This window comes from Canis lupus, chromosome 35 (assembly GCF_003254725.2).
Source record: "Canis lupus dingo isolate Sandy chromosome 35, ASM325472v2, whole genome shotgun sequence".
Classification (NCBI taxonomy): Eukaryota; Metazoa; Chordata; class Mammalia; order Carnivora; family Canidae; genus Canis; species Canis lupus.
The window spans coordinates 17,682,518-17,826,696 of record NC_064277.1 but is presented as its reverse complement, the minus strand read 5'-3'; the positions used below and the strand labels follow the sequence as shown (position 1 = coordinate 17,826,696).

Genomic DNA, 144,179 nt, shown 5'->3' with positions numbered 1-144,179 from the left:
TTTGGGTTAACTACATGCATCAGAAGGCAAGGCAAGAAATTAGCAGCCCACAAAGCAATGCTGACCTACAGAGCTGTTTTAAAACTAATCATGTTAAAAAAAAATCCTGTTGCCAACACGATTGTGAGATTTTATGCAAAATCCAATTATGGGACATTCTTTTGAAAATTTGGCAGATGTAGCCACCCTGGGCCAGCAGCAATCTATGGCGACAGCCTCCTGGATTTCGTGAAGCACTTGCCTGCTGAAGGCAGGGAAGCCCTTATAGGTTCCCCTTAATTCCTCACTAGGCCTGCTTTCCTAGCGCACATTACCTTCCTGACCCCTGCAGGATCTGCACTGAATACCCCTGTTACCATTAATGTTCGAAGAGGAGAGCTACATGGAAAAACATGTTTCTAAAAAATTAGAGATGCACAAATGTCAATATTGTTTTCTATTTATACACAGTTTTCAGTGTTCTACATATGGTAGCTAAAAAGATTTTTCTTCTTTAGTTTTTGGGCATAAATCCCTTCTTGTTTTCACAGGAACATTAGCTCAAATTTGCAGATACTGTGTGCTGCAGATAAAATTGTTGCGTTTAAAACCATATGTCACACTGAACTGTTCAAGAGGCACCAAGCCTTTCTTACCCACAGATCCTTAAAGATATAATTTTATGCTCAGTTAAGATGGAAAAGAGCATTAGGCTTGAAGATAAACCTATTTACCGTGGATGCATTTTGCTAAATTATTTCACCAAATGACTAGGTAGAGAGACATTAGTATAGTATGTTAAAAGACAACTTTCTCAATTTACATATGTCTTTCTCCATATTCATCAGCTGTTAGGGGTTATAATGTTGATAGCAGCAGGATCGGTGAGGATACTCCAAAGGATCTGCCTCCCATTCATTTACACATCCATATTTACTTTCTAAAAGTTGTAATAAGGATCTCAATTCATAAAGTGGCTGTGAACCATTTAACATTTTATGGGAATTTTGTTCTATTTCAGGCTACCATTATACTATGGTTATAGAAAGGCATAAGACTCTATTACTACTTCATAGAGGTAAAAAAAAAATCAACTTGAATTGTATAAAATGAGTAGTTCATAACTGTAAAAAGTCCTTCAGGAATAAGATGCATTTCACTATAACTATTCTTCATGCTCACACACATAACTTGTAGGGTTTTTTTAAGACACAGAAATACATAATGGGAGTGTCTTTGCTTTAAGAAAGTATGACCCTTAGGGCCCTGGCCTCTTCAAAAGGACATTTCAATACAGAACACAATTTAAATGACAACAAAAATGAGTTCATATCTCAGCCTTGCAAAATTAGCTTCATTTGGCTCTCTCTCCCTCTCTCTCTCTCTCTCTCTCCCTCTCACACACACACACACACACACACACACACATGCACACACACATATGCATGCACATTTTTTTCTCTTCAAATGAATATTAAAAAACTGACTGAAAATATAGAAAATTGGAAGTGACTAGAGAGGGCATCACTGAAAAAATGTTTTACCTCAGGGGTGACCAGAGCCCCAGCTCAGTGGTGACTAGAATCCTGGCACCACTTAACTAGTCTGTCTTGGAAACAGTGACACTAAAATTCTAATATTTTATATAAAATATTTATGATGGGAGCAAATAAAAGAATGAAAAGTCAATATGAGGTACATACATACACATCCAACATAAGGCCATTTCTGACTAGGAATGCCTGAACCAAAAATTGTTCCCTTTGCCATTGACACTGAATCACTTTTAGAACTGAGACCTCATCTCCAGCTCTTGCTCTGTCCTGTGCTCTCCACTCCCATTCCTCACCCTCCACCCACCCCAGTTGTCTGTTTTTATCCCTGAAGTCAGAAAGAACATATGACAGGGTACCGCTGGCTCAATCCATTGAGCATCCTACTCTTGGCTTTGGCTCAGATCATGATCTCAGGGTTGTAAGATCAAACCCTCCTCAGGCTTCATGCTCAGGGTGGAGTCTGCTTGAGATTCTTTCTCTTCCTCTGCCCCTACCCACCCCCTGTTTAAAATAAATAAATAAGATATTTATTAAAAAATAAATTAGAAATAAAAGAAAGTATGACAATCACTGTTCCCCTGCTCACACCCCCATCTCTGCCTCATCCATTATCCCAGTGTGCTGAGTAAGAGGCAAAAAAGAAGGTGCCTTGAAGATGGGGATACAGATAGGAAACAAAAAAAGATGAAAAGCCTTTATAAGTTTCTGAAGGTCTGTGATCAGCCCTAATTCCTTCCTTTCTTATAAATTTAGTTCTGAGCCCAGTCATCAAAGCCTGCCGTCCTTAAACATATTTATAGCCTTTCTCTAGATAAATTTCCCTTTCCCAGGCACCTGGGTGGCTCAATGGTTGAGTGTCTGCCTTTAGCTCAGGTTGCAATCCTGGGGTCCTGGTGTTGAGTCCCCACATCGGGCTCCCCGCAAGGAGCCTTCTTCTCCCTCTCCCTGTATCTCTGCCTCTCTCTATGTCTCTCATGAATAAATAAATAAAATCTTTTAAAAATAGAATTAATAAATTTCCCTTTCTCTGGCTAGCACATTTATCTTAAAAACTGATCATACTCAATAGCCTCATGTCTTCCTCTAGCTAATACTGTAGCCCCCCTTTATCCATGGTTTTGCTTTTCTTAGTTTCAGTTACCCATAGTCAACCACAGTTGGGAAGTAGATGAGCCTCCCTCTAATGAATCATCAGAAGGTCAGTAGCAGCCTAACAGTAGGTCCCATGCCTATGTCATTCACCTCACTTCATCTCATCACGTAGGTATTTTATCATCTCATGTCGTCATAAGAAGGATAAGTACAGTACAATAAGGTATTTTGAGAGAGAGGCCACATTCACAGTACTTTCATTACAGTATAAGGTTACAATTGTTCTATTTTAGGGGTGCCTGGCTGACTCAGATGGTGGAGCATGCAATTCTTGATCTTGGGGTTGTAAATTTGAGTCCCACTCTGGGTATAAAGATTACTTAAAAATAAAATCTTAAAAAAATAATTGTTCTATTATGTCATTCATTATTGTTAATCTCTTACTGAGCCTAATTTATAAATTAAACTGTATCATAAGTATATACATATAGGAAAAAACACTGTCTATAGAGTTTGAAACTACATGTGGTTTGAGACATCCACTGGGAGTCTTAGAACATGTTCCTCACAGATAAAGGGAGACTGCTGAAGTCTTCTAAATTTAAGGCCTTGCTTTATAATTTTCAGAATCCCAATCAATAAATTCTTGACAAATTTCAAACACAAAATGTCATATGAAAGTTTCCTTTTCCAATAGCACTAGAGTGAACCCAAAATAAAATTCAAAACAAACCAGTAGTCAACATTCAATTTCTTTGCTCTTTCTTCTGAGTCATCAATATTGAGGAATATATGTAATATTATAGAATGAGGACCTTACAAATTTATGACTTTCAGCTTTGTAGGACCCCTGAAGCTGCACATGAAGCCTTGACTTGACTTTGGTCAGTTTTCCTGTTTTATCAAGTCCCTTGTTCAGTTTACCTGTAATCAGACTTCAAGTGTGTGTGCACATATAGATAGATGAATTATAGACAGATGAGAGATAGATGATAGATGATAGAGAGAGAGAAAGATGAATCCATCCATGTCTCTTTCTCTTCTGTGTTTTTCCAATCTCTATCTCTCTACCTTCTTTTCAAAAATCACTTGGGCTTTTTTATCACATTTCTATCTCCATGGAGCTGGTGCAAATCCAATTTTTCCTGTTCTATCATACACTTCATTCTCTTTGCTGGTTTCTATGCCTTGGTGATAGATATTGTGATATAATTTAAAAAATACATTTGGCCTTTGATTTATATTCCTGGCACAAAGCTCCCCAAACCCTTGGATTTTCCTAACTGATAGAAATCTTTTGTTATTCATATCAAGCCCTTCAGGAACGCACCAGAGTCTTTGCTACTGAGATGACTCAGGGTGGGGCTTTTATTTTTATTTTTATTTTTTTTTATTTATTTTTTTTTATTGGTGTTCAATTTACTAACATACAGAATAACCCCCAGTGCCCGTCACCCATTCACTCCCACCCCCCGCCCTCCTCCCCTTCCAACACCCCTAGTTCGTTTCCCAGAGTTAGCAGTCTTTACGTTCTGTCTCCCAGGGTGGGGCTTTTAAATAGCCTCAGGATGGGAGGCTGATTACTAGAAAGAACAACTGTAACTAAAGGGTGGAAATTCTCTGGCCCATCCCATCCTCTAGAGGGGAGTGGGGCTACAGATTGGATTATAAAATCTCTTGAAGAGTGAGATTTGAAGAGCTTCTTAACTGGTGAACAAGTGAACATGCTGGGAGGGTGGCATGCCCAAAGAGGGCATGGAAGTTCTGCGCTACGCACCCCTGCCAGACTCTGCCCTATGCTTCTTTTCCATTTGGCTAGTCCTGAGTTGAATCCTTTGGAATAATCTAGTAAGTGTAAGTAGTGTTTTCCTGGGTTCTTTGAGGCATTCAAGTATATTAGCAAATCCCTCCTCAAGGGATTGAGGAGGTCATGGAAACCCTGAAATTTGTAGCCAATTTGAACAGAAGTGTAGGTAGCTGGGGGCAATCTTGTGGGATTGAGTTTTTAAACCTGCAGAGCCTGATGCCAGCTCCAGGTCATGTCAGAATAAAATTGAATTATTGGGCACCCAGTCAATGTAGAGAATCAGAGAAATATAATCTGCTATATTTCATTCCTAGCTAGCTCCCTTAAGTCTGTCTTTCTTTTTCTTTCTTTCTTTCTTTCTTTCTTTCTTTCTTTCTTTCTTTCTTTCTTTCTTTCTTTCTTTCTTTTCTTTCTTTCGTCTTTCTTTCTTTTGTCTTTCTTTCTTTCTTTTCTTTCTCCTCCCTCCCTCCCTTCCTTCCTTCCTTCTTTCCTTCCTTCCTTCCTCTCCCCTTTAACCATGAAACTTCTTGAAAGAGAAATCCACAATAGATATTAACCATTTCTTTCCTCTCCTTTCCTCATCTCTCCTCTCCTTCTCTCTCTTCCCCTGCTCTCCTCTACTTTCCCCCCAATCTCTCCTCCACATCTATATCCCTAGAAGCATATATGATTTTCATTAAAGCCCCAAGCTTGTATTACCTAATCTGCCTACTGAATATTTCCAACTGGAGATTTTATAGGCATCTCAAACTCAATGTGTCTGAATCTGGACGTATTATCTCCTCCTTACTCAAATATTTGCCTTTTCCACTATTTCCCAACCCAGTTAAAGACATTGCTTAGATTAATTATCCTTAGTTTTGTCTCTTTATTTTTCATGTTCCATATGGACTAAAAGAATTATAAGGCACTGGTTTAGTGCTTGGCTTTCCATTTAGCTGGGATATATAGCTAACCACAAAGCTCATTCATCTGACACTCAGGAACAACAAAAGTATAGGTACAGAAGTGAACAGAAGTGTAGGTAGCTGAGGGCAATCTTGTGGGATTGAGTTTTTAAACCTGCAGAGCCTCATGCCAGCTCCAGGTCATGTCAGAATAAAATTAAATTATTGGGCACCCAGTCAATGTAGAGAATCAGAGAAATATAATCTGCTATATTTCATTCCTAGCTAGCTCCCTTAAGTCTTATATTTATTTACATTTACATCTATAATTGGGTGTTTCATATTTACATTTATATTTGGATGTTTCATACATGTCCCATCAAGAGAGGGAATTTGTAATGACTGTAGATTTTCCTTCCAGTTAAAACTCATTTGTGTTCACATTCTTATTTCAGAAAAGTGGAAGGCTGTATCAACTTTAATTAAAAATTTTAAGACATAAATTCACTTAGTCAGACATTAATTCCATAGAATGCTCTTCCCTAAAGACTTATTTCCTAACAAATATGTTAGGTATATATAGTATTCATCTAAATGGGTATTAGGAATAGGATGAGAAACTGACATCATTTTTAAATCAATTTTATAAAGGTGTGATTCCCATGAAGGAAACTACACCTGTTTTATTAAATACATAGTTCAATGAAATTTGATAATTGCATACATCTGTGTAACTACCTCCACCATCAAGGTATAGAACATTTCCATAAGACCCCAAAATTTCCTTATGCCCCTTTGCATCAGGGCCCCTCATCCCTCCGTAATCTCAAGGAAAACACTTACCTGCATTGTGAAATTTTCATTTCCTGGGATTTCATCTGAACGGAAGCAAACCATATGCACTCTTTTAGATTTGGCTTCTTGTGTGCAGCATGAAGCTTTTGAAATTAAATCACTGTGTTGTATAGATCTTGCTTTTTATTCTGAGTAGCTTCTACCACATGAATTCACTACAAATTGTTTGTTCATTTGCCTAGTGATGTATTTGTTTCCCCTTTGGAGCTACAGTGAATAAAACTTCTAAGTACTTAAAATATTCATGTACTTGTCTTTGGGTGGATATATGTCTCTGTGTCTCTTGGGTAAATACCTACCAGTGGAATTGTAGGGTTATATATTAAGTGCGTGTTTAACTTGATAAGGAAACTCACAAACTGTTTTTCAAAGTGGTTGAACTTTTTTACATTCCCATCAACAATGCTAATCCAGTGAAGCTGGTGATTGTGTGTTATAAGACTTCCATATCCTACTGATTTTATGATGACTCATCTTATTAATTCCTGAAAAAAGGATGACTGAGATATCCAGCCATAATAGAAAGTTTTTCCGTTGCTAATTTCAGTTTGGTCAGATTTTTCTTCAGGTACTTTTGAAGCTCTGTTACTAGGTACATAAACATTTGAGGTTGTTATATTACCTTGATAAACTGACTCCTTGATAAAATGTTCCCTTTTATTCAGGCTAACATGTCTTTACCAGATGAGTACTTTGGTTCATTATGGCAAGAAGGTAAGCAACTTGCAGTTCAGCTTGATACTTTCAAAACTTGGTTTTATATGCTGTCACAACAGGTCTAGAGTTACTTCTCTTTAGATTAGGTTGCAATGCCTGTATAATGGTCTAGAAAATGATTTTAAGCAGAAATCTGGGGTGATCGTAGTCCTCACCTTGTTTGCTTCCTTCTCTTAGGATCACTATCTGCTTTATTCTTTGTCTAATGTCTGAAACATTTGCTTTATATATTTTGTCGGGTTTTTTCTAGTTTTTTCCCCCTTTCTAGATTTCTATGGCATAAGGATAAATCTGTTAATCCATCATGGCTGGAGGCAGAAGTCTGACTTCTCTTTTCAAACACACATAGTGTATAATGATCTCTCCAAAATGTCTTTGCTTTTAAGAGAGAAAACATTACCTTTACATAGCAGAAAATACTGCTTACCTCAAAGTTTACTACGTCTTTGACAAATGGAAAATTCAACAAACTGTACTTTTTTTTATTATTTTTGTGTTTTGGGAAGCAGAGCTTATCCTCTGTCATCCATACCATTTGTACAGGAAAAAAAAAAGCTGACTATTATATATCAGTTAGTTACTACTATGTAACAATCCATCCCCCAATTCAGTGGCTTAAAATAGCACTTTTTTTTTTCATGAATCTGTAGGTTGATTAATCAACAGATTAATCAGCACTACTGGTCTGACTGGGCTTGCTGTGGCTCTGTCGTTGGCCTGTGTTCAGCTGCTGGTCTGACGGTCTTTCCTACTCTCAGTTGGATGCTCTCACATATCTTGGGCTTCAGTTAAAACAAACGGACTGATTCAACTTTTTCCATGTGGTCTATGTTTGATATCATGGTGGTGGCAGTTTTCCAAGAAAGCAAATGGAGTTGTTAAGGCTTCTTGGACCTGAACAGACTTCTGCTGCATTCTTTTGGCCAGAACCAGCTCTAGGATCAGCCTATATCAAGAATTGGAGAAATAGACTTCTTGATAGGAAGAGAAGCAAATCATATATATAACAAAGGGTCTGGATGAAAAGAAGGCGTGCAGAGTTGGAGCCGTTTTTACAATCCATCTACTATATAAATTTTACCTGTGCAAAGTGATCATATTTTAGGAAACTGACTAACTAGGCTCAGAAAGATTACAGTGATTTGAAGTTTTCATTCCTGAGCTTCACTAATCATGATGACTCATTCTAGCATATGGGCAGTGAGAACACAAGGAAATCTCATTAATCAGCCGTCTGTATCAGTCTACTCTAGCTTCTGCCCATGACTATTTCCATCTTTTTATTGTTATTTTTGCCAAATCTTGCAAAGATGTCATAACCTATAATCAAGAAACTACTATTTTTATATATATATATTTTATTTATTTGTTCATGAGAGACACAGAGAGAAAGGCAGAGACACAGGTAGAGGGAGAAGCAGGCTCCATGCAGGGAGCCTGATGTAGGACTTGATCCCAGGACTCCAGGATCATTACCTGAGCTGAAGGCAGACACTCAACTGCTGAGCCACCCAGGTGTCCCTCAAGCAAATACTACTAAATGAAATATTTTCTGAGCCCCTAATATTTCAATAGTTCCTGCACCACCACCCTTATGACATTTATCATATTTTACGTTTCCTTTAGGTATTTTTTTCAAATTGTGTTATCCTCAGCTCTATCATCTAGCCCTTGAGGTCTAAAAGCATATCCTTTTAAATTCATGTCCCTGTCAAGACTAATTCCCAGCACTTAATAGTTGCAGCACTGAATGAGCTGCATAAAAAAGAGGTTAATGTATATTCACTGCAGCTCCCTTTCTAATGAGCATGAAGAATGGGTTTCACTGTAATTCTGATCAATACTATAAATAGGAACAGCTACCATTTATTGAGTGTGTTCTATGTCCAAATAATTCTAAATATTTAACAAAAGAAGTAAGTTAAGAAAAACAAGTACCTAACTATTCATTAGTGCCTACCTTTTAACTTCAGTCTATATTATAGACTGAAGTTCAGCAAATACATACTTTGCTGCATAGTCGGGCAGAGGATAGAACAGGGCTTTCAAGACACAGAAATTAGATTCAAATCTCTCACTGCTGCTTTTCAAATACATTAGTCAACCTGAGGTTTCTTCCCTATGACACAGATTTATCAACATCTGACTCATAACCAACAGAGGAAATTAAAAGAAACAAAATATATGGAGAGTCCGACACACAGTAGGCACTTGGTGCATGTTCATTTAATTCAATTCCTCCCCTCTCCCCCAATCCCTCACTCCCCTCTTTTCCTCTCCCCCTCTCCACTTCTCCCCTCCCCCCTCCCACTCCCTCTTTCTCTCTTTTCTCTATCTCTCAGAATGCAAGTCTATTTTATTGGCAAACACTACAGAGCCTAAGTAGGTCCTTGTAATTTTACAGATGTGGTTTAGGAAGATTAACTTGAAGAAAAGAGAGATGTGGTTTCTGTTTACTCCAAATCTTTTTTGACTTCATTCTATTTTTTTGGAGCTAAGTCTTGTAAAGTATCTGAAGCTTTGAGGACCTCCCTGAGATAATATCCTACCACCTATCTGAAGGGACATGGACAGCTCTCTCCTGACAGCCTCAAAGTTAAGGGGCAGAATACCTCAGAGGATGGATCAGGGAAGTTTTTACTATTGCTTCTCCCATTCTGGGAGCCCTATGACCCATGTCCGTTGCTCAGAAGTACTTCAGTCATCGCCTATCACTTGCAATTTTTATCTTCTCTGCCCTTGGTAGTTACAACCACTGTGCCTTTGAGACTTCTGTTCTTCAAACTTCCCAAGTTCCCAAACTGTAGATCACTAAGAACATAGTTGGGAATTCATTTTACTAATAATGCCACTTTTAGCTGCAGCAAATGTCTGGTCTTCCTTATAGCATCACAGCAAATTTGAAAAGATTTGAAGAGAGGATGATAGGGAACACAGGACAGGGAGTGGGTGTTGTAGGATGAATAATACTCACCCCACCTCCACCTCACCCCATTCCACCCCACCCCAAATTTCTCCCCACACAAGACCACATCCTAAGTCCCAGAGCCTGAGGATATATGGCCCCACATGGCAGAAGGTCAAAGGACCCTTTGCAGATGTGATTAAGGACACTGAGATGCAGAGATCATCTTACATTATACAGGCAGACCCAACCTAATCACTATGTTTCTTGACGGTGGTCAGAGAGAAATGTGACAATGGCAGACAGGTCAGGGGGATGTAGAGCTGCTGTCTGTGAAGATGGAGGAAGGAACAGTAGCCAAAGAATGCAGATATTCTCTAGAAGCTGAAAAATGCAAGGAAACAGATGTTAGACTGAAGCCTCCAGAAAAGAATAGAGCCCTGATAATACCCTGATTTTAGCCTATGAAGACCTATCTTGGACTTCTGACCCATAGACTGTAGAATAAAAAGCGTGTGTTATGGACACCATTGTTTGTCGGTGATCTGTTATAGCAGCAATAGGAGAACAAATATGGTGTAGATGAACGGAAAAGGCATTTGTTGGAAATGAATAGCTATTCTCAGGTGATCACCTTTATCCTTTGCTCAAACTTAGAAAGATTCCCTTTAAAATCTTTGAATATGAGCCCTCTCAGAACAATGAAGATTTTTCTCCATGGTAACAGACTTCAGCAAGAACTTTTTCTTCCCCTCCATACTGCTGCATCTCTGTATATAGGCATATATTTGAGATTTTAAAAATATTTATAATAGAGAAACAGAGGTGGTATAGGCAGGCAATAAAATAAACATTCAAATCTCCATCATTCATTACCACAAATCTTTGCCAATTGCCTGCTGCATGGAAGGCATGTTACTTTGCCCTAAGGACAGAGAAAATTATACAGATAAATTAATCTTGCTTCTGCCCCAAATGCAATACCATCCACCTATGTGATACCTTGATCAACTTTTTATTTCTGAGCACTGCTTTTAGGAAGAACTAGTAAATGATCCCCAAAGTTGACCTTTTTCTATTCTATAGAGTTTTTCAGTGGCACCTGATTTTCCCAACGATGAGAAGTCCCTGGAAGGCACTAACTCACCATAGCAAAATCTGTCTTATTTCCCATCCTGCTACCAAGGCAGAGATTAGGAAGATTCAACAGAAACTAGAACAAGAAAAGAACTGGCACCAGCAGAAGTTCACAGTCCCTTGAGTCCTGGCTAATGAACAGCAAGTTGTGCATGAACAACCAATTGAACCAAAGAATAGAAGGCCTTACCCTGTTGTTGTATATGTAGAGAGGGAGGCAATAAGGACTTTATCCCTCACTGAAGAAAATTTTTTGCAGAGACATTGATGAAAATTGGCCCTTCAAGGAGCAAATGACCTGAGATTAAACCAGTATCTTGTGATACCTTGTACTTGTGGTTTGAGAACGTTCCTTAACTTTTATGAGCATTTGTCATTTTAAAGGCTTGTATAATAAATTATGGGATCACAGAACTGCTTATCAGTATTATATCATAGGGGAAAAGATTGTAAAAGCACCAAACACCTAGTGATGTGTTTGGTACAAACAATGTAAATGAAAAGTCTTTTATTCATCCTTTCGTTGGTCCAAAACCTACTTGGCATTTGCAAATACAGTGACAGTCCTTGAACATAATGATTCCCCACACCTAAGAATTGCTGACTTTCAAAATTTGAGATTTGCAAATGGAGTTACCAATCTGCCAAGATTTGCGCAAAATGCTTCAACAGAGCAATTATAAGTTAACTCTCTCTTTTGTTTCATGCTTCATTTTTAGATGTTTCATAACCAACTCCTTTGGAAAGGAAAAAACATCTAGCACATCAGCGTTTTTTAAGCACATTAGGATTGGAACAGCTGAATGACAGTATCTCCTGGAAGAGAGATTTTCTACTCACAGAACCTGAGACAAGAATCATCTGTGCCAGTTTTATGAATTAGAAAAAAAATCTCCAGTTCCTTTTCTGCCAATATTTTTCTGATACTGGAGTTCTGATTGAAACATTCAAGTTCAACGCAAGCTTTTCACTACTACTTGAAGGCAAGAGATGCCCTTTTCTTTTATATCCTTCATATTCCAATTCACAGTAAAGATGTATTTTACATCTATATATCTTTATAAATATATGTATACATATATACATACATATATACATACATATATTAGATTCCTGAAAAGCAAGAAAGTCTTTTTACAAGATAGAATTTACCATACGGTTTTTACATTAAAAACTTGCCAAAATGCATTTAACCTGCCTTTGAGAGAGCTAACCCTCTGCCAGCAATTCTCCATCCTGGTTGCAAAATGACATGACCTAGGCAAATTTTAAAAGATATCTATACCCAGAAGGGCCCTCCATTCTGCTTTCATTGGTCTGGAATGGGTCTCAGGCCACACTAGGATTTTGTTTGTTTGTTTGTTTCTCAGTTAATTTTAATGAATAGCCAAAGTTGAGAAATAAATGACCAACACCAAGGTTTAGTGGTCTGCAGCCCAGTAGTACATTAGAATCACCTGGGGAAGCTTTAAAAAAAATGCTGAGATACAAGGCACACACCAGGTCTATCAAATAAGACTGTGGGGTGGGGGAGGGGTCTGTATTTTTTAAAGCTCCCCAACAGGTGCCACCAGGGTTGAGAACCACTGCCTACACCATGCCAATGAGTAATGATTATGATGTACATTAGGCATCAAATGATCCATTATGCAGCTTTATATTCCAACTCACTGCAGCTGGGACTCATATTAGACTCCTCATCTTTGTTTCACATATGGAATTAACAAATTAATTTCAAATTCTATCATACCTTTACTAAGATGAATATTGTGTCAGTGATCAGAGAATTGCCTCTAGTGTCTCTGACATATTTGCTTTCACAATATTTTGAGAACTAAGAGTCTGCTGTGAGCAAATATTAATATCATTCCATGTGAGCAAATTTTGTCCGGAATTGGCCTTAGGCAATTCATGATTTCATGAGCATCAGGGTCTCTCACCCTTACAGATATATTACGTTTTAGGAATTTTAAACTATTCGGTTGCTTTAGGTAAATCTATACCCTTCATGCTCACCACTCTTTAGTGTCTGCCAATCCCATGAGAATCCTTTTAATATCTTGTTGGAGGGTATTTTTTTCTAAGCTCATTGCTTTTTTTCTAAGCTCAATCATGCCCAGAACATCAGAGGACTTGCAGGAAAGCTACAGCTTTTCTTGGCACCTTGGTATCACCTGTCCCTAAAGTAGAACTGTCATCATTTTTCTCAGTTTATTTCCTCAATGAGCAATGGAAGCATCACCTTAGTGTTCTTGAGTAATTTGACTTGTTAATAACTAGAGTGATCTTCAGTACTAAGAATTTTTATACATCTTCTTACGTGGTCTTTGCCTAGAAAAAATTTTATTGCCTGGTCTTTGTTGGCCCTCTTATAAATCTGTTTTGGAACAGAATCCTAAGGCATCTGGATTTGAAATGAGGCTTTGTTAGTTGTGAAATCAAATTCACAGTCCTTCTGCGGTTTTGGTGTGAGAGCTCCATCTGGAAATGGATCAGCCCTGACTGTCTCAGCATATGTCCCAGGGACAACATTCTCCCAATGATTTGAACAACTCTGTGGTTCCAAATTCAGCAATTTTCTCCCTTCTTGCTGTTATATATCTATCTATGAACATCCAAACTTCAGGAGGCTCAAAAGGGTGTGGAGTGATATTTACAATGAAGAAATAAAACAGCATCCTCATCAAAAAAAAAAAAAAGTGAGGCTAAAATATTCTTCTGGTTTGTATTCTATTCAGGGTTATGGAGAGGTTTTACTTTTTTCTGAATTTGTTTATGTGAAGTTAGCTGTATTCTCACCATTTTCCTACTGATCAGCATTTTAGCATCATAGACTGACCTTCTCTGCCATTCATTGGACAGACCAAACAATGAGGGACCTTTTTAATTACAAAGCTCTGGGGCAGAATAGAGTGGCTTTCATTGTTAAGGCAGAAAGAGGGAAAAAATGGGTTTTCTCTAGGTTTGACACCCCTCCCCCCCAAAAAAAAAAACAGTACAAAGATTTCTATTACCTCAGTATGTCACACAATTCAGAAGGCCACTGTTCCCTGAGTGGGGAAGAAATACACTTACTGCTTCCTCTGCATTTCATGTGAGCCACTGCAAAGGTCTAGGTATGATCCTCAGAGATTAGTCTTCAATTTCTCTTGCAACAGAAATACAGTTGTCAATGCCAATTTCTGGACCATTCCCATGACGCCACAGGTGGAAATATAATGATTAAAGCAGGATAAATAGAAATGAAAGAGCCAACCACCGTTACCTGGGTTAATATTCAACATGGAAGATTTTCACAATATTAGAGATAGAGTTTCCTTCATGCCTCCCCTTATCCTGATCTCTTATCAGTCTTATATATTCTGTTTTCAAAGGGAATCACCTGCTGCTAAAGCTTTCAGACTGTTCTAATTCTGGAATCCTACCTTCAGATGACTGAAGATCCTCTAAGATGAACAGAAGTTAAGGAAGAGATCCTAAGGCCATAATGCCAGTAAGATAACACTTATTGGAAATCCAGGGCTTCCATTTGAAAGAATGACCAAAAGGCCATTTCAGGGTCCATGAATCTCAAATATCAACGCCCATAAGCATCACCTTGGACACTTGACAGAAATGCAGACTCTCATCTCCCCCTCACTTTTTGTTGTTGTTGTTGTTGTTGTTGTTGTTGTTGTTGTTGTTATTCAGAAGGCCTGGGTTCAGACCTGGGGTGAGGGAACCTGATTATTACTGCACATGACTCTGACATAATTGGTCTGTGGAAGATACACTGAGCGTTGCTAACTTACTATAAGAGGCTTAGAAATACAGCAATAATTTTTTAGATGTTTCTTCAAAGGTGAGTTTTAAGGTATATCTGTTATCTGTACTCTTAGCTTATTTTAGATACCAGGTAACCCTGAGACTCTTTGAAACCTGAAGGGCATCTGGAGTTTTTTTCTATTATTGTGTGTCTCTGTACGTGAACTGACAAGGATTAGATATTGGTGACACATCCATTCAGTCAGTAAATAATAGTTAAACTCTTGCTTAGCTGTGAGAATTGCACTAGGTACTGGCACAAAGACAAATAAAATGCAGTCCCTGCCCTTGATGAGTTCAGTTTCACAGAGGAACGGTAATATGAATTAATTAAAGTGATGTGAAAAAGTGTTATCAATGCATTTTGGGCAATGCAATTTACTCTGCAAGGGGAAATTTAACAGAGATGATAGAAGCTGAGCTTTGCTTCAGACTATTGCTAGAAAATTGCAAGGCATGGAAGAGAAGAACATTTTGAGAAATAGGAAAAAATCACATGCAAAATTAAAGAGTTAAGAAATAGCCTTTTAGGAGTGGCTCAATTGGCTAAGCATCTAACTCTTGATTTCAGCTCAGGTCATGATCTCAGGGTTGTGAGATTGAGCCTTACATTGGGCTCACCACTGGGCATGGAGACTGCCTGCTTAAAATTCTCTCATCCCTCCCCCCAAAAAAAAATTCTCTCTCCCTTTCCCTCTGCCCCTTCCCACCTGTTCCTATGCACTCTCTCTCTCTTAAAAAATAACAAAAACAACAACAACAACAACAACAAAAAACCTTTATAGTCTAGACATATTAGGAAGGTCAAAGACTTTGGAAAAAAGCATGAATAGTGGGAAGTGGCAGGAAATAAGGTGGACAGGAGATATCCTTGATACCATATTATAAAGAGCATTATATGGCAAAATCAGAACCTTGAGTTCAATCATGTATGACATAGAACATTACTGAGACAAAATAAAGAATGACCGAATAATGGAAGGAACAGTCCATATTTACAGATTAGGAGGCACAATGTTTTGTTTTTTTTTTTCACAATGGTTTTTAAATAATCATTCTTCCTAAATTTAACTATAAAGGCAAAGCAATCAAAATTGAAAGCCACAAAGTTTTAAAATCTCAGTAAGCCTATTTTAATATTTGTGTACAAATGCTAAAATCCAAGAATAACCAATATAAGTTTGAAGAAGCAGAGAAAATAGAGGTCTTACTCAAGATTTATTATAAAGTTGTAATAACTCATGGTGTGGTATTATCATAAAGATAACTAAATAGACCAATAAAATAGAATAGAAATTTTAGAAACAAATCCACAATTACAATATCACTTGATTTATAAAAAACACACCACTATACCACAGTGTGGAAAAGGTGGTCTTCTCAATAAATGGTACCAGGCCAACTGAATATCTGTATAGAAAAATGTAAATTTTACCCATAACTCATCCCTTGAATAAAAATTAATTCCAGATGGTCCTTAGATCAAAAAGTTAAAGATAAAATAATAAACATTCTACAAAACAACATCTTGTAAGCAGAGATTTTTTTTGCAAAACATAACCAAAACCTTGATAAATTGCAACACATTATAATTAAAAACCTACATTTACCAAAAGACCCTGTTATATGAATGATAAGACAGGCCACAGAGTAGAAAATGCTTGCTACATATATATCTGACAAAGGAATCATGTACCAAATACATAAAGAATTTCTATAAAAAACTAAGCAATAGCAAACAACCAAGTTTTTAAAAATGTTTAAGATGTTTCAACAGATATCCAAATTGTCAATAAGTATATGAAAATGTGGCCAATCTCCCTATTCAGTAAAAATTAAAGCCATAATAAATACAATTATATGCTCACTAAATGGCTAAGATTGAAGATACTAACAATACTAAGTGATACAAGATTTGGATAACATACTGGATCATATACTGCTGGAAATACAAATTGGTATAACCATTCAGGAAGTGTTTGGTAATATTTATAAAGACAAACGGTCCTACAATCTATTAATTGCATTCCTAAGGAATATACTCAACACAATTGCATCCATATTTGTACCAAAAGACATATTAAAAATGTCCATAATAGCCACTCTTTAAAATAGCCCAAAACTGAAAATTTCAAATGACAACCGACAGCAGATTGGATAAGTAAATTGTGATATATCCAGACAAAGGAATATCATACAACAATGAGAATAAGCAAATTACTGTTATATACAACAATATAAACAAATGTCAACTTTATAGTTGAGCAACAGAAGAAAGATACAAAAGTATATCATATTATAATTCCATTTAGATAAAGTTCAAAATACTCAAAATTAATTGATCATATAGAAATCCTGTAAGTGGTTACTTTTGAGTAGGGAGCATGAAAGAGTTTTGGGATTCCTAGAATTTTTTTTTCACATGTGGTGGCTACTCAAATGGGTTCACTGTTTGAAAATTTATTGAATTGAACATTGCACACTTCTGTATTTATGCTATAATTTAATATAAATTTTAACTTTAAACATTTTCACAGGAATTCAATTAAAATGGAGTACTATGCTATTTTCCAAAATGGGCCATAGCCTTTTCTAGGATTACATTGAAAGAAAACATTTTTCTGGACTCTTGTTTCCTCTTGGACAGCATTTTTAATAACAAATAACAAAGCCGTTTGCCTTAAAACAGAAAGAAGAGATGATTGTGTAAATGCAGGAAACAGACAAGGAGAGTCTAAATTGTGTGGAAATACAGACACTAGGCAGAAAAGAAGCAATGTAACACAGGAGGAAATCATAGGACTTGAAATTATCTCTAGGATGAGGGAAATGGAAGATAAAAATGACCCTAAGGTTTCTAGCTTGATATATTTGAATGATTATGTAGTTGAATATAATGAACCTCCTTTTTTATTTGAATATGTTTGTTTGGAGGTTTAGAGGATTATCTAAATGGATACAGTTTTGGGATCCCTGGGTGGCGCAGCGGTTTGGCGCCTGCCTTTGGACCAGGGCGCGATCCTGGAGACCCGGGATCGAGTCCCACGTCGGGCTCCCGGTGCATGGGGCCTGCTTCTCCCTCTGCCTGTGTCTCTGCCTCTCTATCTCTCTCTCTCTCTCTGTGACTATCATAAATAAATAAAATAAAATAAAATAAATGGATACAGTTTTATGTAATTGAAAATATGGGTCTGAAATAGTAAAAAGGTCAAGAGTAGAAATGGAATGGCTCTCTTCCAATGCATGTGTGTTCAAGATTTTGTTTATTTACTTATTTTTAGAGAGAGGGACAGAGCAGGGGGAAGGGCAGAGGCGAAGGGAGAGAGAGAAAGAGAATCTCAAGCAGACTACAAGTTGAACACTGAGCCCAATGAGGGGCATGATCCCACAATCCTGACATGATGACCTGAGCCTAAACTGAGAATCAGGTGCTCAACTGACTGAGACACCCAAGGTGCCCCTCTTCTAATGTATGTGTTATGTTTCAAATTTCTGTCTTATGAGTAAATCCCTTAGAATAGATGCAATGCCTCAATCCTGAGCAAAGATGTAATGAAGGGAAGGGAGAAAGAATAGCAGAAGTTGGGAGCATGATTCAGGAGGAGGTTTCAAGCAAGGAGCCCATTTGCTATTTAACTGTTTTTAAGCATCCCTGATGTATGTAGCTACACACCCAGAATGACTTAAGTCATTCTTTTACTCTTCATCCATAATTCTTACACTCTTCATTCTCCTTTAATATCTATTTTTTAAGTATAAGAATGATTTCAGATGCATCAGAAATAGTAGCTGGTATTCCACAAAACTTCATTTGTCACGCAGGTCTGAGCATAGTATTACCAGAAAACAATATTAGATTGTTATTATGACAGTTATTTCAGAAATACCTTACAACTAAAATAAAACGGATGTTGACATATCATGTCTGTAGCCTCCCAAGTGAATTGCAGACGTCTGAATCAGATATTCATAATAATCTCTGTAAAATTACTTTTGAGGAGACCCGCAGTTTTAAATCAACATGGAACATGAAATATTCCCAGGTTTGTATAAGATCAAAAAAATACTTATAAAATTATCCCAGTTGTTAAAAATATTATAGTTTTCTTCTGAAGTCTAGTCATCCATCATAGTTTAATGGAGCTCACAAACTATCTGCCGAATCTATACTAACAATACCCACTTAGGAGAGAAACACATTCTACATCCCTGTTTGTAAATTCATCGTTCCAGCAATCTATTGTTATGTAACAGATTACCCACAAAATTTAGTGGCTTAAAACAATCCCCATTTTATTAGATCTCACAGTTTTGGGCATCAGGAATGCTGACAGCACTGAGCTGGCAAATCTTCTTCTCCATGTGGCATTGATGGAGGTTACTAATGGTATTCAGCTGGCGGATGGACTGGGCAGAGGGTTGGAGAGAGATTTCTCTCACAGGTTTTCAGTCTTGGTAGTGATGACTGGAAGGCTGGGCTCAATTGTGACTCACTGGAGTACCTGCAAGTGACTTCCCTAACATGGTGGTCTGTGGTAGTCAGACCAGTGTAATGTCTCAGGGTTCCTGGAGACAGTGTGCTAACACAGAGGAAGTAGATGTGGCTAGTTTCTTAAGCCTCAGCCTAAAAAAGGGCATGACATTACTTCTGCTGTCATCACTTTGTCAAGCAGCCACAAACGCTACTCAGGTCAAGGAGAGGAAGCATAGACCTCTAATTCTTGAGGGGAGAAGTGTCAAACATTCTGAGGTTTTCATTTAATCCTTGTAATAATAATCCATGTAATAATAATACATCATTTATGATGCTGCATATTAAATATTTGTGTGTACCAACTTAGGCCCCAAATAAAATAAAAGCAAATCTGAAAATAGTTAAATTTCATGAGGTGTATTAATGTTCCTTCAAAATAGTAGATGATTGTATCTAGATGTGGACCAAGTCGCACCTGGAATTAAAATTTGAGAATAAAAATGAAATAGAAGTTTCTAGATACTTGTAGATGGCATAAAAATAAGTGACTGGGAAGAGCAGAGAGAGACTAGAAATAAACTCAATTATTTTTGATGACTTGATGTGCTGATAACCAATTTGGCCTCTTCCACTTAGAAAAACAAACATGATTCTTGATCTTTCTCTACTAATCATTGAAAAATATGCATTCACAATTTTTTTACATGTGTAATTTTCTGTGTATTTGGCTTTAATGCTTAAGTATTCTGGAAAGGAAACTCACTGCAATCGCATCCCTCCTATATGCTTAGCCTGCGTCAAGCACGCTTAACCTTCAGAACCAATCTTTTAATTGAGCATCACAGTCCTCATTGTATAGATGAGGAGACTGAGATTCAAAAAAGTATATATGTGGGGATCCCTGGGTGGCGCAGCGGTTTGGCGCCTGCCTTTGGCCCAGGGCGCGATCCTGGAGACCCGGGATCGAATCCCACGTCGGGCTCCCAGTGCATGGAGCCTGCTTCTCCCTCTGCCTGTGTCTCTGCCTCTTTCTCTCTCTCTGTGCGACTATCATAAAAAAAAAAGTATATATGTATTATACATATGCGTAAGTATAATACAATACTTGTATGTAATATATAATATGTCTGTATGCATTATACATGTATATTCATAATGTATATATGTGTATATTTATTATTATACACATTGTATACATATATGCATAGATACTTATTGAGTTATAATATATATCTTTTTATATATGTATATATGAAAATAATATATATAATATATATCCTTATATATGTATATTTAAGGGCATTTTAAAAATTAGTCACCCTCCTTCTGTTTCTTAGAATAGAAATGATTATTATGTAGTCTCTTGGATGTGTCATCTCACTCTGCCTAGTGTAGCATGCCAAAATAGCTTTTAAATTATGAAATACGTTTTCACATACATTACAGGTAAAATTTCTGGCTATCTCTTTTCTTCAAGCACAACAAAAATTGAATGAATATTAATTACTATCAGCAGCTTTTGATGTCAATACAACACAATGTAGTTCCAACTTGAGGTTTCACAAATAAATCTGTGCCATGGCACAGTTTGAGTTGCAATACTCTCTTTTCTTCAGATGATCAGCTCTGCTAAGCTGACAGCTGAGAGAAGCAGAGAAGATCACCATGACGTGATTGGCCAGGTCAAGACTAGTGTTGGCACGACACACAGGCCTGGTTTTCAATCATCTTAATAGCACTGTACAGAGCCAGAGCACAAAGAACCTGATTGGTATTTGTCTGATACTGATTAGAGATATTTGTGCAAGACCTTCGGTGACATTGTTTCTAAGGAGAAGTGACCTACCTAAAAGTAGCAGGTCGGGGGGTTCCAGATTCAGACACATTTTGATATATTGGGCAAGAATGTCATCTTGTATTCTACTTAAAGCATTTCACGGGCCCCATGATACCCCGAGGATTAAGTCCAAATTCCCTTCTCGGTATCCTAAGCACCTGGTCGGCACCTGCCTCTTCTGCAGCCCCATCCCTCACCAGTCTCCACACCCTTCCTCTGTGGCATGCTGTACCACAGCTGAAATGAAATTTCTCAGATATATTTGAGTGAGAAATTTTCACTTGCTTCTCACTGCAGGTATTCCCATTTAGTTGGGCAACTTGGGTGGTTCCTGGGAAGCCCAAAATAGCAAGTAGGTGTAAAGATGCCACAGACAGTGTTGAATCATATATAATGTGTGCACAAGATTAGCCCCAGGCCTCAAGGTGATGGGTAGAAATAGTTACTACCCACTATACGGCCTGTGAGGGAGACTCTAGCCCCTACCTGAGTCCAGCCAGAAGAAGCTAGAGAAAGGAAGAGAACAGCAGTGCAGACACTATCCAGGAGATCCTACTGAAACCTTTGAGAGAAGGGAGTTGGGCATGAAGTAGGCATTTGATTAGGCTGCTGCCATAGCATGTGAGTTAGTCTGTATCTTCCCTTACTTCTGATTCTAAGACAACATTGTTCGAGCCTATAGAACACCTCTGAGAAGTCTCAGATCAGGAGGGATATTTTGGGGTAAAAGGTGTGTGTGTGCTTCTTGGGTAGGAGATGTCATGATCATACATCCTAAAACCATGAGATTCACCCCATAATATTGTCTGTATATGGTGAACCAGGTGTATCTATAAGGCTAGACGCTGCCTGCCCTGTATGAGAATCTAAACTAAACTATTGAAGTAAGATCTTGAATCAAAACAATTTAATTGAAACTGGTACATTCAGAAATACCTTACAACTAAAATAAAGCCACACCTGGGTGGCTCAGTTAGTTAACCATCTGCCCTCAGCCCGGGTCATGATCTCAGTGTCCTGGGATCGAGCCCTGCATCGGGCTCCCTGTTTAGCGGTGAGTCTGCTTCTCCCTCTCCCTCTGCCTGCTGCTTTCCCCTGCTTGTGCTCTCTTGCCCTCTATCCAGTAAATAAATAAAATCGTAAGAAAAAAAAAACCTGATACATCAGAGATGGCAAGCATGTCTCAAATGGGGGGAGAAAAAGGTAAATGATTTTCAACTCTGTAATTCAGGGGAGGATAAAGAAATGTTACCATCATTCACCAATACGTGATTAGATAGTTCTGTCCTTGAGAAAAATTGTTTATCTTTGTGAGCTGTTTTTATTTTATAAGTGACTACATTATAAAAGCAGAGCGTCCCACTTGGAGAGATGAAATACTGGACTGACATTTATGGGCTCACCTGATCTGCACACACTGGGCTTTTGGGGGTCTGAGAGGACCATATATAGAAGGAAAAATTAATATACAGACAGCCTAGGCCTGAGGGCTGCTAGACTCTTCAAGAGCCACAAGAAAGCCACGAGGGTTAGACATCTTCTAGAACAAGGGAGATGGGGGTTCTTAAGGAAAGTGCTAAGGTTATCAGATGGGGAAATTTGATAGAGAACTGCCTGCAGATAGTGGAATACCAGAAGAAAGACAGAAAACGTATCAGTGAACAAAGCATCTAAGAAGAAAATCCTGTCTATAAAGGCTTTAATTGGTAAGAGCTTTTCTCTCTCAGGCCCAAGCAATGTCTAGTTAGCCAGACCTTCAATCTTCAGAGCTTCTGGAGAGAAGTGGACTAGACATCATTGGCTGCTTTGGGTAGATTATTATGTAAGACCACTCCAGGTTATTGGCAAAGAAAAAAGTATCCGCTACTCAGGAAGCAATGCAGAAGACCCCATAATTAGACTGAACTCTTTAATTCTAGCATGTGGGTTAGGAAAAGTCACTCCTTGAGATCAAAGATTTCAGTTTTTAATGAAGAAAGGGGGCTTATTTTTAGTACTAAACTTAGTCCTCCTTGGGGAAACCACGTTTATTTTCTAAATTAATATTCATTTAAATGAATGTAACAAATCAAAGCTTGAAATTGCCTCGTCATCTACAACACTATCCAGAATCGTCAGTTGTGAGGTCTTGGTTTTCCTTTGTGCTATAGGCCTTACCATTATCATCATCATTATTATTTTTAATCTAAGAAATAAATGAAATGAGAAATCTAACAAATAAATATCAAATGAGATGATATTTAAGAGTATCAGTAACTCAGTACCCTAGAAATCCCTGGACCACCCCCTCTCTAGCAAAAGGACCCTACAAATATAAGTGAGCTTTAATACATTTTTTTTCAGAAAATTGGATCAGTGAGCTCAGTGTAGAGGTATGAATTATTTGATAAAGGTAATGGCCATCACCCAAACTGAAGAAACAGTCACCAAATAGAAGAAGAGGAAGAAAAAGGAGAAACAAGGAATGAAGAAGTTCTCTGAAGAATTATGAGCTTCACTTCTTCCATCACTGTAGAAATGTTCCAAGGGCTGTAAAAATCCACAGATAAGAATAAAATTTTGTTTTATTACTCATTTCAGTTGGATAGAAGCCAAGCTTGGACTGAGAAACAGAAAATATTTCCATGTACGGAGAGCTGCCTCCTGAGAGCATCAGTAAAGAAAGGATGGATTCGGACCCCGGCATCTCGACTTTGGACTCCTTGTTATTCTAAAACCATCTTAGTTTATTTTGCCAACAGAGAAGTTTTCATTCTAGTCTCCCTAAAAGTAGGCCCTATGACAATGATTCAGGGCTCTAGTGGGTCGAATGATATCCCCTTAAAAGATAGGTCCATCCAGAACCTATGAATGTGACCTTATTTAGAAAAAGGACTCTTACAAATGTAAGTCTAGGCTCTTGAAATGAGATCATCCTGGATGAGAGTGGGCCTGAAATCCGATGACAAATGCTCTTAAAAGGGAGAGACGGAATGTTTTCTCCAGAAGAGAAGGTAACGTGATGACAGAGGGAAAGATCAGAATTATTCTGCCACCATCCCTGTAATACCCGGAGGCCCCCAAAAACCCAAGAGGTAAGCAAGGGTTCCCTGAATAGAAGGCTCCCCTAAAGTTGTTGGAGGCAGTATGGCCATATCAACACCTTCATTTCAGACTTCTGGACTCCAGAACTATGGGCGAACGAATTTCTGTTCTGATGATTTTTATAGCAGCTGCAGAAAACTTCAGTGATGTCCAGGTAGTTTACTTGGGCCATAAAAGAAAATATGGCTGGGGATCCGGGAGAGGGAGAAGCCAGTCAAAAAAAAAAAAAAAAAAAAGACTGTTTAGGTATCAGTGTGAGCAACTGGAGCTTAATATTGTCGGGAGAGCCTGAGACCCTGCACAAAACCCATGCCTCAGAGCTCGTGGATCAGGGGAAACGGAGGGAGTCCTGGTATATCTACTCCAACTAGCTATTGACTGAGGGTTACTCTCAAAGGGCATTAGTCCCCCCAGTGCTTCCAGCTCCCATCTGAAAGACAAAGTCCGCACCAGATGCCAAAGAATGATCCCAAGCCAAGAAGTTGTAAGTCCTGTTAGCTGGAGGTCTGGCCACTACGTTCCTATCCTAACTAGACTATCTTGGGGAAGGTCTGGTGAAGCCAGGCAGAGATCAAGAAAGAGAAAGAGGAAGAGAAAGAGAAAGAGAAAGAGAAAGAGAAAGAGAAAGAGAAAGAGAAAGAGAAAGAGAAAGAGAAAGAGAAAGAGAAAGAGAAAGAGAAAGAGTCTTCCTTTTTATTATGCTCACCCCTCCCTGCAGAGAACACAGCAGGGCATTCAGAGCTACTCACAAGGCAGATGGGAGAAGTGGACAACCACCTTCATGGTGGTTTCCGGGGAGTGGGGGGAGGAAATGGGCCAGGCAGGATGAAGAGCTCAGGATCGGCTATCTCTAGCTGTCTGCTACCTGGCCCTCAGGTGGTGATTAGGGCAGGTGGAATGGAGCCCCAGATGCAAGAGCCCAGTCAAGGAGGCACTTAGGAGAGGGGGCTTAATTGGCAGGACCAGAAAAGGAACTGACCGGCTTCCAACCAGGACCTCATAACTGGGTGAAGATAACATTAAAAAAAAACGTATTAGAGGTAAGGACTAGAAGGTGTGGGTAAAATGCCAACAAGACCATCATCACAAGAGAATCTCATCTGAGCATCCTGCAATAAACATGAGATCCAAATTTCAGTTACAAATTACTCGAAGCCCAAAGAAGCACTTGTACTTGGCCATTCATTCAGAGTCCCCTCAAATAGGAACTTGGGAAATTGGTAAATATTATTCCTTTTTGTCTTTTGTCCCCTTATCAAACTTTGAAAGAAATCTTTCTTTATAGATTCATTTTTTCAGTCCACGAATGTGTAACTAGAGTTAACTCTATGCTGAGGACCCACTGCTGAGGATGCCATGGGCAGAGCAGACAGGGGAGGATTTCCTCCTAGCACTTGGCATATTTCACAATGCAGGAGGGAGATGACCACGGGCAACTAAGTAACGATAGATGGCATGGCACATGATAATTCTTTGGTGATTTAAAGGTCTTTCCATATGGTATAATAAGAGCAGCACATTAAATGATGGGGAAAAGCATATTTCTTTTTTTTAAATATTTTTTATTTATTTATTCATGAAAGACACAGAGAGAGGCAGAGACATAGGCAGGGGGAGAAGCAGACTCCCTGTGGGGAACCTGATGTAGATCCCCGGACCCTGGAATCACAACCTGAGCCAAAGGCAGACGCTCAACTACTGAGTCACCCATGTCTCCAGAAAAAGCATATTTCAACGTCAAATCACAAAGTCAGAACTTCCAAGACCTCTCAATCCACCAGGGTTTAGGCAAGTCCCACCTGACACCTGTCTTTAGAAACCTGCTGCATTCTACATGCCTCTACAAAGCCCATGTCTCAGAGAAGGTTATATAGCTTTAAACCCAGAGAGCAGAGGTAACAGATCCCATTTTAAATGGCTGCTAAGAGACCATTCTATATAAATTAATTAGTCAACATAACTCTCGTTTCAAAGGGTTAGGAAGGTCTCTCATCAGAGAAGGAAGGTTACTCCCTGTGATTGGGAAAAGACCATCCTAGGGTTTTTCCATGCACACCAGTACCATCATACCACAGAACATTTCTTCTTCTTTTTGTCTAGAGGCTTTCTTTTCTCCTCATCCTTTATTGTTTCCCATAGTTTAATTTATTCCTTCTTGGATTTTTTTTCTGTTTCTCTTTTTGGAAAAGAGGAAGGGGAATAGCTGAGTAATGCAGAAGGGTGAGCAGGTCTTCTTATCTTTTGAGAGGCAAGCTAAAGACAGGCATGTCTTTCCCACTAGAGGACCAACAGGCTGAAGGGACACAGTGTGTAAGAGTTTTCAACATTAACTTAAAAATGCCTGAAAAATGTGACTGGAGCCACACACCAGCCCAGGAAAGTTTCATCAGAGACTCCAAGATTAAAGATGATTTCTACAAAATCTCTGTGGAAAACAAGGGTTAGTTTAGAGAGCTAAATATATCTGCTGATATTTTTTAAGTATTGCTCTAATTCATTTTGATTTTATAAAGAGTCTAAAATGATGTTTAGATATCTTCATTTTTTTTCATAAGAAAACACATAACTTATTAGAAAATCAGGTAAAACTTTGACTGAGATGACTCATAGGAAGTCTAGCTATTGAGGGCAAAAAGACCAGGATAACATAATTGTTCATCTGATGACAGGTTAATTGAATTTCATGAATAATTATGAGAAAGAAAAAAAAAGCTTCTAGTATTCAAGCCTTGTAAACATTGCAGACATTAAAAGAAAAGCAAGGGAAAGGTAGGAAAAAAAAGTAAAGCCAATTTGTGCTCCCTCCCAAATGTATATTCTAATGCTGCCACATTGCTACGTGAGAAGAAATGACTGTATTTCTAAAAGTAAATGCAGGCAAGGCATTTTTACTCTCCGTATATTTTCTTCATAAACTAACTCAAAAATAAAAGAGGATGAGCGAGCATAGTCCTTTTCTAATTAAATATCAGGAAGATATGGTTCTTTTTATCCTTCCTTAAAGCTAATTCTCGGACGAGATGGAAAAGAGAGGGAAGATTTCCTAATATGTCAAGTGAAGTTCAATCTATTCAGTCATAAGGCAAGACTTGCAAACTCCAAATTCAAGTCAGTTTTGCACTTCAGATCTCTATTTTGTTTCTTTAATAAAGAATGGGTAAACATCATCTTCATGTCCTTCTCTCCTGCTGTCTACAAAATTCACCCTCACTCTCCTGACATGGTTTTGGTAATTTAATAGAGAGGTAGTCCGATGGGATCCCGAGAACAAGGCAGGGGAGACAACTGGACTGTTTCCTTCCCTCTATGCCAGTAATTACTGAAGGAAGGGAAGAAGCTAGCACTTAAGAGAGTTATTCTTCAAAAGAGTGAAGGATGCCCACTCACTGCTATTCAAAATGTATCTAATCAGGTACAAAATCAGGTTATGTGTACTTGTCTTAGGTTCAAAGGTTAGACTTTCACTCATTAAGATGCAGTCTAGAACATTAGCATGTGTAGTGAGACTTCTGAAACCAAAGGATAATATTGGGTATTTTCCTAGAACAAACTGGCACTAGATATTGGGAAAAAACATACATGAGCATTGTTGTCAGATTAATAACACAGTGCTGTGATGTTCCCACTCTACCTGGTTCTTTCTACTGGCTTTTGTGAAACTGGATGTTTACAAGTACAAACACTGGACTCCTGGCTTGTATTTTCAAGTGTATTTACCTTAATTCCAGTTCAATGGGTGATATCTCTGAAACTATTGACTATTGTCCTGGCCTATGCCAGAAGCGTCTCTGGTACTTAAGAAGAATAAATTAATGTCTAAAAAATAAAACCAAAAAGGTAGGAGGAGACCAAAGTAATAAGACTCTTCCCATCACTAAACTTTGCCGTGAACTTGGCTTGGTACCAGGTACATTTCTTGGTTTCTTCCTTTCCAAACTTTTTAGTCAATGGAGACCATTGTAAATTGCTGTTAAGTCACTGGATGAGTTCACCTGGAGGAAGGGTAGGTACTTTCCTACTCCAACCCTCAGGCCTTCCCTTCTCACTGAATTTAAGCTGCATCCACACAGGTGTGGGGACAGCTTGCTCCTGAACTGATGTTCATGGGTAAAAAATATATTAGGAGAGCCAGGGAAATGTTGGGCCACTAGCAGGGAGACAGGGAGACACATTTTCCTTTACTAAGTTGCCTTCCATGTACACAGAAGGTCATGTTCAGCTTTTGCTTCTCAAAGTAGAAACTCTCAGTTATTGGCTGCCTCCTTCTACTTTGTGCACGTTGCTTCCATGAGAGAACTTTGATGGTAGGGACATATGTCCATCTGCAAAATATCATAGGTCTTACAGCTTTACAGTGGAGAAAATGATTACACATTCATTTCAACAAACGAATACCCAGGGTTTAAAAAAATCCAACTGAAAATGAACAGGCATTTTTTCATTGCAAAATCGAATTTTTGCAGATGGATTATGATTATCAGACAGGTAAGAGTTCAATTTGCCCTGATCTGAAGAGAACTGTTTGCAGATACTGGCCTTCTATTTGCTTTAGACTTCAAAACCTAAGGAAAGTCCCCAGTCACCCGTGAGCAGTGAGCTATGCCTTGGCGCGGGAGGCCTGCAACACCAATTTATTAAATGCATACCTGCCTCAAAACAATCTTTTTCTAGCAGATGCTCTAATTGTGCTCTGTGTGGAGAGAGCCAGCCTGCCTTCCCAGGACGAGGGAGCTCAAACACGGGCGGTCCTTGGAGGCTGATAGATGATGGGCTCCCCCTAGGGGCAGATGAGCCTTCCAGAGGGAAGGCTCTGTGGCAGGTTGCCAGGAAACTAACCCCCTGGTGCTGCTAACAGCAAAACACAGGAGCAGAGGGTCCCCGTCACGCACTGTGCATGGGGAGGCGGTGTCATCTCTCTCTCACACACCTGGTGAGCATAGATCCTTTCTTAACTCTCTGAAACCAAGCAGTTCATCTCCATGAATCTCAGTGGAGGAACTTCACTATAACACTTTTTCCTTCTCAGAGGTGGGCTCCCCCCATTTCCTCCTATTCCCCAAGTTGGTTTGTCACTGTTGCCCTTGCAAACACAAGACGGAGCTGGCGGAGTGTGTTTGCAAGAAGCAATGGCTGAGCTCCAGTGGTCAGCACAGCAATGTGACTTAACAAGGATATTTTATCCTAATGGCTTCATACCTACAGAGCTCTTTTCCTTCTAAAAGCTCACAAAACAATTCTGGCCTTGATTTTGTCTCAGCAAGATGCCATAAGGTTTAAGAAAATAAAACTTCAAAAGAAGGCTCTAAAGAAAAATCATAGAGTACTTTTTGTGATTACTATATTTATGCAGTATTATAAGATACTGAGTTGTCAGTGTCTCTGAGCCAAATCTTCTATTATTCTGATTATCCTCTGAATAGTGTCCACGTGCTTCAGAAAATATTTCACAATTATTTTCTTTATCACCTTGGGTCTATGCTCCAGTGTCTCCTTCTTGGTGAGAACTTCCCGGATTATATATTTTAAAGTGCCATGCACGCCCCACCAGCATTCCCTCTGCCCTTATCTCACTTCACTTTCCCATAGTGCTCCCATGTTCCCACAATGCTCCTATGCACCAGGGTTCATAGGAAGCAGCACCGCCAACAATAGTATGGAATATGAATGCATTATAGGGCTAAGACCTTACATGAATGTGGGAGAAGCTGGGAAGCAAGGGAGCTGACAACAGAACTGGGAGATCAGAAGAGAGTCCTGTCCCAACCCTTCTGAAGCACGGTTGCAGACGGACAAGTAGGAGCTCCCAAGAGAATATGTCCAGCTGGAGCAGAGCACAGCAGCACAGAAGAGCTGGTGGAAAAGCCAGCAGGAATCTCTTGCCTCTGCTTTGTTGGTCATCTTGAGGCTGCTGAGGCCATCAGAGCAGACCATTAACTACTAGGGTTGGACACACAGCAGGAGAGGAGAGGAGCCAAGCAGAATCCGCTGGCTCCTCTGCATCTCTCACGGCATCGAACCATAGTGATCTTCAGATAGAATGGCTGCTGCTCAGTGTCCACAATAGCCAAACTGTGGAAGGAGCCTCGGTGTCCATCGAAAGATGAATGGATATAGAAGATGTGGTTTACGTATATAATGGAATATTACTCAGCCATTAAAAACAACAAATACCCACCATTTTCTTCGACGTGGATGGAACTGGAGGGTATTATGCTGAGTGAAATAAGTCAATCAGAGAAGGACAAACATTATATGGTCTCATGCATTTGGGGAATATAAAAAATAGTGAAAAGGAATAAAGGGGAAAGGAGAAAAAACAAGTGGGAAATATCAGAAAGGGAGACAGAACATGAGAAACTCCTAACTCTGGGAAACGAACTAGGGGTGGTAGAAAGTGAGGTGGGAGGAAGGTGGGGGTGACTGGGTGATGGGCACTTGATAGGATGAGCACTGGGTGTTATTCTATATGTTGGCAAATTGAACACCAATAAAAAATAAATATATTAAAAATAAAAAAATAAAAAATAAGAATGGCTGCTGCTGCTTCACTTCTTGTTTCCCAACTTTGTATAAATTTCATTTCTGGCCAACTTTGACTGAGAACCATGCAAGGAAAGGGATTCTGGTAATGATGGTTCCACTTTAACCAACTGGACATAGTACAAAACTACCACAGTCTTTAACTTCTTTGACATACTTTAAACTTTAATTACATATTCCTTTTTTATCTCTATATGCAAGTGCACACACACACACATGCACAATCCTCTCCTCTTATAAGATTTTATTTATTTATTTTTGAGAGAGACAAAGACAGAGAATGCACAAGTTGGGGGAGGAGCAGGGGGAGAAGGAGAAATAGGCTACCCACTGAGTAGGGAACCCAACACAAGGCTCAGTGCCAGGACCCTAGGATCATGATCTGAGCCAAAGGCAGACACTTAACCAACTGAGCTACCCAGGAACCCTGAACAATCCTATTTTTATGGGACTTAAACGTATTTGTGTCTAGAACAATGACTGACATAGTAAATATTCAATGAATAATGGTTGATCGAACTTTTTATATCTAGCCTTTGATCTATACCTGAGGTCAAAACCTGAGTCAGAATCATTCATTTATGATTGACAAAATCTAGGTTCAAGAAGTGAATAAGTGACCAGTACCAAGAAACAAAGTAAGTCACCAAGTCATCACTGGAGACCTCACAGTCTGCCGATGCATAAGATGGCCTGCTAGCATGCCACTGTCCTTTAAGAAATTGACTCAATTTACCACCAACGGTAGCCTTATTTCTGTCTTTAGGTTCAAGAAAGCTTGCAAGTGGTTCAGGGTATGAAAATAAGAGGGACTAATGTGGAGGAACCTAGTTTTGTCAGATGTTTACCCATGGAAACCCAGGAATTAAGCTGCAGGAATATGTGTTTTTAGCACATGGTGTCAATGTCTTGAGAATTCATTTGTTAAATGCCACACTTTCTCTTATGTTTCTACAGTTAGATTTTATTTATAGTTGGCTAACCCTTAATAGACCTGATTCCCACCCCAAAATATGTCCATCATGAAATGGTCTGGTAGCCTTATATTTTATTTTATTTATTTTATTTTTTTAATAATAAATTTATTTTTTATTGGTGTTCAATTTGCCAACATACAGAATAACACTGGTAGCCTTATATTTTAGCATTAGAAATTCCCTAGGTTGCTGCACGCACATCTGCTTTTGAGAGTCTTCTTACTCATGGAAAGGATCACACTTTGAAGCCTATCACTTAATCACTTATTTATAAGTGATACAAAAATCTAGCTAACGAAAAGCCCTAGAGAACCACGATTTGGGGTACACATTCTGATATAGGAGGCGATAGAGAGGAATAGTGACATGCAAACTGAATTTATTGCTCAGGAACTCCAGAGATTAAACAGATACACAATAATCTGGACACTAAGACCTACCCTAGAACCCCTTGATTGGGACTGAACCTTGATTCACGTATAATATGCTCCATGTTTGAGTTAGAATGGCTTTCATTGAAAATAGAGGCTGACACTACAGTGTTAGTAAACAAGGAGGCTCATTAGTTCATGTAATCGAAAGGCACAGCCTTAAGGCATGGATTGATCAGAGCTCCAAATGCATTTGTTTTGTGTTTTCTTGTTCCTCTCTCATCCTTCAATTGTCCTCGCAAGATCGCTGCCCCTGGCGACTAAAGCTGTGTTTCCTCAGCCACATGCATCAGGAATAAAAGGTCCCTTTTCAAACACTGTTAGACAAAGTTCCAAGTATTAGGCTTAGGTGAGTACTCCTGAACTCATCCCTGTGTCCAGGGAAACATCCTAAGATCGTCTGGCTTAGGTGAAGGTTATCTGAAACTTTGTTGTGGAGAGGTAATGGGGTGGACTGCCCTGATACTCTAGGACAGGGACAGTGGGTGCTATACGAGTTTGCTAGGGCCTCCATAATGAAATACCAGAAGTGGGGTGGCTTAAACTACTGAAACTGATTTTCTCACAGTTTTGGAAGCTGGAATTCCAAGACCAAAGTGCCAGCAGGTTTGGTCTCTCCTGAAGCTTCCTTCCCTGGCTTACAGATGGCCATCTTCTCACTGCGGCCTTCATCTGGCTTCTCCCCTGTGCACATGTGTATTCTTGGCATCTCTTTGTTCAAATTTCCTCTTCTTAAAAGACACCGGTCAATTACATTAGGGGCCCCCCATATGATCTTATTTAACCTTAATTACCTTATTGATGGAACTATGTGCAAATACAGTCCTATTAGGGGTTAGGCTGCCAATGTATGGATTCGGAGACAGACACAATTTAGTCCATAACAGGTGCTAAGCATGGGGATGGTCCCTCTCAAGGAGAACCATGACAATATTGGGAAGGAAAAGAGATGTTGGAGAGTTAGCCAAAATGTCCATTACAATCTGCAAAACACCTTAAAGTCAATTTGTCCCTAATTTAAAAACAAAAAACACCGTTCGCAGAGTGTTGAGCTTCCCTAGGGCAGACTGCAGCTAGATTTGGATCTCTTGGGCCTTATTGTTTTGTCTAAGCAAACATTTCCAAAAGTGTAGTCCAAGGAGTACTTGTCTGGTGACATGTTCTACAAAAAAAGTATATCTTGGTTCAATAAATAGTGGGAAGTCCTGCATAACATATTTATAAAGATTTTTACTTACAAATTAGCATATTTAAATGCCCCCATCCAAATCCCAGAGTTTAACACAATGTTTACCTTTATTTAGCATTGGACTTCTTTGGGGCACCTGGGTGGCTCAGTGGTTGAATGTGGGCCTTTGGCTCAGGGCATGATCCTGGGGTGGATGGGATGGAGTCTCACATCAGACTCCCTGTGAGGAGGGAACTTGTCCCTCTATTTCTCTGCCACTCTCTGGTGTCTAGCTTGAATAAATAAATAAAGTCTTAAAAAAAAAAAACCCACCGATTTCTTACACTCCTTGTCAGTACAGGATTTTCCCAAATATTACCTAAAAATCCCATGGGATACAGTCTAGGAAATGCAGTTCTGAGAACATGTTTCTTTTTATTGAAAGTAGGAAGAGAGAGACTGCAGGAGGGCAAACATAGCAGGTTGAGCGATGTCACAGGCATTGACATTAGTCTAATTTAGTTTTGTTTTGCTTTTCTCACAGAGGACAAAAGCCTCACGCTCTGAGAAGGGAAGCTGACCAATATCTGTGCCGCTCACTTCACAGAAGCTGCTGGAGCCGAACACCTGAAGCATGTGGTCATTGCCTGTTGGCATTCATCGCCACCACAGGCTGGGAGGGACTGAAACAAGAACAATGGACGGTAAGGCTCAGGAATTACAGAGTGTCTGTGCCAAAACCATCATACAACAAGAACTCCGCAAAGCAGGAAAGTGAGGATCCAGTGGCCAGAGAAAATAATCGGTGACAGCAGCGTAGAGACAAAGAAGAGGTCAGAGCCTCAATTTGCAAGGACGGCAGAGGCTCCTGTGCCAAAAGCTGAACTCCACCCCCTTGCTCATGGGACCCTCTTTCCAATTTTAAACACTTGGACACCATAAGGAGTGGATACTTCCACATATAACCCAAGACATCTGTTCAAGCAAAGTAAAAACTGAAAAACCTGAAGGTAATTTGGAGCCTTCCAAACACCTGTGAGTCAGATAACGCACACTCCTCCCCTTCTTTAAAAGCACAGATGAGCTTGAACCTTCTGGGCATTTTAGCAGTTTACCATCTGTACCGATAACCCTTTTCTGCAGTACAGAGAGTCTTCTAGGAGGATGTAAAACCCAGGAACCAAGATAAGGAAACATGTTTACACCTGCTACATCTGTTCAGTTGTTTACAGGCTCCACCTCACACTGGACTTTCTGAACAGGCACTTTTGAAATCATTCCTGTCTGCTTAAATTTCACATATGCTCCATAAAAGCAGGCAAAAAATAGGAAAACCAGCTTTAAAAGCTCCAGGGCCTGGGTTTGTGTTTCCAGGGAATACTATCTCCATTTTCCTCTTATCTTAAACGGTCATGGAATCGAAGCCATCGTTAATAAGGTTAAGTACTTCTCTAGAGGTAGGCAATGTACTCACAAAAGGCGGGAAGGAGGTGAAATCAGTTCTACCGGAAAGGAAAACCCAGAGACAAGCTAGCTGCAGTAAAGCAGTTCATAAAAGGAGAGGGTAAGAGAAAGAACAATAATAACCAAACCAGCTAGACAAAGAACACAGTCATCTGTCTTTCCTGCAGGAAGAATATAGCTCCAACCGGCTGTTTACTGTGTTGCCAGCAGAGCCAGACACGCTGGAATGCGCGGTGGAAAGACAATCAAGCCTAGGGAAAGAAACAGTGTGACCCGGACAAACCACTCTGTAACAGGGATTCCTTTACTGTGCTAAATGGCTGAGGAAAGAATAGCACAGGTGAAGGACCATAAAGAATCCAAGGGGTTTCCTATAAGACTCGCATCAAAGAAAGTGAGGTGTATGCCACAGTGTGCTTTGAAAACCTTTGAAGGTGGGTTGGATGGCATAGGCCAAATCAGATAATGATTTTATAACAACATTCACTACCTCTGACCTGTTCAGAGCACTTAGACCATGACATTTGAGGACATTGACTGATACTTACACTAAAGGGACCTATTTCATATTATAAGAACCAAAGGGGTATTCATTATGAGAAGTTTTAGAGGTCCAGAGTCAACAGATGGCATGTAAGTTGGTAATGGACCCCACTCTAAGAGCAACCATAATTGTGTTAAAGTCTCTTTATGAGGCTCTATTTCTTCGCCCATCCCAAAATGGAATCGCCTCTAAAGCAGAAAGTGTTAAAGCTAGATCACCTAGCCCGGTGTGCACCCCCTCCTTCAATTTTAAAATAAAAACAACAAAGACAGAGAGGACTGGTCCAGGGTGTTAGAGACCATGGCAGAGTCTGAACGAGAAACCAGTTTTCTGCCTTTAGGCCCCAAGCTTATTCTGAGAATCCTTCTGGTTATGGTCCTAAATGGACCTAGTCTTCTCTACCCACACAAGTGACAGGTCTTTTCTCTGGAAGACTCTCAATTCCTAAAATTAGCAATTCCAAAGGTTAATATTTTCTTTACATCCACTAAGAAATACATAGCTCAGGATCTATGGTATTATTTTGCCTAATAAAACTTAAAACTTGCATTTCCCTCTTTCTCTGAAATGAAAGTTGTCCAACTAAATACAAAAAGGAAGAGGCAGCTTATCCTGTATCAGCCATCAGTATATCTGTACAAAACACTCCATAACATGCTTTCCCGGACCCTAGAGGAAATATAGAGACATGATGCCTAATGACAACTCTTCGTATCCATATGTCTCCAAACATACTAGGGTTTCAAATTTGTTATCAACCTATAATGAGAATGCAGTATAGCATATACAGACCCAAGAGCAGACTTGAATTAGCTTCCCCAAAATGGTAGCACTAGAAGGTCTCCTACTTTAGGTCAATTCAACTCAGGTGGCTCTGATCCCCACTGCCAGTGCCACAGAGACCCCATGATGCATCCATGACAGAGGCAGGATAAGAACCTACATCACCCCCCTTCAAAGCTAGTACTCATTTTACCACATCTGGCTTTTTATCAACATCCTCTCCTAGTGGGTCAAGAGAGCAGCATTCTTTGGTACTGACTGCTGATCCGGGACCAGGCTTGGTCATATTCATATTATCTTTAAACTGATTTATAAAAGAACCATTTCAGCCTCGGAGGAACTGGAGAGTGGAAAGGTAAAGATCAGGACCCCTGGAGTGACAGCTTCGAACAGACAACTCTTCTTGTAACTCATTAGCTGCTGCCAGTACCCATGGTGGTGATACCAACATGACACTCCACATCTATACACATCTTTGCCTGTTATATGGTGGGCCACCATGTTATGATCCATTTAAGAAAGTTTACATCAGGCCACCATGTTATGATCCATTTAAGAAAGTTTACATCAGGCTGTACGTATTTGCAGTTAGACTTTCCTTTCCAAGATGTGAGTTTAAGGCTCCAAAAAGTCCAAACATCCAAGACTATCCGCTCCTCCCCCTATGATCATCCTGGCTTTGGGATGATGTCTCCGAAGAAGTCATTGTTAAAATGCAGATATCTTAATCTGGGTGGAGTAAAAAAAGATTAAGTAAATCTTGCTTTCATCTTTCCAAAACTTTGTTTTAAACACTAACAAATAAAGCTGACTTCAGCTTCTCCCATGGGCCATCCCTAACCCAACTCCATTCTGCTCACTAGAGTGAAAGGTCAAGCTTAAAGCTCCTATGGCTTATAGATTCTAACTTTCATCCTCTGATGAGGATTTTTTTACTCCAGGTCAACCACATCTCCCCATCCTTCCACAAACACTCATTCTTCTGAACACTCCTTTCTACATTCATGATGTTCTTCCTTCTTGCCCAATTGGTTCCCATCATCTCTACCTCTAAGGCTTGGCTTGACTTCTTCTGGCCACCTTACCTGTCAATAATTTTTGTTATTTCTGTATCATGCATTGGAGAATAAAACCACAATTTGTTTCTATTGTTCTTTGAAATTTCATTTTACGAGTAGGCTCCCTCTGTAGCTCCTTTCCATTTCCCCACACCCAACATACAGTAAAAGGCCTGAGTGTCTACAGGGCAATGGCCTTGAGTATTATGAGGGGGAGGAAAGAGAAACAGTGATTTCTTTAGCAGCCTTCACTAAGCACCTGTTATGAACAAACCATTTGTTATGTCCAAAAATGCTGGAGCTGGAGTAGGTTATCCGTGCGCTTTATCCTCCAAGGAACTCATTGACCACCAAAGGAGGCAGGAGAAGCCAAGGTGCCATAGCTAAGAACAATGGGACCCCCCCTGCCCCAGCCCTTCTTCTAGGCTTCCCTTCCCTGTGCAGCCACCATAGCTTTCACACTGAATTGGATTTTAGTCACTGAAATTTCTAACATGAGTGGCAATGGAAGTCCAGTGACATTATCATCCTCAGACACTTTTGCTGATGAAAACCTCGGAACTCACTTGGTACAATTTGGTGACGATGTGACTCAAGTGCTTGTTTTGTGCCAGTCATGGTGCTGGTGCTCTTGTTATAGATTTATTTGTTAAACCAAAACTGATATACTACATAGTGGCTTCATATAGTTTAGAAGATCAAACAAATAAAACAGCTCAATTAGAAATTTTTTCTTCACCCTTTATCCACTCCCAAATCTCAAAGTTGGATAATGTTTTATCTAAAAAAGAGAAGTTATGAAGAATTTTCCATTTTTCCTTCTTTTTTTTAAGATTTTATTTATTTATTCATGAAAGACACAGAGAGAGAGAGGCAGAGACACAGGCAGGGGGGGAAGCAGGCCCCATGCAGGGAGCCCAACGTGGGACTCCAACCCAGGTCTCTAGGATCAGGCTCTGGGCTGAAGGCAGCACTAAACTGCTGAGCCACTCAGGCTGCCCAGAATTTTCCATTTTTCTCTTTATTGTGTTAACTCTTGATATTCAGAACATCCAGCCCTTTTATTGTGAAATGGGCACCAGCTACTCATAACTTATTCTGATTGCATCTTCATAATAGGAGAGGCTTCAAGACATCGTGGAAAAAACCTGATTTTTGCTTCTCATATTGTGGATTAAAGTTTTAATCCCATAACTCAGTGAGACAGGTAGCCTCTGGGGAAATTAGGGAAAGGCATCCTCTTTCTCTGGGATGATATTACCCTTCATTAAGGTACATCATTGGGCAGCAGAACATAGAATGTGTATCAGTCCCAATTTGTTCCTTTCTTATACCAGATGCTGTTGTGCAGCACACAAACTGTATAACCATACATGGCAGCCCTGAGAACTCTCTTTGGTCATCACTTAAACTAGTTAAGGTTCAGCTTCCTAATCTGTAAAATAGGGGTAACAAATAGTGCCCTTCAAGACGGTGAGTAGTAAAGGGATAATTTACTGAAAATGATACTTGGTAGGCACACAACAAATATTTATCAAACTTTTTTATTCATTTAACTGTCTAGCTCATGCCTAAACCTGATTTTCTGAGGTTGCTTACTTTGTCTCTGATTCTCAGAACAAATATATATATTTTTTAATTCAGTTTTTCACCTATGGAATGGGATTTCTTTTTCTATTAAAATATTTTGAGACTTAATTTTGAATGCCATGGACAGCTGTAGCATACATACACAGAGACACTTCTATATACACACATCTATATAATTATACATACCCTTTAAATCAATCAAGCTGATATTAGCTAGTATTAATTGTCTCATTAAGATTCCTGTTAGCCAGAGCTAAAGTCAGGGATCCTTGAGAAATCTAATTGACTCAAGTTAATTGTAATTTTTCCTGGGGGTTTTATTATGATAACTCCTAAGTTGATTGTAATAGTCTACATTTTGCACAGTATTGAGCTTCTGGAAATGAATTCTATGTTGATGAAAGTCTTGATACTAAAGACAAAGCCTGTTGTAGTTCATTTGGATGGCTCTCCCCGGCTCCACCCCAATCTCTTCCCATTGCCAATGTTTGCTTCACATCTTTTCATTTTGTCTTTCTTTAGTTTTCTGTGGTTTATGTTTTGAATATATTTCTTACACTATCTCTTTGTTAACCAGATCTGTGTTATAAGGTTCTCATCCTCTAAAAATGTCTTGATGAGAGGTAGGGTAGCCAGGTAGAAAGGATGAATGTTCTAGAATCAGAAGGACCTAAGTACAAACTCTAGGTCTTTCATTTACTGTATAATTTTGGGAAAAATATCACTTGTGTTAATTTCTGTTTTCTCAGTTGTAGTGATACAATAATCCTAGTGTAAAACTCAACACATACATGAAAGTAACTAATATAACAGATATAAATATGACCATTTAACATCCAGTAAGTTCTTTGGGGATATATGTATTCATACAACATTCAGTATGGATTTAATAGACTTTGAAAAAGATCTTTATGTAATAATTGTGATTTTTAATTTAATTTTGGTGAAAGCTGTCTTCTTACCTTTATTTGCTCTTTTAATGGCAAATGTGGACTTGAAAGAGTGCTCATCAAGGGGAGATCATGCAAGCTCTGTCTCTTAGCCAAGTGACATTAAACAAACCATTTACTGTCCTGAATGTGTTTCCTTACTTGTGAAACTTGTGAAATCAGAGTCAGAAAAGATCATCTCTATGGTATGAAAACTCTGAAAACTCTCATTGTAATTTTTCTTTACTGGGATAAAATACTAATTGGTCCTAATGATAAGGTGTTCAAATTGAGCTATGTTACAGCTTGTCCACAAATTCAATTTGATAACACATATTTAGAAAAAAAAAAAACCACTCCAATTACACCAATAAGCATCTTTAGTTATTCCTGATTTGGGGTTGGTTACTCAGTATTTTCTGCTTAGGCTGCTATGTATGTGTCTGATGCATACAGGTATCATTTCAAGGGCTGTCAACACGATAACTGCCCAATGGATATGTAATATTCCACAGCCAGAGCCCAGAGAAAATCCTTAGTGATAGATATTCCACAAACACAGTGAGGAGTATGCCTATTTTAATTTTTACTCATTTTTTTTTTGCCAGACTCTAAATTCTGTTGTCTCACTTGATGTCTCCCTAATTTAGAAACAAACAGAAAGGAGCAGAGATAGAGTAGAGTTTGTAACTATACTCTTGCCTCAATTATCAAAATTGACTTCACAAAATGGGCCAAAGTCCTCCATGCTTCTCTCTCCCCAGCTTCTCCAAAGCCTTAATATCTGAAATAATTTCATATTTCACATTCCATTTGGATAATTGTTGGATGGTAATGACGTGTCATATGTTTAATGTGTTTTCCAGATTGAAAATCATTTAAATATCTATATCTTAGGGCCAGCAATTTCCAAAGGTGATCACCCTAGTTTAATCTGTTACATTTTCCTTGTGTCTATTGCAGACAGAAGGAGACACTTGTTTGGAAATTTGGTATTAGGGATCCCTGGGTGGCGCAGCGGTTTGGCGCCCGCCTTTGGCCCAGGGCGCGATTCTGGAGACCCGGGATCGAATCCCACATCGGGCTCCCAGTGCATGGAGCCTGCTTCTCTCTCTGCCTATGTCTCTGCCTCTCTCTCTCTCTCTGTGACTATCATAAATAAATAAAAATTAAAAAAAAAAGAAAATTTGGTATTAAAGAGTATAAGTATTATTTTACATGTGCCATTCCTAATTTCCTAACCAAAAATGCATATGGGAGTATAGATACACATTGCATGCATGCTGTGTATGGTCTATAGTTTTTTGATTTGATACTGAAAAAAGCTACATTTATTAACATCCATGAAGATGCATAAGGCTCATGAAAATTGAGCAATTAATTGGAAAACTAGTATGCTTATCAGCGTGCTAAAAGACTGTCTGACTTCCCCATAGGTGACATGATGCAGCGAAAACATTGTGAGTGGGTGAGCAAACAGATGTCAGCTAGAATCTCAGTTTCTAATGTGGTAAATTTTGGAAAATTATTTAACCAGCTTAATTGTTTGTTCACATTCAAAATGTATAAAAAACAATGTCTCTAAGACAATTGTTAAACATGGTTAAATTCAAATGGATTGAGCAACATAAGTAGTATATGGTAGGTGCTCGATATATTAAGTGAATCCTTTTAAACCCATGCACTTATCTCTACCTTCTACTTGCTGGTATAAACTCAGCCTTAGATACATTAGCATGCCCCAATTAGAAATCATATAAAATCTCCATATGTTAATGTTATTGTGTCTTCTATATTGAAGATCTGAAGGAAAGAGAAAAACATCTTGTTAACAACCCTGCCATTTCAGGGTTTGCTCCATCAAGAAAGATGTCATAATGATTGGGGTGGATTGATTTACAGTCTGATGTTTGTTAATGCTTTTTGCCACCACCATTAAATCATGTTTGGGGAAACTAGTCATACGTTGTTTCTAATCAATGGGAAAGAGGAATAAAATGGTTTAATTATGAGAAATACAAAGTGGCCTCAGATAAGTGACTTCCATTTCATGTCACATGACTTGCCATGTACATCCATATCCCCCTGGCCCAAATAAGCGTCACATGCTCACCTAATTCCAAGTGGTCAGAGAAATGGGAATTCTATCATGTTCCCCAAAGAAGGGAACTGAAGTATCTGCAAACGATCCTAGTAAATACAGTGATTTCTGGATTTTTAGTGTGCTTAAAATTCTCAGAGGAACTTATTTAAAAGACAGCTGTGTGGTTGGACTCCACTACTAAAGACTTTCATTAAGTTTGGAGTGGAACAAATTACCAACAAATAGGTAATTTTAGAAGCCCTTCTGGTAATGCTGAGGCAAGGTGGCCCAAGGATATCCCAATGAGGGCCACTTCTGTTAAAATTTGAGTTCCCAAATTATGTCTTAGAAATTTAAGGGTCATCCCAGTTAATTCACCAAATAACTGTGTCCTGATATAAATATCTACTACCACAATGGGTGTGAGGCGTCATAAACTCTGAGGCAACACAGGGAAGCAAACAAGGACTCAGTTGGACTGGGTTTGGAGAATTAGCTGCAGGGGCAGATCCTAAAGAAATAATCCGCAAGTGTTTTCAGACTTACTCATCTTTATAATCACACTATCGTGGAGGGAAAACTGGCATTATTATTATTATATTCCCCACTGCCATGCTCTACAGATGAAAAGATTAAGGTTCAGAAAGGTTATGCAATTGCCTGAAGACAGACTGTCCATGGTGGGACTGAGATTTTGTCATTTCAAAATGGTATTGGTAAATGATAAAGAGAAAACCAGAAGTAAATATATTCACATGTTGAAATGTCTATAATGTACTAGTAGATATCTAGCCTGAGTTCATCCAGGGGCCATGCCTTATTTTTCATACTTATCACAGGATCCAGAACACATATGGTACTCAAGAAACACTTCTTGACTGAAGAACTATATCCTTCCTTATAATGCAAAATAGGGATAATAGACCCAGTTGGCTTTTTTACATAAAGAATGGGCAGCGAATAGTGATTGGTTTCTTTTCTTTTTCGGTAGAACTCAAACAACCAGAGAAATACTATTTTAGTAAAATGTTGATCTCTTTCCATTCTCTTTCCCCCCAGAAGTTCTCTGAAATCTGTCAATGGAGTTTGTTTACTCCAAATTACATCTTTGTTGCCTTTAAGTATTGGCATGTTTGAATGTTTACCACTCAAATTCAGCATAAAAGTGTTTTCTTTTTTAGGTAAGATCAGGCAAAGAGGTACTGAATGAATAACACTTGATTGGGAATGGTAAATAACCATGTAATTAAACTGTAAACACTGTGTGTGGTGATTTTAATGTAATTTGAGGACTTGTAAATTACATGGTCATAAAATGGCACTTGGGCTTATGCTTTACAAAAATATCCATGTTTGTATGAGATTAATTAGTGCAGTTTGCATAAAGACATTGACTAAAACACTTTCAGAACATTCTCATTTTTAAGGTTTTCTTATTTATATAAGGCCTTCTCAAGGTTTTTTGCTTTGTTTTGTTTTTTTCTTCTCTCTGTTCTTCCAGAAATTATTATTGTCCACAGATTCTGTAGCTGCAAATTGATCTGGACACAGTAAATAGTTGATAGGCTTAAGTTATGCTTATGAATAAATTTTATTTTAGTTCTTGAAATGGGTTGGTCATTTCACAAACTGATTACATGGTTACTTCTTTGGTTCAATTTATAGATGATGCCCACATGGGGCTTCTTTGCTGTTGGAGTGGTTCATGTGCATGATTCTGTAAATTGCAGACTCCATGCCCTAGGAAAATAACCATAGTAGAGTAGCCATTAGGTGCCCTTCCCCCACAATGGAAAGTTCTGCTCAGCAAGTGGCTTCTTTTGGTGTTTGTGATGGCAACTGTAGGAAACCCAAGATAACCCTTCCATCCCAGGCAGCCCTTATGCTTTTCCATCTCCAAGAAACGCTTTCACTTTGTAAATTCAGAGTCAGGCTACCAGGGTGCTATTAGGAATTCTCATAGGTTCATGTCCTGGTAAAACAGTGATAGTGATGATGATGTTGTATAATTTTTATTGATGACTATATTCCATATGCTCTGCTAAGTGCTTCATAAGCATTACCTCATTTAATCCTTACAACGATGTTAGTAAATTGATATTATTCTCTCTTTACACACGAGCAAACTGAAATGTAAAGAGCTTAAGTAACTTGTCCAAGATCCAACAGCTATGTAGTGACAGGGTTGAAGATCAACCCTGGTTTGTCTGATTCCAAAGACCTCGATCTTAACCTCTTTGTCACACTGTTTTAGTAGATTAGGGCTAACAATCCCTTGAAACCATATGTCTAGCCCAGTTCTAGGATTCTTTACATTAGATGCCTCACATCTTAAGTAGATTAATTTCTTAGCCAGAATTTGAGTTATCTAAGAGACGGGAAGTCATGGCTACTGAATTGTACAACTCACACACAGAGAGGCTAACATTCCTGATTTGGAGGATAGTTATGCAGCCAGTCTATTTGTATGTTACATAGATTTGGGCTCCTTTAGAGATATTCCAAGCTGTTGCAAGACATGTAGTTACTTACCTTCGGAAGAGATGGGAATGGCATATGAGATGGTCTAGTATATGCCACTTCCAGAAATCCAGGAAATACGGAAAGGCTTTCAATAGGAGAGGAAGGCATATGCAGTGGAGTGGTGGCTGAAACGCCTGCTCATATCATCCGGCAACATGATCCTAAATTATCATGTGGTCAAGAAACAAAAGGTAAGGAGAGGTAGGATTGGCTGCGGTCCCTGCTTTGGCATACTGAATATCTGGTCATTTCACCAAAACATTCCAGTTCTCATCATGACTACCTTGTAAGCTAATCTGAAACAGATATTAATTTCTAAATGCCTGGCTATTGATGCATTGCAAAGAAATATGACATACAGTGCCAGATTTCGATAAACAAAATTAATCATCCAACTCATTAAAGCAAACAAATAATTGAGCCTAGCCAGATATGTTTTAAAGGAAAATCAGAATTTAAGCAGGCCACAGATTTGCCATTTTCTCCATGTGTTCAGCATTTGAACATCATCTAGATGTCAGGCATCATGTTAGTTACTGAGAGCACAAACATGAATAAAATATAAACCCCAGTTTTGTCAGTAGAGAACTGCATATTGGTTCAGTAGTGACTATTACTCACATAACATATTGCATGGTCATAAATTTCAATAAATTGGGAAGAGTATATGAGCATAATTTTTTAGCACAGGTGGAGCTAATTATAGAGGGTTATTTTGACTTGGACAGCAACATTGCCTGCCCTTTCTCTGATCATCAAACTTCTGTACAAGATTCAACATACTTTCACCTCCCACATAGTGTTAGTTATTAAGTCCAGCTGCTTCCTTCTCTGTAACACACTTAAAAATATCCTTCCTTTTTAAGGCTTTACAACCACATCCTTTTCCTAGGCCCCACTGACCTCATTCTATCAAACTATAGCTGATAAAATAATATCATGGTGAGCAAAATTCCAGAGTTTTCTCCAACGTCAGAATTGTGAATATGCCGAACAAAAGTTTTGTTCTTTCCTTTTGCTTTAAAACCATGAACCTGTCACAGCCCGCCCCTGTTTTTATACTTTAAATTCTGAAGAAAACTATCACTTTTCAATATGGTATAAACACTTAGCTTCTGCTCACTGAAGCAAAATTTTCAAGTATTTGATGCTTTCTCAGATTATTGTACTCCTAGGTAAATTAAATGTCAGTGTGAGGGATAGCTTCACCCACTTCTGTAGCTGGCTTTATTCAATCCAAAGAAGTCATCAGAGAACAGCCAGCACAGCAAAGTGAGCACGATGAGGTAGGCTTTTTATCACATGCCAAAGCCTTTCCACCAGCATTAAGGCTGGTTTGCAGGCTTTCTCCCCCTGTGTGTGTCCTGTCCAACTAGAAATTCCAAAAAGAAGCCTAAAAATATACAATGGATTTCAGAAACAGGATTGAGCAAAATCCTACCTCCAGGTATTACATAGAAGAAACCACCCATTTTGGATGACACCAAGTGAAGCAAATAGCTCATTCTTTGAAAACCTTCATTCATTACACAATAAAGTTAAGTGCCACAATTTCATGGACTCTTAAAAATTAAAGAGAAGAGTGAAAGGACCAAAAATCTGGAGACCAGATGGGATATAAGGAAAAAAATAGGAAAAGAAAAGTGGAATGCTCTGTTCCTTAAAATTCTCCCATGGGGCTCCCTTTCCAAATTATCATCCCTTTCCTACCATACTCCCCATCCCACCCACATAAGACTGGTTGCCAACTTGGGGAGATCCCAGCTGGTTCTCCATGAGAATCCAGGTAGGACACCTGCACATTCCAGCTAGACTGAAGTCTGAGCTCAGTTTGTACTTGTTAGCACCAGAGCCAACGCCAAGATCCCTTTGTGTGGGCAAGAACTCAGATCACATCCAGGTGTGTGTGAGATTAGCCCATCAGTAGAACATAAATAGAGCTGCTCATCAATCCTCCCCATCCTCCTCCTGCAGCCTCACACTCCCAGGCTATGTATTACAGGGACAGATATATCATCTGCAAAGTTTTCCGGGTTCATTTTTAGGAAACTTGGGTTTTCAGTGGAAAACGGTCTGCTTGGAGCAAAGTTCCTGGATTTGTCATTGCTACAGGCAGTTGTGTGAGGGAACACATGCTGGGAGGAAAGGGCTTCTTATTCAGAGAGGGACCCAGCCCCGCCCACCTCCCCATGAGGCTGCAAATCCTTCCCCAAGTCACTCTCCAACCCCGTCTCCTTCATGGCTCATTACTTAGGACCAGAGAGTTTGAAACTAAGTGAATTAGAAATAGGTAATGGGCCCTCCGTTGGAAATACCGTCAAAGAAAAAAAAATACTGATGAAGTAATAAGCTCTTTCGCATATTGCTTTTTCCTGAAGAAAAAAAGGAACATAAACAAGAAAATATCAGAAGTCCCTTCATTGAAAGCGAAAAACACAAAATACCCAAATTGGGGATATTTTTGGACAGAAAGAGCCTAATATTTTTAAGCCCTGGTTTGTACATCAATTGCACACATACTTTTGCATAAATTTCAGAATATTGAAGCATCTACGACTCCCCATAAAAATACTCAACTGTTAAATCCTGAAGGGTACTTCGGGTTTACCTATTCAGGCTGAAGAAGCTGACAACTAAAGCTGAAGTGACTTGTACTGGCAGGATATTCTCTTCCTACAAACACGAGCTCTTGGAACTTTGGTATGAAGAGAAATTCCAAGGTTTGGGTAGAAAGCAGCATGTATTGAAATTGACTTTGTTCAAAACACTTAGCGTAATTCAATGATCCATGAAGGAGAGCCATATCTGGGAACCGAACCAAGTTCCCCCATCAAACAAACTGGAGATGCAATCTGGTCTGTTGACACTAAAGGAATATACCACTTTTTCCACTGTGAGCAAAATTAGACCATTTTTAAAGCAAAATTAGACTCTCAGGCAGCATGATCTAGTCAGAATAGACTCAGATTCTTACCAGCTGCTCCTTGTGTTATTGCCATCCCTGGGCCAATAAGAGAGCATACTGCTGAATTTGAAATGCTCCTTGTCCGTCTCTGGACTGCTATTTTGGCCACTCTGAGGATAGATAGCTGATTTTGAAAACGCTTTACATCAAAATGAATCTCACATTAGTATGCACTTCATGTTCATAACTATGTTACCCTAAGTAGATTTTTAATATTTTATTATAATTAGTATATGTAGCTTTGTGCCCCTCTCAAAACTAAACTTTTCTTTTATTAACCCCAGCTGTTCTCTGATTCTGCAACAAAACTAACTCGCCAGGGGAAGTAATAGACTAATCAACCAGCCAATACTTATTGAGTATTTCTGCTGGTCATGCCACAGCTGTCCAAGATCAGGCCCAATGGTGCTTCTAAGCAGCTTTCTTCCGCCACTACCCCAGTGAGTTACAAGTGTGGATACATGAGCTCTATGAGACCAGATACTAGGTATTCCCAAGCGTTGGCACCTTGTAGCCACTCAGTGAATATCTGATGAATGAATGGAAGACCTGATGCCCAGTTAGAATTAATATATTAACCTCAAAGTCCCTCTAGCTCCAAACTTTGATTAGAAACAAGATGGAATATCCAGCTGTGTGACACATTCTCCTGGGCCCCATTCTGGTCCTCATTCATTCTCCCATCTTACCATTTAATGGGTGAAGGAAGATAAAATGGATTTCCTTTATTTCTGTGAGGTTATTTATCTCCCCTTATTACAGAAATCCCATACTCGCCCTTGAAGCCTTATTTTGAACTATTAGCAGCCCCCAACCTTCCATTGGCATCATGGGAACATGGATTAAGTATAAAGACTTTGAGTTGTCAGTAATCTTTACCCTAGAGTCCATAAATGGGTTTTAGGGAGTACAGGTGCTTCTGAGATCCTAAGTGCATTTTTTTTTTGTTTTTTTTTTTTTTTTGGTTAACTGTGTCTTTGTTTTTTTTTTGTTTTTTTTTTATTTTTTTATTTTTTTTTTATTGGTGTTCAATTTACTAACATACAGAATAACACCCAGTGCCCGTCACCCATTCACTCCCACCCCCTGCCCTCCTCCCCTTCTACCACCCCTAGTTCGTTTCCCAGAGTTAGCAGTCTTTACGTTCTGTGCATTTTTTTTTGCGTTTTTTGTGTTTGTTTTTTTTTCTGCAATGAGACCCACAGCTTCCACTAGATTTATACACATGACACTAAAGTCTACTGTCCTCCAAGTTATAGTGTGTGATCAACAGCAATTCTGTGCCTGAAAGACCTCTAGAACCTGTAAATGAAAATCTAAGACACTGTGTCCTGACACCCTGTGCTCTCTGTCTAGCTGGAAACAAGATTAATTTTATAAAAACTAGTTCATACACATCACTTTAAAAGGGGAGTCTTCCCCTTACCAAAAGAGTCACCAAGCTTCTCTTTACATTGTGATCTTTTAAATCTGGAATATGACCAAAATTGTAGGAAGATTTTCCAGTACACTTCTGAGAAAGCCATCTGATAAAGGGACAGTGTCTGTCTTGATCTCTGCTTGATACATAAGATGCACTTAATAATTATTTGTTGATAAAAACAAGGCATTGCTGCTTAAAAAATATTATTATTTGTTGACTGAATGAATGTGACAAAAAAGATGCATCTGCATTTCTATAATTGCTTCCAACATGCTGTAAAGATGCCATTACAAATAAAGTTTTGGGACTCGCTTTCATATTTTCTGCAAAGATATAACGTTGAAAGAAGGAGCTTGTCCACTAAATTTCACAATTCTAGAGCTGTTTGCATTATATGTGATTTTCCAAAAGCAATGGTTCTGAGTGTCTTTTAGTAATTTTGGAATAAATACACATAAAAATAGAAGACAAAAAATGAAATATGAGGAATTGTCAATGATTGAAAAAAATAGCACCACAGCAAAGCGGGGGTTTGGAAGCCATTAGAATGATATCTACCCTAACCAGTGTTGTTCTGTTGTTTAAAAATATCTAAAGTACATTGAAACTAGATTTTTAGCATTCCACTAAACTCAAGTCTAATTTTAAATGTCACAATAAAGACACAGAAGCCAGACAGCCAACATAAAGCAAGCCATGAAAACGATTAAAATTTTCAAAACCAACAGTAAAAAGTAAGAGTTATTGGACCAGAAGAAGAAAAGTGAATAGGGAATTAATAACAAATCTTCAAATACATCAAGATTCTCACTTAGAGATTGGTGCAAGCCTACCCTCTACCTCTAATAATCAGAAAAGAATAGATGAGCTAAATAGCAGGGGGAACTGAGATGAGACATACATAAGGATTAATAGACTTTGGGCTATGTCCTGAAATACCACATCACAAAGGAAATTGGACAAATTCCCATTCTAAAGCATGTAAGAAACCTAGACCCAATCTTAGCAAGACTGAATTGGTGATCTTTTGTCTCTTCCTTCATCCCAATGGATTTTTAATCTAAAAGAAACAAACAAGGAATAAAATTCTCTCTGGTAAATTTTTTTTTTTTTTACCTCATTGCTGTGTTCCTTCAGAATACATGAATACATGGCAAGAGTTGAAAGTATTTAATAAAAAAACAATCTACTGGTCACTCAAAGAGAGATCCCATATGCATTGGTAGTGAAAACCTGATTTCTTATTTCTAAAATATGACCCAAATCGCTTATCTGGTTTTCTATGTGTATGATCGTTGCATTTCCGAGATTAGAGGTTCACTGTAGCAAAAGGCAATTAATTGAATGATGAGTCTGTGCTAATGTGCCTGCATGTGTGGACAGCAGAGATAACTTAATATGCATCTAATGTCACTATTAATTTATTTATCATCTCCTCCATTTAATTTTTGAAATACAATGATTTCTTAATCAATGGCCAAATGCTCGAGAAAATATTTTCTAACAGTTTTATGAAAGAACAAGTTAATTATACCTAAAACTAATCAGTTAGAGTAACTTCATTCAATATACTTTTAATGTACTTTGGCCACTTAAGGACCACGTTTGCAATTGTTTCCTATATAAAGTCCATTTAAAGTCTATTTATCCATTTATTTTTAAAGATTTTATTTATTTATTTGTTTGTTTGTTTATTTATTTATCTATTATAGAGAGCACATGCAGAGGGAGAGGGAGAGAGAAAATCTCAAGCCGACTCCCCACTGAGCCTGGAGCCTGACTCAGGGCTCCATTTTATGACCCTGAGATTATGACCTGCACTGAAATCACCAGTCAGATGCTTAAGGACAAGCCACCCAAGCGCCTAATTTGTAGTCTATTTATGTTAGTCCATTTGCTACTATGACCGTACCTTGGCTTTTTCATTTAAAGTGAGGTAAGAGTTTCACAGAATGTAGCACTGAGAGCCCTTGTTATGCAAGATGTTTAAACCAGCCTCACTGTACATGTAAAACAAGCTCACCTTTAATTTCTCAAAAAAGGGAAAAAGCACATATAGTGTTCGTCAAAACTGCTATGTATGCTACTCACCAAGGAACTGTGGAGTTCGATAATCACATGACTCTGGTAGACCTTCTAAATGTAAGAAAAATTATTATGATCCATGTCTCTATCTTATGGATAGAGCAATTAGAACTGCTGCTCCTAACCAGTGTGCATATCTTCATACTTTACGTTCCTAACAGTTGTAATAGATGGGCTCACCATTCTCCTACCTCCTTCTCCTGGTCTCACAAGAGAGGGGTGGTGGGGAAGGTGTCAAAGTGCTTCTCCTCTAGCATAAGCATAGCTTCCTCTTTCAAGATCATTGCCTCCCTTGCTATTCCTGAATAAAATTATATTGTTTTTCCAATTTGGGTACCAATAAATTGTGTGACCTTTGTAACCCCAAAAGTAAATTTTTAAAAAATGCTTCTTTTTTAACTTATGTATTGTCTACTTTATGACTCTTCATTTTTTGATCTAGAGGAAGTGACTTTGGATTTAACATAATTGTATTTAACTAATACTGATTATCTAAATAGAAGCCTAGCACTGTTTTCTTTCTTCAGGAGATGAAGAAAATTGCTTAAAAAAAAAAAACTAGTCTCATGGAGAATTATGTTAAGTCTTAACATTTAAAAAATTAATAGTTTTTTTATCCTTTCATTTTTTACATTTTTCTATTTTATTTAAATTCAGTTAATTAACATATATCATTGGTTTCAGAGGTAGAGGTAGAGGTCAGTGATTCATCAGTCATAATATCTAGTGTTCATTCCATCACGTGCCCTCCTTAATGCACATCACCCAGTTATCCCGTCCCCCACTCTCCTCCCCTCCAGCAACCCTGTTTATTTCCTATGATTAAGAGTCTCTTATAGTTTGTCTCCCTCTCTGATTTTTGTCTCGTTTTATTTTTTCCTCTACTTAGCCATCAAAAAAAAAAAAATGAAATCTTGCCATTTACAATGACGTGGACGGAACTAGAAGATATTATGCTAAGCAAAATAAGTCAATCAGAGAAAGACAATTATCATATGATCTCATTCATATGTGGATTTTAAGAAACAAAACAGAGGAGCATAGGAGAGGAGAGATTAGTAGCTTTTTTCTTAAAGCACTATAGATTTAGAGAAGAAAATGGAGTAAAAATTGCAGAGTTCCTATACAGCCACTTACACACAGCCCATCCCACCACCCAAGTTTTGCTGTTATTAATACCTCGCATAATTGTGGTCTGTTGTAATTGATGAACCAATATTAAGGCATTATTATTAACCAAAATCCATAGTTTCATTAGAGTTCACTTTGGGGGATGCACATTCTAGGGTTTTAACAAATATATAGTGTCATGTATCCACCATTGCTATATCAAAGTGAAGAGTTTCAATCCCCTGTATTCATCCCTTCCTCCCTCAACCCAGATCCTTGGCAACCATTGACCTCTTCACTGTCTCATCCTTAGTCTTGCTAGTCACCCCTTTTTATTATCTGATTTTCCCATCCCCTTCACCCACTCCCCTCTTGCTATCTTCACTTACTTCCTTATTCCATTTAAATTCCTTAGCCACATCTCATCATCAGTTCCTTGCACACACCCTGCATGCCCTCATCCACGCTCACTGCATCACACTCACGTTGAGAAATGGTACCCTCTGCCCAGGCATGCTGACGTCCTGTGGTGGACCACATCCACCATCCTGATGTGAATTCATGATCATGAACCTCAGGTGAGCATCCATGCAACCACGCTAGCACAGAATATGGCCTGATCCATTCACTTGGTCACCCTCTAACTGGACTACTTCAGACCACTTCCTCATTCTCAGTCTCCCATATATCATCCTCTCTTCCCTCTCTAGGAGGGTGATGTTGCCCCTCCTTCGTTAGAGATCAGTGAAGCAACTGGAACTGCTGGACCTAACCAGCATGCCTATCTTCATATTGTATGTTCCTGCCAGTTATGATAGATGGACTCTGTTCTCCTACCTATGCTCCCTGCATTGTGCTCTAGATCCCAGCCTTCTCACCTGCTCCTAGGTGTATCAGTGCAAGGCAGCTGCACTGGCTGCCAGATGGGGCTCTTGAGAAGGGCGCAGCCAGCTGGGGGTGTGTTTGCACTGGCCAGAAGAGAGACTCTGGGTCCTCACCTACTCTACTTCCTCCTACTCTATTTTCTTTCTTTCCTTTATTCCTTTTTCTTTTCTTTTCTTTTCTTTCTTTTCTTTTCTTTTCTTTCTTTTCTTTTCTCTTTTCTTTCTTTCTTTCTTTCTTTCTTTCTTTCTTTCTTTCTTTCTTTCTTTCTTTCTTTCTTTCCCTTCCTTCCTTCCTTCCTTCCTTCCTTCCTTCCTTCCTTCCTTCCTTCCTTTCTTTCTTTCTTTCTTTCTTTCTTTCTTTCTTTCTTTCTTTCTCTCTTTCTTTCTTTCTTCTTCTTTCTTTCTTTCCAACATAGTCCTGGATGCCTGGGTGGCTCAGTGATTGAGCATCTGCCTTTGGCTCAGAGAATGATCCTGGAGTCCTGGGATCGAGTTCTGCCTCGGACTCCCTTTAAGGAGCCTGCTTCTCCCTCTGCTTATGTCTTTGCCTCTTTCTCTATATCTTCTCAAAAATAAATAAATAAAATCTTAAAAAATTAAAAAAACAGTCCTTATCTCCTTTATATTATGTTTGCTAATTATGCATCACATTTTATCTCTACTGACTGTCTCTCCCACCAGCCTCTGACCTCCATGGGGTCAAAGATCTTTGTTTTGCTCATTGATATTCCCCAAGCTTCTAGCACAAAGCATGATACATAGTAGGTATTCAATGAATATTTGTCCGATAAAACCTAACTTTGCTCATCATATAGCAGTTCTACATGTTTCTCTATATTCTGTTTCCCTTAATTCTGCTTATCTCAAAAGAACCAGCTGCAATGGTGTCTCCCTTTCCTGCATTTTCAGAGCACTGGGGCTATATTATGTCTATTGTATCTGCATGTACCCATATATGCCAGAAAACCAAAGTGCTAGCTGACCACATAACTCTGTTTGGTGGGATGAAGACATTGCTGTGGAGTTTGACAAAGATCCATGATATAGGCCTCTGCTTTTCAGACCTAGAAATGACATTTTATCCGAGTTGATTGACCTAGAAATGCTAACTCAGGCTGGCAAAATTCATATAAGATATATCACATGTAAACTCCAGTGCTACTCGTTAACTTATAATAGGTGTACTTTCTCCAGAGCTTGTGCAAAGCCAGGTGAATTTGCTTGGCACATCGGTTGGGATTAGGTTCAGCTATAAGAAACCTAATATGGGGCAGTCTGGGTGGCTTAGTGGTTTAGCGCTGCCTTCAGCCCAGGGTGTGATCCTGGAGACCTGGGATTGAGTCCCATGTCGGGCTCCCTGTATAGAGCCTTCTTCTCCCTCTGCCTGTGTCTCTGCCTCTCTCTCTCTCTCGTCTCTCATGAATAAATAAAATATTTTTAAAAAAGAAACCTAATATGAAGGCTACACAAGATAATTTATTTTCTCTCCCACTTAAAATGTATACTGTCACAGGATAGGTAGTTCAAGTTCTGGCCAGAAGCTCTGCCCCATGAAGTCCTGGGACTCCAGCTCTTTCAACACATCCCCCCACTATCCTGGGTGGTCTGTGTTTTACTGGTCTAAGAAGTTGTTGGTCCACCCATAGCCCAGGCCACATACAGGAAGATGGGAAGGAGAACAGAGGACATGAACAGCATGCATGGCTCTGCTTTAAGGAATGTGCCTGGAAGCTGCTATATGAACATTCTCATTCACCTCCCAATGACCACCACTTAGTCACATGGTCCCATGGGGTTGCATGCACAGGAGCTGAGAAAATGTCACCTTTATTCTAGATGACCATCTGTGGCAGCAAAAAATACTGTAAATATACGGGAAAAAGAGAATGGATATTTAAAACAATTAGCAATTTCTTCTAAAACGTGTGTGTAATCTGAGGGAGGACCACCTCACCCAGGTCTTGGTGAAGGAGAAAGAAAAACACTTGCCCATGACTGATCCCATCCCTTTAGTGTCCTAAATATCAACCTCACTGTCCTCTGATCAGTGCTGGGAAACACTGCCCATGTTTATTTTCTAACTGCCTTTCTTTCTAGGTTCCTTGCAAACACCACCCTCTTCAACTCCTCTCTTTGCCAGGCTGGACACAGTACAATGGAGTAGGTTTCAACAAGTCAGTAGGGAGACACCAGGGCAGTCATACAGAGACCCCCGCACTAGGAAGGATCACACTTGGTGTGTAATGCTCTGCAGTCATCATCTTGAAACTCTTGATAATGTTAATTTTGAATCTGTGTTTTGTAACTGAAGCCCAGTAGGACACTAAAACATGTCCCACAGCTTGAAGCCTCCCCTCATAGATAGTCCCTCCTTATGCTGCCTCCAGGAAAAAGATTCCCTGCCACCTACCTACTCTCCTGCCTCTTGGTGCCAACTTGTCTTGCTTTCCTGTTTCTGACCAGTGGCCACTGCCACTCCCATTTCCTGACACCCAGGGTCCCACCCAGATTTTTCCTCCTGGCCCTCACCCAACTTCTCATTTAACTCCATCCAGGTACTGAGTATGTTCCAGCACAGCAGCTGCAATCCTTTGAGATTGCACATGCACAGGGCGGCTGGCCTATGGGACCCAGCTGGAGCAGCATGCATCAGTCAGGTGGCTGGTACAACCAGGTACCCGGCAGGGGCCATGTGTTCACATGCTGAGCCATGGGACAGGACCCTAGGTGTCTGTGAGGAGTATAGTCACCCAGCTGGTATCCCTGGACCCCAGGAACAGGACATTGAAACAAAGACAGGACAAGAAAGAGAACATGGAAGAAAGAAACATGTCCACATTTTTAGTATTTAGTATGAAGTAAGGGCACGCTTTTTCCTGATTTTTGAACAAGAAGTCCTACCTTTTCATTTTGTACCTGGCCAGGCAAATTATGTAGCAGGCTGTGGTTTCACGGTCCTTTAGTACCTTACATTCCAAGTTCCAATCAGGGCTTGTTCACACTGTTCCCTGTATGATGTCCCCCATGTCACCTGATGGACACACTGGATTATTATATAAACTCTTTCAAAACTTTACAGTCTCGGGTTGCTTCCACAGCTGAGGAATGGAAGACATTCTATTTCCTTCCTTTATATTCAGATAATAACTTCTCTCTCCCCCCCACGTACCTCTCTTGTGTTCTAATCATTCATGCATGTGCCTTTGAATCTCCCGGGCACCTGATCAGAACCTTCACGCAAAGTAGGTCTGCAATAAATGCTGAACGCACGAATGAATAGTTAATATTTCATGCATGAGTCAATCAAGAAATCCTTGAAAGTTTTCTGGTGTGTGTGTGTGTGTGTGTGTGTGTGTGTGTGTGTGTGTTGGGGGTTTTTCTTTGTTTGTTCATTTTTTGCCTTTATCCAGGCAGGAATTGGCTTCAGAAGTGTCTTTCTGCAGTTCACACGACCATACCAGAAGTAGGACGACTCCTGAGGAGTTCCATTCTGTGGTCCCAGAGTGGCTGCTTTGTCATCACCCACACACCATGCCCTCCGATCTCTCACCAGCTCCCAATCAATGGGCATCACACAGGAACACACAGCAAGCCCAAAGAGACTGGGCACTGTATCTCCTTGAGAAAGAAAGCTCTTGTTTATTCACCCAGGCACTTTCCTTTTGCATTCAAAAGACAAAGCAGCAAGCAGGGGCTTGCTGGGAGAAGAATAAGAGCTGCCAGAAGTAAGGGGGGGATGGGGCTCATTCTGTTGTCACTTGCAGCCCATCCTGGGTCTGAAGCATCTTTAGCCTCCTAATTGTCCCCCTCCCCTTTCTGTGTCTGCCTTGCACACACTGAACACTCCCAGACAGCTTTACAAATTGGCTCTGGAAACATTAGGCAGTAAAAATTCCATTGAGTCTGAAAAAGACACACTTCTCCTCCCCATGTTTATGAATCAGTTGCTATTTTATGCCCTGTCCTCATCCACCTTATTACGTTTCACGCTGCCCTGGGCGATATTGAGAAGTAGGCAAGTTCATCTTTGTCCTTTACGCTCTACATCCCAGTTCTATAGTCCTTCCCTTATCTGAAAAGCCTCCTCCTGCTGTCCGTTTCAGGGGTCTCTGTTCTCCTGAGTCCCTATCAGATTTATATCCTCTTTCCAACCAGGTTATGATTGACATAGTGTGTCATTCTTCCTGGGACTGTTTGCATTTTAAAATGCCTTACCCAGAGATGGTAATATCCAACCTAAAGGAATAAAATCTCCATTTGTATAATTTTAGATCCTACAGAAGGTAGATGAGGATGGTGTTTCAGGACAAAGGGATCCTTCAGAAGCCCTCCGATCATACTCAGAAGCTCCAGACTTTCCCACCTCCCCAAGCCCCCTTTTCTTCTAATCATTCTTTCTTCCCCTCCCATGGTCTCCTTTCTGGAAGGCCTGCGGTGACACTCAAATGCTCAAGAGATGCTTTTAAATTCCCTTACCTTGTGATCTCAAATGCCTATGCGTCCATTATAACATCAAATATATCACAGTGTAGTTGTTCGCCCTTCTGCTAGACTATTCACAAGACTGTGAGTTACTTGGGGTTTTTTGTTTGTTTTGATGCTTTGATATTCTGTACCCAGCACAGAGTCTGGCACATAATGGGTATTAAAATTTTAATAGGTGTTGAAAGTTGATGAGTTATTGAATAAACGAAGTTAAAACTGTTTGGGATTACCACATGCCTAGTTTCATCTTATAAGTGCAATGGGAACTTCTTTTTTAGATCTCAGAACCAGGGTCAGCAAACTGCAGCCTGTGGAGCAAATGTGGCACACCGCTTGTTTTTATAAATAAAGTTTTCTTGGAACACAGCCACACCCATTCATTTACGTATAGTATATGGCTGCTTTTGCACTAAAACAGCAGAGTCTTGAGGGAGATCCCATGGACCACAAAGTCTAAAATATTTACTATCTGTACTGTCTGACCCTTTAAAGAAAAAGTTTGGCAACCTTTGCCCAAAGGAAAAGGAGTAATGGAGAGTAGGGGAGATGTACATGATGTGGAGGAAGGGAAGAAGCATCCAGGAGAGGAGATGAGCAATAAAATGTGCTTACATCCTTCAATTCACACTTGGAAGAGAGGTCCAATTTTTAAATGCCCTCACAGAGTAGAAGCTCAGAACTCCTGAGCAAAGACAGGGAAAGTGAGAACAAATTCTCCACAGGAGCCTGGAACACAAGGGCATTGTTGTCAACTGTTTACCAAGGCAGAGAGAAGGGCAAAGCTGATCCCAAGAAGTTAGTAACAGCACTAATGCCTAATAATGATTGCAGCAGAGAGCATTTCAGGTGCCCCATTAAAAAGAGTGCTTTGTCCTAATAAATACCAGAATAAGAGTCTGTTTCTCAGAGCCCCCTTCCTGCACTTTATTCTTAATGAGTCTTCTAATGAGTGTGCCGTATTTATTTCCTTGAGAGACTCATCACTTCCCATCTCAGCCTGTTATTTAAATATATGGCATGGTGTGAAAAGCTGGGGGGAAAGTCTAAGGAGTCTTCTCTGTGCCTTTTCCAATGGCCTACATCACCCACGTGGGACAGAGGAGAGCATATGAACTGGATTCATAAAATAATGGGTCCCTGTACTTTTAACAAGGCAAAAATTGCAAAAGCTGAGAAGTTCTGCTGAACCCAGGATTGTTTGATAGATATGTTTGTAAAAGGAAAGGTAAGGCAAGGCAAGGCATGGCAAGGCAAGGCAAAACCAAGGGAAGGGAAGGGAAGCAAAAAAAGGAGTTTAGAGACTAATGGTTCCTTGCTTTGTTATTTAATTCTGAAAAAGACAATGGCGCTTTGCCCCTGAAAACAGAAGTAATCTGGAGTCAGTGGGTTTACCTTTGAGTTCAGGATTTACTTATCTTATTTCACTTCCCTTTTGTAACATTTTCTCTTTTTGTTTTTCAAAAAATAAAAATTGCCACAAGAAGGGAGTTACCCAGAACTCCTAAGTTATGAATCATTCTGAGTTACCAAAGTTTCCAGTTAGATAAGATTTACTCTTGTTTTTTGTGGCAAACAATTAAAAAAAATTCTTCCCATAATCACTATACCATTATCGTAGCTGCTTTAAGACAAAAAGAGAAAGGAAAGAACAAAAAAGAAAGCAGTAATTCTTTAATATCACTTATTATCATCAAATATCAATGTAGTGTTTAAATTTCCCCAATTATCTCCTAATTGTTAGTTAGAATCAAAGTGTGTCTTAGTCTCTCTCAATTTAAGGTTATCCATAATCCTATTTTATCCTTTGCAATTTTTTTCTTTTAAATACAAACAAAAACTGAGTGTTTATCCAGTAGAGTTTCCAACATTCGGAATCTTGCCAATGATACCCATGTGGCATCTGTTAATATGCTCTCCTATATTTTCTATAGTCACAACTAGAAGCTCATGATGTTAAAAAACAAAGTGTCCTTATCCTTTGAAGATGAATTCTGATGAAATATGTCTGAGATTTGCATCAAATGAGTACAGTGAGAGGTAGGACTATAAAGGGAAGGGCTCTAGATGAAACAAGATTAAGTACATGGATCATTGTTGAAGCTGGGTGGTGGGTACATAAGTATCTCATTCTTCTACTTTGGCATATGTTTAAAACTTCATATAGTTAAAAAGTTAAATATATTTTTAATAGTTTTAGATGAAAATCTGTGAAACACATCTCATACTTTCTTTCCTAAACATCTGATCTTAATATTATTGTTCAGTTTATGGAAGAAATTGTGCTAAATTCTTGGGTTTCATTTGAAATCCAGGTTTCTACATATTGAAGATAATTTTAAATGTCTACATTTTTGGTGAGTTAAGAATAAAAATTTTAAACCACCAATCTAGAAAAATATTTCTCAAATAGGGATCACAATTCCTAAGACAGGTGAGATTTGTATGAAAATCTACTAGAAAAGGATCTACTTCCACTAGACCCAATGTAACACTTGATATTGATTGGCTAGACCTACCTTTTTTTTTTTTTTTTTGCTTTGTTTTTATTAGTAACATGATAAATGGAGGGCCAGCAAAAGGTAGTAGAAAAGAGTCTGAGACTTACTGGTTGGCAGGAGTTGAGTTATGGTTGAACTTTCTATCTCAGCCCATGACTGAGATGAATTGGGGTCACAACTATCTAGTCATGGAGTCTTCCACCTCTAATTTTGATTCAGAATAGGGAAGATATCAGAGTTGGAGCAAGAAATAGGGCTTATAATAATTTAGGGGACAAAGGTTCACAATTCTAGCTATGTCTCTTGTAGGAATCCACTAAAAATGGTTCCAATAGAGTGGAATCTCTTTATAAATAAGTCTTAGAATTAACCATTGTTTTCATTCAACCATGTCAGCTCTAAGAAAGCCAAGAGAGCCCATTTGCTAAGAGGCACAGTTGCTCATACTTTTAATTTTTTTTTTAAGATTTATTTATTTATTTTAGAGAGAATGTGCAAGTGAGAGGGAAGGACAGAGGGAGAGAGAGAATCTCAAGAAGACTCCCTGCTGAGCACAGAGCCCAACAAGGGGCTGGATCTCAGGACACTGAGATCATGATCTGAGACAAAACCAAGAGTCAGCCACTTAACCTATGGAGCCACCCAGGTGCTCTGCTCATACTTTTATTTTTAAATTCTGACTATAGCATTATTTCTCTCTGTTGTCAGTAAATCTTCTTAAGCTTATGTCAAATTACTTAAGCTCTTACATGTATTACTGAAGGCATTGTGAAAAAGTATCACTAATTCAATTTGCAACTGGACAATATTTTGCTTTCTTCCATAATTTCCTTTTTAGTTCAGGCCTATCTTTTGGGGACTCTGGAATAACCTATGTAGCTAAATTAACCTTTCACTTCCAATTTTCTTCAGCTCAAATCCTGCCTCCATCTCCTTTGTCACTAGCAATGCCCTTGCTGACCAACATCAGCACTAATTTTCACTTTCTTTTCAAATAATTTGGGGAAACACACTAGTCATGAATTGTCTATAACAGCACTGGCCAATAGATCATTCTCTGATGATGAGAACATACAGTATAGTAGCCACTAGTCACATATGGCTATTGAGTACTTAAATACTTAAATGTAAGTGTGAAAGAAGAAGTGAAATCTAAATTTAAATTTTAGTTAACTTTATTCTACTGTAATTTTAATTTAAATTAATTACATGTGGCTAGTGGTTACAGTTTTGAATAAAGCAGCTTTAGAATCTTCTACTCACCTCACAATTTGTATATGTTACTGTCACTGCTAAAACACCACCAAACACTATGCCAGATTGAAACTGATTTTCTAGTGGCTAATAGTTGCTTGAGTTTTGAAATTTTATACACATACACACACACTATTGTCAGATACACTATTTAAATATATATATATTTATAAAATAATATAATATATATATATTTCATGGGATCCTGGAGAAAAAAATGATTTTGACATCATTGAATACCTGTTCTTATTAGTGAAATGACCTTGGATTATTTCTGTAACCTTACAAGCTTCAATTCCCCCTTCTAGAAAACAGAGAAGATGCTATCTTTCCAAATTGTTGAGAAAATTAAATTAAATACATTAATTACATGGAATTAAATAGCATACATGAAGTGCCTAACATGCTGGGACCTATAAGTGGTAGACATTCAACTAGAGGAGGCAATTATAGACTAAGATGAGACATCACAAGGTCATGTTAGTTTAATTCCTTTACTGAATGATCTGGAGGGTAACCAAAGAAGACTTAAATTTCAGGAAGGGAGAGCTCAGGACATTTACTGTGTTAATAGACTATCAAGAGAGGCTAAAAATTTGTTTTTCTTGTGTTGTTTGAAAAATGGACCATATACAATTTTCCACATAAGATGTAAGAAAAAGGTAGTTAGAAATTACACATAGGATATGAGTTTAATCAATCAAGTCCATGGTGATAGAATTACCTTACACAGGAAAATCTCTTCTTAGGAAGAAATTAGGCTATGAAAATGTTACTAGAAGAAAGAATGACATTTTAGGCATGTTAAGCAGGAATTGTCTACTACACATCCATGTGGATTTAAAAAGTAAACAATAGGGACCCCTGAGTGGCTCAGTGGTTGAGCATCTGCTTTTGGCTCCAGGCCTGATCCCCAGGTCCCAGAATTGAGTCCCACATCGGGCTCCCTGCATGGAGCCTGCTTCTCCCTCTGCCTATGTCTCTGCCTCTCTCTGTGTGTCTCTCATGAATAAATAGATAAATAAAATCTTTTTTAAAAAAGTAAACAATTGGATATATAAATCTGGGGCTTTTTTGGAATAAAGATATAAATGTGCTAGCCTTCAGCAGATTTGTTACACCTAGAAGCCTGGGATTAAATTATTTTCTCTGCTAAGGAGAAGCTATAGCAATACGGAAGGAATGGACATAAGACATTGAACACTCTTAAATCTAGAAGTTAAGTAGAAGAAGAAAAGCCACAAAGGAGACTGAAAAAGAAGACACAGAGATGAGAGAAGACTAGAAGAATGTTAAAAAAAAAAAAAAAAAAAAAAGAATGTAGTACTCTGGGGGTCAAGAGAATGTTTCAGAAGGAACAAATCGTTAGTTGTACAAAACGATTTGTTTTCAAGAAAGATGGAGCCTCAGCAGCACCCACTGCATTAAAACTAAGGAGACCAGTTGTGGTCTACACAATTTCCATGGACTTAGAGATGGGGGTTGGTGGGTGGGTAGATACCTGTTTGGAATGGATTAAATTGTAAATGAGAGAGAGTGGATCCAAAGTTAGAGGTAGCCAAATGGCACCCCACCTGCTGTACTTCATAAACTTTTCTGCACCATTCTCTTTGGAGGCCTAATGAACTGAAGTCAGATCCCATTTTTTTATCTATAAAGAAACACATACTATGGATAAAAGAGATGACATCAACACATTACTTTTGCTGCTTTGAATGTTTAAAATGTTTAAAAGAACAAGAATGTATTCTTTTGGGAGCACAGAAAACTATTCCCAAGGACAATCTTTAAATTTCATGGTTTTAAGAATAGATCTTGTTCCAAAACCAAGAAGCATGGCTCTCCCCCAACTTGAAAATAAATGGCTAACAATAAATGGTGGCACCCCAGTAGAAAAAGGTAGGCTCACCCAGAGTTTTCTGACAGAGCCTTCATTGACTGTGTCTTTCTATTAATAACATATTCCAAAAATGGGATAACTTTCAAAGCATTTTTAAGCTTTTCAAGAATTTTCCAAGATTACAAACACCATTGGAATCAATCCTCATAGGAATAGTTTATCTTTAGCCTTATAATATCACTCAATGATTTCTGAAAGAATTCATAGATAAATTGAGTAAGAGAATAGAGAAAATCACCAACTAGTTTCAATACCATTACTTTTTAAGGCAAATCATTCACAGGCATGTCAGTTGGGAATCTCCCTATCAATTCAAGTCACAAGCCATGCACTGACTCCATGATAAACTGCACTTTGTTAACTCAAGTTTATTGGAGCAAATGCATAGATAATAAAATGCTCCCAATTGAAGTGTATACATCTGTTTCAACAAATACATATGCCTAAGTAACCAAAACTGATCAAAATATAGGACATTTCCATCACCCCCAAAATTATATATGTGCATGCCCCTTCCCAATTACCCTGACCTTAAACAAATCTATCATGGTAAATTTGGTCTGTCTATTCTAGAAGTTTCTATGAATGGAATCTATGTCTGAATTCTTTCACTCTGTTTTACGGTTGTTATTGTTTTAGTTGTGTTTTTAGAATTATCCATGTTACTGGCTATATTTTATTAATATTTACTAATATAATTGTCTATTTTTATCACATGCACAAATTTTATTATAAAATATTATGTACTTCTGTATTATAAACAAAATTAAATCTGTTTATTGATTTACCTGTTGATGGATATTGACTTATATATGCCTTAAGGCTGTTATGAGTCAAACTGCTCTGAACATTCATGCAAAAGTCTTTTGTAGACACACATGTTCATTTCTTTTAGTACTTAGGAGAGAATTACTGGGTGATATGGTACGTGTATCCTTAAGTTTAAAAGAAATTGCAGGGATCCCTGGGTGGCGCAGCGGTTTGGCGCCTGCCTTTGGCCCAGGGCCCGATCCTGGAGACCCGGGATCGAATCCCACGTCGGGCCCCCGGTGCATGGAGCCTGCTTCTCCCTCTGCCTATGTCTCTGCCTCTCTCTCTTTCTCTCTCTGTGACTATCATAAATAAATAAAAATTAAAAAAAAAAAAAAGAAATTGCAGGGGATCCCTGGTGGCTCAGTGGTTTAGCACCTGCCTTTGGCACAGGGTGTGATCCTGGAGTCCCAGAATCAAGTCCTGCATAGGGCTCCCCACATGGAGCTTGCTTCTCTCTCTCTCTCCCTCTCTCTCCATCTATCATGAATAAAAATAAAAGAAATTGAACATTTTTTCACTAGCAGTTGTGAAGCTTTTCATTCCCACAAACAAGATATGAAAGTTCCAGTTGCTCTTTCAAGAGCTTATTGCAAATCTGTATTCATTTCTGTCAAATAATGTCAAATATTTCTGCGTATATTGAGATACGTGTGGGCTTTATAGTTTATTCTGTTAACATAGTTAATGATGAAACTGATTTTAAAATGTTAAATCAAAAAAATAATAAATAAATAAATAAATAAATAAATAAATAAATAAATAAATAAATAAAATAAAATGTTAAATCAACTGGATGTTATGCTATATGTTGGCAAATTGAACTCCAATAAAAAAATATACAAAAATAATAATAAAAATAAAATGTCGAAGGAAGGAATGTTGTAGGAAGTGTAGTGTTTTCCTCCTTTCAAACTCCTAATATGGGTAAAGTGTGTCTTCTTTTTTCTTTCATCAATCTACCTAGAGTTTTATCAATTTGAATTATCATTCCAAAGAGCCAACTTTGGATTCCATTTCTCTTGTGATTTCTTCTTTGACCTATGGATTATTTAAAGAGTGTTATTTAATGTGAAGTATTTGAAATTTTTTCTGGTATCTTTCTATTTTTGATTTATAATTTAATTTATTGTGTAAGAGAACATACTTTGATTATTTCAATCATTTAAAATTTTTTGAACCACTACATGGTCTCTCTTGGTGACTGTTTCACATACTCTTGAAAGGAATTTGTGTTCTGCTGGTTTTGGTGGGAGCATTCTATATCGGTCAACAGGTCAGGTTAGTTGGCAGTGTTGTTTGATCTTCTATATACTCTTAGATCTATTTACCTGTTATACACAAATACTGAGAAAAGAGTATAGATATTTCTAACTCTATGAACATGTGTATTTCTCCTTTACATTCTATCAGTTTGTTTCACATACTCTTAACTTCTTTTATAACAGGTATAAGCATTTAGGAATATTATATCCTCTTGATGAGGTGACTCCTTTGTCATTATAAAGTTCCTATCTTTATTCTTTTTTTTTTTTTTTTTTAGTGAATCTTAAGATTTTTTTTTATTGGTGTTCAATTTACCAACATACAGAATAACACCCAGTGCCCGTCACCCAATCACTCCCACCCCTCGCCCTCCTCCCCTTCTACCCCACCTAGTTTGTTTCCCAGAGTTAGCAGTCTTTACGTTCTGTCTCCCTTTCTGATATTTCCCACACATTTCTTCTCCCTTCCCTTATATTCCCTTTCACTATTATTTATATTCCCCACATGAATGAGAACATATAATGTTTGTCCTTCTCCAACTGACTTACTTGAATATACTCCTTTGCAAAAATCTACCTTACCCAACATTTCATTTTTTTTTAAGATTTATGTATTTATTTGAGAGAGAGAGAGAGTGTGTGCAACAGGGGGAAGGAACAGAGGGAGAAGGATGGAGACGGGGAGAGAAGTTGACGTCTCATTGAGCACAGAGCTCAATGTGGGGCTCAGTCCCACAACCCTGAGATAATGACCCTTAGATCATGACCTGAGCTGAAGTCAAGAGTCAGATGCTTAACCTTCTGAGACACCCAGGCACCACTACCTGGCATTTTAATAGTCATCTCAGCATCCAGCATATTCTAATGTTTAGAAATCACAGGCTATATTTTCCCATTATTCTACTTCAGACTCACCTGAATATTTATATTTAATGTGAATTTTTATAAATAGTATATAGTTGGGTCTTATTTGTCATCTAGTGTGACAACTTCTACCTTTAAAGGATGCATTCTCACCTATTCCTTCACACTTACAGCATATTTGCTGATTACAGTGGAACTAAAAAAAAGAAGAGAGAGAAAGAAAGAAAGCTGAAGTATGATGAATGGTTTGTCTCTTGAAATGTTCTATAGTATAAAGGCATTAGTAGGCCATAAGCTCTTAGACCTCCCATATGCTAGTCTTTCCAGCTACACAACTCTCTAGATAATTGAACTATGACAGTTCTGCAGAAGTCATGTCCATTTTCTGGATTTTTTTGCATATGTATGATAATGGCAATGAAAACTATTAAATTAGAGTTGTTAGGGAACATTAGAGCCCCTCTGGTTCAAGCCCCCTTAGTTTTATAGACATAGAAGGTAAAACCAGAAAGGTTAAGTGACTTACCCAGGAGCATATAGAAGCAACATTTCTGAGCCAAGATGAGAGTGATGACTATATCTCAGTATATGTTGGGTAAACATTTGTCATTTTTGAGCTACCTAGCAATAAACACCAGTCCTCACTGTGTGAGTCTTGGTGAGAGGCAAGAGAGTCTATCTCCTAGTCTGGAATTGCACGGGTCATATCATCTTCCTCGCTCTCTAATTCAGCAACTTGCATGTGGGCATTTTACCATGACTCTATCAACTGGATGCTCCATCCTGAGATTAAAACTATTGAGGAAAGAATGGACCACAGAGGGAGGTAAAAATCCTGGCATTCAGAGTTCACAGACAGCAGCAGCACCATCAGGAGGCCAGAGGAGGTGACTCCGTCTGTGTTGTGACTACGGCCATGTTCTATCTTTCTGATCGCCCCTGGGTTTTGCATTTTCCATGCCTTATTCTCTAGCCTGCCCATGGATTCTCCAAATTTCCAGATACGGCTTTCAAAACTAACCTTGTCAGATTTGACTTCTGTTATTTGTAACCAAAAGGAGACAGTGAAAGCTGGGACAACCTTTCTCTGGACATTTGATAATGTGGCAACATAGCTGCCAATAGGCTGAATTTACCTTAAAGATGTGGTGGGGATATTTTTGGTCTGCACAGCCAATTTTAAAAAATGAAATACATTCAAAAAAATAAATAGAACTCATTTCAAATCCTGATCTCTGGCTTATCTTGAAGTAAGATTATATGGCACACCACATGACATGGTAACAACCTAGCTAGAAACTAGCAGCAAGCCCTGCCCTCTACAGATAACACAGCGGACAGGTCACCAACATCTCCACGTAGAGCCCTTACTTCATTTACACGACATGCTGGCCTGGTGAGTATCTGACCTGGTGACTTCTGCCCTAGCCAAACAGGACTCCTCTGAGTTCTTTATACACATCTTGCGATTTCCTAACTTCATGGCTATATACATGATATACTTTTGTCCCAGGCCCCTTCTAGGCCTGCTAAGTAATTAATCCGTATTATCATCCTTCCTAATTGTGACCAAACATCTTGTCCACTTTGAAATTTTTCCTGATTTTTCCAGGTAGGCGTGACATTTTCTCCCTCGACTCAGGGCTGCATCCTGTATATATCTTCTATTTTATCATAATGACTTCTTTATACACATGCTTCTTTCCATCTGGTGGCTTCACAGAAGTCAGAGCCCACAGTATGTGTGTGTGTGTTTACACACACACACACACACACACACACACACACACATACTTTCATTCCAGAGTCTCAGGCATCAACAAATGACTGTGAACTTGGTAAATCCCTCATCTATTACTTTCTTTATAAAATATTAGTAACAATTTTCACCTGCCTCACAGGGGTGTCTTAAGATTTGATTCACATTTACAAAGCACTTGGAAATCCTTGGATTTGAGATGCTGGAGAAGTGAACATATTATTATTATTATCAACTTGAGGCGGATAAATTGTAAAGAGAAGGCAGGGAACTGGGATTGCTTGATATTTACAATAATATAGGTCTCTTTGCTGGGAATGCTACTTCCTCAAAAATGCATATTATGAATTACATTTTCTTTCCCCAGAAAATAGTTCTTAAACTCAAGTCAGACCTCTGTGCTTGGTTATATTTTGCTTCATCTTTGGATTTATATAGCTCAGAGCAACAAATTATACAGCCTGCTCAGAAACACTTTGGATACCCTCAAGGTATATATAAGCATAGACAAATAGGAAAGGTAATTTCCTATTTTTATGAAGTAGCTCAATGAAATGTCATCCTTTTATACTAAATCATATAAAGCAAGCCTTCTGGATATTTAAAGTGAGAAATCAGAATTTGTTACACAGGTTTTCTTTTTTATCTCAGTCAAATTGTAGAGAGAAATGTGTCTGTGTCTCCAACACTTTCTCAGCCCTCTTTGAAGCTACTTGACTTAAAGGGAAAGAGCTCCACACCCCACATCTCTCTTTTTAGCAACATCCTCAAACTTCTCTCCTCTAGCAGTTTTCCAACATTCCACCACTGCTTCTTGCTCTGTTTCACCATTGAGGAGGCTTGCATTCTGGTAAACTCATGCGCAGGAAATCCTCCCCTTGTAGTTGCCAATCTATCCCTTGCACTTCCTGCATGGACAGTCTTCTTGAAATGGGTCTCCATTTCTGACCTCTCCACTCATATTCCATTTCAATGAAATCGGGCCTCCATCCCCCCAACTCCATTAAAACTTCTCTGGCAAATGTAGCTGGTGACCTCTGAATGAGCCAGACTATCAGGCTTCTGAGCCTTTGTTCATTCTTTTTTTTCTGCCCTTCCTTGATAAATCCTGGCTTTTTTCAAAAGTCATTATGAGGGGCACTTTCTTATAATGATGCCAATCAGGGCTTATGCCTCCAGCTTTTGCCCAGACTTGGCCAAACATCCCTTGTGTCTCCATATCTAATTCCATTGGAATACTTTACTGTTCTCATAGTTTATACTTTGGTCTCCTCCTATACCATAAACTCCTTTAGGTAAAGTATTACTAATTTCATCTCTGTATCTATAGGTTCTAACCAATTTCTCACACTGGAGAGAGGAAGAAACTGTTGATCAGAGTGACCCAAGGCAAACACCCAGTGGGTTATTGACATTAAAACTGGGTCTTCCAATTTTTTGCCTAGGATTCATTCCATTCAAAGGTGATGATAGAATTCTCAACTCTTTGGGTGACTATTTGTTCTTGGAATTAGATGTAAAAAAAAATTTAAAAAGGAGAATTTAAGAGAATTCATGGCCTAACAGACAAGACATAAGTGATAAGGACAATATGTGGTAAGTGTTATAATACAGAGAGATGATGATTGTGGTGAGGTACTGAAGGTGATGGTAGGAACCAAGCCATGGAGCACAGGTGACCAATTGTCTACAGCATTGTGAGGTGCTGTCCTACTGAAGTGGGGCATTCCTGGGTGCCAAACTTGGGAAGAGGAAGACTCCTGCGACCTACACCAAAAGCCCCGATTGACTCTACCTCTGAGTAAGGGTGCCTCGTTACCTATTTAATGAGAAACCAATGTATATTTATCCTGGTGAGATTCAGAAGGAGATTTGGACACTCCCTTGGAGCTGTTTAAAATTAAGACAGAAAACTGAGGAAACAGATATATATACAGAATCTATGTTTATACAATAAAAAAATGTGTGATGGAATTTCAAACTCCCAACTCATCACAGCTTTCTATTGCTGATTTAAGAGTCTTAAGTGTTCAAATATCCATTCTGAATAGTGAGTTCTACATATTTTTAAATATAATGGGTTGTAAGCTTGGTTTTCTCAAAGCTGGCCTATAAAAATGTTTCCTTTTCTTATTCCATTCCTACTCAGCTTGGACTTACCTTAGAACCTTTGGATAAAATCACTGCTTCCTACACCAGCTGTTAGTTTTCCTTCCTTGAGTATAATTCAGAAGGAATCAGAGGGCAGAGTCCAGGTGAAACTAATTTAGGTATTAGCTGGAGGGAACTACTTGTAGATCAATTTTACTCTGACAGATAAATTTGCCTTTAGAGATCCAATTATATACAATATTAAGACTAGCATGAATCACCTATCACACTTGGAAACAGCTGCTAATTAAAGCACAGAAATACTAGAACATCCAGAGTTTTAAAGAATTCAAAATAAAAAAAAAAGAGAGATTATTATTTATTTCTAGAATATCAATGCCAGCAACCATGTTTGTAGAAACTATTTGTGGGTTCAGTGAGCCACGGTGAAATTCATTTTTACAATTCTTGTTTTCTCTTTGATTTTTTTTTCATTCTCATCCTTGCCATACAATATCAAAATTGTAATCTTCCAGCCAAGGAACCCATAAAAGTATTATTTTCCTAATATAAAGAGAGTATATGGGTGCCTGGGTGGTAGGCTCTGCACTCAATGGGGAGTCTGGTTAGGATTCTCTCTCCCTTTCGCCTTGGCCCTCCTGCTCATGCTCCTCTGTCTCTCTCTAAAATTAATAAATAAGTCTTAAAAGAGAGAGAAAGTATAGTAGAGTAGCTGAAAGCTTGGCTCCTAGCATCAGACTGGCTTAAAAACTCAGCTCTACCACTGACCCGTTATATGATTCTGTGTAAGTTACTTAAACGATCCCAGTCTCAGGTTTCTGTAAAAAACTGTAAAATGTAAGAACAGTAACTGCCTCATAGTGTCATAGAGAACATTAAATGTGTTATGTTTGTATAACATTCAACATAGTGCTTGAAAGAGAGTGCACATATACAGAAACACACCAAAAATACACACATAATTTGTTTTATTTCTTCTTTTTCTCTTGGCTTTCAGGGAAGAAATGAAGACTTGCCACTGCATTATGTATGTTGCTTTTTTTGACCCATCAAAAATTACACGATTTGCTTAGAGGTATCTGAAAATCATCAATTTCTATGGGATTTAAAATCACATGAATAATATGGATGGCAGTATTTTATTTTTAGGAAGAACAATGAAGAGGTAAGAATCTAAACTAATGAAAATATATCTGTACTGATTCTAACTACCTTGTTGTGTCTGGCATCCTTCACATCCCTCACCATCAATGCCACACATGAATCTTTTGGGCAAACATTCATTTATCTGCTCTACCAATAAATATTGACTTTTTCTAGGAGTCTGGCACTTACCTAGGCACTGGGTTTCAAAAATAAATAAAATATGATTCCTTCCTTGAGAATCTGTATCTTGTGACTCATACATATAACCCACTGTTTTCTCCACGTTCTAATTATACTAACGGTTGGTTCTATGACTTCTCAGTTCAAAGCAATGCTTGTCTCTCTCTCTTTTCTAATAGGAAAGTAATTAATTGAACAGATTTTCTCCCTTCAGCTTACTAGGAGCTCCTAATATCATGCATATTTGCAGACCAGAGTTTTTATGGAAATGTAATTATCAGGAGATGGGATCACGAGGAGTTTACTTCCTAAGAAGTACAAAATACAAAGCAAGTAATCAAAATGAGACATTCTTGATGCAGTCTGTGGTAGTTCTGGGGTCAGAGGAGAATGTGAAGGAGACAAAGATAGTTTCTTTCCGGGGAAACGATAAAAAGAAATGTCAATATTTTTACATATCTCATGATAAATACATTTGAATTAAATTATTTAGGCATATGACTTAGGAAGAAGGATAAAAAATTCGCAACATGTAATAAGGCTCAAAGTCTTCCTCATTGTTAAACCATCAAGATGAGTGAACTTGATAGAAACAGCAAGTCTAGCTTAGCTCCCAAGTTAGAAATCCTTGTCTTGGGGCGGAGGGATTGTCTGTGACTCAGGTGGTTAAATCTTCATTAAAAACGGATCACAACCAGGCATTGGTATTTACATCATTCTTCATGAATGAAATGAACCTTGCTTAAGGATTAGGACATGATCGTGCATGGTTCTTAGGACATTGGTGAGAAGGTTTTTATCACAGATGCTTTTGAAAGTCTGCTGAAAGAAGACCATATATACAAAGTTTTGCACAGGAGCTTCATAGGATCTCTTCAAAACCAGATCCAGGGCAGCCTGGGTGGCTCAGCGGTTTAGTGTCGCCTTCAGCCCAGGGCATGATCCTAGAGACCTGGGATCTAGTCCCACATCGGGCTCCCTGCATGGAGCCTGCTTCTTCCTCTGCCTGTGTCTCTGCCTCTCTCTCTCTCTCTCTCTCTCTCTCTCTCTCTGCGTCTCTCATGAATAAATAAGTAAAACTTAAAACACACACACACACACACACACACACCCAGAGAAACTAAAAAGACCCATGGATACTTACAGAAGGAAAGCTATTCAGACTTTTTGTGAGTGTGTATGACTGTAATTGCTTAGCCTACAGTCCATTTGTGTTAAAAAATTCAATTTTGGTGTGTATGTTAACATCACAAATTAGTCAAAAATCTTTGGTTAAGACACATAAAGACAAATACTGTAATCTCACTTATTATATGTAGAATCTAAAAAAGTCAAACTCGTAGAACCAGAGTAGAACAGTTATTGCTAGGAGTTGGTGGGATGAGGGAAACGGGGAGATGTTGGTCAAAGTGTACAAACTTTCAGTGAAAAGATGCATATGCTCTGGGGATCTAATGTACAACATGGTCATTATAGTTAATAATACTATATTGTGGACTTGAAATTGTCTAAGAAAGTAGATTTTCAATGTTCTCAGCATACACACAGATAAATGATAACTATGTGAGGTGATGGGTGTGTTAAACTACTTTGTGTTAATTTTGCAATGTATTCATGTATTAAATCATCACATTGTACATCTTAAGAATTCATGTTGTACCATCTAAATATACACAATTTTTATTTGTTACTCATTTCTCAATAAAGCTAAAAAATTAATATCTTAATAAAAAGCTAATCAAACAACAAAACAAAAGTTTGGGTTAGCCTCCTAACTCTGCCACTGCAATTATCTTGCACTAACACAGCTCCTGTTTTGTTAGTTTTTTAAAATTTTATTTGAGAGAGAGCAAGCATGAACAGGGGAAAGGGACAGAGGGCAAAGGAGTAGCAGACTCCCTGCTGAGAAGGGAGCCTGATGACATGGGACTCGATCCCAGGACCCCTGGGATCACGACCGGAGCCCAAGACAGATGCCCAACCAACTGAGCCACCCAGGCATCCCACACAGCTCCTGTCTACACCTAGTCTCCCCTCAGATACAAACACGCAAACTAAGTCCTATACTTCCTAGAAGAGCCAGCAGAGCCAACCACTGCTCAGTTGCTCAGCTAGTAATTCATCAAGGTCTCTCAGGGTTGTAGCTTCAGGGTTACAGTTGGGGTTGGGATCCATGAAAAGGGTATAAGCAGAAGTGGCACTCCTCTACACCACATTCACTATCTACCTGAGCTCTTTGAAATCCAGGAAGATTTACATGGGGAGTGGCACAGGAAAGCTCAGGAGAGAGGGAGAGACACCTGCCGAAATCCTAGGTACATTCATCTAGGACCTGTCAGTGCAGTGGGGAATTTCTTTTAGGATCAATGTCTGACATTAGGGTGGAATGAGGGAGGAAACAGCATGGTTAGCACAGAGGAGATGGCAATAGAAAGTGGCTATTATTTTTATTTTCTAAAGGGGCACTTGATGCGGCTCAGTTAGGTGACTGACTCGATTTCATTTCAGGTCATGATTTTAGGGTTTTGAGATCAAGCGCCACATTGGGCTTCATGCTGGGCATGGAGTCTGCTTAAGATTCTCTCTCACTGTCTCCATTTTCCCCCTCCTACTGTCTCTCTGTACATTTTTTTTTAATTACGCTATCATCATAGGGTGATTCAAAGAATTTATAACAATTATCTTAAATTGCATAATATTCCATATAGTGAGTAATTTATTATTTTGTTCTTTATATATTTGGGTGATATTTTCTTTTTTTTTTTTTGAAATAGATAATGCTGAAATAAATCGATGATGCTCTTTACACAAATTGCCTTTTTTTGCCCAAATCATGAAATAGTGATTTCTTACAAACTGCAGTGTAGGCATGAACAAAAAATGTAAGGCTGGCATTCTCTCTACAAATAGGCCATTCAAACCAATCCCCTAAAATAAAACAAAACAAAACAAAAATCAAACAAACAAGCAAACAAGAAACAAGATAATTTCCTCTCTCTATGTAATTGATTATGGACATAACATGAAATCAAAAAGTTCATATGTCATATGATTTCCTCCTTGACACTACTTGGTCACCACATCAAGTGTATTCTTGTACATAATATATTTTGGTTATAAAATGTAGATTGCCTTTTCAAAGAGTTCTATGTCTGTAATACATAATATTTACCCTAATCTGTTAATACCACTGTTAATTTTTTAAAAGAGATAGAACTCTGTTTTTGGAATTTGCAGAAAACTGTATCCAAGTCTTCCAATTATAAATATGTTACAGGTATTCTAATAAATATTGGTTTCAAGTAAAAAAAAATCCAATATATGGATGGGAGACCAGACCTAGAAAAATGTGCCAATATGAAGCATGAATTCTTTTTAAGGCCACTTGGTTACTTAAGTATTTTGCCAACACTTAAGCTATAAAAATTAGACTTCCATACTATAAGTATTTATTTGAAAACTGGAGAGACGCAATCTGTAGGATAAAAAACTTCTGTAGGAATCTGCCAGAGGAGCTCACAAAGTCAATGGTGATCTTGCAGAAGAATGGAAGAACCAGGAATTTATAACAAATACCTTGTTTATTTAGGTAAATAGACGCTGTCTAGAATTTCTACCTACTTAATTTTGAGAATAATTATATAATGAATGCTGTATGATCTTTATTCCTACCCCATTAATTTTAATCAAATTGTGACCTTATCTAAGTAGTTTTTTGGGGTGGCAGCAATCATACTGCCTTCATGAATGTTACCTGAGATGACTGATCGAGGATAACTACATTTCTTTGAGTTAGGTTCCCAGAGGTGGGATTAATGAGGTTATAAGCATTTTATGACTCTTGACATATTGGTAGCAATGCTGTACCAGCAAAGCTTTTGATACTTTTTGCTGGATTGTTTTCCCAAAGGACTATACTAATTTATAATGCTGCCAGAAGTGCATGAGATGAGTGATTTCCTTTCACCTTCAAATGTTTGGACTTTGCCTTTAATTTTTTTATATATAAAAGTAGATGGAAATCTGCATAAAAAATTATTAAGAAGTGCCCTTGTCCCCCTGAAACCACAAAGGAAGACTCAAAAATTCTATCTCAAATTCTATCACATTACATTTTTAAATGTCTAGAGTGCCAATACCAAATACAGGTCTAATTCATGCACCCTTGGCCTGTCCTACCTACCCAGGCAATTTTAGGGTCTTTTCTGGCTGAATGTTAACATATCCTTAGATAACATAAGATTGTTTTACTAAAGAAAATGACCTTTAAAAAGTGACTGTCATATAGATATTTTAGTTATATATATAAAATATTTACTATTTTAATTAAAGGCAAAGATAGTTTTATTATCTAACTGTTCTTATTATATGTATTTTTGTTCTTTGAGGAAAAGCTACACACCACATGCCCATGACAAAATCCCCAATAATGTTGAACTACCTATTACTGCAAACATCTAAGAAGACTGAGAGAAAGCTCTTCATTCATTCATCAAATTCTATTTCCTATTCCTCCTTCCTGATTTATGGAAAACCATACTTCCCAATCCCTTTGCAGGCAGGCAAGGCCATGTCACCAGTTCTGGTCAATGAAATTTGGGAAGGAACACATGTGTCATTTCTGAGCTATGACAAAGAAAATTCTCTTTGTGCATCTCCAAGCTTCTTTCTCTTGTCTTAGCAAAACTCGAGTGGCAATGTTGGTGCCTGTGTCGGCCTGGATCCTGAGGGACCATGTCGAGGAGAGTATCTCTGCCTCCCCATTCCTGTACCTCCACAACCTGCATTAGCATGTGTAAGCAAGAAATAAACAACACTGGACTTATCATGAGATCTAGCAGTTAACTTGTTTTTATAGCTTCCTGAACAATGCCTCAGATGTAGTCACAGACTCTACTATTAAATCCATTCCCCCAACCCCATGGCTTGAATAGGTGGCATGAGGATTTCTATGGAGCCTAACAAGGGAAGTTTATACTGCCTTGACATGCCCAGTTCTAAGGGGACCCTCTGGCTGGTCTCTTGCACTTCATAAGCACCAAATACAAATAGAGATATTAAAATGTATGTAGAAGAAAAGAATCCTCAGAACAACAGTTTAGATTTATAATAACAAACTTCAGAAAACTCATAAAAGCCCATCTGTTCTGTGAAGCATTCCAACAAAATGACCACTTGGCGCTCACTCATCTGTGCCACTGCTTATATCGTATTTGTGTGTGTGTGTGTGTGTGTCACATTCCCCAGTGTGCCTCAAATTCAGGGCACTGTAAGGCAAGGTAATTCATTGTGTTTTTTTTGCCCAGTGCTTCACCTAAGATAAGTGAATGGGGGGGGAGGGAGCAAATAGAAAAAAAAAATAGATGTGTGTGTACTGGAATTTGAAGTTTACAAATAAATCAAAAGCAAAATAGTACATTTTCTTTGTCCTACGAAATTGCTTTTTTATAGGGCTTTTTACCCTTTCTATGCCAAGAAATGCTTTCTGATGGCAGACATAAAGAAATAAAGAAATAGTCATATAGCCAACCTCCTGACCCTTCTAGTCCAGAAATGTACGGCTTTGCCAACTGCTCTGTCCTAGGGGCTGTGGTTTAAAGGGGAAAGAGCCTGTTTTGAGGAGTGAAAAGGATTGTTGATGGAGACTAGATGTGTTACCTGAAGCAAGACAAAGGAAATGTGGGGCCACCTACCATGCTCCAACCTCTTGCTAAAACACTTCACATAAATTACTTCATTTAGCCTTCCCTAAATCCCTAAATTTTCCTCATCTATAATGGGGAGATGATAACAGAATCTGGGAGGATTAAATGAGATTAGGCACGTGGGAATTCTTTGTAAACTGTACAGGAGCACCACAGAAATGAAAATTATTATTTTCAAAAAGTTGGCTGTTTCCAAAAGATTACCCATTTTTTCTCTTGGGCACAGGAAAGGTGTTGCTTGCCTTGCAATGCTTAGTAAGTAGCAGCTACAGGTAAAAGAATATTCCTTTTCAAATGTTGCCAGATTTTAAATGATGTCTTCATGTGCTAAGAGAGAGGGAGGAAGAGAACCATGTAGGAGAGAGAGAGAGAAAGACAGAAACAGAACAGATGGACAACCACAGGGGAATAGAGGAAGGAAGGAAGGAAGGAAGGAAGGAAGGAAGGAAGGAAGGAAGGAAGGAAGGAAGGAAATAAAACATCTTAGAGGAAAAGCCAGTATATATATATATATCTTGCCTGTGTTAGCTTGAAAGATCCTGGCTATCATCTTCCATTAAACCTCCAACAGTTTAAGATGTCCTACTTAAGAAGTGACAAATAATATTCCTTTATACCTGCTGGGAGGAAGAAGTCTGGACCCTCTGGCTGGTCTAGGATTGGTCTGATCTGTGTGTACCTTTATATCTAGCAGCTTTTTTCAGCTTGTGCAGTGAATGGACAATACACAAAGGTCTCACATTGGGCAGGGGAAAGAATGGCCAGACATCCCCTGATGGTGACTGAGTGCTCAATGCCCCATCACTACCTCCCAGCACAGTCTGAGCCCCACAAGTCCTCCTCACAGGTGCCCTGACCAATCCCTGCCACAGTTCTGTGTCCTGAGAGCCATGCTGTAGTCCAGCCATGTGACACATCTATAGAAGCCCTTGCCCATGACGAGATCTAGGAGCATGCAGCTCAAAATCAGCGGCCTTCCCAGGATCCAGCTGCTCTGCGCTTACTTTGAAACCTATGAAATTGCTTCACTAAAAAGCCAAGGCTTCTTCTGGACCCCATCGTGGGCAAGGTTGACAATGCAGGCAAAACAGATGCAAGGCAAAACACCAGCTGTGTGTCAGGCCCGAGGCTCTATGCTTCCCAGGCTCATCCACTCTTCCCAAATATCCCAAGAGGGAGGTGCGATTACTCTTACTTTTCAGGTGAAGAAGCTAAGCTCAGAGAGTTGAACTTCCCTAGGCTACAAGCCTAGGTAGGTGCAAAACCCTGAGGTCAAAGCAGACACTCACTGCCTTTGGAGGCCCATTTTTATGAGGGAAGGGAGGACAGAGGAGACCATTCTTGTTCTTACCTTGCTACACAGTCACTGGTAACATAATGTGCACAAGCTCATATTTGTCGCTCTATATTTCATGATCTGGCATCAAAAGAGAAAGGGAACACTTTCAGGTGTTCAACCCATTGAGCATTGGGTGTCTGACTTTTGGTTTCCACTCAGGTCATGATCTCAGGGTCCTGGGATCTATCCCTGCATCAGCTCCTGGCTCAGCAAGGAGTCTGCTTGGATTCTCTCTCTCCCTCTCCCTCTGTCCCTCCCCCTTTTCACTCTCTCTTTCTCTCAAATAAAAAAAAAATCTTTTTAAAAGGAGAGAGAGAGAAAAGGGAGCACCTTTAGAAATATGTTTATTGGGGAAAAAAGACACCAGTAACAACCATTTTTCTGAATTCATATAAATGTTTTAAATGCCTGGGGTTTTTTATTTTGTTTTTTTTTTTTAAGTAATAAAAAATGGCTCTGGCAACAAGTTCCCAAGGCCTAGGATGAAAATGAAAGATGAAATAAAGACAAGCTGTAACAGGGTAGTGACCAGAGAGGTTAAACACATGATACCTCCATTTACACAGAGTGTTGACATGACCCTCAAGACAGAAGGCTCATATTTAGAGATAAGTTGAGTCATGGAAAAGTTTCTACTTTCTGTGCCAACAGAGACTGGAGAAAGGCAGCAGAGGATGTTGAAGCAGCCGCAGGCACAGGAGACCAGCTTTGGGAAGTCTCCACCTAAGAAAGGTGTGTCCACTAAAAAGCCACTAGGACTCTCTACGCCCCTCTCCCCACACATGCCTCCAAGTGAAGGCAAGAAAGTTGGTGGTGGCTAAGACAGCTTTGTCCAAACACTTGTCCTCAAAATTTGACTCTTTACAACATTTAACAGATAGACGTTTAACAGAAAGAGGGATTCTGGTCCACTACATTTAGAAGACCCTTCCCACAATATCCCCCCACGAGGATATTCATAAAGAGAATTAGCACATTAATGACTTTGAGAAGTCCCTAACATAAGCGTATACCTATCAACTTTATTTAATCCTTTACTTTTAATATTTAAAAGTATTCTGCAAATACTTTTATCTACAGATTCTTGTTTTTCATTTAATCTTCCACAGAACAGAGGTTTGTTCAATGGAAATGCTCTGTAACGGAAACGTAGTGGAATATTCCTTATTTCCAAGGTTGCAAGGCTCCTGGGACCAGTCAGAACAGCTGCCCCTTTGCCAGCCAGATCTCTACATGGAGCTTTTCCATAGCTACAAATTGTAGTCTGAGGGAAGCAACATCCCCCCTCTCCCCCCCCCACCCCATGAGCCAGCAGAAGTCCCAGTGCACCTTTATAAACAAGACAAAATTGATGCTCAAGTTTTCTGAATCACTGAAAAGGGTACTTGTTTCACCTGAATATTATTCTATACCTGTTCTACTTTTATGTAATCAAAGAGAAAAAAATATTCCAACGCGGTATTTGGGGGATAAAAAAGAAAAGAAGAAAGAAAAGAAAAGCAAAAAAGAAGAGAAAAGGAAAGAAAGAAGAAAAAAAATACCAGTGAGAAAAGTGTGTTTAAATCTCAGGTTTCTTTAATCTCATAGAAAAATGAACCTGCCAGAAAAATAGTTGCAAGGTCACAGGAGTTTGCATGGCTCCTGAACCACATTATGTATAAACAAGTACTTCTTGAAGGCTGGTGAAGGTGACCAGATTTTTACACACTGTAACTATAAAGCATAAATCATTCTAAGTAGAGATAGCTCAAACATGTTAGGTGAGTATGTCCATCTTATTTACATAGTTTCAGATGTATTTAAAGTAAGAGTAGAACACTATGAATTTCTTCCCTGGTGTTTAAATTTAGAACATAAATTTAAGGATTGGAAAGCCTTGTAACCATAGTCATTATGTCACCCAAGCTACCTGGGAAACATAACATCTTTCATGCTTATAGGGCATGGAGTTTTACTCTTTCATAATATTCTTTGAACTGTGGAGTCAGGTTCAAATATTAATCTACATTTACCAGCAAAAAAAAAAATTATACCTCTAGTTTCTCATCATTGTCCACATCCTAAGCCCTAATTGAAATATCAATATCAAAAGTACTAGTACTCTCATGTTCTGACTTTAAATTGAACTAGAGCAACTAAAAAGCTGTAGGGTGAAAACATTTTACATGGTAGAGTATCATGTAAGCCAAACAATTAAAATTTCTTAAGAAGTAAAATGGTCTATTATAATTTGCCCTACATATTTCAACCTAGCAAAATTAAATTAGCCATTTCCCTATCGAATGAAAAAGTAGTTCTAACACACAAATATTTTTCAGGGGTCACTTTGGATTCTATCCATTAGGCATGAACTAGATTAAGTTTCTGAGCATAAATGGTCATTTCCCATCACAGAATTTAATATCACTTATGAATAAAACCCAAATATTGTCATGGTTTTTAGGCATTTTTTAACCATATAACTAATATAAGCATTTATTTTACAAAATCAAGATGACAGTTATGTCATTCAATAATAATAAATTGTTTATTGTAAGCTTACAAGCTTACAATAAACTGAGCCATCCTCTTTTGATTTCCTTTTTTTTTTTTTTTTTTGAGGAAAAGGATCATCTCTGTGTTTCCCATATAGCCTAAAACAATACCTTGCATATAATAGCATGAAAACAATTCTTGATATATCTGGTCAAACACATATGAAATTAAGCAGAGTAAAAAAAAAAAAAAAAAAAAAAGAAATTAAGCAGAGTATGGGTGGAATGAATCTTATAAACTGGCTCCCCCCAAAACTCCAGATAAAAGGTCCTAATTCAACCTGACAGCCAATAGCTCCCTACCATGACACAACAAGGCTGCCCCAAATTATCAAGGAGTCATAATTCCCTATTAATTTCTCTGCCATCATAAGACAGATTCAGATAGTAGAAACTCTGGTGGAGCCCACAACCTTCCTAGGTAGCTAGAAGCTGCAGGGAAAAGATGGCTTTCTCCTGGAACAGGTTTTGTTGCTCATGTGACAAATACCTTACATAAATCCTCTCCTCCCATCTGTGTTCTAGCTGACTCAACTTCAAAATCCAGGCAATGCTGCCACACTGCGTTATCAGTCTCCCAATGACATGACAGAGGGCTGTGTTCTGGTAGCCAGCTTGAATTAGGCACTGTAGGAATCAAATGACGCAAATGTTCCTAACAATAGATTTCTGAAACTAAGATCACTCTGGTTTATTCATAGAATCTAGAATCATAGAATATTGAATGTGAAGGACTTGTATACATCACTAATTTAACTCACTCCATTCAAAAAGGAAGAAAACAGGGGTGCCTGGGTTCATTTAGCATCCAACTCTTGATTTCAGCTCAGGTCATGGTCCCAGCATTGTGAATAGAGCCCCAAGATTCTCTCTCTCCTTCTGCACCTCCCCTCTTTTCTCTCTCTCTCTCAAAAAAAAAAAAAAAAAAAAAAAAAGTAAGAAAACAAAGTCCTTCAAAATTAAGGGATTCATCTGAGGTCTCAGAGGTAATTCAAGGCACAGCTATGGAACCAGGGCTCCATCCTTTAAAACTCTGGGGTCTTTTCCACCACCGTAAAAAAATTTCCTACAAAGCTTGTACTGCTGCATATGAAAGAATTATTCTAAGATTGACAAAGAGGCATTGATAAAAATGTAACTAACGATGTACTGATTTAGGCTTCTTTTTAATCCATCAACCCATTTATAGATCTTTGGCTTTTGTTTTTTTGTGTGTATCCACAGAAAGGTACAGACACCCAGAAGAGACACACACCCACATTCAGACATTCCTATTTGGGGCTTGCACATGTGGGTGGCTAGTTGCCTGAGCATGAAGAATTCCTTCAATTGGAAATAGATACCTTTGAAGAAATCTGACAAACCGATCCCTTCTGTCATGTCAAACTAAAAACCAGTGCATCAGTGATCATTATGATCACACGGTCTGCCCAGTCAAGAATCCATTCTTTACACAGTGGTAAGAATAATACCACCAGTCACTCAGAAGGGAAGTCCTTCATTCAGGAATCCAAGGATACTTACTCAGACATTTCTTTGGAACCATCTAAGAGCTATAGAATCTATTTCAAAATGCAAATTGATATTTCCTCCCTGAATTTATGTTTAGAGGAAATAAAACTTCACATTTCTTCTTCTCTAGTACCATCGTGCTGCTGGTTATGTAGTTTACCTCTTGCCATTTTATAGGGAGCTATGTTGTTGTGAAGTTAGTTCTATATGTATTTCTATTCAGGTATGTTGCTGCTGTAAAAAATAAAAAAAAAAAAAAAGAACCAACAGTAATGAAATACTGTGCAGACTGGAAATGACATGGCAATTACAAGCCCAGTTTGGGTTGATTTAGCTCTATCTTCCCATCTCCAGAGTCATCGAGAAGGTTATGACTGGCTATTGCTCCAAGTGTCCTAGAGCTCCAGGTCTGACCCCACCAAGACTGCAAGCGCAAGAACGGACTAAGGCAGTGTTGGCATAGTTCGGGGTCCTCCATCTTCAAACTCCACAACCAATATTACTCAACTCCCTTTCTTAGGTGATATTTCCTTTCCACTTTAAACAGAAGTTCATTTTCCTTTCCCTAAGTTCCTAATTACATAGATGTTTGGTCCCATCATTCTTATTTGCACTATACTGCCTTGTACTACTTTTTAGCAACTTATACCCCCAACATTTTTCCTCTGCCCTTTTTTGTTTGTTTGTTTAAGATTTTATTTATTTATTCATGAGAGATACACACACGGGTGGGGGTGCAGAGGGAGAAGCAGGCTCCATGCAGGGAGCCCAAGGTGGGACTCGATCCTGGGTCTCCAGGATCAGGCCCTGGGCTGAAGGCAGCGCTAAACCGCTGAGCCACCCGGGCTGCCCTTTTTTTTTTTTTTTTTTTTTTTTTTTTTTTAAGCTTTTCCTGACCTCCCCAGTAAAGGAGCTGGCTCAGTTCTCAGAATCCCCATCTGGCAGCAGGACAAACTCATATGATGTGTGCATAATCCCTAATTCCTCCGCATATCCATCCGCCTCTCTGCCAATCCCTTGAAGGCAAAGACAACACTGTAATGTATCGTTGAGTCTTTAAATCTTACAATACTTCTCAGCACAAAATAAATATTTGTTTGATTAATTCATTGATACCATAAGTTCCTGCAGAGGCAGCCCTCACTCACTGGCTAATTTTCTGTGACTGCTGTCCTCAGGGTAGCTATCCCTTTTTCCTGTCATCATCCTGTATCAGTCACAGTCAATGAGGACGAGTAGTCTAGATGGGCACATGGATGTGAACATTGTTGTGAGTGTAGATGAAGTCAGAAATGCCGGCCTTATACACGAGAAGCCGAAATGCTAAGCTTATATATGAAATGGTCACTTGGATTAGCTAAAAGAGGATATGGGGAGCTTACACTCTTTCTCCCCTCACACAAAGAACAATGCTTCTCTGCCTGCGCTGGCCACATATCCAGAACAAAATGGTACAATGACTGTTCAGCTGCCTCCTTGATCAAACATTTCAGCAGCCTGGTGGTCAGACATTTGAGGAGTAAGCAGGAGATGTAAAGCATCCTTTTTTTTACTGAGGACCCTGGCTCATTTGAGAAGGATTTGTTGGAGAATCCATTCCCCAAACAGCTTGTTTTGTTTGGTTTGGCTTCCTTTGTATGTAGGCTGATTGTCTTAAACTGCCAAAGTAGGAAATAAATGGCATTAAAAATGTGTTCCTATGAAGAAGCAAATTATCTCTTTTACCCTAATATTCATCAGAGATTTCCTGAAATTTTGAAAACAACACAAAACCAAGTGACTTTCCGGTGATTCTTCCCTTGAACTGAGTCTAATTTCAGGTTCTTTCTCCCTGCACTTTAAAGTTGCTAATGTCTGTAGCAGTATGCGCTATCACACCAGCTTTAATTCAGGTGCAGCTAAAATTAGAGGTAAACTTACTGGTTAAGTGGTCTCATATCACATATCACACCGAAGCTCAAAGTAGACACTTAGGGCTACATTTTTAAAAGGGCTCTCCAAATTTGCATTGACAAAACCCTCATTGGTATGCATGAGCAGCTGTCTGGTTACCCACCCCACCCAATGCAAGCTGGTGACTTCCTTATCAAAGGCTATACAAATCTGGGGCTAGGACTATAATTGCAAATTGATAAAACATTGAAATATCGACTACAAAATGCAACCAGGATGCCCTTACCCATTGTTGCTAGAATGAGCTATATCAACTATCAACCCTTCACACAATATGTGAACTTCTCTGCGATGCCTGCCTTTATTCTAACTCAGTGGTGAGATGTATGTTCTCATTTGATCAAGTATCATCACCAGACCATAACAGAAGCAACTCCTCTGACACCAAACCCAGCAGCTGGGGAATAAAGCACAAACAACCTAAATCTTCAGAGGCTGATTTGTAAACCAAATGATCTAACAAAATAGATATAATTTTTCCCCTCATTCACTCACTTTCCAGATGAAGATTGTTATGGGCTGAATATTTGCTCCCCTCCCTGCAAACTCATGTGTTGAAGCCCTAACCTCCAATATAAGGGCATTTGGAAGTGGGGTCACCCTTTGGGACCTAATTAGGGTTAGATGAGGTCATGAGAGTAGGGCCCTCATGATGAAATCCTTATTTAGGAAGACACACCAGAGAGCTTGCTTGCTCTCTCTCTCCTTGCCATGGGAGGACACGGTGAGGGGCACCTGGATGGTTCAGTTGGTTGAGCATCTGCCTTTTGCTCAGGTCATGATCCTGGGGTCCTGGGATCAAGTCCCACATCGGGCTCCCTATCGGAAGTCTGCTTCTGTGTCTCTGCCTCTCTCTGTGTGTCTCTCATGAATAAATAAATAAAATCTTAAAAAAAAAAATAAAAAGGACATGGTGAGAAGGGCAGCCATCTGCAAGGAAGGAGAGAGCTCTTACAGGAAATCAAACTACCTAGCCCTTGATCTCCAACTTCCCAACCTCCACAACTGTGAGAAAATAAATTCCTATTGTTGAAGTCACCTGGCCTATGGTATTTCATTACGGAAGCGCGAGTTGACTGAGACAAAGAAATAATGGTAGAAGTGACCATATATACAAATACATAAGTAAATACTGACATTATAGCTGCGGTGGGATAGATATCACTGAATGGCTCCATGTGGATTTAGATCCAGCTGCACATCATTAAGTACACTTGCGGTATATGTCTTCAGCTGGCGAAAGTTTCTCTATTTAGCCCATTTGGAAAAGGTATTCCCTTTGGGGAACTATTTAATAAGTCAAAGGCATAACAGAAACAGTGTTGACCTCATTAACATAAGCTCCCTTCTCCTGTTTATAACTTGCCCATAAACCTTCATAACTGCTCAGTAAGAAAACCGTCTGGATGATAATAGTACTCAGAGGGGGTGTTGTTTGCAGATCAGTGAAGCCAGGCCACATGTCCCTCCACCAAAGAGCTTTAAAAGTGCTACTCTTGGTGAAAACAGAGCTTACTTTAAAAATTATTGACATATCAAGACCACTATATAGAGGAGAATGTGAGTGATACAGAATATAGAAGAGACTTTTCTTTATAACATCTTAACATGGGCTTACACAGGCCTGCAATTCTAAAATGCAATCGGTTGCAAGGCTCACCTTATATTCAAATTTGCTTTTGAACACACCCACATGTACAAAGTTATACCCATGGAGAGTGATACCTTTCCTAAAAATAATGATCCTAATAATCAGTGTTATGTGAAAAATGTGTCATAAAATTGTATAAATGAGTGACATTTATATCTTAATTATCTTTTCTGTGTGTGTATATGTGTGTGTGTTGGAAAGTAAGGAAGAAGGGGAAAAACTTTATTCTTTAAATTTGCTCTTATGATCTCTGAAGTATTGATAAGATGTGCAGCACACACACAGGTGAGGAGGAAATACAGTGAGATGACAAAATAGAAGGTTACAGAGGGTAAAAAAAATGAATCAAAAGGGAATAGTTTGGATACATGGGTGGCTCAGTTGGTTGAGCGTCTGCCTTCGGCTCATCTCATGATCTCAGGGTCCTGGGATCAAGCCCCACATTGAGCTCTCTGCTCAGCAGGGAGTCTGCATCTCTGTCTCTGTCTCTGTCTCTCTCTCTTTCTCTCAAATAAATAAGTAAATAAATCTTTAAAAAGGGGAGCCATTTCTTCTTTAATCCACACTGTCTCACTAGCAAATAATACTAACTTCAGTTTATTCTCAAAGATACATTAAATGCACTCTCCCAAGCATCTCATATCTTTTTTGTATTGATTAAATACCTACATTGAGTGTTCTATGGAACCTAAGCAATTCAGTGTATATACCATCCAAGTTAGAGTACAGAATTAATTGAAGTTAATTATGAAGTATGAAAACTACTGCCATATATATATATAGTCTTTTAGAAGTAAGTGAGGATCACCTTCACATAGTAGTGAACATCAGTGTCACTAAGGGTGGGTCAACAGGATGTGCTTCCTGTGTCTCACCCCTGAAACTGTCTTTCTAAAAATGACTGATGTGAGCCTAGTCGAAATTTTAGATCTGATTTTCAGTGAATAGAACAGCAGCCATGAGATGGACAATAAGCAAGGAAGCAATCTGAGAAATCCAGCTGATAGAACTTTCTGCAGGATAACCAGCCAGCTCTACTCAACAGGCATATGGCACAAGGGAAAGAGCAAAAGGAAGGTGCACCGAGTCCTCAGGAAAGGCTGTTAAGATACAACAACCAAATATGATGTGCGGACCTGAACTGGATCCTACTTGAAACACACCAACATTAACCGGTATTAAAGGTTAATGTAAGGATGCCTGGGTGGCTCAGTGGTTGAGCGTCTGCCTTTGGCTCAGGGCGTGATCCTGGAGTCCTGGGATCGAGTCTCACATCAAGCCCCCTGCATGGAGCCTGCTTCTCCCTCTGCCTGTGTCTCTGCCTCTCTCTGTGTGTCTCTTGTGAATAAATAAAATCTTTAAAAAAAGGCTATTGTAGCAAATTTCAATATGAAACGGATGTTAGTAAGAATGTCCCTGTAATAATGCAATGGTTATTTAGGGAAAATGTCTTTATTTTTGGAGAATGCCTTCAAAAGGATTTAGGGATGAAATATCATAAGGCCTATAACTTATTTTAGATATTTCAGCAAAAAATATATAAAGCAAATACAATGAAAGGCATACAATTATTAAATTTAGCTCATGAATACATAGTTATTCCTTATACTATTGTCTTTACTTTCCTATAGGTTTGAAAGTTATGAAAGCAAATGAATCACATTAACAACTAACAGAGTCTTACAGAGATGACATTCTTTCAGTCTTTTTAAAATATTAAATAAAAGAATGTGACAAATGCACCTAAAGATCTATTAGTAGAGAACTGACCTAGTAAAAATAATTATTGTAAAATGTGAATCCCCGCTTTATTGTTTGGTTGTAACTTAACAGCTGGGCTCACTAGTAAATTAGGAGGAACATAACTCTTTCCTCAAAACATTATTGGGAGAATCAAAAGAAGCAATCACGTTTTATAGATTATATGTTGCTCTTTATAATCATAACTTATACAAATTCCACTTAAAACCCGAACTTCTAGGACTTGGTTCTTACCTGGCAGTCAATTTCCTAATTGCAATGAACTTATTAGTCCTTGACTCAGAAGAAGCGTACTCCTAGATTCACCATTCTAAACATTCACACCTTCAAATACATACCCTATATTTTCTATCATCTGGCAAGGAACCAAGCATAGTACCTTATTCTCAATAAAAGCTACCATATACAGGTCACATATAAAGTAATTTATGGTCACGGAAGACTGTTCTCTTGGCATATATTTTAATTTCTCCCCAACTTACTGTACATCCTTTCTGGACACTGCTGTGATCAGAGACGAACATTATCAAATCAAAAGAGACCACTGTCTCTGCAGCTTACAGGGGTATCTGGCAAGAGATCAAGAGTCCACATATGAAACTCTGTGTTTTGCAGGTCTGGGGAACACCGGGCAGATGTTCACTTCTAAAAATTCTACATCTCCTCATCTTTCTGCCTTAATTATTTGAACCCCATCCTTTTTTGTTATATTACTACTGAGGTGAATTTTTTATATAACTGATTGTGTGGCAAATGACTTAATACAAGTGGCCAAGTTTCTCAGAAATTCTTTTTTTCTTTTTTTTCTTTCTAGTTTTTCAGAAATTAATTTTTCTTCTAGAACACAGAGGTACAGGGACTTTAAATGTTCCTCCTGCTATTAAAATAAATAGGCAAATTACCAAATCATAGATAACTGAAATGCATTACAAGAGAAAATTAAGTATTTAAAATTGAAGTGAACCACCAAGGAATATTAGGAACTTAGAATCTTGAATTTAAGATGGACGTTGGTCTAGAGGATTCAGGAAATGTTGCTTACGATGTACAGATGGATATCGAATTCTGTGTTTGACAAAGTTTCCAGTACTCATACTCCTCTTATTCAAAGTAGGCTCCTCCCAATTCCCATGGAGCCAAAGTAGGTCAAAGAGATCTTGCTGGTAAATAGAACAAAACAAGCCCTCACCTCTAGCAGGGGCCTAGCCCAGCCTTGAGCAAGCACCTTAGAAGACAGGTATGAGCAAAGAGAGCCTGAAACAGCCACCTATATACCTCTCCTAGGTCTCCCATAATACCAACAAGGCAAGGAGAAGATTTGGAGACAATACTATTGCCCACTCCACCCACCTGCCCAAGATGGGTAGAGAATTAGCTATGAATTTGGAGTATGATTCTTGCCAGACATTTGCCATGGCAAGAGGCAGAAGGAGCTCATAACAGAGTATGCAGGATGCTCAATTTGACTCCAGGAGCCAGGTGGATAATATCATTGAACTTCAAAGAGTACATGAGAACTGACACAGGGCACCTGCCCAGGAAGGAGCCCAGAGCAGTCATGGTGCATCGGGTAGGAGCAATAATGTGTTCCTTCAGCTGGGGTTGCATAAGAGCCAGAGCCTGGGAACCACAGCCCCAGGTGTGAGGTGTTTCCACAGAAGCCAACAAGGACAGGAGCAAGATAGCCTGCAAAGCTGATACTTCCTCCTTGTTGCCATGGGACTTCTGACTCCCTGTAGCGTGGACACTATCCCAGAAGGAGAGGAAAGGACAATACCTGGGAGAGGAAAATTCACTGACTAGGATTTTAAAATAACTTAGGAAAAGTTTGGGAAAAAAAATGGTCTCAATTCTGGAGAAACATGGCCACCTTTCTGCACATCTGAGTTTTGCCTATAAATTTCAATCCCACTACCAACCACTCAGAACATCATGCCTGATTCTCTGCTTCAGACTTAGGGAGGCATGCTTTCTCAGTTCCTCAAGGCAAGAGAACTCAAAACTGCTAATAAAGAGCTACATTCTTTCCCCTGTTCTTTAAGCAAGATTTTCACAGGGTAAACCTTCTGATCCAGCTTCCCTGGCTTTCAGGACCATGTAAAATTGTCAGCGCCTGCCATTGTAATGTGTTTTAACACAGCAGGCTCATGCAAGGTGGCAGCTGGAAGCAGGTATAAGATGGGGGCTGGGTTGGCCAACTTCTAAGGAAAACCAAGGTTTTCCTGGCAAAGAATCTAAAAGCAAATGTACACTGCCATCTCCAGACTACACCAAAACCAGGAAACCACTTTTGACCTTAGTACTCAGAGCAGAAGAGTAGGATCAAGGAGTGTAGTAGGATTCAATCATCCACAGCAACCCACCAGAGAAGATAGAATTCAGAGCAGTTACCTAGACTGAGAGAAAAGGAAAGCAAGGTATTTTGTAAACCTTTTTTATTCTTGAAAAAAAAGAAAGAAAGAAAAGAAACAGAATTAGAGTGTTATTCTAAACAAACAGAATCAGATAATAGGATTTTGCTAACATCTGATGTTGACCACCTACACTCAACAACAACAACAAAAATTAAACTATCTCTCATGGATTTAATAAAATATGTATCTGTGAAAATAAAATGCATACTAAATTATAATTTACTTGTGAAGCATCCAAAGACTGAGAGAGTTTACTATGTATAGTCAAACCTGTCTGAAAAAATTAGGAACAGATATAAATCATCAAAAAGAAATTTGAACCCGCAGAGATAATGAATGATGGTGAACACAGATTTTTATCAAATATGTCAGTAACTTTAATTAATGTGCTGCATTAAAAATAAAACAAAAATCTAGGAGAAACAAATATTTTCAGAGAAATATTCAAGACAGAGGCAAAATGTTGGGGGATCCCTGGCTGGCTCAGCAGTATAGTGCCTGCCTTCAGCCCAGGGGTGATCCTGGAGTCCAGGATCGAGTCCCGCATCAAACTGCCTTCATGGAGCCTGCTTCTCCCTCTGCCCGTGTCTCTGCCCCTCCCCCCCGTCTCTCTCATGAATAAATAAATAAAATCTTTAAAAAAAAAAAAAGAGAGAGAGCTACAGCGGCAAAATGTGATGGGTCTTGTGTTCAGGAGTAGAAAAAGTACAGAAATACCCATACTTATTAACAGTGATTCTCAATGGAGTCTAAATGGGAATATACTTTGGAAGAAATCATTTTGTAAGTAAAAACTGAAATTGCTTCCCAAAAAGTTTGCTTTATATAGGGTAAAAACAATAAGCAAAGAAAAATCTTCAAAATCTCTTTTGTGCTATTCCAGTTTTTGTTGTTGTTGTTGTGTTTTTTTTTTTGTTTTTGTTTTTGTTTTTGTTTTTTTTAGTAGGCACACACAACATGGCACTTGAACTCACAACCTTGAAATCAAGAGTCGCATATTGCTCTACCAACTAAGCCAGCCAGGCACTCCATAGCCTCATCATTCTGGTCTGCTGCCTTTTTTCAGAACACATTGAATCTCCACCTCTGAAATCACAATCAGCCTGTGAAAAACCCAATCATTCCCCCCTAACATGAGGGTGGAAACTCGCTACTAAATGCACAGTTTCTTAAAACTGCACTGTCAAAGTTTTAGTCTCAAGACACCTCTACATGCCAAAAACTTATATGGGCCTCAAAGAGTTTTGTATATGTGGATTATATCTGTCACAATTATATTATATATATTATATTATATCTGTTACAATATTAGAAGCTAAAATTTAAAAGTTTAAATGTATTTGTTTACTTATTTAAAACAAATGGTGCAAAACTCATTTTTAAATGATGTATTTTTATGAAAAATATTATATGTCCTAAAGAAATGATAATTTGTGAGAAAATGGCCATGTTCTTTACATTTTTATAAATTTCTTTAATGTCTGCTTAATAGAAACATATACAGGTCCATATTCAATCTGTTGAGTTATACTGCTCTTGATGAAGTATATGAAAGATATTTGACTTGACAGATATATACTTGAGGAAAGGAGGAGTATTTTTAATATCCCTTTCAGATAACTGTAGATATATTTTTAAAACTACACCAAAACTCAATTTTTTTAAGTTTACTTACAATGTGGAATTTTAAATCAAGTAAATAAACAGTTTTACTCTATACATTAAAATATGTTGGTTTATCTCATACACTGAAGAGTTCTTTTACCATACATGGTTTTGTGACACCATTCATTAATATTTTAGAAAATACTGGTTGACTGAGTTATGCTGATCTTCCAAATATTCCACATTTCATGATACAATACCAAAAAGTCACATTTTTAATATCACCGTTGGGCTCATCAGAAAAAAATCTTTAAGAATTGGGAAGCTCTCAAGCTCATGACTGGATACAATTTTTCAAAACTTCAAATTTTCACTTGAGATTTTAAATTTTCTCCTTGGAAATGAATACTATAGTTTGTTTTTGAATTGACATTTGCAAGAATATATCTGGGAAATACACAAATTTGAGCAACCATAGTTGGTGTGGCAGTGAGTCTTTCAAGGAAAAATGGCATGTCATGCAAAAAGCCAGTATAGTTCAGTTCACAACTTAATTCAACCTCAAGACAACATCAGTACAGGGATGCCTGGGTGGCTCAGTGGTTGAGCGTCTGCCTGGCTCAGGTGGTAATCCCGGGGTCCTGGGATCAGGTTCTCTATCAGGCTCCCACATGGAGCCTGCTTCTCCCTCTGCCTATGTCTCTGCCTTTCTCTGTCTCTCATGAGTAAATAAATAAAATCTTTAAAGAAAAAAGACAACCTCAGTATAAAGCAGAAATGCTTTATGAATACTTCCCATTTTGTCATACAAAATATTAAAAGGATGTTTACCGAAGGGTCAAAATTTAATAAAATTAATAACTGTGGAAGGAGCCTCGGTGTCCAACGAAAGATGAATGGATAAAGAAGATGTGGTTTATGTATCCAATGGAATATTACTCAGCTATTAGAAATGACAAATACCCACCATTTGCTTCAACTGTGGATGGAACTGGAGGGTATTATGCTGAGTGAAGTAAGTCAGTCGGAGAAGGACAAACATTATATGTTCTCATTCATTTGGGGAATATAAATAATAGTGAAAGGGAATATAAGGGAAGGGAGAAGAAATGTGTGGGAAATATCAGAAAGGGAGACAGAACGTAAAGACTGCTAACTCTGGGAAACGAACTAGGGGTGGTAGAAGGGGAGGAGGGCGGGGGGTGAGAGTGAATGGGTGACGGGCACTGGGTGTTATTCTGTATGTTAGTAAATTGAACACCAATAAAAAATAAATTAAAATAATAAATAAATAAATAAATTATATTCCTTCATTAAAGACATTTTTTCTAAAAAAAATAATTAAGAGAAACTAGCTTTTTTTTTTTTTTCTTTTTAAATGCAAAGACTACAAGGACCTCTTGAGTTTGAGGCCACTGCCTTGGTTAATGTTAAGATGCTAAACCTTTTACCCACCATTTCTTTTTCACCATCACTGCAAACTCAGTACCATGTAAAAGGCAAATAATATTTTGGACCTATTATAAAAATAATTTTGAAATTACAGACCCTCTGAATATATCTCAGGGGCCACTAGAGATGGATAGACCACTCTTTGAGAACCATTGCCCTTAAAAAATTAGAAAAACAGAATGACAAGGAGTAGGCCCTTATAAACATCTGCTGAGTGAATAAAGAAGCTGTAAATGTGGGATATTCTAAGTGCATTAAGGACCACTCATCAGTCAAATCTGCCAAATAAGTAATGCTTTCCCACCAGTGAATACCTCTCAGAAACTGAACAGGAAAGGCCCAAATTGGACCAGTGATGCAACGGTGAGAGAAAGATGTGAGGAGCCAAGGGGTCTTTAGAAATAAGTGGCAGATTTAAAAAGAAGAAGAAAAAGAAAAAGAGAAAGAAAGAAAGAAAGAAAGAAAGAAAGAAAGAAAGAAAGAAAGAAAGAAAGAAAAGAAAGAAAGAAAGAAAGAAAGAGAAAATCAAAGAATCCAGGTGAACCTGGACTGAACAAATCAGTGTTGAATCAACAGTCTTTTCTAGAAGGGCCTTTTATATTGTTTAAAGTGTACCTTAAAATATTTCAGCATGGATAGTGTATTACAGTTACAGGTTAGTTTTCATGTATATCCTCTGGGCAATTAGTTAACAATTGACATATTTTAATTAGGATACCCACTACAGAGTGTTTAGTTAACATCTGAAAGACTAATCCAGAGTCCACACTGCAGAGAGTTACCAGTCTCAACTCTCTTGAAGGGTTTACCATGAAAGATTGTATGATTAGTATAAGAAATGGCTTTCCATTGGTGAAATGAGTTTAAAATTGACAGAATATCATAGAGGTACCTCTGCCTTTGCAGGACACAGTGTAAGGCTCTGAGGACAATGGCATACTACAACCTTTAGAAGGGGTGATTTGGGCCTAGGACACAGGTTTCTTTTTTTAATTATGTCTATAGATTTCAATTATTTACTCATGACAGTCACAGAGAGAGAGAGGCAGAAACATAGAGGGAGAAGCAGGCTCCCTGTGGAGGAGCCCGATGCAGGACTCCATCTGGGACTCCAGGATCATGACCTGAGCCAAAGGCAGATGCTCAACCACTGAGCCACCCAGGTGCCCGGACACAGGGTTCTGTACTCAGACTCACAATGATCCTGTCACCTAAGTACTTAATCTGAATCATGAAGCTAGAATACGTTCACATCTGTCTTGAGTGGTACTTTCTGCTCACAGTTGGCAGAGTGCCTTAAAAGGACAGAGCCAAGACTTTATGGATTTTTTTTTTAAAGACTTAATTGAATTTTGAGGCACCTGGTTGGCTCAGTCAGTTAAGCATCCAACTCTTGATTTCAGCTCAGGTCATGATCCTAGGGGTCATGGAATTGAGCCCTGAGGGGGATTCCATGCTCAGTGGGGAATCTGCCTGGGATTCTTTCTCTCCCTCTCCCTCTGCCCTCCCCAGTTCATGTACCTACTCACTTTCTCTCTCTCTCTCTCTCTCTCTTCTCAAATAAATAAATCTTTTTAAAAAATAAAATAATTTTTAAAGACTTTATTGAATTTAAAAAATATATTTTGCTAGGTCATTTCAAAGAGGGCTTGTGGAACCAAAAGCAAGAGCTCTTAACACTGAAGTTCTCCATAGGATGTAATGTTCACTCAATAGTTTCATCTTTTTCCTAAGGAAATGTAGGGCTTAATCACTCATATTCATAGTTGGTGATATGAGAAAGCAATTCAATGTTTTCAAAGTTTAAAAATATTTCTATGTTTAAAACTTGGTTTCTTGCCTGCCTGCCTGCTAATAAGGGTTTGTAAGTGTACCAGAATTCAGTCTGAGACTTGCCTTTGGACACATACCACCCAGTAGCAAGAGACCTCAAATCTTCATTTATCTCAAACAAAAAAGCTTCTGTTGGTTACAAGAAGAAGAAAAAAAAAGACTCTTAACATTTGGGAAAGACCAAAATCATTTCAGAATGAAGTGGCAGGTAACAATTGAACTAGTGAAACAGCTAAATAACCTGTCAACATTTTCAGCTGGAAGCATCAAACACCTAGGCTACAAAAGATTAACCTTGCCCAATGAATGATAGGCCTGACTTTCACCCTCGGCTTTTAGAAGGTAATCTCCAAGCTTTTGGAATGTCCAGCCTGATGAGAGTGTGTTGTGTGTTCACAACCTTGGGCCATGCCAGATAGTCTATGCTAAAGATATGATTTATGGCGAAGGAGCCTCAGGCCATGTAGTATCAGCTCCACCTCTGAAGAGGCTGGAATCTGAGGTCAGACACACAGGGAGTCAGCCATGTCTTATGACTGAGCTCCAATAAAACCTGAGCTCTAAGGCTGAAGTCAACTTCACAGGTTGTCAATACTCTGTGTATATCAATATACATCATTTTCTATGACAAGCAAATGCTGCCTGCGTAATTCCACTGAGCAAGGGCAACTGGAAGATCCTCACTTGCAACTTGCCTAGGTTCTGCCCTATGCCCCTTCCTGCATGGCTAACTTTAATCTGAATTCACTTGCCGTAATAAACCGTAACTGTGAGTATAACTGCTTTTTCAGTGAGTTCCGCAAGTCCTTCATGCTAACTATTGAATGTGAAGGCAGTCTTGGTTATCCCCGAACTCACAACTGATGTCAGAAGAGAGGTTGGGCATTTGTGTGGCTCAGCAGTTGAACGTTTGCCTTCAGCTCAAGAGGTGATCCCAGGGTCCTGAGATGGAGTCCAGCATCTGGCTCCCCACAGGGAACCTGCTTCTCCCTTTTCCTTTCCTTTCTCTGCCTCTCTTGTGTCTCTCATGAACAAATAATAAAATATTAAAAAAGAGAGAGAGAGAGAGAGAGGAGAGGGTGGTTTTGGGGAATCCAAGAGTTTGTAGTACCCAAATGATTTTATTCCCCCAGAAGCAAAAATCAGATTAAAGGCAGCCTCAGAGTAGATAGAAAGAGAAAGTATACTGAGATGACCAGACCTTCCCCTGCAGGAACTGGAAACTGAGAGAAGGCTCTAAATATTAAAAAGAAGGACACCTGGATGGCTCAGTGGCTGAAGGTCTGCCTTTAGCTCAGGTCATTACCCCAGAGTCCCAGGATCAAGTCCCACATCTGGCTCCCTTCAAAGAGCCTTCTTCTCCCTCTACCTATGTCTCTGCCTCTCTCTGTGTCTCTCATGGCAAATAAATAAAATCTTTAAAAAAAAGAAAAGATTAAAAGGACTAGAGTAGAAAGAACAAATGTAACACCTTAAACCCAAACTAAAAATATTAGGTCACATGAGCTACTATATTAAATTCAATTCACCTCAACTGCATATACATGGAATCCTGGATTTCCCTCATATTTTTTGAACTAGAAGTGCTTGTAGAAATGAAAAGTGTAAAGAGTGGCCTGAGAGTGGAAAGCTGCCAGATAGTAAAGCAAAGGGGTCTTGGAGTCATGGTCCCAGATGGGGACAGCTCTGTCTTTTAGCTCTAGGAGATGGCTGCATGCAGTTAAGTTCAGAGCCACAGTCGAGGAGGGGAAGGAAACTGGCTTTCAGGCAATCTGATGACTTGAAGGCCCCCATGTCTCAGACAGCCAAGCTCCCAAGTTCATACCTCAAACAATGGCAGAAAAGAATGAAGTAAGTCAAAAAGGAAAGCCAGTGCCCGCAGGGCCTCAGCATGGCCATGGTATATATTTCAAAGTGAGAAGAAGTGTTTGGGAAACATGAGGTTTCTAACATCCTGGATATGAGAGTTATATAATATCTCAAAGAACAAAACATCAATTTATTTTCCCTTCAGGATATTCTGTTTTCCTCTCAACAGCTTATGTGTACTGTACACACCAGCTGAGGAAGGATAGGTAGGTGGGTTTCAGAAACCTGTTTTCTTGAAAGCTGAGAAGACAGCCATATTCAAAGCCGCATCTGTTGTAGGCAGTACGGTTGCCAACAATGTTGCTCTGCTTGGGACACAGGGCAGCCTCTGAAATGGAAGCCTGCCCAGTCATCCAAGGCTGTCAAGCTCCAATCCTTTCCTTTTAGAACTCATTCCCTTTTCCACTAAGACAAGGCTCTGACACACTGCAAATACCTAAGATATCACAAACAGACTGTTTTCAAGAACTATGTGTTCCAGAACCAAATAAGAATTTGGGGAGAATTACTGGTTTGACCCATCTGAGCTTCTGCTCTGTGATATTTTCAGAAGACACTCAAAAGGCTAGTGTGTCTCTGCTTGTTCCTCACATCTGTTTATCTTCAACCTTCCCACCTCCATCAACTCATTCAACAATCGTCTTTTTAAGTCGTGAATAAGCCCCTCATGAAAATCCATTTTGCAAAGTTCCAAATTTGCAAATCAAAGAAGTAGGTTTTTGTTTCATTAAAGAAGCAGGGCTCTGCAATTTATGGATCTGAACATTTTCCCAAACCAGGTGACTCCTTGTCATTTGACAAGCTGTGAGTGTTCTAAAAACTTTTCACACATTGAGAAAACAGGCAAATAAGATGACACTTGGGCTTAGGTGGGAAGCACCAAACTCCATGAATCTGTCAAATGATCCTCAATTTTAAGGAGCTTCATTTAGTTTAGTAATAATTCATTTTACCAAGAACATTTATAGAAAATATATTTTCCATTAAGTAAGGCAAATCTTTCCTTGAGTTCTTGACATCCATTCCTAGCAATTTCTCTCTCTCTCTCTCTCTCTCTCTCTCTCTCTCTCTCTCTCCTCCCTCCCTCCCTTTGTGTGTGTGAGAGAGAGACAGACAGAGACAGAGATCATTCTTTCCAAATGCCTACAAAGAAAATCAGATATGTTCCTTTATTTTGGACCACAGCTAGATTCTGTACTATCTCAGGAATCCAAAATCTAATCAGAGGAGAGCTAAGTAAGGGAAACTGATATTCATCTATCCCTTTATATTTATATATTCATTCTCATTTAAAAGAATATTGATCCTTGGGGATAAAATGGTGTAGAAGACTTGTAGTCTCAGCTCTTGTGAAACTTGGCATCAAATGAAGAAAACAGAAATCTTATAAGGCATCCAGAGCCAGTGTGATATTATGTTTGATAGGGCAGGTGTATGGTGCCCTGGGACCATACCAGAGGGTATAATACCATGAGTTTAGCAGAGGAAGTGACATCTTAGGTGAAAGCCAAAGACTGAATAGGAGTCAAGCAAGAGAAGAGGGAAATCTGTTTCAAGGAGAAATAACCACAGGTAAGGGAACGTGGTAAAATCTATGAGTGACTGGAGACCCTTCTATAAGGAACATCAAGGAAAGAAATAGGACAGATTGGCACTGGCCAGACCCTAGGTGCCCTTGTGTGTGACTCCAGGGAACTGGGATCTTACCCAACAACAGTGGGCTTTCCCTAAAGGATTATTAACACAATTAAATTAAAAACTCTACAGTGGCATTAAGATCAAACCTAATTAATATCCTTAACTGGGCTAATATGGCACGAGGAAGAATAGCATCAGGAATCAGACACACCATCAACAGATGCCTAAAGTAACTGGAAAAGAAATCCAGTTTGAGGCACAACAGTGAACAAAGACCTCATCACAGAAATGTGAGTTACTGGAAAATAAGGCCGCAGTTCAGATCATGACCAACAAAGACTAGCTTGAGGCTGAGCTAAATCTCCAGACATGATCCCTTCTATCCCCTGTCCTAGATAACAATATCTACCTAGCATGAGGCTCCACCTAGAGTGTAGGAGACTCAGTTTCAAAGATTAGAAGGATTGGAGGGATAAAGGGCCATGGGTTCAGTGATTGATTCCTTCCGTCCTGAATTTATTCATTCAATAGGCATTCACAGTGGAGGCCATTCTGGGAAAGTATCCATTTCTGCTCAATAATTCAATATGTATGTAAATGAAGTATCAGATTACGGAAAACAGCTGACAAACTAAATGCACGTACAATTTGTTTCAGGTGCCTCTTAAAGGTCAGATATTTGACACAATATCAGCAAGAGACAAATGGAGAACCAAGCAATGTTAATGGTCAAAATACTGTGACTTCACTAGCCGGGAATATCCTAGAAAACAACGGCAATGTCAGAATCAGCCTAATAACCAATGTATTATTCAGCATTAGTGTATCAGCCTGCCAATCAGGGTATTTTATTGAACACCTACTATCATAAAGCAGATTCAGACATTAATGTTGGAAAATTAAAGAAGACAGAGAAATGCTGGGCCTCATTTCAAGAGATTATAATCTAATTGTAAATTATCTAAACATACAACATTGGAACATAAGTGCTGAAGGAGAGTCTCCACAAGGGATGCAGTGAGTGGACAGTGCAGGAGGTTGTCAGGAGAGACTCTGTAGAGGTGGACGGACTGGACTCAGGACTGCAGATATGAGAAACTGTAGGGTTTAGCAGTGCCAGTCTTATAGAACTGGACATGGTTGCTAGTAAGATGTTGTCTTCTTACTTTGTTTTAATAAAAGCACATTCCAAAGTCAACCATATGCTTGAGTCCTGATCCAAGCACGCCATTGGCAATGTCGCTAGCAACCTGTTCCCAGGGCTGTCATACTCTCCAACTCTCTAACCAACTGTCATGATCAGACCCAGCCAACTAATACTCATTCTTATAAATTCTTTCTAGCTACTTCTCACCTATCATAATGCACTTTCTTAGACTGAGAAGCAGATAAGTGGATGTTTTCTTTCCTCCCTGCAAACAATGCTTAGAAGCCTCTGGGGTAAATGGATTTCCTACAGTTTGAAACTCTAATAACTTTCAAGGAGTCATTTTAGGGACATTCCTAATATATTGGAGACTCTTAGATGATGGGGTAGTTTACCAGTAGCCTGAAATTTACTTGACCTATTCTTGAAAGGATACTTCTCTCACAGGCCAGTGACCCTGGGGACACTTCCTGAATCACACAACCTCTTAGAGGGTAGTTGTGACTCATAAGAGTCTTCAGTGACATCTCTATCAGATTTTTTATCTTCATGTCTGTTAGAAATTCACTCTTCAGTGTCTAACAATTACTAGTTTTGAACTCAAAACCACCAGTATACTTTATTGATAGCTCCTTATCAATTACTCTCCCCATTCATTCCCTTCAGAAGGCTATACTGGAGAGCATCCAATTTTCATCCTTTGTTCCAACTACAATGAAGTCTCGTTGCTATTACGGCTTCTGGCTTGACATTTAAGGAGCATATGAACCCTGTTTCAACAGCCTTTTACTTTCTCATGGATATTCCCTGAGCAAGGTGCCTCGTTTGTGTGCAGATAGACAGACAGAAATGCACCACGTCTCAGCATTTGGCATTTACAATTTGACACGCACAGAGTTCAAGTCAAATCTATGAAAAACAGCAGCCAGACCTTCTGTGGGGAAAAAAAAATCTGTAGAAGGGGCAGCATTTATATATTTCAGAAAACTGTTAGCAGATCTCCTTGAAGAATAAATTTTGGATCATTAAGAACTCCAGGAGAAGAAAATTTATAATACCATTCTGGGGATAGAGTACAAAGAGGATAAAATTTAATGAACCTTCATTTTATGTAAATACAACAAAACTTTGGATTTATAGAACTGATAACATCAGGGAACTCATTTAATTTTATATAACCCAAGGTCCAAAATTTAAGGAATTCATCTGTTAAAGTTATTACTATGTTAGTCTAAGGGCCAGTAACTTCATAAATATGTATGCCAAGACACCAACCTTGAGTGGCAGAGAGCAGATCAAAGTTTCAGCGGATACAATATAGGGGGAAATGGTTTTCTCATAAATGGAAGAGGGAGGACTCACTTGCAACAATGTCCCTGTTGTAAATTTAAAAAAGGGACACATGAGTTGCTCACTCTTACTATAGCTATAACTTGTTGGAACACTATCTTCTATCTTCAGGGACTGGTCTCATGGTGGAAGCAGACTCAGAGAACTCTGGGCAATGTCCTCCAGGAGGACCAATGTCCCCTACAATGTCCTCCCCTCCAATAGTAGGGGAGCGAAATTATTCCAAACATGACTGAACCAAGGGGAAGAAGCTAACTTTGCCCCAGACCTTGGAGCTGAGGGTAATATAAAAAAAAGCTGGTAAACCAAGATGTAAAAGCTGAATATGGGATTAAAAATGAGAGGAGTCAGAAGAGCAAATAAGAGGGTTGTAAAAGAGAGCAGCAAAGGGGGACAAAGATGTTTGGGAGGGAAGGGGGAATATCACAATGTCCTGCCAGAGGTGACAGCAGAGCCACTATGACTCCTGGGCAGTCATTGGTACTTAGAAGCAGAGAACAGGGTTAGAAGACCACCTTGAAACCTTATGAGGGACACAGACAATCTTGAAGCAACTCGTCAAGGGGATGAATAACCAGGCTTCAATCTCCTCCTCCGAATTTCCCACCACAGCTCCCCATTGACTGACCCTGACCAGAAGCCAAAGGGCATGGGAGCTCCTTTTTGCAGTTCATATGAATCAGCCTCTCATTGCACAGGGTGGAGAATGGAGGGGAGTAAAGACAGAGACTCCTGCAGAAATTATTTCCCTGTAAGTCTCAGACCTCCATTTGAAAACATCCAGCAACCCAAGGAAAATCATTCCACAACACATCAACCTGGGGAAGAAGGCTGGAGTCTCCCATAGCATCCAGGAGCAATGTTGGATTCAGGCAGTCCAACAGTTGTCCTCAAGTAGTTAATAAAATTTAGGGGCACCTGAGTGGCTCAGTGGGTTAAGCCTCAGACTTGGTTTCAGCTCAGGTCATGATCTCATGAGTTGTAGGGTCTAGTCCCTCGTCAGGCTCCATGCTCAGCAGGGTGTCTGCTTGAAGGATCCTCTCCCTCTGTCCCTCCCGCTACTCACTCTTTTGTGTACACATGTTCTCTCTATATATATCTTTAAGGAATAATTAATAAAATTTATTCCACACTGTGCTAGAAACTAAAGAGACTGTCATACTTCCTGTTGCCAAGAATTTTACAATCTAATCTGTTCAAATGATGAAACAAATATTTATCAAATTTCTTATATATGTTCAGGGCAGAGATACAAGCCTTCTGTGTATTACATACCTTTCAAAGGTGTTACATAATAGTAAGAGATTCACTTGAAAAAAAACAATAAAAATGTTATTATTAAATGATGAACATTATGAGTTCATTGAAGTGGAGTAAGACATGCACAAGAAGGAAGCATCACAATTCCCAGACACCTGACTTGATGCCCTGGCCTAGGTAATACCACTCCCACTGCAGCACTTTGAAAGGCTTCTAAGCAGGGTATGGACCTCTCGGTCCCTTCCCCTGTCATCTAGGCTTCATACATTCCTCTCCATAGAGATTTCTGAAAAATCCAGTGGAATAGCAGACAGCAGGCTTGGAATGACACTGTGTCCCCACCTTACTAACTTTTTTTTTCCACCTTACTAACTTAAACTACACTGAAGCAAGACTTCTTGTGCCTCAGTTTCATTGCCTGTATAATGCACCTTAAATCAGAAAGATTTCCTTTAGCTCTCACTTTCTGTGGCTCTTATATGATTAGAAAAAGAAATTGTGATTTTTACAGTGAAGGTGCCAGACTTTCTGTTTTAAGTATCTTCTTAGGCTATCTGTACAGTGTTAGTATTACTGCTTTAAGCTCTGTCCCCAGTCTCCAAAACCAGGCACCCCAATGTCATTTCCTCTGTTTTTCGTATAGCTGAACTTCTACTTCTGTGACTTCTATAATCCCCTTGGTGAAGGAGTTTTCCCTCTTGCCCTGTAAGCCACCTGCTAATTGGCGTGTGATGGAGCATCCCACCTGTACGATACCTCTCTCCTGCTAATAAATGACACAAATTAAAATGATCACACTTATCGTATATTCCACTTGAGATTAAATAAGGGAATGTTTTATTCTGTATAAGTATCTTCCAGCTGTAGGAAGAAAATGTTAATCAGACATTAAAGATGCCAAGAAAAATAAATTCAATATGTAAATAGCTACTTTGAGTAATTAGCTATTTACTATTTAATAAATGCTAAATAAGATCTCCCAGTTCACCACAACACTGGAGAAAAAGTATTTTGAAGGGCACCATAACAGGTTAGTGTTGACAAGAGCCTACAGCCCCAGCGAAAGGTCTAAAAGTTTAATCAGGTTCTTGTGGCAGTAAAGCAGCCCAGTAACTGAGCTTTATGCACATGGAATCAGTCTGGGTGGTTAGGGAGAAGGATAATGGGACAGCTCTGGCTCTGACAGAGGTCGCCAAATATGTGATGATCAATGACACCTCACTGTGGAAGAAGCAAAGAATGGGTTCAAATTCTGACAAGCGATCATTACTTGGGTGTGAAAGGCAAGCTTTGCTCTGATGGGCTAGTTTATCTTGTGCCAACTTACTGTTAGAACCTTGACACTTACTGGGTGTGATGGTTAATTTTACGTGTCAGCTTCAACCTGACTGGGCTAGGGAATGCCCAGATTGCTGGTAAGACGTTATTTCTGGGTGTGCATGTGAGGGTGTCTCTGAAAGAGATTAGATTTGAATCAGAAGAGTCAATAAAGAAGATCGCCCTCACCAGTGCCTTGAGCATCATCCAATCCATCAAGCGCCCACACAGACAAAATAGCCAAAGGGCAGATTTGATCTGTCTGAGCTGTGACATTCATCTCTTGCCCTCAGGCATCCAGCTCTGACTCAGATCAGAACTTTTACCAGCAGTCTCCCAATTCTCCAACCTTCGGACCCAGACAGAATTATACACCCAGCTTCTCCAGCTTGCAGATGACAGATAACAGGACTTCTTGATTTCCATAACTGTGTGAGCCAATCCCTATAGTAAATCTCTTCTTACATATTGGGTTTGTTTCCCTGGAGAATCCTAACTAACAATCTAGGGTTTCACATCACAAAATTGCAAATAAAGGGAGCAAAACCACGAGAGCAATGGCTTAACTGGAGATGTTTACAAATGGAAGTGAGCTTAGAAGGATGGGAGGCATAGTTTCACTCACTGGTCCATCATGATGCCAGTATCTCATTGGAGATGAAGACTAGCAGCCTGCTGGTCATCCCAATGGTGAAGAGCTTCCCATCCAGCAATTTCTCCAAAGTAAGACCTCCACTGAGTATGCCCTTCAAGAGCCACTATCAATGCCTGATAAAGCATTACAACCCCACAGATGTTTGTGTGGCTAACCGTGGAGCTAATAGAAGTCCCTTTTGCTCCACATATTCTCTTCTCAGAGGAAGAGCACAAAATTGCAAAATAAGTAAGCTAATTATTTTCTCCTTCAAGCAACCGTGTATATTACTTAGCTATAGAATAGAGGAGACTATTCTGAAAAGGTTTTTCTCTCAGGCTCTTGCTTCCCATTTCCTTCACTAGTTCCCTCACCTGGTACTGGATCCTCACTGGTCCCCAAGCTGTTATTAAGAAACCATGTTACATCGTGAAGTGACATTAAGCCTTATTTCCAGGTGTGGAATAAGGGAACTGGGGAAATAGTATGTATACTGGTTATTCTCCAACTCTAGAGCCAAAGTGCTGCTGAGTAACCTGCTCAATTTCTGTCTTCGGGACCTTCAAGCACAAGATAAATAGATGCAATTAGGGTACCTATTCACAGATCTGTTGTGAGGATACAAAGAGTTCGTATCCATGAAGCACTGCCAACAGTGCCTAACACAGAGTAAGTAATTAGTAAGTATTTGCTATTGTTTCTTTATTTTTATCATTTATAAATAATTGCTGTTCATTATAAAAAATCCAGAGAAATAGGGAATACAATGGAAACCATATCTAGTCCTAGCATCCAAAGATACCCATTTCAATATTTTGGAATAGTTAACAATTTAACTGATTCCAAATCAGTTACTGAATCAGTAACTGATATTTGGTAAAAATCTTACATTTTTAAAATAGAAATGGCATCATGCTATATAATTTTGTTTGCTGCTCTTTTCACTCAATATTATGTATATTTTCTTATGCCCTTAGTAGTCTTCCAAAGCATAATTATAATGGGTATATTATATACTACTCTATGGCTGTAAAGGATTTGCTTTGCAGTTGCCTGACTGAGCCTTAGGACAACTTTCGATTTTCTACTATTAAAAACAATGCTGCAGCAAAGAAAACTGGTTTGGTGGGGTTTTGTTGTTGTTGTTGTTGTTGTTGTTGTTGTTGTTGTTTGTTTTTGTTTTGTTGTTTATTGAGGCTTTTTTCTTTTTTTCCTTTCTTTTTTTGCTGCTTCATGATTGCATCTGGTATAGAAAGTGGGATTTGAGGTTACTTCTGGTTATCTCTAGCATCAGGCCCTTTGTGATCTAGGGAGAGTGACCCAATATTCTGCTCAATATACACACTGCTCAATATACACACTGGTCATTGGGTTAGAAGCCAGGGATGGGGGCAGGGTTGGAGACACAGGTCAAAACACCTTCCTAACTGCTGTCAAGTGAATGGGGGTGCTCTGTCCCATGAAGCCAAACATGACCAGGCCATAATCCAGGTATGTTCCACCTTCTTTGGCCTAAGAATTAGTAGAAATTCTACTGCCAGTAGAGTCTGGCAACAGGATTTGTGTATTGTTTTGTCTTGTTCTTTGCTCATGTTAGTATTTCATTGGAAAATTAGGAGATGCTATGATCAAAAAATGATAGTTGATCTGTTTGATTTATATTTTATATGTAATATATAATGTGTGAACATGTTTGTGAGCCACAGACACATAGAATCACAGTAACCACATCTCTTGCTCCTAGCTAGCTACCACCAGTTCATGCAACTCCTCCTCCTTCTCTCCATTTCCTCCTTCTTCCTCCTCCTCCTCTTCTCCCTCTTCTTCCTCCTCTCCTCCCTCTTCCTTCTTCTTCTTCCTCCTCCTTCGCTGCATGCTCTTTTATCCAATCCCATTCCCTTTCCCAAAGACACCCATTCTCAAGTATTTAAGTATGTTTAGTCAGTATAAATTTCAGGCCCTTGTTTCTTATGTGAGTAGCTTTGAAAATATAAAACATTATAGTCTGTATAGTTTTTAATGTAAATTTTATTTTGCTACTCATTTCATATTTATCTTTGATGGTGGCAGCATGTTCCTCAAATCGGTTCATGCTTCCATTCCTGGATTTAGTTCAATCCACCTGACCATTATTCCTTTTTGCACACATGCCATATTTTACGACTCTATTGATCCCATGGTGGTTGACTACATTGTCTTCAACTCTTCAACTCTCAAGAGCTACTATCAATAGCTCTTCAACAAACTAGACCTTTGTACAGTTTTCCTGGCAGAAAACTGTACAAAGCCAGGAAAACTGTACAAATCTTCCCTGTAAAAAAAAATCCAGAAAAGAACTGTTGAAGCACAGAGCATTTTTACGTTAATTTCACTAAATTGCTCTCCAAAAGGACTACACCAGCCCTCATGACAATTAGCAGCTATTGAGATTATGAGTCTCCCTTCAACCTCGCCAGCACTTGATATTGTCCAAATTCCTTTTTTGCCAATTACATAGATGCCAACTGGTATTTTATCTTTATTTTCATTTGTCTCTTTGTCAGTGAAACTGAACATCTCTTCATATATTTCTAAGCCATTCAGGTTCCTCTTTTGTAAACTAATGATTCACTCACTTATTGGGTTTTCTTATTTTGTATATTTTGTAACTATTTCTTACATATTGTAAATCCTTTAACAGAGATGCTGCAAATAGCTCCTTGCAACCAAGCACCCAAACTCTATTTTAAATAATTCATACTTGTCTACTGTTGAAGAAATTCTAGTCAGTAAAAGACATTGTGTTGGATGTAACAGACATGTGGCTCCCTCACTTCCTTGCCTTTTCAGGACCTCTAAAACATTCTATCCTTGTATTTCTAGGTTTTATTTTTCAAGAGGAAAGTACCCTTTTTTACTATTTTTATGTTGCAACTCACAGCATTAGCAGGAATGGTAATAGTAGTCCTAACATGGCCTTTACTGCAACCACTCTGCACAAGAAAAATTACACAAACGGAAAACTGTCACAGGCACTTGGCATATTATGGCTTCTAGGTGATAGAAAACCAAAGATTACCTAGGTTTTTCCATGTCATTTGTGTTGTGAAATACTAATTCTTTCTTCTCATACCTATTATTTTATGTACATGTTGATTTTTTTTTTTCTATTCCTATTACTCTTATTCTCTAAGGTGCTTGTGTTTGGAAAGATGGTCAGTTGACAAGGGCCTGCCAAGCCCTCATTCCCCATGGCCTCTCACGATTCTCAAAGAAGATTAGAGCAGGTGCTCTGGTGATAGGGAAGGTCATTACACACAATCCTAGCTTAGGCCCACAGCAGCTGCATTGTCCTAGCTCTACCTTCACTTGCACATGCAACCATTCCCAGCATACAGTGTGATTCAGCCTATGTTAGGGATAGGAAATACACTTTAGGGAGAGTTCCTGAACAGAAACTTAGATTCCAGCCCAGCAAGTTTTAAAAAGTATACTCATAGGAATTTCTCAGGATGCGAGGTAGTTGTAGTAGATATTTTCTCTCACGTTGAGGTTCCCTTTCATGTGCAGGGCTATAGATCAGAGTGGTATTCCTGGTCGGCATCCCTACCCTTTGCTTATCAGTGGGAAAGAAATTGCTTAGTAGTGATTGAGAAAGGAGGAGGAGAAACATGGTGGTATACCCAATGATGATGCCACTTCCTCGTGGGATCAAGATGGCCCTAGAGAACTTATATTCTCCTCCATTCCAGAAGTCTGTAGATCTATGGTAATGCCTATCTGGCCCAGCATTGCCCATGACTGAGAGAATGCTTTTCTAATTCTGGGGTCAGCATTTGAAAGCAGGCTTACACAACCTCCTCCAGCTTCAATCTTAAAAGTAACCAATGCTATATGCTGAGTCCATTTTTCTTATTTCTCAGAGTCGATTTAGAACTCAGAAGGTGAAGAGGGTCATTGAGGTTCCCAACAAGAACAAAATTTGTTAAATAATGCAAGTAATTAAATTTCATTTCCAAATATTTTGATTTAATATATTGAGGGTGGGACAACTCCTGGAAATCTTCATTTTTAACCAGATTTCCAAATAGTAATGCAGTAGGCTCCCATGATGACCCTGGAAATGTTGTTTTAAATATATTTAGGAACGGCTATTATAACACAGCATCAGGTGGACTCAAAAAAATATAGCTCTACAAATTCATGTAATAGGAATTTTATTTTTCGTTCAATTTTATGTAAAATTATTATAGCAAAAGTGATATTTATTGAGTACCTATGTTTAACAGTCCCATTGCCATGAGCTTAAGAGATGCTGTTCCAACTTTTAAAAAGGCATGAATTTATTACTGCAAACTTTTCCAGATGAGGAATCCAAAGTCCAGAGAAATTTCATGACTTTCTAAAGCTTTGAAAGGTAACTAAATGACAGATGAGGTTGGGACTTACATCTTTTGGGTCAATGTTTTTTCCACTATTCTGCTTTCTTATTTATATCTACATGTACTCATAAAGTGAACCATTAATCAGTGCACCCAAAAAGCGAGAATTCCCACTTACTTTCCAAAATGTGACCAAAAAAATGTCAGTTTTATTCCAATATCGTTATCTCCAGAGTGTTTGGCACTATAAAGCTTTTCAAATAATATAATATGCCTTCATTGAGAGGGTATGTATGAGTGAAAAGGAAATAAGTATGTGTGAGCTGACCCCATTTTCTCTTCCCATTAGTATATAATGGTGACTTGGTCATAATCTTATTTTCTACATTGTCATCGAGAGTAGGGGTGCCTGGGTGGCTCAGTCAGTTAAGCATCCCGCTCTTGAGTTCGGCTCAGGGCATGATCTCAGGGTGGTGAGATGGAGCCCTGAGTCAGGCTCTAGGCTGGGCATGGAGTCTGCTTAAGATTCTCTCTCTCCCTCTGCCCCTCCCCTCATCCTGTTCATGCATGCTCTCTCTCTCTAAGAAAAAGAAAAAAGTAAAATATATCAGTTGGAGAGTGCAATGAAAAGAACACAAAACTTAAAGTAAGGTTCCCTAAATCTAATTTTATCTCTTTTATTTCCTGACAGTCTGAGGTTTCCTCAACCATACAATAATAGCTTTGGTCAGGATCAAGGACGTATACCACCATTTCTCTTATTTCCTTCTGTAAAAATCTGTGCTAGTTGATCATGACATTTTTATTCTCAATTGACCTGCAAGCAGAGAGGTAAAGGCTTCTCAATCCAGGGCTCTCAAAGCTGGTAACCGATGGATCAGAGTCGGAATGCCATCTAAGCCTTCTTTACCATTGCTGAAATAGATGAAACCTAAAATCTTTCCACCTGTAAGTCGAAGATCGCTGTCAGTAGGGACCAAAGAGACAGTAGCAATTAGGCGAAAAACCATAAGCCAGAAATTAACATTCTAATGAGTTGAGGAAGACTGGCTTCTGTTGGATATAATCATTTGCATATAGCAATTTCCCCCAACCAGTGGTTTTTCTCCTTTCTGAAAATATATAGCTTGACATCTGGATGAGAAAAAGAGTCGACATCTTCTTCCCTGATGTCTCTCCATCAGGTGGCATAAAGCAATATAAGCAATGCCCACGCAGTATTTGTTAAGAAATCCAGAAGAAAAGCCAAGCAAGAAATACAATCTCATGTCTGTTTCAAAACCTCTGGGGAAGGAAGGACCCAGCAACTATGTCTCTGCTTTAGGCAGAGTAGGGACTATCCTGCTACAGGGAGTAACCACCAGGGCCTCGTTAGTGATAGAACATCAAGCTGTTACCTAGTAATACATCATTTTTCTCCTTCTTTCCCATTAAGTAACCCCTTCGAGAAATCACACCTGCTTGGTCAGGACTTTTGAGCAGAGAAACCTCAAAAGTCAAGAACAACCTCTAGGTAAGTGAGGTCTCAGGGAATGTTTGTCCACCAGACAGATACTCCAAAAAACTATTGCCGCCCCCCTCCAGGAATCAAGAATCCCCAGGGCCAGGTTCCGCCACCCCACTAAACCTAGCTGATGACATTAAATGATTGAGATTTCTATACTGTATTCCTTGTGTTCAAATCCAAAGGTACTTCTGTAGGTCTGATCAAGATTTGGAGTTAACCCGTTCCTCACGGACACATGAACAATGTATATCTTCTCAATTGTCTCTGACCTTCTCTAGCCATCCTTATCAACCTGAGAAGCAGTATCACATGTCCCACTTCTGAGGGTTCCCCATGTGATAGTTTCCCTTTGGCGATAATAGATGCTTCCTGCCACCTGTGACCCAATAGGTTTAAGTGTTTGTTTGCTAATCGACTCCAAGCCCTCTCCTATTTAGCCCTGGACTTGACCCTCCATTGCCTCAGATGCTAGAGTCTAATAATTTCCCTTGAGTTCTAGTTACAGCATGCACCTGGTGTTTCCTTTATTACCAGAAGCTTTCCTAGCAGCAAAATCCTGCGCTATATCCAAAAGCAGAGACACACGTGCTTTAAGGATGAAAGTCAGGCATTCACAAAATGTAGAATTCAAGAACTCCCTGTCCTTTCCTGCCATACATATCCACATAGAACACCTTGTGTGTGCTTTTCCTGACAGTTTGAAAGGGCCTTTGAGGTTTAATCAGTAGATAGTGGCAAAAGGATAACACAGTGTTCATAGTGGGAATTCTTATCTTAATGCTCCTGCCGGCAGAACACCAAAGACTGCATGCTCTGCAGTTTATTTAGCTGTAAGGAATAGGGGTCAGGGTGATTCTTGGGTTGCTATATATAAAAATATTACTTTCTCAACTCAAAAGTGATCCCTAGGCAATGCATAACAGCAACTTGTAAGAAGTTCAAGGTGAAATATTTCTTTTAAGGGAATACATTCCTTTCCCCTGTAGTTCATACTATAATAATTCCTGAATTACTAAGTGTGGTCCTTTTTTTTTTTTTTTTGCATTCCTTTTTACTTTTATTTTAGCAAATGATCATCCCTAATCAAGTCATTGATGGAAAATGAAAAAGTTAATCTTGATTGATGCACCAGAAAAGGGGGAAAAAATCCATGACTTGCGATGACTAATCAAACATCGAAATTTTAGAGCAGTTAAGACTTAGAATCATAAAGACAATTTGAAAATTCTGTGAAAACACCTGACTTTTTAAATATAACAATTGTATACATTGAACATATTTACTTTGTAAATTTTATATAATTTTTGTTTAGGGTTCTAATGCTATTTAGCATCCCAATTATTTTATTAATTCAATTTTCCTACAAAGCATTTCAATTGCTTTCTGCTAATGTAGTCCTTGGACCTGCAGCTTTGATGTCACCTCAGACATTTTAGAAAATGCAGTATTTTGTACTCTGCCCTGATTGAAAATCTAAATTTTTCACAAGACCCATAGGTGGTTCAGATGTATGTGAACATGTAAAAAGGTTTTGGATGAAGAAAGGAGCCTGGTTTCTAGACAAGATCTCAGATTCAAGTTTCATGACTTTTGAAGTTAGACAAGTTTTCACATTTTTTAAAATATCATACTTTTCTCTTGTAGGAGCATAATAATTTATACATTACAGGATTGTCAAGAAGTTGAAGCTAGCTAATGCATATAAAGAATTTAATTAGCACAGGATTTAGAATCCAGAATTTTTCAATGAATGATCATTGTCACCTTTCCAGAGGTTATGGGCTTTCAAAATAGAATAATACAAAGTAAGTCCCTTGCCCTGCACATGCGATCTACATAACTTCTCCCCTTAAACTTCAACTCAGAATTATTATTGTGACATTTTAATGGATACTCTAGTTTTCTGTAGTAATCTTAATCTTAATCTTAATCTTGATAAAGGAGGACCAGATTAATATAGAAAGTCCAACCTTTTAGGGAAGAGGGAAAAAACCTTTATAAGAAGTAGAGAAAAAAATTTTGGAGAAAAGTGCTATAGAAGAAGTCACTAAGTATTGGTTGCTTACCATGTATTCATTCATTCATTCATTTACAATAAACTTATTTATTGGCTACACTATACTGGATACTTAAACCACTGTAAATTTTTTAAATATACACTTTTTCTTTTCTAAACAGGTTGTACTAGGGATGCCTGAGTTGCTCAGTGGTTGAGTTACTGCCTTCGGCTCAGGTTGTGATCGTGGGGTCCTAGGAGGGAGTCCCTCCCTGCAGGGAGCCTGCTTCTCCCTCTGCCTGTGTCTCTGCCTCTCTCTCTCTGTGTCATAAATAAATAAATAAATAAATAAATAAATAAATAAATAAATAAATAAAATCTTTAAAAATGAAATAATATAAATAAAATAAAATAAAATAACATAAAAAAACAGGGTGTACTACATGGCTTCAGGATCAAGGGAAGAATAAGTGCTGGTCCTAGTGGAGGGGCTGGGAAAGGATGGACTGGGATGCCCTAAAGTAAAAGGTAGCTCAGAAAGGGGTGCCTGGGTGGCTCAGTGGGTTGAACATCTGACTCCTGATGTTGGCTCCAGTCTTGATCTCAGGGTCATGAGTTCAAGCCCCACATTGGGCTCCCATGGGGCTTACTCAAGAAAGGGGAGTGGGGAAGGGTAGCTTCCCTTCTATTCTATCCCTGAGAATAGAATCAGGCCCAAGGCACAGATATCTGGGGTTCTCTGAGGGCCAAGCAGAGGAGTCCTGGGATGAAGAACACCTGGATGCCCCAAGTACTGGCAGGTCCCTTGTGCCAGCCTCATCCTAAGAGGCTAGCAAACCCCAGTCTACACCCATACCTCTCTCCCTGTCACCTGCCCACTCAGACAGAGTCACAGTGCAGTGCCACCTCAACCCAGAGGGCCAGCCAGGTGAAATACAAGTCTTCAGAGTGTCACATAGAAAGTAATTAGAGAAGCTTTCAATAATAAATATTCTTAGTTGATAAATTTATAGAATGCAGTATTTATTCAGAAAATGGAGATCCCTAACTAAGGAGGAAAAAAGATTCATTGAAGCCATGAGACAGGAGCTACTTTGGAAGATGAGCAGAGTGTGAATATTCATAGATATGGGGATGAAGGAAACATTCATACAGAGACATAATATGGTACCTAAGGTCTAAAATTGCATATGCAAGTGTTTTACTATTACACCTAATTTAATTTAATTTGCATTTGAGTAACTCAGCAAATTGGTAAAGACAAAGGCTGGCTTATAAAGTGTACATATGCTCCCTAAAAATGCCAAATTTCATCCCCAAAGCCTATATAATTAATTTTATTCTCCCTATTCTTATTTTAAGCTTTAAGGAGCTAAACTTATATCCAAGGCAATGCATCCATATTTCTAAGTTTCATTATTTTCAACATTTTTAATAAAAGAGTATATAAAGTATTTATATTAACTAGTCATGTAAATGAGAGCATGTCCTCCTTCACCCATACCATTTATGAGAGGTTGTATTATGCTACAGTGATAGTGATAAAATTCTAGATTTTCAATAGTTTAACCCAACAGAATTTATCTTCCTGGGTCTGAGCAACAATCCAAAGTTGTTCTCCTTTTCTTAGTATTCTGTCTGCTTTGATCTGTAGATGACTGTATATCAACACATGATTCCGCAAATACCATAGCAGGGAAAAAGAGATCACAGAAAATATTATAGCAGTTAATTGCTTCTAACCACCACATATGTCACTTCCATTTATATTTCCCTGAACAAAGCCAGTCACATGGTTGATTTCAAAGGAAGAGGAAATAAGATGTTCTTTGTATGCCAGGGAGGGGAGAAAAATCGTTATTTTGAATGAAGAAAGTTTAATGAACAACACAATCGTGTAGTAATGAAAGTCTGTCTGCAGGGAAAACTATCATTTGCCAACATTTCCTATGCCTCTCTAAAAATGTTTGAATACATGTAATTAATTACAGAGTTTACTTTTATGATTATGTTTTATTTTAAATGAACTTTATCATTCCATAGGTATTGTTCTGCAACTTGCTTCTTTGATCCGTTTAATGGATTTTTAAGGTAGATATTGATCTACCCTATTCTTTTCAACTTTTTTCTTCCTACCAACTCTGAAATATGGAAATGCCAAACTGTATGTAACTTGATAAATATCTACTTTGCTTCCAGTTATTTTTTTTTATTTTTTAAGATTTTATTTATTTATTCATGATAGAGAGAGAGAGAGAGAGAGAGAGAGAGAGAGGTAGAGACACAGGCAGAGGGAGAAGCAGGCTCCATGCCGGGAGCCGGACAGGGGACTCCATCCGGGACGCCAGGACCACACCCCGGGCCAAAGGCAGGCGCTGAACTGCTGAGCCACCCAGGGACCCCCATCCAGTTATTTTTTTAAAGATTTATTTATTTGAGAGTGAGAGAGAGAGCATGAGCAAGCAAGGAGAGGGTCAGAGAGAGAGAGTGAGAGAAAATCTCAAGCAGACACCCTGCTGAGCATGGAGCCCAATGATGCAGGGCTGGATCTAACGACCCTGAGATCATGACCTGAGCCAAAATCAAGAGTCGGATGTTCAACCAACTGAGCCAACCAAGTGCCCCCCAGGTTTTTTATTTATATACATTTTGATGCTACCCTAAGTAGTAGTATTTGGTAGTTGGTAGAATGTAGAACTTCACTGAATATTTATATTAAACTTGTAAGTCAGAAACTTGCTAAACTGTTAGTTCAAATATTTTAACTATGAATTATTTGGGGTTATCTAAATTCACAACTGTGTTGTCTTCCAATACAACAATTTTACTTATAACCCCTGTACCATTGTCTCCTTGTGTTCTTGCACTGACAAGGACTTCCAGACCATAAAGAATGAAAATTGTGATAGTGATATACTTTCTCATACCAAATCTCAGAAAAGAATATTCACGATTTCACCATTAAGTAGAATATTTTCTGTAGATTTCTTAAGATCCTTTTTACCAAATTAAGGAAAACTTTTTCCAACCCTAGTTTGCTAAATGTTTTATGCTGAACACATGTTGAATTTAATCAACTGTTTTTTTTCTGTATCTTTTAGGTGATCATATGGTTTTCCTATATTTGATGAATATATTGATAATATTCAAACAACCTTGCATTTCTGAACTAAAATTAACTTTGTGGGGCATCTGTGTGGCTCAGCAATTGAGTGTCTGCCTTCAGATCAGGTTGTGATCCCAGGGTCCTAGGACTGAGTCCTACATCAGGCATCCCGCATCAGGCTCCCTGCAGGGAATGTACATATGTCTCTGTCTCTCTGTGTGTATCTCTCATGAATGAATAAATAAATAAAATATTTAAAAAAATAAAAATTAAAAAATTAAATTAACTTTATAATGATATATTATCCTTTTATTTATAAATTTGAGTTGCTATTTTGTTGTTGTTGTTTTAGACTTTCTGCATCTACGTTCAGGAATAAGAATGACAGTTTAGCTGTAAGAGGCCTAGACAGGGTTTCCTTTTAATTTATTATACATGAGGAATATAGAACTTGTGTGTGTATGTGTGTGTGTTTTAGAGAAGGAGAGAGAGATGATGGGGGGGAGCAGGGTAGGCAGTGGGAGAGACAATCTTAAGCAGGCTCCACATCCAGCATGGAACCTGATGATGGGCTCTATGCAGGACTCAATCTCACAAATCTGAGATCATGACCTGAGCTGAAATCAAGAGTCTGATGCTTAATGTCTGGACTGAACCACCCAGGTGCCCCTACTCTAGAACTTCTAAATCTGTACCTTAATGTGTTTAGTCAAACTATTTGTTTTTTGAGTAGTTTTTTTCTCTTTCCTGGATTCCAATTATTCTCATTTCAAACATGTGTCCCACATGTCTCTCCTGTTTTTATTAGGATTTTCTATCCTTTTTTTTCAGAGTTTCAGTTTGAACTTTCTTCCCCCCAGGCAGAGCTTCTATACGGATAGTAAGTTTTTATTCTTAGCTATTGTAGTTTTAAATTTTTATTGTTTCCTTTTGATTTAATATTTCTTAGAACTTACAGTTTTCTGCTAACATTCTCTGTCTTATGTATGAATCTTAATAATTATAAATCTGTGGTGAACATTCCAATAACTTAAACTCCCATGTACCAACTTCTACTGTCAACATTTTCTCTTGCTTTTGTGAATTTTTGATTTCCTGGTATTGTAAAGTCATCAATTCTAACCACAATGATCATAGGTTAAATGTAATTTATTCAAAATTTCAACAGGATTTTTTGTTACATTGACAATTATATTCGGAAATTAATGAAAGAAAATAAAGTATTTAGGAATTAAAAAAGGAAAGAACAAAGCAGGAGGACTTAATAAGATAAGGAGATTTATTCTAAAGTTATAATTAGGACAGTTTGATGTTGCAAGTACATAGAGCAAGTACAATGGACTAGTGAAATAGATTAAAGAATCTAGCTTTGGGGCACCTGGGTGGCTCAGTCAGATAAGTGTCTGACTTAATTTTGGCTCAGGTCATGATCTCAGGGTCATGATCAAGCCCCACGTAGGTTCTGCACTGAGCCTACTTTGGATTTTCTCTGTCCATCTATCCTTCTCTCCCACCCCCAGGGTCTCAGCCTCTTTCTCAAAACAAGAGAAAAAAATCTAGCCACAAACCTATACATACATGGTCACTTGATTTCAAGAAAAAGGTGACCATGCAGAGCAGAGCATAGGCAATGTATTGTCTTTTTTTTTTTTTTGAAGATTTATTTATTTTAGAGAGAGATAGCAAGGGAGAGGGGCAGAGGGAGAGGAAGAAGAGAATCTCAAGCTGACTTCTGCCAATTGCAGGCCTGATCTCATGACCCTGAGATCAGATCTGAGCCTAAACCAAGAGTCAGATGTTTAACCAACTGTACCACCCAGGCACCTCTGAATTGCCTTTTTAAAAAAAATTTTAAATTTTTTATTTAAATTCATTTTGCCAACATATAGTATAACACCCAGTGCTCATCCCATCAAGTTCCCTCCTTAGCGCCTGTCACCTAGTTTCCCCATCTCCCACACACCTCCCCTTGTGTAATCCTTTGTTTGTTTCCCAGTTAGTAGTCTTTCATAGTTTGTCTTCCTCTCTAATTTTTCCCACTCAGTTTCCCTCCTTTCCCTTTTAGTCCCTTTAACTATTTCTTATATTCCACATGAGTGAAACCGTATGATGATTGTCCTTCTCCAATAGACTTATTTCACTCAGCATAATAATACCCTCCAGTTCTATCCATGTCGATGTAAATGGCAGGTATTCACTGGATTGCCTTTTTAATACATGGTTCTAGATTAACTGGATATCAATATGAGAAAAATGTCTTGACCATTATCTCACTATACAAACAAAAATCAATTTCAAATAGATTACAGGTCTAAATGTGAAAAGTTAAAGAAGGGGATGGGGGCTTAAAAGGGAATTTAGGAGGAAATTTCATGATGCTGGTGTATACTAAAACAAACAGAACCCAAAATCAATAAGCCTAAACATTTTTTAAATTAATCAAATTACTATAAAATAATATGGCTGTTTATCAAAAGAAACTGTTAACAAAAGTATAAAGGCAAGCCACAGGGTAGAGGAAGAAATTTTCAATACCTGTATCTAAAAAGGACCAACATGAGAATACATAAAGAAAACCTACAGATCAATAAGAGAGTGTCAGGAAACTAAATAGAAAAATGGGCAAAAAACTATCACTTTACCAAGGAGGATATGCAAATTGTTGATAAGTATAGAAAATTTGTGTTTAACTTCATTGTTTAATAAAAAATTACAAATTAAACTAAATAACTTCTCCACAACCACTATAATACCAAAACAAAGGTAACAGTCTTAGTGATAATATAGATTTATAAGTGCACTTAAGTTGTATCCTTATAATTGTTTCATTTTTATGTATGTACATTACATTTCAATTAAAAAGTTAATTAAAAACAATTGCCCACTCATATAAAACTCTTAGCAAACTAGCGATGTGGGGGTGGGAGGAAACTCCTTTAACCCAATTAGGGATACCTAATGATAAAAATAATAAGCACCATGTTTAATGATAAAATATAGAAAAATTGTCCTCTTAGATCTAAGTACACTACATCTATTTGACATTTTATTAGAAGTCATAGCTAGTTGAAAAAGTCTTTAAAAAGCAAAAAGGAAGAACAGAAGGAAAAAATAGAACAATAGAAAACACAAAAAGGTCTATAGACAAAATATTGGCATTAATTCAAACACTTAGAAAGTTTACTAGGCAGAATGTAAATTTTTGTTTTCTAATATATAAAAAAAGTCTTCAGGTAAAGGATCTATACCCTAAAAACTATAGAACACTTCTGAAAGAAATTGAGGAAGACACAGAGATGGAAAAATATTCCATGCTCATGGATTGGCAGAATTAATATTGTGAAAATGTCAATGTTACCCAGGGCAATTTACACATTCAATGCAATCCCTATCAAAATACCATGGACTTTCTTCAGAGAGTTAGAACAAATTATTTTAAGATTTGTGTGGAATCAGAAAACACCCCGAATAGCCAGGGGAATTTTAAAAAAGAAAACCATAGCTGGGGGCATCACAATGCCAGATTTCAGGTTGTACTACAAAGCTGTGGTCATCAAGACAGTGTGGTACTGGCACAAAAATAGACACGTAGATCAATGGAACAGAACAGAGAATCCAGAAGTGGACCCTCAACTTTATGGTCAACTTATATTCGATAAAGGAGGAAAGACTATCCACTGGAAGAAAGACAGTCTCTTCAATAAATGGTGCTGGGAAAATTGGACATCCACATGCAGAAGAATGAAACTAGACCACTCTCTTGCACCATACACATACACAGTTTATCTTGCAGATAAACTCAAAATGGATGAAAGATGTAAATGTGAGACAAGATTCCATCAAAATCCTAGAGAACACAGGCAACACCCTTTTTGAACTTGGCCACAGTAACTTCTTGCAAGATACATCCACGAAGGCAAAAGAAACAAAAGCACAAATGAACTATTGGGACTTCATCAAGACAAGAAGCTTTTGCATAGCAAAGGATACAGTCAACAAAACTAAAAGACAACCTACAGAATGGGAGAAGATATTTGCAAATGACGTATCAGATAAAGGGCTAGTTTCCAAGATCTATAAAGAACTTATTAAACTCAACACCAAAGAAACAAACAATCCAATCCTGAAATGGGCAAAAGACATGAAGAGAAATCTCACAGAGGAAGACATAGACATGGCCAACACGCACATGAGAAAATGCTCTGCATCACTTGCCATCAGGGAAATACAAATCAAAACCACAATGAGATACCACCTCACACCAGTGAGAATGGGGCAAATTAACAAGGCAGGAAACCACAAATGTTGGAGAGGATGCGGAGAAAAGGGAACCCTCTTACGCTGTTGGTAACTGGTGAACTGGTGCAGCCACTCTGGAAAACTGTGTGGAGGTTCCTCAGAGAGTTAAAAATAGACCTGCCCTACGACCCAGCAATTGCACTGTGGGAATTTACCCCAAAGATGCAGATGCAATGAGATGCCAGGGACACCTGCATCCCGATGTTTCTAGCAGCAATGTCCACAATAGCCAAACTGTGGAAGGAGCCTCGGTGTCCATCGAAAGATGAATGGATAAAGATGTGGTTTATGTATACAATGGAATATTACTCAGCCATTAGAAGTGACAAATACCCACCATTTGCTTCAACGTGGATGGAAATAGAGGGTATTACACTGAGTGAAATAAGTCAATCGGAGAAGGACAAACATTATATGGTCTCATTCATTTGGGGAATATAAATAATAGTGAAAGGGAATAGAAGGGAAGGGAGAAGAAATGGGCAGGAAATATCAGAAAGGGAGACAGAACATAAAGACTCCTAACTCTGGGAAACGAACTAGGGGTGGTGGAAGGGGAGGAGGGCGGGGGTGGGGGTGAATGGGTGACGGGCACTGAGGGGGGCACTTGACGGGATGAGCACTGGGTGTTATTCTGTATGTTGGCAAATTGAACACCAATACAAAATAAATTTATTATTATAAAAAAAATTAAGAAGTCTTCAAATAAATTTTTAAAATTAAGTATGCAATATTTTTTAATTATACAATTATACAAGCAAAATATTCAAATGGTCAAAGAGCCAAGAATATGTTCTCAATCTCACTATATGCAAGGGAATTAAATTAAAACCTCAAGAAAGTACACAGAATCAATTAGAATGAGTGCGGTTAAAAAGGATTGACAAAGTACATGGGAATGACAGTTTCTAGCAGCTCTATAAGTAATAGTCAAAAAGTGGACACAATCCAAATATCAAACAGATGGTAGAAAGAATGGATACATGAATTGTGGCATACCTACTAAGCAATTGGTATACAAAGAAGATTCTAGTAGTAAAGAGGCTTTAACTCTTATCAGTTACTTTTTTATTGCTTGTTTATTAGTGGTTAACAGGTATGAGAGCATCTGTTATGTTTTCCATTAAACAATTTTGTATTTAAGCCTTCAAATACCTTTTTAGTAAACCTTACCAAAATATGCAAATAAAATATATATTTAGAGCTTCCAAAACAGCAAGCAAAATACAAACTAAACAAAAATTGGGGTTTTAAATTAAAACTTCATAATTCCAACAGGAAACGGGGGGGGGAAGGAGGAAGGAAATTTTACCTTTTGAAGGTAGATCCTGAAAAACATCATGGTCATATTTTTCTTTTTAACTCAGTACATAATGCTTTATTTATTAACATGGAAATATATCCATGGAATACTATTCTGTGAGAAAAGCACATAACCAAACTCCTAATATTTTTAAAAAACAAGGTACTAGTTTTATAGTCAAAAAATCAACTATAAAGATATCATCATTAAAAATACAGATCAACACCTATGGTTTCCAGAACCTTTCTGTCCAACCCTTACTTCAGTCCATACAAAGCAAAGAACGGGATCAGATACCACAGTCCAATTTGCTAGCACTGGTTACAGACTACACGCTCCTCCTCAGAGTCCTGCAATTTTTTGGATTTTCCATTTTTTCTTCCTTTTTGGCCTTATGACAATTTTTGCTTCTCTTGCTTTTTGCTGGATTTCTGTGTCTAAACCCTAGCACTTGTAGATGTTTGATACTCCCTGGACCTCACTACATTAGGCAGATTCCAGATCCCCTCTGTCTGAGTTTATGCTGCACTTAGCCTAGTATGACAGGCTTTCACAGCTCTCATTCCCACCCCCTTGCCACTACCAGCCCCCTTAAAGTCACTTAGCAGACACTGAATATTTCCTATTGTCCTCTTTCAGAAACACAATACAATAATAAACCGTGCAGTGTATTTATGATTTCCAATCTTTTTTCACTGATAGACACCACATACAGGTGTAGTTACATAAGAAAAAGAAATCTAGGGAAAATGTTGATAAGAAAGAATTGAATTTGAACTCTGTTTCTTTTGTGATCTGAGCTAATATTACCTTGGTAGAAATACAGCATTATCTGGTGGAGGTCTTCAGGGGGTTCTGATTACAGTTCCACACAAATCACAATGCAATCCATCACATCCACTCACAGTCTGCTTCAGGTTTATTCTCTCAATTTCCCTTGAAGGTGCTGTTGCATACTTTTATTTTTATTCCAGCCATTATGGAAAAGGAGCGTTGTATGGTGCAGGCAATCACATTTACTAGAAAATGCCCTTGGCTTGCTTGTTTATTATATACACGGAGGTGAGGGAAGGAAAAAAAAAAACTCACTTGTTATTTCCCTCAACCTTGAAAAGAAAAAGAAAATTAATCTATAGAAACTTCTTTCAGTAGATTTCCCAGTACAAAATTCAGTGTCACATGTTTGGCTACTAAGAGGAAGGAGTCTGACCAGGAATGAGCATGTGGATCGCATCCTTAGTAGAGTCAGATTGAGTTAAGATCTCAGGATCTGTGTCTAGCCCAAATTTCAAATATGCTTATTATGGCTTGCTCAAATCCCATGTGCTGCGGGGTATGATAATTCCTGAAAAAGCAGTTCTTCTGGCAGATTAAGAGAACAGTTTGCTTTTGCCTCAGGCCATTAACATTTTAATAAAACGGTCGTCAACTGTGATAACAATTCATCTTTCGGGGACTTTATCTATTATTAACCTTATTAAATAACAAGTTTATTATTGCTGACATGTAGATTTTCCAGCCTTCATCAAGCATGCTTCTCACTCCAGCTCTCTTTCACTCTCTCTCTTTAAAAATTTAGTTCAATTAAGCTGAATTTCTGTGCCAAGTGCATATTTACAAGTTTGTTGGTTTGTTTTCCTTTGGAGCGATTTGAAAATTATTCTCATTTCCAATAATAGTTGATTAAGCTAAACACATTTTATGCGCTTTGTTGAGGACCACAATCTGCTAAGCAGGAATAATTTACTACTTTGATTTTGGTGAGAGATACAGTTGTCAGTCTTAAGAAAATATTATTTTAAGAAAGAGTGGGCGATCAAAAGATACAAGTTAAATTTTATTGTCAGGTAGCAATAAGGTGTTATAATATGCAATTATGTTCCCTACCAACAGCATCATGTCCAATATATTTTATTGAAATAATCATAAATACCCTATTTAATCTATAATTGACAAAGGCAAATAAAGCCAGTACTAATGTTCTAAAATGCACAAAGAACAGAAGCACAGGAATATGGTGGTCCAGGATGTGTTTGGAGAAAATGATCCACTATAATAATAGTCAAGGAATAGGCAGAGAGGGAACAGAGTGTAGAATTTAAAAAAAGATGTTTGGAATCAATTTTATAGTATAAAACATCATAAGTGTTTTAAAGAAAAAAGTCAGGAACGATGCTCTGATAAATTTATGTCAAACAGGGAAAAACCTCATTAGATCAGGATCTTAAACAACTCTGCAGCAATGTACAGAGCAGTTTTGGTTTAAGTCTGGGAGGCAGGTAAATTCTATTGACAGCAGTTGCAAGAGGCTACCCAAAAGATGGTGAGGACGTTGGTAGAGAAGGTGGCAAGGAGACACATGTGATGTACAATAGTCATTTCCGAAGAATGTTCAATACAACTTGATGAAGGAAGGATGAGTGATGTTTATGAGAAAAACAAATAAATCTGAGATTTCTAGTTTGAACAGCCAATGGATTATGTCCTCAGCCAGCAATTGTGACAGAAAAGTACAAAGATAAATGTCATAGTGAAAAGATACTGAGTTCTACTGGCATATGTATAGTTTTGAAGTCTATAGATGACATCAAGGTGTAGCAACAAGAGTTTCCAGTGAGCTAGAAATACAAAACTAAGCTGCCCTGTACATTCACATTTCTAGACTAAGCAAACCTCACCTTTTGGATTAAAAAATAGAGGTACTGGAGTTTATAGAGGACAAAACATTTTTCCAACTCCTACTTGCTTTGCATTTGTTCTTTCTAAAAGTATCTCTGATATACCTCTTTCTCTCCATTCCCATATTCTCTGACTTGTTCAGAACTTTGTCTTGCATGGTCTATTATAACGATCACTCATATGGTTATCCTGCCTTTAGTTTTGTCCCTCACAGATATGTTTGCTACACAGCTATCAGAATCATTTTTATGTATATTACAACAATGATTTCAATCACTGGCATTATGGAACATAATACCCCCTTTACATGAGATTGATTTTTGTAGTGTATTTGTACTGTCCTGAAGTAAAATTGACAGATATTTTAATTCATCAATCATTTAATTTCAAAACAAATCAGTAAAAATAATAAAGATGAAACAGCAGTAAGTTATAGTAAAATAATGTTTATTTCTTTTTCTAAGATTTTATTAATTTCCTTGAGAGAGAGAGAGAGAGAGAACAAGCAGGGGGAGGGGGAGAGGGAAAGGGAGCAGCAGACTCTGGGCTGAGCAGGGAGACCAATGTGGGGCTCAATCCCAGGACGCTGGGATCATGCATGACCTGAGCTGAAGGCAGATGCTTAACCAACGAGCCACCCAGGCACTGCAAAATAATGGATATTTCAATACGAAAATGTCCAGGCACCAATCAATATCAGGCACCAACTGGAAGACATAATGAAGTAAACTACTGCTTCTATGTAGAGTCTCCGTGGATAGACAGATGGGGGTCCAGTGTAGTTATGTGGGCTGCTGAAACTCTGCCATTGATGATATAATTTCCTTAATACATATAAGACTTATGGTAAAGTTGCCAATGCATGAAGTCTTTTATTTGCATTGTAGTTGTATTCCTGGGAAATGTGATGTACTGTTATAGCAAACAGTATGGCACAGAAGTATAAAATAGATTTAAGGTTCAGGTTCCAAGCATTATAATTCAGCTATAATTTAAATGAACGTCCAACGTGACATTTCAAAGTTGTGTGAAAGAAAGAGAAAATTCTTCATCCTGTAGGAAAGTCCCACATATTGCAGGGAATACAATCTCCTACTAGATACCAGCAGTGCGGCCTAGGTGATATAAAAGTCTAAAAATTGCTCTCCAAATTGTTGGATGGCTACCATGGAAAAGACACTTTATACCTTTCAAAGGTTCTACATACTATAGGACTAGATTAATAAGAAATGAAATTTGGAGAAATAATGGTGGGAAAATTTCCAAATTTGGTGAAAGATACAACTTTCCAATTCAAGAATCTCAGCAAATCTAAACAGGTTAATTTCAAAGACACCCATGCCTAGAAACATCACAATAAAACTGTTAAATATCAAAGATTAAGTGTGGAAAAGAGCTTGAGAAAATATGATACATTACATACAGGGAAAAATGATTAATATAATTGTAGGTTTATTTTTTTTAAAGATTTTATTTATTTATTCATGAGAGACACACAGAGAGAGGCAGAGACACAGGCAGAGGGAAAAGCAGACCCCCTGCGGGGAGCCCCATGCAGGACACCAGGATCATGCGCTGAGCCAAAGACAGATGCTCAACCATTGAGCCACCCAGGCATCCCAATATAATTGTAGATTTATCATCAGAAGACAGTGAACCATGTCTTTAAAGGACTATACATAAAAAGAGTCAGAGCATTACTCTATACCCATATAAGGTATCCTTTAGAAACAAAATCAAAAGAAAGACATTTTCAAAGTAAAACTAAGGGAACTTGTCACCAGCTGTCCTGCTTTATAAAGACCGATGAAAAGAATTTTCATAGACGAAGGAAAAGGACAATCTAGGACAATCTAGGATTTTCAGAATTTAAGAAAGAAGATCAAAACCAGTAAATATCTGGGCAAATATAAAAGAGTAACTTCAACTCTTTAATTTTAAAAATTCTCTATATGCATTTAAAACAAGATTATACCATTATCTAGTTGACTTGCCAATATATATGGAGTTAATTAGTATAAAAATTTTAACACAAACAGAGTGGGTATGGGACCTTTCTGTTAGGTTTCTATACATATGTGATGTGGTACAATTTTAATTTTAAGTAGACTATGAAAGATTAGACATATATATCATATGGCCTAGATCAATCAATAGAAACTAATACAAAGAAATAGAACCCCAAAAGTCAACAGGTAAATTAAAATATTTAAAAATATTCAACTAGTCCAAAAGAGAGAAGGAAAATGTGAAGTGAAAGGAAGAAAAAAAAACCCAACATATTAAAATAGTACATTGACTAGAAGCAAGTAATTGCTACCTATCAGGAAAATTTCAAAAAATCAAAAGTAGAATTACTATATGATCCAGTGAATCCACCTCTGGACATATACCAAAAAAATTGAAAGTGGGGATTCCAATAGATATGTGTACACTCATGTTCACAGCAGTGTTATTTACAATAGCCAAAAAAGTGGAAGCAACCCAAGTGTCCATAGATGGACGCATGGATAAGCAAAATGTGGTATACACACACACACATTTGTCATCTTATTGTCGTATTATTGACTTTAAAAGTAAGGAAATTCTGATATATGTCACAACATGGATGAATTCAGAGGACACAATACTAAGTGAAATAAGCCAATTGTAAAAAGATAAATATGGTATAATTCGACCTATATGAAGTACTTGGTATAATCAAATTCATAGAGACAGTAAGTAGAAGGGTAGTGGCCAGGGTCAGAGGGTAGGGGGAACCAGCAGTTGCTGCTCAATGGGTTTTGCAAGATAGATTTCTGGAGACTGGTTGCACAACAATGTGAATGTACTCACTACTGAACTGCACGCTTAAAAATGGTTAAGATTATAAGTTTTATATTATGTGTATTTTGCCACAATTTCAAAAAAATCTCTTCCAATTTATAATGAGGATACAAACAACTCAGTAAAAAATGGTGAAATTATTTGAACGGAGACTTCACAAATGAAGACACACAAGTGGCCAAAGAATATCTGCAACATCAATGGTCATCAGAAAAATGCAAATTCAAGCCATACAAAATATCACCACATCCCATTATAATGGCTAAAATTAAAATTACTTACCATACCAAGTATTGGAGAGGATATAGAAATCCTGTGAAAATGTAATATAACTTAGAAAACTATTTTTCTTAAAAAGTTAAAAATACATCTGCTACTCCTCTACAAAATATATGTTTGAGCACACAAACACAATTGGAACTTATATACTGTGTTGTTAAAAGCAATAAATATTTAGATTGAAAATAAATATGCATCTTTATGTATTCATACATATTTTATTTCTTTCTTAGCACTTAAAATGCTGTTTTAGGTGAAATAATTACACCATTTTGCACTCATATTAAGCTTTTACATGGTAATTTATTGTATAAAATTAGAGTCGCAAAAAATTAATACCATTTATTGAAGCCCTACTATATGCCAGATCTCTTACATATGTTGTAACCTTTAATTTCTGCATTATACTATATTTGGCTAAAATTAATTGAGCACTTGCTATTTACTAAACACTTTAAACAGGAAATTTGATGTGGACGTTTCCATTATCCTCATTTTATTTCCCTTATATATAAGACCCCATTATACTCTTAAAAGCTCACAGTCCAAAATAAAGCTATGCTCAGAAGCCTTTAGACCAGTGGTTCTCACCTAGGGACAATTTTGTTACCCAGGGGACATTCAGAAACCTCTGGAGACATTGTCTGGTCATCACAATTGGTGGAATACTACTGGCATCTAGTGGGTAGAGGCCAGGAATGCTGCTGAGCATCCTACCTATATCACACAAGACTGTCTCCTACAGCAGAGAATTAACCAGATCAAAATGTCAATCATGCCACCAAGTTTGAGAAATCCTACACTGGACCCATTATCCAAAACCTTTCTCTCCATTGGGACTATAACCTACTCACGTTTTTTTCTGTCCAGGTCCCATCCTCCTTCGCATGATTATATGGATATGGCACAAAGGAGAAAGAGAAAGGACACCTTCCCTATTTCAAGAGGTTGCTCTCATGCAACTCCCCCTCGAATTTTCCTGCTTTAGTCCTATCTCGCATAAATGGTGTGGTGTATTTGGCACTTCTCCTTTGATGGCTAAATACCCACTTCTACGAATCTCCATTCTCTGTGTGACTATTGGGATTTGGCTATGCAGCAAGGAGAGACTGACTCTTTTAGCATCTTACTATGCCCCTACTTATTTGTCATGCCCCAGTCTTTGTGATTGAACAATCAGCCTTTTGCAAGTGGCCTCCACCACATCTTCCCTTTGTGCACTATTAAGAAAAGTGATAAGGGGCACTTGGGTGGCTCAGTGGTTGAGTGTCTACCTTCAGCTCAGGTCATGATCCTGAGGTCCTGGAATCTACTCCCACATCAGGCTCCCCTGGTAAATAAAAATCGTTAAATAAGTAAATAAAATACGTTTTTAAAAAAGAAAGCTGATAAAATGTAAAGCCCTCAAAAGTATAAGAATAGGAAACGGGAGGTTGGTTACAAATTTATATCTAGAGAGTGCATTATTTTTTTAATAATACTTTTTAAAGATTTTTATGTATTTATTCATGAGAAACACACACAGAGAGAGGCAGAGACATAGGCAGAGAGAAGCAGGCTCCATGCAGGGAGCCTGATGCAGGATTCGATCCCGTGACTCCAGGATCACATCCTGTGCCAAAGGCAGATACTCAACCTCTGAGCCACCCAGGCATCCCTAGGCAGTGCATTCTGAACCATTAACTCATACTCCATTTTCTCTCTTGTCCAGTAAAAAAAGCCTTGATGTCCTTTTTGGCTAATCTAGTTTTGACTCTACTTTTTATCAGGGTGACAGCAGCGATAATGGACTTAAAGTGGAACAGAATATTCTATGTCAGTATGCTGCTTACTTCAAGTTTTTATATCTATAAGTCTTCAGAATTGGAAGATAATTTTCTTGAATGCACTAGTATAAAGTCAGTATTCCAAGAAGTTCTTGGCTTTCTCCAGATGTTCAAAACTGCAGATTAAAATAGCAATCCTCTGTAATAGAACACTGCCTCCACCTGCAGTTAGAAAGACATTCACAACAAGAACCCCATTCCTTAAAAAAAATAAAATAAAATTCTCTAGCAAAGAACTTGGAAGAGGATGGTTTGTTTAGAAGATAACCATGAATTCTGAGTCAAATTTACACATCTCAGTGCTTTGGTATGACTTCTAGAAACAGTTAATAAGAACTAGATTTCTATCTTGTAATTGATGGATCATAAGTAAGTATGTTATTGCTCAGGTTTGGCTTAAATAGAATTTGAAGTAGAGTGAAGTTCCTAGGTCTTACCTGAAGTATCCTTGTTGGGTTCATTCAGTATTATCCTCATGAAATCATCTTTACTACATTTCTCCTTACATTTCTCAGGGGTTGACCTACAAGTCTTATTGGAGTTGTTTGCATGGCTTGGTCTTTGGTCTCCCGTGGCATTATCGATATGAGACCTGTGAGAAGGTAGCATGAACTTTTGAATGGCATCTTTTTATTCGATTCATATTGCTCTCAAATGCTTATGCTTGTTACTCCTGGGTTGTCAAAAACGGGACATCAGTGCATTCATGAAGAGTAAGTCTTGAAAATAAAGGGAAGAAAGCTGAAAGCCCAGAAAAGACTTGGGACAAACTAACAGTAGTTTTTGCTCATTTTGAAATGTTTTCTTTTCTTCTGACTTGAAATTTGTCATTTTAGGATGGTACAATTTCAGTGTGAGAGTGGGAATAGCCTAAAGTGACACAGAAAAAAAAATAAATTCCCTATCTGGCTGTACCCAAGTCTTACTGGCAACGGAATAGCCAGAAAGCAAAGATGAAGGATATCTAAGATGGGAACAGAGTGATCACAATGGGGTGTGTAATCCAAGAAGGGCAACCACTGAAAGCTTAGATAATCTTTAGATTATCTCCTTGATGCAATCTCCTTGATACAGCATCTATTACTCTAACATCTATCTATCTAGCAACTATCCCAGTAGCAACCTGCCCACCTGGTGCCCAAATCTGGTTTTTAGTATTATTCTCCAATAAAGGACTACCTGGAGAAATGACTGATTCCAAGACTAGAGAAGGAAATACACATGATATTCCTGGACTGTCTTACAGTGCCAGGAATTTAGAATGTGCCAAAAACAAATTAAAAACAGAACAAAACAAAAACTCCACAATAACCCAAGTAACCCAAAGTAAAATTGTGTTCAAAGTAACACAGGGACAAATTGTGTGAAAGAGCTCCCAGTCGGGGGGTGCCTGTGTGGCATAGTTGGTTGAGTGTTCCAACTCTTAGTTTTGGCTCAGGTTGTGATGTCAAGGTTGTGAGATCAAGGCCCACCATAGGCTCTGCGCTCATAGGGAAGTCTGCTTCAGGTTCTCTTCATCTCCCTCAAACCCTCACCCTTATGCTTGCCCCCCCCTTCTCTCTAAAATAAATAAATAAATCCTTAAAAAAAAGAAAAGAAAAAAGCAAGTAAGAGCTCCCAATAGTCAATGCTGGAACGATGTGAGTAACAAAATAAATAACAGTAATATTGGATTTTAACACATAGACTAAAATAAATATCCATTAGTCCATATTGATATGTTGTTGAATAAATAAATACATAGGGAGAATAGATCAAGAAGAATTCCAAATAATTTATGTAGCTCTTTCACACTTAAGGAGATAGAAGACAACTCCTCATTCTTTATGTGTGAGCTTTGCACAGTGACTTTCTTCCCAATAGTGAAGTATTGAAAGGAAGGAGAAAAAAGAGTAACTTAATGTGGAAAATTTGAAGAACACTACCTCAAACTGGGTGATCATGGTCAACATCAATCCAGGCTATATTGATAGCATTTACCCTTGATCTGATGTGATAAGAATAGCATCTCACCTGTGAATTTCCTCTCCCGTAATCCAGTCTAATCACGAGAAAGACATCAGAGAACTCCCAGCTGAGGGACATCCTACCAAATACCTGACCAGCTCTCCTCAAAACTGTCAATTAAAAACCAGAAAAATCTGAAAAACTGTCACAACTAAGAGGAGCATAGAGAGACATGACAACTAAACACAGTGTGGTACCTGGATGAGATCCTGGAACAGAAAAAGAACATCAGGGAAAAACTGAGGAAATCTTAATAAATTACAGACTTTAGTTAACACTGATGTATCAATATTGGTTCATGAATTGTGACAAATGTAATACACTTAGGTAAGATGTTAATAGGAGAAACTGACTATGAGGTAAACAGGAACTCTCCATAGAATCTTCAGGATGATTCTGTACATCTAAAACTGTCCCAAGATTAAAAGTCTATTTTAAAAATAATAGAATATTCTCATTTGAATCTGCTAAATGCTTACAAAAGTGAGCTTGCCCCTAGACAGAGACAAACATAGAAAGTTGTATGAAATGCCAAATTGACCACTTAAGTTCTCACTCCAGAACACAATCAGTCTAAGCTTGGTAGCCATATCTCAGCACTTTTCCCTAACAGGGCTTGTTCTTACCAGTTATCAGACTCCTCTCTCCATTTCATGTTACTACTTCCTACACACTAGCCCTCAGCAAGTTAATCTGATAAGCAAATCTACAGTAACAGCAAAAGGTAAAAGATTGTCAGTTAACAAAGCAACGTGTCAACTGTGGTCATTGGGAGCCAAGACACTTTCATCCCTCATTGACTCTCATAGTGGGGTTGTCAGACAAGAAAGGTGGGGATGGTTTCAACAGCAGACGCTATTGAGATAGGTGATACTTGGTCCCTCTTCCCTTATGCATAATTGTGCACCTAATGTAGGTCCACCTTTCTGGAAAGGCAATGGGAAGTCAGTCACCAGATTCCCCGTAATACAGAGGACCCGCCGGTAAGAACTCCTAGAAATAGCCATGAAAAAGACAAAATCACATTAGTCTTCAGGAGACAGCATCATAGACCTTGACTCTTTTATGGGTTTAGGTCTACCTGGGAGATCACTGCTGGGTGAATGCTTCCTATTAAGTTCGTCTATGAAATCGTGGCATTCCTATTTCCTGTATAAGACCTATGACAAAAACAGCCTCGTATTAATCATATTAATATACTAGGGAGAAATGGTACTCATAAGACTCTATGAAATTGTATCAATCGTATTAATATAGCAGGAAGAAAAGGTATTTAACGGACTCTGAAATACCAGGGCTGAATTACACTGGCTTTTGTGAAGCAGGCATACCTCATCCATTTCATCTCAAGCTAGTTATCCCAGTAGCTGCCTCTTAAAAAAAAAAATCATTTAAATCAAACCACACTTTCCCTTACAGACAGACGAAATCACTTGCAGCTAATCCATCTCCTACTTTATTGCCCATAGAAATGAAGAACAGGTTGCACAAGCACGGTGGCTGGGAGACAGCAGTCATCCGTTTCCTTATAGTATACAAGTTTGATCGTGTTTGCCTAATTATCCCATTAACCTGTACCTAAAGATCCAATTACTCCAGCTGTGGGTGATTGAATAAAGGGCAATTGCAACAGATACCAGGCAGGGGACATGTGCATTCCTCATCTGTAAAGTTTGTAATTGCTGGTTCAGTCTTTCACCAAGAAATTCCTAGGGCAGCACAGATAACTGAAATGTTTTCAAAGCGCAGTTTCTAAATTGGCAAGTATTCATTTAAATTCTAAATGTTTATTATGAATCAAAGTACTCTTCCTTCTTATGAGTTCACATTTGTGCTATTCCCATCACTTTCTTCCTTCAAAGGATTTTGAAAAATTGAGCCTACCAAACCAGGTTCTTTCTTTCTAAGCACTATTCCTCCAATTCAGGTAGCTGTCATCAGATATATAGAGGTCTCGAACTCAAGATAGGGATGCATGAACCAATGATCTAAGCTTTCTTTGGGTGTGATTAAATGTGTGTAAATTATTCATTAAAGCATAATTTTCCCATAAAAACAATTCTACATTAAATAGCTAGCATAAACATTTAGCTATGGTTTCTGATCTCAAGTGGAGACCGTGCTGGCCACAAATCCTTATATTTTTTTCCAGTTAGGTTCCCCCACAGAAAATCATAAGATTTTATCTCCTCATCTTAAATATCAAATCCCATCATCCCAGCAGGTGAGCTCATCTGACCTCGTAGTGAAGCAGACATCACCATCCAAAGGCCACCACATGTCTGCTACACCCCTTCTGCAACACCCAAGGTCTCCTCCTTGCACCTTTCATCAAAGACTAACTCATTACCTAAATCTCTATCTCTCTTATCTTCCCAGAAACTATTTTACCCCATTGATGATCTTCTCATTCCTATATCTTCTGCTACAACCTCTCTCTCTCTATTGGCTTCTTCCCATTAACATTTATATCTGCTCAAGACATTCCTATCTTTAGAAGGAATTGTTCAGCTGACATTCTCATCCAGCAATATCACTAACACTCTCTTCCTTTTTACAACCAAACTTCCTACATGAGCATACCTCCTCATGGCTCAATCCACTCTAATGGAGTTTGTGCTTACATAGCTCCACCGGAATGGGTCTTGTTGAGGTCACCAACTGATCTCCATGTAGCTCTTTCACACTTAAGGAGATAGATGTTGTTAATACTGATTTTTGCCTCTAACTGTTGATTATTATCTTTCTCTCCACTTTTCTTGGCTTATGTGGCTCATTTTTGTTCTTCCTTTTCTGTCTTCTCTTGTCATTTACCTATTCTCCCCAGATATCCACATGGCACATTCCCTCACTTTCTTAAGGTTATTATTCATAAAACTATCTTTCATCACCTTATTTAAAACTGCAAATTCCCAACAGAAAACAAGTGTTATTGATAATATAGAGAAGTTAAAACACTTATACACTATTTGTGTAGGAAAGTAAAATGGTACGGCCACGGCCACTATAGAAAACAGTATGGAGATATATAAAAAAAAAAAAATGGAATTACCATATGATCCAGCAATTCCACTCCTCAGGATGTGGAAAGTAGGGACTAGAACAGCTATTTGTACATCCACATTCCCAACAGCATGGTTCAAAAGAGACAAAAGGTGGGAAGCAACCCAAATGTGCATTGATGAACAGACTAACAAAACATAATATATACATACAATGAACTATTATTCAGCCTTAAAAGTAAGGACATTTTGACATATGTTACAACATGGATCAACCCATGGGATATCATGCTAAAATAAGCTAGTTACAAAAAGATAAATACTGTATGATTCCACTTACATGAAGTATCTAGAGCAGTCAAATTTAGAGACAGAAAGTAGAATGGTGATTACTAGGGGCTGGGGGAGAGAGGAACAGGAAGATATTGCTTAATGGATATAGAGTTTCCATTTTTCCAGGTGAAATGAGTTCTGGAAATTGGTTGCACAACAGTGTGAATGTACCTGACACTATTGAATGCACACTTAAAAATGGTCAAGATGGTTAAGTTTTAGGTTATATATATTTTGCAAACTAAAAATTTTAAAAATTACAAATTTCCCTTTCCTGCTATTTTTACTCCATAGCATTATTACCAACTAATATTTATTTTCCTTATATCTTCTGTTTATTATCTGTCTCTTCCCACTAGAATGTAAACTACATGAAGGCAGGGATTTTCACATGTTTGGTATACTGATGTATGCCCATTGCCTAACTGTCTTGCATATATTAGGTGTTCAAGTATCTTTTGAATTTTGAATGATTTAATATATTTTGTTGGACTTTTTCATGTGCTTTCCCTAAATGTCAGTTCAGTTCTGTCATATGTCCTCTCAACATCTCAATCTGTTTGATCTCTATGGGAGGTTTCATTCATTTTAATTACTAACTACAAGTTTATACCTCTAAAAAATGTACCTACAGTTTAGATTTCTCTTCTGGGATTCATACCCTTATGTCTAGCTAAATATCTACATTTGGCTGAAGTCCCACTCACCTCAAGGTCAGTAGCTTTAAAACAGAGCACATCTTCTCCCTCAAATCAGCTCCCCTTTCTGTGTTCTTTTGCAACTAATTTCACTCAATTTCCAAGACAGCAACCTGACATTCATCCTTGACTCCTCATTCTTTCTTATTTTCCACAAAAAAATCACTTGAAAGCCTAAAATTTATACCCTCTAATTATTTATTGAATCTGTTCGTTTTAGTTGTTTCAACTTTGGAGCTATTGCTGGTAGGGCTGCTATAAAATTCTTATGCATTGTTCTTTGATGAAGAAATAAATTAGTTTTTGAGGCTATATAAGAATAGAATTTCTTAGTCATTAGATATCTATATATTTGGCTTTGGTAGATATTGATGGATTTCCAACCTGTTTGTACCAAATTACATTCCCTCCAGCACTGTATAGGAACTCTTAATTGGTCTATATCATTTCAACATTTGGTATCATCAGTCCTTTTTAATTTTTGCTATTCTGATAGGTATACAATAGTATTAGTTTGTGGTTTTATTTGTACTTCCATGAATAATTAATAATATCAAGCAATTTTTGATATGTTTTGGGACTATTTTATATCTTTTTTTATAAAGTGCCTATTCAAATTTTGCCCATTTTTTATAGAGTGTGATCTATAGTTTTCTTAACTGAGTTACAAAAGTTTTTGTATATTCTAGATGCAAATTCTTTATAGAATATATGAATACTAATATAGTCTCCCTTTCTACTGTTGTTTTTTTTACTCTTAATGATGGATTTAATGAACCAGGCTCTTAAATCTAGTGTAATCCATTTTTAAATTTTTATTTTATTGTCAGATTTTTTGTGTACTGATGAATAAAATTTTGATTAGCCTAAAATCTTGAAGATGTTCTCCTATTTTATCATCTAGAACCTTTATGTCTCCCTTTCCCAGGCCAGGGTGTGATCCTGCAGTCCCAGGATCGAGTCCCACATCTAGCTCCTTGAGTGGAGCCTGCTTCTCCCTCTGCCTATGTCTCTGCCTCTCTGCCTCTCTCTCTCTCTGTGTCTCTCATGAATAAATAAATTTTAAAATCTTTAAATATGTATATTTAAAGATTTAAAGATTTAAATATATGTATATTTAAATATACATATATATATCAGGGTGCCTGGATGGCTCAGTTGGTTAAGTGTCTGCCTTAGGCTCAGGTCATAATCTCTGGGTGTTGAGATTGAATCCTGCACCAGGCTCCCTGCTCAGCTGGAAGTCTGCTCTCTTTCTCTCTCTCTCTCTCTCTCTCTCTCTCCCTCTGCCCCTCCCCACTGCTCATTCTATCTCTCTCAAACAAATAAATGAAATCTTTAAAATCTTTAAAATATATATATGTACTCATATGTACTCATATCAATAATGTTTTATAGTTTTCTGTGTAGAAGTTTGTGTAGAATGTGTAGAATTTTGAACAACTTTCAATAGATTAATTCTTTGTATTTGACATCTTTGTTATTATAAAAATATTATTTAATTTTATTCTTTAATTTTTTTAGAATACAGAAAGAAATACTTTGGTTTTACCTTGATAAACTTACTGTTTCATTCTAATAGGTTATCTGTAAATTTTTTTTCAGGTGATTTTCTACAACTGTGTTTTCTATGAATAACATAGAAATAGGCTTTAAATGTTTTTTTTCTTGACTTACTGTACTTAGACTTATAGTAAAATGTTGAGTAGAAGTTGTGGTGTCAGACATCCTTGTTTCTAATTCCAGAATAGTCTTATTTTTAAAAAATATTTTATTTATTTATTCATGAGAGACACAGAGAGAGAGAGAGAGAGAGAGAGAGAGAGACAGGCAGAGACACAGGCAGGCTCCATACAGGGAGCCTGATGTGGGACTCGATCCCAAGACTGCAGGATCATGCCCCGGGAAAAAGGCATTTGCTAAACTGCTGAGCCACCCAGGGATCCCCCAGAATAATGTTCTTGAATGGAAAACGCTCACAGAAAATAAGAGTGAGTGCATTTCAAAGCATGTTTCTTTTCTCTGGGATACTGAAACCTCAAATTCTGAATATCTTGATAACTCTCTAGTGTCTTCATACCGAACATTTTTTTATTTTATCCAGCTTGCCTACTTGTTCTTAAAATTTTCCCAAGCATAAGGTGTTCCACGATTACTGGAAGTAAGAATGTTAATAAAGGCTTTCAACATTACTTTATTCCTAAAGATTCCATGCCTCATTTTGCCTTTCTGGACATTTTAAACACAGGCTGGAGAGAATTTTTCATTGAAAATATATGGCAATTGTTTCATACCATTTTAATTTTTAATTCAACTTATATCAATAAATAAATCCCACTGAATTTCTGTGACAAAATTTTGCTGAGAATTAGCTCATAAGATATCTAGAAATCTGTTCCTCTTGTTCCATCCATGAACACAGAGCAGGTTTTATTTTTTTTTCCTTCCCCTCCTCCCTTTTTTTTTTTTTTTTTGAGAGAGAGAGAGGATGGGGGTGAGGAGGAGCAGAGGGAGAGGGAGATGGAGAGAGAATCTTAAGCAGGCTCAACAGCCAGTGTGGAGCCCAATGAGGGGTTCAACCTCACAACAAGAAAGAAAAAAGAAAGAGAAAGAAAGAAAGAAAGAAAGAAAGAAAGAAAGAAAGAAAGAAAGAAAGAAAGAAAGAAAGAAAGAAAGAAATAAAGAAAATAAAGGAAGGAAGGAAGGAAGGAAGGAAGGAAGGAAGGAAGGAAGGAAGGAAGGAAGGAAGGAAGGAAGGAAGAAAGGGCTCCTACATTAAGCCTGAATCCTTTGCTATAATCAAAGCAACATCCTTTTGGTGCTCATTGATCTTCCATCTCTTAAAAGATATATAATACTATGAGCAGACTTTTAAAATGATTTTCTAGGAAATCATTGCCTGACTCTCTGAATGAAGGGAATAATGGGAAGTGATGTGCCTAGCCATAACATTACTAGATTTTGCTAATCTATTTCTCCAGACAGCCTTAGTATCCACATATGTCATCTAAAATTATATGAACCTTATCCAGATCAATAGTCCATTTATGCACAGAAGATGGCAAGAATAAAATATGGTATCATACAGTTTAAACTCAAAAGTAATGTATATTCATATAGCACTTGATTTTACAAAGCAGCTTCACACATTATAATTGTTTCTTCACAATTACCCTATAAGATATATTTGACAATAATAGTAACTACTATTCATTGAATACTGCGTCCTTCTACTATAGTATATGTTTTTATAATACCAGTTGCTCCTAGGCAATTTGTAAATACAGGAATAATATCATTATAACATGGTAGTTTTTGTCTTGGTTCTAGTTCCTAGGTCATAAATAAAATCTGGAGTAACAGAATTATAACTACAATCCAACAGAATGACACAGAAACTAGAAAAGACAAAACAATTGCAAAAAAACTTACACATTTTAAAACTTAACTATAAAGCAATGGTAACCAAGATGTCATGATATTGTTAAAATCTAGGCAAATAGATCAGTGGAACAGAACATAGAGGCCAGAAATAGACAAACACAAACACAGTGAAGTGGTTTTGACAAAGAAGCAACGGCAATTCAATGGAAAAAGTAATGTCTCTTCAACAAATAGTACTGCAACAACTAGATGTCTATAGACAAAAACATTAACCTCAACACATACCTTATACCTTATACAAAAATTAGCTCAATATAAATCATAGACCTGAATGTAAAATGTAAAACTATAAAAATTCTTCAAAAACCTATAGGAGAAAATCTGCATGATTCAGGATTTAGAGATGAATTTTTAATACAACATCATAAACCCAATCCTTAAACTTTTAAAAAAAAGATAAATTAGATTTTATTAATATTTAAAACTTCTGATCTTTAAAAGACACTATTAAGAGGATGAAAAGGCAAGCCACAGAATGGGGGAAATATTTGCCAATCACATATCTTATAAATAACTTGTATTCTGAATATATAATTTCTAAACTCAACAATAAGAAAACAAAAAGCACAATTAAAAACAGGCAAAAGATTTAAACAGACATTTCACCAAAATTTGGCAAATACATGGGCACATAAGCATTTGAGAGAATCTCACCATCATTTGTCATTAGGAAATGGAAAGTTAAAATCACAATAAGATACCAATCTACATATATTAGAATAGTTAAAATACTTTTTAAAAACCTAACAATATCACATGCTGAGGATACTGAGCAACAAGGACTCTCATCACTGGTGGTGAGAAGACAAAATAGTACAGCTATTTTGGAAGAGAGTTTAGTGGTTTATTATAAAGTGAAACAGATTTACCATTCGATCTAGTAATTGTGCTCCTAGGTATTTATTCAAGTGAAATAGAAGCTTGTTTTCACACAAAAACCTGTATGTGATGTTCTCAGCAGCTTTATTCATAATTACCCAGAACCGGAAGCAATCAAGATGTCCTTCAACTGATGAATACATAAACAAGCTGTTACATCAATACAATAGGATACTATTCAATAATGAAAAGCTATTGATTCACACAACATAGATGGCTCTGAAATGCATCTTGCTATGTAAGAAAGTCAGATCCCGAAAGCTACCTGTTATCTGTCTACATCAGAAAAAAGCAATTGGATGGAAACTCATAGAGATGAAAAACATATTAGTGATCTTCAGAGCTTAGAATAATAGGAAAGGAGAGCTTAAAAGAGAGGCAGAAGGCAATTTTTACGGTCATGGAACTGTTCTCTATGGTACTGGACTTGTGGACCAAATCCATTCACCAAAACCCCTGGAAACATACATTACAAAGAGTGAACATTAAACATGAACATTAAAAATAAAATCAAACAGAATATCAGAGGGATCCCAAGATGGAATGCAGAGTATGACAAATGGATCCATGATACAAATGTATAAATAACTTCATTGGAGGGGTGGTGGGGAAAAAGGGGCTGACCTCAATAAGGAACTTTGAAAACAGTTTTTACAGACTAGAAACTGTAAGGTTAAGTACACAAAAATGGAAGAGTACATAAACACTGCACTCTAGTTGATAATTTTTTTCTCATTATGGAATCAGTTAACAATTCTAAAACTGTCTAAAATGTGTACTAAAGTTAAACATATTAGTAAATGGATAGTGCATGATGAGAACCAGGTTTCTCATTGTCAGAGACAGAAGTTACAGATAATCAAGTGATAGGAGGGAACAAGAATGAACCATGTGGTAATGAATTACAGTCAAAGACATAAACTCATGTTTAGTTTACTATATATTCAGATGATAGCTAGAGATAATTAGGAATATAAGACATGTGTTAATATATATCCAGATATTTCATAACTCTGCTGAAAGGGCCTAGAGGGAGTGACACCCCAGTAGCAGTGAGCACACCTAATACCCAAATCTTGGTTTCTATTGTACTATTCTCCAATGACAGGAACCAAAGCTTCTTAGATGAATGATTTATTCCTGGATTATAATAGGTATATTAAAGTTGAGCCCAGATATCTTTGAGGGCCAGAAAGTAAGGAAGTGCTGAAAAAAAAATGAAGGCATGTCAAGGGAAACAGAAGTCAACCTAAAAGTGTCCCCAATGGCCAAAACTGAAAGAATTTGAGCAAAGAAATAAACTATATAATATGGTATTATAATTCAAAAAGTAAAATAAATATAGGTGAATCCATACAAACATAAATAAATGAATTCAATCAATAACTAATGGGAGTAAAGACCTAAATTTTCCTTATAAAAGGATTCCAAATGATACATGGAATGAAGCTTCATTTCTCCCTCCTCCTGGCAGTAGGCTGGAAGTTCTCACTGCTGGAGAGAGCAAGTAAAATTATAGTGGAGAAACCAATGAACACCAGCTGGTCATGTGGGTAATATGTGTCCCCCTGGCATGATGTGATGAGAATAAGAAGGGCACCTCACCTTGCTGTAGTCTTCCCCCAAACCTTTAACCACTGACTAAGTGTGACAAAGACAGCAGCAAACTCAGCTGAGGACATTCTGCAAAATACCTGACCAGTTCCCCTTGAAAACTCCAGGGTTGTGAAAAACAGAAAGACACTGAAATTGTCACAGGCCGGAGGATGCTAAGGACACAGGAAGACTAAATGCACTGTGGTAAGTTGGATTGGCTCTTGAAACAGAAAAGGACAGCAGTGGAAAGATGGCAGAAATCCAAATAAATTAGGAAGCTTGGTCAATTCTAATGTACCAATCTCGGTGTGTTGATTACAACAAGCATATCATGGTAATGTAAGATGCTAACATGAGCAGAAACTGGGGACGGCATTTGGGAATTCTGGTTATCTCTGCAACCTTTCTGTAAATCCCAAATTATTCCAAAAGAGAAAGGTTATTTTAAAATACCCTAGGTGTAGGGATGCTTGAGTGGCTCAGCGGTTGAGTGCCTGCCTTGGGCCCAGGGCATGATCCTGGAGTCCCGGGATCGAGTCCCACATTGGGCTCCCTGCAGGGAGCCTGCTTCTCCCTCTGCGTGTGTCTCTGCCTCTCACTTTCTGCGTCTCTCATGAATAAATAAATAAAATCTTTAAAAAAAAATCCTAGGTGTAGCTTAAAAAATAGGAAATGAAAAAACTCAACTGGACATAAATGTTTTTAACAGTTTGGCATTAATTGAGTCTAATTTCTGATCTGCCTCGTCATGTAAATTTTTTTTTTAATTTGAAAACATGAGTTTTCCCCTGTAAATGCAGAAAATCATGTTGGTGTATTATGTCGGGGTTTACACTGATGAATAAATATCTGACACTTGAAAAATATAAGCAAATAAAAACATAAGAAAATAATACTTTTAATTTTATATTTGTTCTACGTGTTATCTTTGATGAAAATACAATTTGAGAGACCTAAAATGCATTTAGTGTATTATTCTGGGTAGAAGCCATTACATAAAATTCTTGATTATAAGACAAACAAAATATTTGGGGAGGGGAGAAAAACAGTCAGTGCAAGGGCTTACAACTTCCTGCTTCTCTGCCTAAGATCTTTCTCCAGCGTCATGGGATCTAGATCAGAAAGTGCACAGAAAAGCCCAAAGCACGAGGAATTTGATACTCTCAGAGACAATCAGCAACTGAAGAGAGTCAACATCGGTGAATAAAGTTCCCCAGCTCTCCTGTCTCACCATGCACAATTCCTCGATGCGGACTGCACTAATGAGGGGCACTAATGAAAATGCATTCAGGTTAATCAGCTATTCTTAGAAAGGAGAAATAATTTCAGAAATGCTTCAGAGGAAAATAAACTAATCAACCTCCAAACGTGCTTTCGGCATAGAAACTAATTTCCTGTAATTGTACTACAGGTTAAAGAAAAATAACTTTATCATGAACATGTACAAAGGCAAAAGTGGAGGGAGGGTGTCTTTTGTTTTGCTTTGTTTTGTTTTGTTTGTTTTGTGAAAGATATGCTTCCAAAGGGAACTGAGTCCCAGCTGTCCATGGTGCTGAGCTGTTCTCTGTCACTTACTTTTTGGCTTTTCCCCCCTTTCCTGTCTTGATTTCCTTGTTCTCTCCCCTGTGCTTCTTGGGATAACCTCCAGACAAGTTACCTACACCAAAATCCATTCCCAAAGCCTTTTGTGGAGAAACATCACTGCACTAGCAAGAGAACACTCAGATATGTGCAATAATAAAATTCAGCCAATTCTGTTGCTAATTGTTAACCATACTAAAGCCCACTGGCACTTTTATTTGTAATTCTGATGGTGCGTTTTTCAAGGTAGGAGAACAGACATATTTTATTTAGTGAATTTGTTAGCTACATATATATCTTTAAAAATACTTAGACATATAATGGGTAGGTTTTCTACTCCAAGCTGCAAAATGTTTGAGACAGAACTGTCAGTAGGAAACACTGAGTCATGTCTAGGGTTCTGACAGGTGATGAGCCTCTTGACCTGTCCATAGGTGAGGAAGCATCCATGGGCCCTTTCCAAATTATAGATTGGAGTTTTATAAAACATATTTAGCAGTAGTTCTTTTTTTAAAAAAAGATTTTATTTATTTATGAGAGACATGGAGAGACAGAGGCAGAGACATAGGCAGAGGGAGAAGCTGGTTCCATGCTGGGAGCCTGACGTGGGACTGATCCCAGGACCCCGGGATCACGCCCTGGGCTGAAGACAGCGCTAAACCGCTGAGCCACCCGGGCTGCCCTATTTAGCAATAGTTCTCACTGGAAGAATAAAAATAGATGTCTTAGTCTGGTCATCAAAAGAGGGAAGGGATTTGCCGTGCCACTCTCCTAGGATCCAATGGCACCTGGGTCAGCATTCTCTGTCTCATAGCAAAGAAACTTCTGGAAAATCCCATGTCCCTCTCTACCAGCAGTGCCCTATATCTATAAGGAAAAATGTGCTGGATATCTCTTTTGAGGAGCTAAGGGAGTTCTGACTTACTGACTAGCATTTTACCGATAACACACCCTCTTCAAGCAATGTCTCCTTAAAAGAAAAAAAAAATGGCATTCTACTCCAAGAAGGATCTTTCTATCTACATTTTGTTCATTGATTCATTCATACAGTAGAGACCCATCAATTTTTATATTATTTATCTCTTATTCAATGTGTTCTAATCCATTACATTACTAGTTTTGGTGCTCTAACCACATAAGGATTAGCCAGTGGAACTCTTTTGGGCCAGCTCTAGTGTCATTTTGACATGTTCCCAACATTCTCAAGAAACTCCATGATTTCTTGTTCCATGAGCCAGTCCAAGCTTATCTCAGTCTCCCACCTCTAGCCCTGAAATCAGCCATTCTTCAAGAATCCAAGCTCCTTGAAATGGAAACTAGTATTCAGAGCTAATTAATAAAGATGAAATTATGGTGTTAGAAAATCATGATTTGGCAACTACTGTAGTAACAACTGCTTCAGACAAGAAATCATCAGTGGATGCAAAAACCACTGGTGGAGGTCTGATAAAGGACAGAATATTTACACAGCTTCAGAGTATCTCCCCACAAAATACTTATTAATGACAGAGAAAAATAGTAACTTTAATGTAGCACTACAGGGGCATGTGGGTGGCTCAGTCAGTTAAGCATCCAATTCTTGGATTTGGTTCAGGTCATGATTTCATGGGTGGTGGGACTGAGCTCCGTGTCAGGCTGTGAGCTCAGCAGTGAATATGATTAAGCCTTTTTCTTTGCCTGTGCTCCTCCCCCTGCTCCCCCTCAGTCTTTCTCTCTAAGATAAATATCTTTTTTTAAGTTTTATTTATTTATTCATGAGAGACACAGAGAGAGAGAGAGGCAGAGACGCAGGCAGAGGGAGAAGCAGGCTCCACACAGGGAGCCTGATGTGGGACTCGATCCCAGGACTCCAGGATCATGCCCTGAGCTGAAGGCAGGTGCTAAACTGTTCAGCCACCCAAAGGTCCCCTACAATAAATATCTTTTAAAAAATAAAGTAACACTAATAATAACAGAATAAGCCTGTTAGACACCATCTTAATGAAGCAATAAAAAGTATCATCCAGTCATGGTTCAAAATGACCTCATGAGACTCCTGAAACACCATGCTGAGAACACAGTCTCACTTTTGCAACAAGCTTGCAAAAATATGTAATCTAATACTAATATTAAGAAAACATCACACAAACACAAATTGAAAGATATTCTATGAAATTACTGGTAAGTTCTCTGAAAATACATCAAGGTTATGAAAAGCAAAGAAAAAACAAGGGATTGTTCCAGAGTAGAGCACATAAGACAGAGTATGTATGTAATGCAACTCGTGATTGACTCCTGGCCACACATTTTCTCCCCATAATATGCATAAATGAGACAATGCCTAAAATTTGAATAACGTCTAGATAGTATATTGTCAGTGTGAGTGTTATGATTTTCACAGTTGTTCTGTGGCTATGTACAAAAACATGATTCTCTCTATTTTATTTTTAAAATGATTTTATTTATTTATTTGAGAGAGCAAAAGAACACAAGCAGGGAGAACAACAGAGGGAGAGTTTTGTACCATGTTTGCAACTGGT

The 144,179-nt window shown here is 38.3% G+C and overlaps 1 long non-coding RNA gene across 1 annotated transcript; it reads right to left on the bottom strand.

The window, feature by feature from the left end:
* Positions 1-43,287: 43,287 nt before the first annotated feature.
* LOC112659784 (uncharacterized) lies at positions 43,288-127,366 on the bottom strand. The gene is made up of 3 exons (XR_003136502.3): positions 127,149-127,366; positions 44,234-44,385; positions 43,288-43,441 (listed from the first exon to the last, which is right to left on the bottom strand). It is a non-coding gene; the product is annotated as an uncharacterized LOC112659784 (long non-coding RNA).
* Positions 127,367-144,179: the final 16,813 nt, after the last annotated feature.